General features: G+C 42.1%; 9 protein-coding genes across 28 annotated transcripts in view; 5 read left to right on the forward strand and 4 right to left on the reverse strand.

The window, feature by feature from the left end:
- arhgef28a (Rho guanine nucleotide exchange factor (GEF) 28a) overlaps nucleotides 1-13,826 on the forward strand; it is a 26,497-nt gene extending 12,671 nt beyond the window's left edge. For 8 of the 12 annotated variants that reach the window (XM_061699015.1, XM_061699012.1, XM_061699010.1 and 5 more), the window contains 21 exons: nucleotides 391-480; nucleotides 1,111-1,237; nucleotides 1,541-1,676; nucleotides 1,749-1,804; nucleotides 1,879-1,939; nucleotides 2,127-2,220; nucleotides 2,305-2,408; nucleotides 2,642-2,764; nucleotides 2,863-3,113; nucleotides 3,638-3,763; nucleotides 4,012-4,129; nucleotides 4,209-4,457; nucleotides 4,554-4,630; nucleotides 4,710-4,888; nucleotides 5,644-5,735; nucleotides 5,861-6,031; nucleotides 6,519-6,706; nucleotides 7,163-7,210; nucleotides 8,453-8,911; nucleotides 11,367-11,634; nucleotides 13,407-13,826. In XM_061699015.1, coding sequence (XP_061554999.1) covers nucleotides 391-480; nucleotides 1,111-1,237; nucleotides 1,541-1,676; nucleotides 1,749-1,804; nucleotides 1,879-1,939; nucleotides 2,127-2,220; nucleotides 2,305-2,408; nucleotides 2,642-2,764; nucleotides 2,863-3,113; nucleotides 3,638-3,763; nucleotides 4,012-4,129; nucleotides 4,209-4,457; nucleotides 4,554-4,630; nucleotides 4,710-4,888; nucleotides 5,644-5,735; nucleotides 5,861-6,031; nucleotides 6,519-6,706; nucleotides 7,163-7,210; nucleotides 8,453-8,911; nucleotides 11,367-11,634; nucleotides 13,407-13,561 — 3,172 coding nt within the window. In that variant the 3' untranslated portion in view covers nucleotides 13,562-13,826. The remainder of the gene's footprint in view (nucleotides 1-390; nucleotides 481-1,110; nucleotides 1,238-1,540; nucleotides 1,677-1,748; nucleotides 1,805-1,878; nucleotides 1,940-2,126; nucleotides 2,221-2,304; nucleotides 2,409-2,641; nucleotides 2,765-2,862; nucleotides 3,114-3,637; nucleotides 3,764-4,011; nucleotides 4,130-4,208; nucleotides 4,458-4,553; nucleotides 4,631-4,709; nucleotides 4,889-5,643; nucleotides 5,736-5,860; nucleotides 6,032-6,518; nucleotides 6,707-7,162; nucleotides 7,211-8,452; nucleotides 8,912-11,366; nucleotides 11,635-13,406) is intronic. The other 4 variants (XM_061699017.1, XM_061699018.1, XM_061699009.1 and 1 more) reach the window with 3 other exon arrangements.
- Nucleotides 13,827-51,948: 38,122 nt separating this feature from the next.
- Nucleotides 51,949-58,641, reverse strand: enc1 (ectodermal-neural cortex 1). Its single transcript, XM_061699211.1, has 2 exons — nucleotides 58,411-58,641; nucleotides 51,949-54,884 (listed from the first exon to the last, which is right to left on the reverse strand). Exon 2 carries the CDS (start codon nucleotides 54,876-54,878, stop codon nucleotides 53,103-53,105), a length of 1,776 nt encoding a protein of 591 aa, XP_061555195.1. The 5' UTR covers nucleotides 54,879-54,884; nucleotides 58,411-58,641; the 3' UTR covers nucleotides 51,949-53,102.
- Nucleotides 58,642-59,492: 851 nt separating this feature from the next.
- hexb (hexosaminidase B (beta polypeptide)) lies at nucleotides 59,493-67,714 on the forward strand. 3 transcript variants are annotated; one of them, XM_061698735.1, is made up of 14 exons: nucleotides 59,493-59,812; nucleotides 60,813-60,952; nucleotides 61,214-61,279; nucleotides 61,550-61,596; nucleotides 61,732-61,842; nucleotides 61,923-62,024; nucleotides 62,225-62,357; nucleotides 63,108-63,288; nucleotides 63,379-63,465; nucleotides 63,536-63,608; nucleotides 64,892-65,069; nucleotides 66,499-66,589; nucleotides 67,221-67,325; nucleotides 67,413-67,714. In XM_061698735.1, the coding sequence occupies exons 1-14, from the start codon at nucleotides 59,553-59,555 to the stop codon at nucleotides 67,474-67,476; spliced, it is 1,638 nt and encodes a 545-aa protein (XP_061554719.1). In that variant the 5' UTR covers nucleotides 59,493-59,552; the 3' UTR covers nucleotides 67,477-67,714. The 3 variants fall into 3 exon arrangements, with proteins under 3 accessions (XP_061554719.1, XP_061554718.1, XP_061554720.1); XM_061698734.1 differs by lacking the exon at nucleotides 64,892-65,069 and adding an exon at nucleotides 65,819-65,999 and having other exon boundaries at nucleotides 67,413-67,713; XM_061698736.1 differs by lacking the exons at nucleotides 66,499-66,589; nucleotides 67,221-67,325; nucleotides 67,413-67,714 and adding an exon at nucleotides 65,819-65,960.
- On the reverse strand, nucleotides 67,526-74,911 carry gfm2 (GTP dependent ribosome recycling factor mitochondrial 2). Of its 4 annotated transcripts, none has more exons than XM_061698732.1 (20): nucleotides 74,729-74,911; nucleotides 74,574-74,655; nucleotides 74,387-74,432; nucleotides 74,014-74,111; nucleotides 73,800-73,925; nucleotides 73,183-73,271; nucleotides 73,014-73,102; nucleotides 72,824-72,884; nucleotides 72,135-72,317; nucleotides 71,667-71,747; nucleotides 70,950-71,098; nucleotides 70,367-70,507; nucleotides 70,124-70,223; nucleotides 69,897-70,059; nucleotides 69,748-69,824; nucleotides 69,188-69,326; nucleotides 68,928-69,110; nucleotides 68,471-68,560; nucleotides 68,209-68,391; nucleotides 67,526-67,987 (listed from the first exon to the last, which is right to left on the reverse strand). In XM_061698732.1, exons 1-20 carry the CDS (start codon nucleotides 74,735-74,737, stop codon nucleotides 67,872-67,874), a joined length of 2,205 nt encoding a protein of 734 aa, XP_061554716.1. In that variant the 5' UTR covers nucleotides 74,738-74,911; the 3' UTR covers nucleotides 67,526-67,871. The 4 variants fall into 4 exon arrangements, with proteins under 4 accessions (XP_061554716.1, XP_061554715.1, XP_061554714.1 ...); XM_061698731.1 differs by having other exon boundaries at nucleotides 67,526-68,000; XM_061698730.1 differs by having other exon boundaries at nucleotides 67,526-68,000; nucleotides 68,471-68,586.
- A 243-nt stretch (nucleotides 74,912-75,154) lies between these two features.
- nsa2 (NSA2 ribosome biogenesis homolog (S. cerevisiae)) lies at nucleotides 75,155-79,869 on the forward strand. 2 transcript variants are annotated; one of them, XM_061698961.1, is made up of 6 exons: nucleotides 75,155-75,313; nucleotides 76,788-76,975; nucleotides 77,990-78,140; nucleotides 78,213-78,392; nucleotides 79,144-79,336; nucleotides 79,680-79,869. In XM_061698961.1, exons 1-6 carry the CDS (start codon nucleotides 75,311-75,313, stop codon nucleotides 79,745-79,747), a joined length of 783 nt encoding a protein of 260 aa, XP_061554945.1. In that variant the 5' UTR covers nucleotides 75,155-75,310; the 3' UTR covers nucleotides 79,748-79,869. The 2 variants fall into 2 exon arrangements, with proteins under 2 accessions (XP_061554945.1, XP_061554946.1); XM_061698962.1 differs by lacking the exons at nucleotides 79,144-79,336; nucleotides 79,680-79,869 and adding an exon at nucleotides 78,733-78,976.
- Nucleotides 79,870-79,877: 8 nt separating this feature from the next.
- Nucleotides 79,878-84,826, reverse strand: tor1 (torsin family 1). Of its 2 annotated transcripts, none has more exons than XM_061698959.1 (5): nucleotides 84,537-84,826; nucleotides 82,913-83,178; nucleotides 81,782-81,957; nucleotides 81,053-81,180; nucleotides 79,878-80,638 (listed from the first exon to the last, which is right to left on the reverse strand). In XM_061698959.1, exons 1-5 carry the CDS (start codon nucleotides 84,733-84,735, stop codon nucleotides 80,394-80,396), a joined length of 1,014 nt encoding a protein of 337 aa, XP_061554943.1. In that variant the 5' UTR covers nucleotides 84,736-84,826; the 3' UTR covers nucleotides 79,878-80,393. The 2 variants fall into 2 exon arrangements, with proteins under 2 accessions (XP_061554943.1, XP_061554942.1); XM_061698958.1 differs by lacking the exon at nucleotides 84,537-84,826 and adding an exon at nucleotides 84,099-84,529.
- An 859-nt stretch (nucleotides 84,827-85,685) lies between these two features.
- On the forward strand, nucleotides 85,686-91,204 carry ankra2 (ankyrin repeat, family A (RFXANK-like), 2). Of its 2 annotated transcripts, XM_061698816.1 has the most exons (8): nucleotides 85,686-86,234; nucleotides 87,550-87,708; nucleotides 87,801-87,866; nucleotides 87,967-88,064; nucleotides 88,149-88,274; nucleotides 89,203-89,269; nucleotides 89,648-89,728; nucleotides 90,002-91,204. In XM_061698816.1, exons 1-8 carry the CDS (start codon nucleotides 85,922-85,924, stop codon nucleotides 90,055-90,057), a joined length of 966 nt encoding a protein of 321 aa, XP_061554800.1. In that variant the 5' UTR covers nucleotides 85,686-85,921; the 3' UTR covers nucleotides 90,058-91,204. The 2 variants fall into 2 exon arrangements, with proteins under 2 accessions (XP_061554800.1, XP_061554801.1); XM_061698817.1 differs by lacking the exon at nucleotides 90,002-91,204 and having other exon boundaries at nucleotides 88,149-88,264.
- Nucleotides 91,205-91,248: 44 nt separating this feature from the next.
- On the reverse strand, nucleotides 91,249-95,428 carry btf3 (basic transcription factor 3). The gene is made up of 6 exons (XM_061698818.1): nucleotides 95,334-95,428; nucleotides 94,126-94,194; nucleotides 93,596-93,709; nucleotides 93,323-93,524; nucleotides 92,123-92,179; nucleotides 91,249-91,577 (listed from the first exon to the last, which is right to left on the reverse strand). The coding sequence occupies exons 2-6, from the start codon at nucleotides 94,192-94,194 to the stop codon at nucleotides 91,531-91,533; spliced, it is 489 nt and encodes a 162-aa protein (XP_061554802.1). The 5' UTR covers nucleotides 95,334-95,428; the 3' UTR covers nucleotides 91,249-91,530.
- Nucleotides 95,429-100,295: 4,867 nt separating this feature from the next.
- On the forward strand, nucleotides 100,296-102,271 carry foxd1 (forkhead box D1). The gene has a single exon (XM_061698587.1). The coding sequence runs from the start codon at nucleotides 100,560-100,562 to the stop codon at nucleotides 101,499-101,501; it is 942 nt and encodes a 313-aa protein (XP_061554571.1). The 5' UTR covers nucleotides 100,296-100,559; the 3' UTR covers nucleotides 101,502-102,271.
- Nucleotides 102,272-120,000: the final 17,729 nt, after the last annotated feature.

Below are 120,000 nucleotides of genomic sequence, written 5' to 3' on the forward strand. Positions count from 1 at the left end.
GTAAAACTTCTCACCATCTAAAGCTGCCAGACATGATTTGTTCTTCTCTAGGAAAACTGTAATTGTTGGTTTTTTGGAAGGGGAAGGCTATTTTTAGAGTAAAAAAACCACTGCATAATAAAACTAAAGTCAAACTACTCATCTGCATGTCTTGTTCTTCTTATTTCAGCTGGAAAGCTCCCTTTTCTACAAATGCCTCTCTTCTGGCTTCTTCTTGGTTAACATGGTTAAACTGCAGAGGGGGGATGCGGTTTTTGGAGCCAATTTTCTTTGCTCCTTCCTCCTTTTGTCTCTCACATTGCACGTCAGCAGATCTCGATTCCCCCCCAACGGACGGTTTTGGCGCTGAGGAATCATATGTGAAGTGTGTACGTGTGGTGTTGTTCGCAGGGAGTTTCGCTCCCCTCGCGACGACAACGAGGGCGGTGCGGCGCCGTTGGAATCCCTGCGACATCTCACCCTATCCGAGTTCCTCAAAGAGTACGTCCGAGCCTGAAACGCAGCACAAAAAGAAGAAACTAACTTTTTCTTTGTGTGCGTGTGTCTGTGTTCCAAACACTAATCTCCATTCACTTTCAAAGTATAAAGCTTTATTAAAGTGTCGTTCATTTATTTAGCCCAGTGATGCCCCCCGACCACTGTGCCACGGCACATAAGAGATCACCAGGTGTGCTGTGGGAAATTATCTATTTTCACGTAATTGAGCTCCAAAAATGACTATTAATTTACTTCAAACAATACATCTCTGTTCGTCTATCTCTGTCAGTGACACATAGTGCCAAGCAGAACAATGAAATGCTCTTGCAACGAATAACAGAGGACAAGTTCCCCCCCCGAAATCATCAAAATAAGTGAATTTGGAGTTAGTGAACCGCAAACGTGTGGGGGTACGACTATGCTTTTTGTGGCATTTTTTTTCTTTTGGGATATTTTTCTAAATATGTGCCTTGGCTCAGTAAAGGTAGGGAAACACTGGACTAGCGCTTTGGTTTGAAGACTAACCTTCATTTCAGGAAGACCATCACAACTAACACGAGCGTAGGGTTTTGTCTGTGGATTTGTTTGTTCGTGCTAAAATGAAGCTAAGCTCCGACGTTTGTCGGTGGACAGGATTGACGAGGAACAGGACAGGAACGTGTCCGACATCCCGACCAAGGCCGATTCGGACAAGTACAAAGTCATTCGCACCTTCAGTTTCCTCAAGAGCAAGATGTCCAATACGCGCAACAAGACCAAGGTAGCCCCCATGCGCCTTTAGCATTAGCTTTGCCAGCTAGCACGATCACAGAGCTCCTCTATTTTACATTAAAAACCAGATTAGCCAGCAAACAAGACCACAGCGCATCGCTTTTACATTCGCAGTTAGCATTAACTTTAGCAATCTAAGACCACCACGCAGCACCTCTACTTTCCATTCTCAGTTGGTGTCGTTTTGTCCACAAATAAAGACAAGATAAGGAAAAGAGTCCTGCTGGTTACGAGAGTAAGAATTACATCCAGACTTCATCTTTTATCTTTCGCTATCTTGTGTTATTTTTAGACCAAAGGGAAGGACCAAGAGAGCAAGGATAGACGAACCACGGCGCAGCACTTTTTCGCCAACACCTGTGTATCTCCCACCACGTGCGTGGTGTGCGACAAGCCAGTGTTCGGAAAAGACCTTCTGCATTGCGCTGGTAGGCCTCACTCCCAGGACATTACTCTCATCGGTATCCCTACTTTATTTAACGATATCTTCTGCCTCTCAGCCTGCACTGCCACAGTCCATAAAGCCTGCAAGGAGTCGATCCCACCGTGTTTTAAGGTGAGCGCCGCGCTACTCCTCAGGTAGTGAGCGCCGCGGACTCTTAGGAGCGTCCTTGTTTTGTGTGGCTGCAGAAGCTCCAGGAGAAGAATGCGCTTATCACGGTGAAGAGCAGGACGGCATCTCTCCCGCAGAGTGAGTCAGAGACTTTGACGTACAATTAGCAGAGGTGGGGGGACTCGAGTCACATCGCTTGACTCAAGCCAGAGTTAAATGGCCAATTCCTGGACTTGGGACTGGCTTGCCTAAAATTTACAAAAGACTCGACTTTAACTTGTTTTTTGGGGGGTTGCTGGAACGGGTTAACGCTATTTCCATTCAGATTTCACCATAAGAGAGAGTCCTCCTCAATGCGCGATGCCACCGATGGACTCCAAAGATCCGGCGCCCTCCGGTTCTCTTGCTGGAAACGACGGGTAACGAGACCCCCACTCCGAGTCCCCGAAGTATGAATCCATACCGTGTCAAATTTGAGAGCGATGGTGTGACATTCGTTATAGTGGTCTCACCGAGAGCTCCGAGTCGGAGATGGACACCGGGAAGCCGAGCTGTCGATCTGAGGAGCTCCAGACCACGTCCTGCAATCATTGGAGCCCAGGGGAAGGTACGGCCCAGTCACCACTCATGTGGGAGTGATGGCAAATTAGCGACGAGCTTGTTAGCATCCAGCACAGGGGTGGGCAAAGCATGAGCGGTTCTTTAATCCGCCCGCCTACGTAGTAGTTACATTATTATCCTTCTGTATTTGTTGCATTAACTTAGCCGTTCTAAAGTGAACTATTTTACATAAATGGTTGAATTTGCGTTAAAATGGCATACTTTGAATCCTCTCGACAGACTACAGCGACCTCGCCGCCGACGCCGCCGATTACGAGGCCGAGTCGTGGAGTTTGACGGTGGAGCTCAACTTCTGCAAGAAGCAGGACAGGCGCGCTGTCAAGAGGCAGGACGTCATCTACGGTCAGCCCAGGGAGTTCCAAGTCCCGAACATAGCGACTCTAGTCTTACTCGAGTCAAGTCATGTGACTAATTCCCCCCCACCTCTGATTAAAACGCAGAGCTGATGCAGACGGAGCTTCACCACCTCCAGACGCTGCACATCATGGCGGCGGTGTTCCGCCGAGGCTTGCGGGAAGAAGTGCAGCTGGACAGCGAGGCGCTGGAGCGCCTCTTCCCCTGTCTGGACCAGCTGTTAACGCTCCACCGCGCTTTCTTCGCCGCCTTGAAGGATCGACGGCACAACTCGGCGCAGCCGCGTGAACACAAGAACTACCTCATGCAGCGCGTCGGAGATGTGCTGCTGCACCAGGCGAGCTGGAACTTTTGTAATTCAGCCTCCAGAGTCACTTTAAATGAATGATAAATGATATTTGCTAGGCTGGTTTATTATAAGTAGACCCATACAAATGTTCTTGCTGTCAAATTTGCGCCACATATACTACACAGATGAACGGTGCTAAGTGGTCAAATAACTGAATTTCGTCATTGCGCGTTTGATGGCTGACCATAAAAGGAAAGTTGCGGAATTAACAACTATTCCCGGATGACCGCCAGAGGCGCTGCTTCAAGCACTGGATCGTCACTCGTCGAGATTGGAATAACACCAAAGTCACATGTACGCAATCATCAACCCATTTTACATAAATGAGTGTTCATAACAGCCTGTAGTTAGATTACGCAACACAAACAGACCACCTTCACATTTGGCTTCTCAAAAGAAGTCGGTTATACATTTCGGTTGAATTGGGAATTGATGAAATGGTGACTGTAAACGATCGATTGCGTTGAAATGCACCGAAGAAACGTGACCCCCGGGTGTCCCTCCCGTGTCAGTTTTCAGACGAGAGCGGCGAGAAGATGCGGCGCGTCTACGGGGAATTCTGCAGCCGGCACAGCGAAGCGGTCGGCTTGTTCAAGGCGCTGCTGCAGAACAACAAGCGGTTTCACAACTTTGTCAAGGTACGTCCTCGTTCGCACTTTGTGAACTCTACACGCAATGATCAGCATCCAGTTGGCACTCTCCATCTTAGTTGTGCGGTTTTGGTAATTGATCACTATCTGCCGAGCGGGTGCTTGCGGTGAAGTTTGCTACTACCATCGAGCACTCGTGCTGTACTTCCTCAATACCATTGGTTGCTGAATTAGAGAAAAAGCACAAAAATCACCAATGAGTGTAATTAATTCGGTTGTGAAATTTTGCATGAAAGCAACAAGGAGGTAACTCTCTGGTGCGACGACGGGAGATCCCAGAATGCATCCTGCTGGTCACCCAAAGGATCACCAAGTATCCCGTCCTGTTGGAGCGGATCCTGCAGTACACGCAAGGTCCGTCCTCCGTCCGCCTCCGCCGGGTGTCACCGCTATAGCGCCAGCTGACGAACTAGGACTTTCTGTCGCGTCGCAGAGGGCACAGCGGAACACGGCGACCTGTCGGCGACGCTGGCGCGCATGCGCCAGCTGATCGCCGCCGTGGAGCTGCGGGTGAGCGAGTACGAGCGGCGGCGGCAGCTGCGCGACGTGTGGAGCCGCACGGAGAGCCGCAGCACGGCCAAGCTCAAGAACGGGCGCACCCTGCGCAAGCAGGACATGATGGGCCAGACGCTCAAGCACCAGGGCGCCCTCCTGTGGAAGACGGCCACCGGGAGACTCAAAGGTTTGGCCGGGTGGAAAAAAAAAAATCCCAACCCTTTTACTCTCACCTGGTTTGTTTTGGGAACTTCTGTTGATGACGTTATTGAACCCCGGACAGACGTCCTGGCTCTCCTGCTCACCGACTCCCTGGTCTTTCTGCAAGAGAAGGACCAGAAGTACACCTTCGCCGCTGTGGTACGTCCACGCCGTAGCTGCCCGAATGTTGTCAAGCGTCGGCTTCCTGCTGACGCTTGACCCGGGGATATGACCGCAGGACCACAAGCCTCCCGTCATCGCGCTGCAGAAGCTGATCGTACGCGAGGTGGCCAACGAGGAGCGAGGCATGTTCCTGATCAGCGCCTCGGCCAGCGGGCCCGAGATGTACGAGGTCCGCGCCGCGTCCAAAGAGGAACGCGACGCCTGGATGAGAATTGTTCACCAGGCCGTGGAGAGGTTTGCTCGAATTCGGACTGGGCGCCTTAAAATAAAATCTCTAATTTTCCTCCCCAAAATCTCGTTTCCTATTTTAATCCGTTATTTTCCCCCTTCACTGACAGATTTTTTTTTTCTCTCTTCTGGGATTTGCTATATTTTTCCTAATACCCAACAAGCTTTTACAAGTGGTTTTTTTTTTTTTTTTTTTTCCCCCAGAAACCTTTTTTTCCCCCAGCCTCGACTTCCACAGAAGTAATAGAAATAAATACTTGTTTTCTTTACAGCTACTGTGAAACGAAGTGCTCCCTCTTGGAAAAAGGGACTCTTTTGTTAATTCCTCTAATGAATTTTAAATGGTCAGCAATTTAACAACATAACTGACAATTTAATTTTCGCAAAAACACATGACTGTTCACTTAGAAATGTCCTTATTGTTTTTTTGTTTATGTTTTATCGCTAGATTGTATTTCAATTCATTTGAGGTATCTTCATTGAGGGGAAAAAAAAATAATTATTAAAAAAAAATGACATTTCATTTGAGTGACCCCAAATCTTTCAACGATAGTATCTGTGATAAACGAGTAACGGTGCACCCCCTCCACCTCCCTCACGCTCTTTTTCTCATGTAGTTGTTTGGACTATGGCGCTATTAAATATGATGGTACTATTGAACTATCGACCATCCCTCGTGCTTTTCTGGAGGGGGGGGGGGGGAAATGTGTACTCATTGTGTGTGTGTTTCCCCCCCCCCCCCCCCCCCCCCCCCCCCTCAGCTGTCCCAAAGAAGAGGAGGAATACTCGAGCGAGTCAGAAGAGGAGAAGCGTGTCGCCGAGGCTCGCTTTCAAAAGGTCCAGAAATTGCAAGGTATGACTTTGGGTGCTGAAAGTTTGAATATGATGTTCCCCGGACAACAAAATGACATGAACAATCAACAGTCAAGTCTAACCCCTAGTCGATGAATGAATCGATGCATTTCTGTATTCCGCCAGAGAGTCTGACAAGCCGGGACCAGCAGATCTGCTCCAGCCTGGAGGACAAGCTGCGGACGTACGCGGCGCTCTCGGCGGGCGCGGCGCCCGTCGAGCCGCGGCTGCTCGTGCGGCCGCGCGCGGACGAGCTGCCACGGGCCAGCGTGCTGCTGGGCGCCGCGCTGCGAGAAGGTTCGCTGTTGTGCAAAATTTTTGGTCTAATATTTGTATTTTGTTTCCCGGTATTTTTCTGTATTTACGTTTTCATTTTTAATATATAAATGGTTTTTCTTTTTTTTCCTGTGGCTACCAACATAAACTGAGGAAGGAACCGCATCTGAAAAAATGTCCTAATATTTTTGTCTTATTTTTAAAAAATTCGCTCACAAAATGGATGGATGGATATACATTTTTTTTTTGTGGACCCAATGTTGTTTTTTCTCCATCTTATTTTTTTCATTATATTACCTACAACATAATACGGTACGTAAATGTGTAACAATACAATGGAAGTGCAGCGGTAACTTGAGTGTACCACGTATTCTGATGCCGCTTCACAAACTAGTTTGTCGCGTGCCATTCGTAACCACAAAACATTACGTAAGTACTTGTGTAAGCCCCCTTTTTTGTTTGTTTTTTTGATTTTTTCTTGCTCCCTGTTTTATTGTGCCACCGCCAGCCGAGAACCTGAAGCACACGCTGGAGTCCAGATCCGGACGCAGCCCGGACTCTGGCGGAGACTCTGCGCTCGCCGGAAGTCCCGTCACCCCTCCGGAACAGCTGCCCGACAGAGAGGCGGCTTCACCCGCGGACCGCGAGATTGTTCAGTTTCCATCACCGACTCACCTGCAAAGTGATGACTTCAACGTACGCAGCAAAGCACTCACACAGATACTAATACAGAGGAGAAGATGGGTTTGTTTCTTGCGCAACATACTGTACGTAACAATACTGTATTAGTCTTAGCGGCGCTCTGATTGACGTTTTCTCACAAGCGACAAGAAAGTGAGTCACAGCAGCCGCACAGATGACTTTTTACTTTTTTTTTAATTTTTTTTTTTATTAAGTCCGTGAACCCCTTGGACATTTATATTCATCTGTTCATGACGTGTTCTAAGGCAGCTTGGAAAAACGTTCAAGAAATTTGTATTGTTTAAATTGCTGTAAAAATGTAGTTGGGGCAGATTCAGAAAGTGGAATTGGAGCGTGGGAGACAACATGGCAGTAGAACACTATGGAGCCTCCAGGGGGCGCACATGTCTCACGGATGGAACTTCACTTCTTGGTTCAACCTAAAGTTGTGTTGTTTTTATCTTTTGGCAGATTGCTCGCAGTGTGCAGAGCCTCACGCAGCTGCTCTACAGTCTGCAGGTGAGTTTTGTCAGTTCTCGTCATTTCATTAACCTCAAAAGCTACACACACAAAAATACATATTGTCAAAAAAATGGTCCCTTTTGAAAACAACTGAAAATGACATTTTCATCCCGTATAAATCAATGCAATCCTTTTATGTATGATGGCGTAATCCAAATTTGTACGTTGGCCAGAATGTGCCGTAGTCTATCTATCTTATGTATGCTAACCCCGTTTTAAAGCCATAATGACCATTTGTAGCTTGAAAATGTCAGAAGCCGGTAGTGTTACAAACTGAGGACGCCTGATCAATCAATTAATCAGTCAAATTTCATTTCTGTAGCACTTTTCATGCATTAAAGTGTAGCAAAAAGGGCTGTACGCAATAAAAATAAGCAAAACAAACCCAATGCCCCCCCACACACACAACAGATTCACCTTTAATAGAAAGCTGTAATCCATCAGATTTTCAAATTAACTACAGTATACAATTTATGAGTGATCTGACTTACACATTTTTGTGAGATACCAAGTATTGCTCGAATAATTATTATTATTTTTTTTGTCTTTGTCTTGATTTGCGAGCAAAAAGGTAAAAGGTAAAACAAAGATAATTACACAGTTGTTGAATTAACCAAACCACATAACTTTGCCTTATGGAAGTCCACGAGCTTGAAAAAGCTAAGAAGCTACGCAAAACGCCAAGGATCATGAAAACCAGCATTGATGTTGGAGTAGTTATAACCCTTAAAGCAGCAACTATTTAAACAAAAACAACGCAGAAACACATGTAAAGAGACAATATAACAATACTCATATGCATATATTCTTTATTGTTTGCAAATAATTGGCTAATATTACGGCAGTTTAGTGAGTCACTTAGTTGTGACTTCGTGTGTTTGTCTGTATTATACTGCCCCCTGGTGGCCAACGCGTGCTCACACGGAGGAGCCACAAAATCCATTGAATTAAAGCATGAAATCATGATGTGCAAACGGTTTTATTTTGAACATTCAACAACATTACACTGGAGGTTTTCTTTACTACTAGTAGAATTTCAAAGTGGCCCTATTATCCTTCCATTTTACTATAATCTGTCGTCGGAGGAAAAGGTTTGGACACCCCCGGTTTGAGCACACCTGCGCACAGGCCCTCTTTGAGCTCATTTGCATATTCAAAGCATCCGCATCCTGCCCGCGTTCACCCCGCGCACTTTGGTGAGCCGTCACATTCCAAATGCGATCGTCTGTCCGCGTTCAGGCCGCGGTGACCATCCAGGACAGCTGCTACGAGCTGCAGAGGTTCCTCCTCCGCGAAGCCGGGCTCCCGCCCCAGCGCCCGCCGAGCGCCCGCGGCGCCGGCGACCGACGAGTCGCGCGGCACCACCTGGAGAAGTGCAAGGACGACCCGGCGAGGAACCGGGAGTGCTGGGAGAGGGAGCGCCAGGCTCGGGAGATCCGGCTGGGCGAGAAGGAGAGCGGCGTGGACGAGCGGGAGCGCCGGTGCCTCCTGCTGGCCGAGGAGCTGCGGCGCGAGCGCGAGGAGCTGGAGCGGCAGCAGGAGGAGTACCGGACCAATCTGGAGAGGCTCCGGCAGGGCCAGAGGAGCATGGAGAGGAAGCGAGAGCATCTGGAGAAGCACCGGAAGGTTCTCCACACATGGAGGCACGGCCGGCAGAGGAGCCTGCCCGACGCCATCATCCCGCTGGACGGGCAGCAGGTGGGCGCGGCTAACGTCAATCACGTGCGGTTTTCGCTAGTTGCGTTAGGGCGTGGTTGGTTGCGTTACTTGATTTGTTCCACGAAATTGTCATCGTTTGCTCCCAAAGGTCTATTCTCTTCATTTCGTAGCGTTTCTCTTGGATGCACTGCTTCCTTTATATGAATGCGAGATTTATTTTTTATTTTTTGTCCAATCAGATTTCAGCCACCCTGTGTTGCTCTGTCAATCTACTCTGCCCAACAGCCTTCAGAATCAAGAATGTTGGCCAATGCAACTTCAACTACATTTATTACTAGCAATGGGACTGTTTAACCAATCTGATTTCAAACTCACGGCAAGCTGGCCGACGACGTCCTCCGATTGGTTCGTCACAGCAAGCCAAGTTCGACGCGCAAAACACGCCTTTAGCCATCTGCACGCTTTAAAATACATTTCATAATCAAGCATATTTTGCCTTGAGTTGAGGTATTTCCTCTTAGATTTTAGTTTTGTGTTGTGTTGTCAACATAACGACTAATCGCTCTTTTTATTTATTTATTTATTACGCGACTAGCAACTTTAATACCTACTAAGGAACAGACACCATGAGAGGAATAATTTTCACATTGTACGGGAAGAACGAACCCCGACGAAAGGCAACCACTTAGCCCAGTTTGAGAAGCACTGAGGTTTAATGGAGCAGCTCCGGAACGGTCCGGCACACACACACACACACACACACACACACACACGGCGGCGGCGCCTTCCGCACGCCGCTCGTGATGTACGAGCTGCGATAATGAGCGCCATTTCAGCGCCATTTGTCCCCAGCGCCGCGCGCCAATAAACATCTCTGTGATGGATGGTAATTAAAGTGCAGCAAATAAAAAGCCCCGCTGCAATAATTAAAATGGCCGGTTCCTCGATGATTGCCTCTGGAAAAAAAAAAGTGGGATAAAAGGGTGCACTGTTTCCCTGTGGGGCTTTAAGCTAGGCTGGCAGTGGGCAAAGGTTTGTGGTCAAGGGCCACGTTAGATTTTTAACACGGGCACATGGGCAATAGGTAAAAAAAAAGAGGTAAAAAAAATATATATTTTTTTAAAACGTGTCGAATAGTTTATAACATTTTCATTCATTTTAAATTATAGTATACACAACCATTAACATTGAGGTCACTTCGAAATTGTTTTTTGAAAATCTATAAAGCTATAAAAAGTCTTCACACCCCTGTTCAAATGCTTGTTTTTTTGTAATCTAAAAAAATGAGACCAGGATAAATAATTTCAAAACTTTTTCCATCATTAAAGTAATCTATGTCCTGTCTAACTGAATTCATTTGTTTTTAGATATTTTCAAGAGGGGAAGTAAAACTCAACAACTGAGATAATGTGGTTGCATAAATGTGCACACCCGCTTATAACTGGGCTGTGGCTATGTTCGGAATGAACCAATCACATTCAACTTCAGCTGTTCTAGTAGGCTTTCTTTCTAACTTTTTATTTTTATTTTTAAGCTTTCTAGCAGAAGCCGAAAGGTTTTGTGCTCACACTGAATGTTACTTGGAACTGTTCATAATTCTTTTAACCTTGAAGTGGTATATAGACTTCTTCTATATATTTACTGCATATATACTACCATTCAAAAGTTTGGGGGTCACTTAGAAATGTCTTTATTTTTTAAAGAAAAGCACTTTAATCAGAAATGCAGTCGAGACATTAATTGCTTCTCTTAAAAAAATTATAATACAATGATGTGTTTTTATGGAAAACGTGGAATTGTCTGAGGGACTCCAAACTTTCTAACGGTTAGTCTAATTATAGGTAGCCTACAATTACTAATAATGTAAATATAATTTTTTTTTCTAATGTATGTGTACGATTTTCACTTTCATTCGTATGTTCATGTTATGTATAATTGATTAACCAATGATTTAATTAGACGAACTAATTAAAACATTATTAAAAGCATTTTAATCAACCAATTGTAGGGGGAAAAAAACTGTTAAAATAAAGCAACGAACATTAGAGGACCCATACTTTGCGCACCCGTGAGCTAAGCTACTAGCGCCAGCTGGATTTTTAACGTGTCAAAACAATTGAACTAATTTCGTCGCCACCTCGGGCCCACACAGACTGGACGAAGGCTCACCTGCTTTGTTTCTGTTTTTCCCATTTACTTATTGAGGTCTTTTGAGTGACGAGGCAACACTGGAGTTGACAAGCAGCTTGCGGAGCCTGAGGCCACAGGTCACGGGGTGAACTCTCAGGCCTGCTCTAATTGGCTGCGAGTCATGTCAGTGTGACAAGTTGTACGGGCGCAGGGAGCCAAAACACCGGCTGCCGCCTTTCTGTAGGAATTGCAGCCGCAATGTCCTTTTCTTAGCCAGTCAGAAGACAAAAGCACGTTAACAAAAACTTAGTGTAATTAGCATTTGGTGTTATGCGAATTTTAGCTGTGATTTTCTTCCCTCTAGCTTTTGTCCTTTGACCTTTCCTCGATCCCGTCCCAGAACTCAAGTGTGGGAAACGGCGACGTGTTTGCGACCGGGTCGTCGTCGCCCGGCGGAGGCCTCGTCACAATCGGCAACAACAACAAGCGCAAAGGAAGCGACGGCAGCGCGCACAGTTGCCTCGACACGCTGCTGGCCATGTCCAACAGCAGAACATCAGTCGCCCCCGACACCTCCACCATCAGTCCCGAAGCGTACGGACGGCGCTGGACGACGGCGGGCGCTTTGTTTGGTAAGTGCGCGTGTTTTCGTGTTCGAGTCAAGCTGACCACGGCTGCGTGGGGAATCATCAGAAGTGTTCTCTCGTCTTTGCCATCGGGCACACATGAAAAACTGTGAGAAGGTCAACAAAGCGGTATACACACGTAATGTTCTCAAGGCTGACGTCTGATCTGTCCTTCCAGTTAATCAGTGTCGCCTGACAAAGACAAACGCCCCCGCGGCAGCCCAGCCCCCTCCACAAATAGGACGTGACAATCAATGGCTTCTCTATGGACCGGTGAGGGTCGGAGCAGCTTGGATTGATTGCGCGACATTGATCTATGCACAAGTCGTTACATCGTGCCTTCGAATGCATTTTTTCCCGAATGTTATTAAACAATGTTTGGCATCTATCAAAATGCATGTCAAGTGAAAGCGGAGTTTAAAACAGTGATAAGGAAAATTATGAAGAGATTGACATGATAAGAAACATGGATGCACACGACAACAACAACATTGTCGATGTATTGTATGATGTAGTTTGATGCAACAGGAAGTAACGGAATGTGACCTATCGCGATTCGGCGTGCCGTAATTTGATGCGACATGAGGCTCAGCGGTTAAGAGAATGGATGAAGTCATGAACAGAATGTGACCGAGCATGAGTCGGCGTATAATGACGTTTTGTGATTTCATGTGATGTGACGTGTAACACGATGTAGCGTGATGCGATGTCACGTAATTTGCCGTGACATAATGCAATTCGCTGCGATGGTCATTTGAGCTAAGATCCTGTGTTGTGACGCAGCGTAGCGTAATTTGACGTGACGTAGTGTAATATGACGTTATTTGATGTGACATGATGTAATTTGTCGTAACGTGACTTAATGTGATGTGTGACAGTGTAAAGTTGCGCAGCGTGACGCAATGGCGAACGACACTACTAAGTCATGTGGTGTGGCGTAACGTAATTTGATGTGAGATGATGTAATGTGATACAATAACAATTGTGACATAATGTTAACAATGTAGCGTGGCGCGACGTAGCATGACCTAATGTAACATGACTCTGTGTAATTTGCCACGATATAATTTGATGTGACGCGATGTAATACGACGCAACATGACGTTACGTGATGTGGCGTGACGACATGTGGTATGACACGGCAACCGTCCCGTTTGACAAGGGTCGCCGTGGCTTTCGGAGTTGCGCTGATGCTAGTGCTAAAATGACATTGGTCCTGGCTGGTCTGCCAGTTTTGTAAACGGTTCAATTTGGGAGGGAGGGGTCGCCATAGCAACAACGTAGGAAGTTGCTCCAGACGAGCGCGTCTTAAAGGCACGGTGGCTCGACGCCGACGTCTCATCTTTCACTCTCACGCCACTTCTCTAATGTACACTTAATGTCATTCGGCAAACGCGCGCGCGCACACACACACTCTCGCTCCCCTTCAGGGACACAATCAGGCAATTTATAGTTCACGCCATCTGTTACAATGACAGCGCACCTGGCCCTATACACACACACACACACTCAACGTACATGCACAGCCACCTCCAAAAGTCCTTAAAAGAGTGTTATTGATCCCCAGGAGGAATTTGGAGGGCTGCTGGAAATCAACCAAAGCACGTTTGCACACTCTGGGACCGAAATTACCTTGATTGTGCTGCATCCTGGTTGTTGTTATTATTTAGTTGTATTATCATAATGCATCCCTGTTGTTATTATTGTGCGGCATCCTGGTTATTCTTATGATTATACTGTACAGTTATTCAGAATGCCTTTTGTCGTTTGCACCTCAGATCAGCGCCACACGGGCGAGGCCTGGCCCTCATCGGCGAGTGATGGCGGCAAGTCGTACCCGCCGCCATTGGTAACCCCTGACCTTGGGTGGCCGGTTTCCATGGAGACTGGCGACAACGAGGAGGTCCGAGAGGAAACGGTCGTGTACCTCTGAACAGAGATCGTGTTTAAATGTTCTTGCTTATGTGTGGCATCATTTATATTATCATGAGTCCTGTAAAATTTGTTACATTATTTTCATCATCCCCCCCCAAAAAAAATGTTTAATTTCAGTGTATTTATTCATTTTAAAATAGCTCATGAAATAATTGGTTCATTTATTGTAAATAAAATACAAAAAAAATAAAATAATAATAAATAATAAAAATAGTAAATTATTTTTAGTTGTTATCGCAATCAATAAAATAAAACAAAGACATTTAAATAAACACATTCACATTTGCAAATAGTTTCAAATAATTGCTTAATTGACTTAATTGACTCAACAAAACTCAAATGTGGCCGTTGTCCACGCTGCTGCTAAAATAGCCTCCCAACAACAGCGCATGACTCCTGTTGGACGACAGAGACATTTTCAGTCCGGTGGCGTGCACGCCGGACGTGCCGTTGCCAACGGTGACAGGTAGAGGAGCAGCAGGTGCGTGCATACCAATGACTTCCTGTCCGACAACTAAGCGCATCCGTGGCAGAACAATCAACGCCTCCCAACTCGACGTGACAATTACAAGTGTCAAATGAATGCGAAAAAGGTTCATCGGTTTTTTTTTTATTATTGTGAAGCAACAAAAAAAGGTTATAAATATATATATATTATAGTTGCCTACATGATACAATATGGTGGAAAAACACACCATGAAGCTCTTCAACTCACTTTAACATAGTTCCTTGGCAACAATATGCCACAAGGCACCAAAGCACTACATGGAGCTCCTCAACTGTCTTCAGCATAGTTCCTTATCACCAAGACGGTGCAAAACCACTACACGAAGCTCCTCAATTCCCTTCAACAAAGTTCCCTGGCATCAAGATACCACAATCTTTGGCCAAAGCACAACATGGAGCTCCTCATCTCACTTCACCATAGTTCCTCGGAACCAAGATGCCACCAGATGGTGGCAAAGCACCACATGGAACTCCTCAACACACTTCAACATTGTTACTCGGCACCAGGACTCATTTTCAACGAATAGCTGGGGAACCTTTGACTCTTCGGGGATTACTGTAATCAAACTAAAATAGTCCCGCCCTCACCGCGCTCTCCATCCATCACATTTATCGCCTCTGCCGCCGTTAAAAATCCGATTAACCGAACCGCTTCTTCTTCTTACGAAGGCCCACACGGAATCTCATTTCATCACCTCATCAATTTTGAAGACTCCGGCGAGCGGCCGTTTTACAGCGAGTTTCAGTCGCCAATGTCCCCACTCTGGCCCACTTTTACCAGCTTTGACCTCTGATTTGTTTCCGACTATGCTTGGATTTACTCACATATTAAATACAGTAGACCAGTGGTTCTATTGTTGTGGTTCGCCGTCCGCTAGCCGTACCTTGGGGGTTCACAAAATAAGTTGACATAGGACATATCATTTTAAAAAAGGTCAATACAGTGGATGTAAAAAGTCCACACACCGCTGTCCAAATTCAAATGAGAGAGAGAATTTCAAAGCTTTTTCGACCATTAATGTAAATCATAACCCGTTCAACTCAATTACCCGCAATAAATGTAAAAATCCTAGAATATCAGAACTTTTGTTGGTTCGTTCCAAGGGCAGCCACACACCCCTGTTCAAATGTAGGGAAAAGCCTACTAGAACAGCAGAAGATCATTTGGGGTAAATTAGAGCCGCTCTGAATGACGGCAAGAGTCTGCAGATTCCCATTTAACATAAAATGGAATGTGATTGGTTCATTCTGAACACAGGCACATCCCCAGTTATAAGAGGGTGTGCACACTTGTGCAACCACATGACCTCCCTTGCTTATTTGACTACCCCTCATGATTTTTTATTTTATTTTTTTTCAATTGACTTGTGGAATTTATAGGTCACATTAATAGTGTAAAAAGTTTAGAAAGGAATTATTTTTGTCTCTTTTTTTATATCAAAACTGGCATTTGAACAGGGGTGTGTAGACTTTTAATACACACTGTTAATCTACCGTCCCTGCATGAATAGTCATGTTTTATAGAACGCAAAGCCTTTTTTAAGCATATGTATTAATGTAATAATATATATATATTTGAATAAACAGCGTAATACTCCGAGAATAAAGCTAGTTACACATCGGCCGATAAAAAGTTGATAATTTTGCGTCTTGTGTGTTTCTGTCCAAGTTGCCCGACAGCTTGTAAGTGTGAAACCGTGGAGAGGAAAGCGTGTTGTTTTGCTGAGTGTGTGACTTCTGTGGCCAAATAAATGTGAATAACGGCCGTAATAAGGCTTTTATGGCGAGCCACGACAATATACGGCGCATACTGTCTGCTGTATATTTCTCCGGGGTGGAATTCCGAAGACTCGCGGTATACTCTGTGGTGACGCTTACAACCGCAGGGCGACAACTTCGATGATGTTTTTATATTTTGGAGGATTTTCGATGACGTTGCGGCTTTGTGAGACTTTCTTCTACTAGTTACAGAAAGTTACTGAAGTTGCGCAACATCAACAGCGTCAAGCCTTGCTCTGTCTATTATGTTTTTGGGGTGACTTTTTTTTTTAATTGGATTTTTATTTTATTTTTTATTAAATACATTTTTAACAGTTTCATTGTTTTGGGAGAATTGTTTTTTGATCATTTGTGTTTTGGTTATATTTTATTTAACGATTTTTAAAAATATTTTTTCATTTTGTGTTGGTGATGGTTTTTTTGGATATGTTTTTTTAAAATAAGATTTTGATCAATCTTAATAGTTTTTCATGATTTGAAAACTGAAAACTTAATAGTTTTTCATGATTTTCATGATTTTCTTTTCATGATTTTTAAATGTGCGTGTGTGATGTTTTCTTTGATTTTTGTATTATTATCTTTAATGAAATTAGTTTTGTATTTCATATTTCAACATTTTTTAAATAGATTTTGATATTTTTGGATACGTTATTTTTATTTATTTTGCTTTTGTGATTATTTTCTTGTTTTTGACTTTTTGTAATTTTTGGATGCTTTGTTTTCAGATGTTTATTTTTTTTTTTTATGATGATGATCGTGGTTGGGTACGCAAATATCATTTAAGAATAGCATTTGTGTGGTTCTGACTTGACAGTTGAATCTTGTTGTTCACTCATCTTCCCACTGTAAAATCCAAAATGCTAATATTGCGCGACTAACGTGAAGCCTAGTGACTATGCGTTGACGAGGCTAACTATTATCTCGTTAAACTCTCCATCAGCACGACTCTAATGAGGATGTGTCTCGGTGTCAAGTTTTCACGTGCCGCATTTAGAATTTTGCAGGCGTGACTCGAACGCTCCTCGCCAAACGCGGACGCGATTCGGCCTTCCCTCGGGAGGTCGCGGAAAAGGTCACACGAACACGTGACTGCTCCCCCTCCTCGTCCTCATTTTGTATTACAGCAGGGAAGACGGGCGACCTTTGGACTGCGGCGACCGCTCATTGGCAGCTTTGACGGCCAATTTAGTTGTGAACTCGCAACCGCAGCAACACTATTCGCAAATGCTATTTTCAAATCCTACGCTTTTGGATTGGTAGCTTATGTAATCATCCAAAAAGTAAACAATATTCAGTATGCAGTATTCACTATACAGTAATTTAAAACAATATCTTAAAAAAATAAAAGATATTTCAGAAATCAACAAAAATATAATTCAGGAAGCATAAAAAAATACATAAACACTTGTAATACCTAACAAATCATTTTTTAAAAAATCATCAGGACATAATGGAAAAAAAAATAATTCTAAAACATAATTCAAATATAAAGTCAAATCATCCAAATTTTAAAAAATCTGAAAAATAATTTTCAAAATAGCAAATTTGTCCAAAATACAAACTTTTTTTAATAAAACAAGTAATCCATAAATCCTAGTTTTTTTTTAAATCGTCAAAGAACATGATATAAAAATCATCAAATAAGTAATACAGAAAAAATATAAATGCATATCCCCAAAATTGTCAAAAAACGTGATAAACATTAATCCACAGAATCATCAAAAATGTCATGCAAAAATATGAATCAAAAAACATAATTAAAAACATGAACAATCCTCAAAAAGTATACAAAAATATATGTAAAAACACAGAAAATATATGAGACTCAACAGAAGACATAAAACCTAAACCCCCAAAATTATTTTTAAAAAAGCAATAACCATATGAACAATTCAAAAATCACAAAAAAAAACTTACAATGGAAAAAAAACATTTTAAAAACATAAAACATATTTTTTTTAAAGTTTTAAAAAACAAAACCATAACGATTATTCCCTTCAAAAATATTTAAAAAGCAACAAAAAACTTGACTACATCCTATGTCAAAAACATTTTAATTTCAAACAATCTTTAAAAAAATATAATGAAAAACAACATTTTTTAAAGATGATCAAATGTATTATTAAAATATCAAAAAACAATGTAAGACAAAATGCATTATCTCCCAAAATTATTTTTAAAGAAGATTTAAAAAAAAAAAAAAAAAAAAATCATATACCATATAGATGAATCCCTCCCTTTATTCCTTACCTCACGCGGGATGACGAGCCAGTCGTTTCCCGGATGAGACGCTGCAGCGCGCATTCATGGTCACGGCCGCCTGCACGCCTGACGTGAAACGGGTGGCAAAGGTCAGCGCTTTTGATAGCCTAACTTCAGCCCTACTGCACAATCTGTGACGTAGTCGCTGAGGACTAAAATGGGCCGACTCCATTTTTGTTGGTAGTCGCTGAGAGCTAGAGTGGGCTAACTCCGTTGTTGTTGTTGTTGTTATTAAGTGAGAGGAAACCCACGCAGGCACGGAGAGAACATGCAGACGAGGCCGGATTTGAACCCGAGTCCTCAGAGAACTGTGAGGCAGATGTGCTACCCAGTTGCCCTCAGTCCCGCGCATGTTAGTGTATGTGAATGTTAACTATCTTTCATGAACTTTTGATAAGATTTTCCGGATGTTTGTACTTTTAGACCACTATTGCACTAAACTTGACAGCCCGCTGTAGTTGTGAGTGTCTCATTTTATCCCCACGGCACAATTTTTTGCGTGATCTGCACACACACAAAAAATGCCCTGCACTGAGGTGAAACTTTTTTGTTGGATTTCCTACAAAATGTTTTTGCAAGATGTTGACCCTTTCCAAGTCTTTGAAATACATTTTTTTTGTTGGATTTCCTGCAAAATTTTGGTCGTGTGGGATGTTGACCTTTTTTGTCTTTGAAGTGAATTTATGTCGGATTTTGTACAAGAAGTCATTCCAATAGTCCGTTTTCAGTGCATGTCATTTTCTTTTTCTTTTTTTTTACGATTGAATCACTGCATGACGCTGCGTCAACATTGATTGCCATGTATTTCACGTCACTTTTTGTAGGACTTCCTACTAAATTGTATGAAGTTTTCCCACGCCAAATGCGAAATATGTTAGGATTTCATGCAAAAAGTCATGCTGGAGACCTATTACAACCACAATTTCTTCTTACATGTTCAGAATTTTACTTTATATCTTTGGAACGATGGTAACTTTTTGTGGGTATTGTTTGTTTGTTCTGAAATGTAATTCTCTAGCGCCTGACTTATTTTGTAGGATTTCCTACTGTTTGTGTGTGTGCGTGTGTGTGTTTTGTTAACCACTACTGTGGTTGCTCTTGCAGCTTATCGTGTGACCTTGTAGTCTGCTTCACTAAGTACTTCATTATACACACACACAGTAGGTGAAACCACCTTGGCGTGCGAAGGAGGGGGGGCGGGGGGTGTCACCAATAATGATAAATTCCCCCACCAAGGCGACATAAAAGGGGCCTGCGAACAATATCATCCATCACGAATACAAACGCCTCTCGCCAATAAATGACTTCCATTAGAGAATAAACACAACCAGTCATGGTTATTCTCTAATCAATCAATCAGTCAATCAAGTGATTGGGAAAGAAAAAAATTGAAAACTGAAAATTAAAACAAGCAATCTGAAACAAATCACCAAAGCACTACTTTTATATAAATTGACCCAACTCCCAAAAGGTTCATCATTGCTTATAGATGGAACAAGATGACACCAAAGCACAACTTTTATCATCATCGGGGCTTAGCTCTTATATTAAATGAACCCCCAACCATCCCGGAAAGGTTTATAATTGTCTATTGATGCCACAAGATGATGCCAAGGCACTACTTTTATCTTTGCCAGGGCTTTGAAAATGTTTCTTAAAACTTGAAAAACATTTTAATAAGTGTTTTTAAAAAACTGTTATAACGCTGTTCATCAAGACCATTGCTGAAAATATGTATAATAATATGAGATAAATATGTATCATTTTTAGAAAAGAAATACATTTATATATTTTTAATATATATATTTTTTTAAAAGTCACAAATATCTACAAATATTTGTTCCAATGTTTATAACCGAAGAAGAACACACGAAGGACATGGCGAGCGTGACCCGGCAGTGAAATATGGTTGTTGTGTGCCGGTGCGAACCAAGGTCAGCTTGGACGCGGGGAGGGGGCAAGTGTCAACTCTTGTTTACGGGAAATTGCTTCTTCCCTCACCGCCTTCACAAATATCACACCGGGGTTTGGAATTCCCGGAGCTCGGGAGCTGGCGCTTACCGTCCCCGCCGACGCTGCGTAAACATCACGCCAATCTGTTAATTTATCGTTTGTTTATTTATTTTTTTTACCAAAACACAACAAGGGTCAGGAACATGACCTTGGGAATTTCTTTGGGTTCTTCGCACCTTCGCTGTCGACTCGTCACACAAGAAGAACATGGAACACATCACACAGCAACACAAGAAGAACATGGAACACACACACACACACACACACACCCTGCAGGAATGTTCCAGACGTTGACGGCCTTGACACCTCATCCCGACTTTTTCCACCCAAACGCGTTTTGCATCAACAAAACGAGAACGCACTGGCACAGCTCCTAATGCAACACCTCTTGTTAAACTGTTTTAAAAGTCTTTTTAAAATTGTTTTTCAAAAATTTTTTCAATAGCTTTTTGTTGTTGTTGTTGTTGTAATTGTTCATGTTTGCTGTTGCTGTTTTGAAAGTGTTCATAAAATGTTTTTTAATAGATAGAAATATTGATAAAATATCCTTTAAAATCCACCATTTAATGTTTTTTTTATTATTATTTTATTGTTGAAAAACATTTATAAAAATCATCATATTCAAATGTTAAAAAAGAAGTTAATACAAATATAATTGTTTTATTCTTTCACAAATGTTCATAAAAAACATTTTCAATTGCAAAAAGAAAAGGTTTATAAACTAAATAGGGGTGTACCGATTTATTAATTATATCAATGTATCGTTTATATTCCGACGATCCAATTGGATCAATCTGTCCGCGGGTAGTTAAATCGTTTTAAAAAATAAACTATTGTATCGCTACTAAGAAATAACGCACTGGATTTAAGCACGGCAGACTTGACATGTTTTGGCACTTTTAATGACCAAGACGATAAACTCAATATATTAAGTTTTCCTTCCTTTGACGTCGCAGGGGATCATGGGAGTATCAACTGTAGTTTTCTTCTGGCACTACTGAGTGGGCCGCTCGGAGAAGTAAACCGCATCTCCCATGGTCCCCTGCAAACTGCGCAGGGGCTCATGGGGGTTGCGCATGCGCAGTACTATAAATAATCAGCATGGAGCAGAGCGCCAAAGTCAACTCGTGGAACATTCCTGCGACGTTTAAAATGAGAAATACGGACGTGTTTTGGTTTTTCAGTAATCCAAAAGCGATCGAGGAGGAAACGTGACGAACCCGCGAAAAAATGTATTTGCTAACCGCGGCCGGCTACAAGTCATATGAGAAGCCGCTAAATTGTTGAGGTACAATTCCAAGAAGTAAGCGAGGCCGAACATGAATTGCTGAGACATTTCATTTCAAGCATTTATTATTATTATTATTTTTTTTTGTACCTCATGACAGCACGACAGCTAAAAGGTTGGTGAACACAAGCTACGAAATTCCATCACGAACATTTTGCAGCATAACACAACTGAGAGTTGGACGTCACAAGCAACGTTACCGCCACTGGGTAGTAAGAAATATGTTTAAAACTCGTATTTTGTGTTCAATCACAGTCAGTCATTTGTGTTCTTTCTATTTTGAAAAAACAACAACAGAGGTAGCAGGTAAGGCGACTGTTAATCCAACCCGAAAAAAAATGTTACTTGCACTGTATTCAAAGTGTTAATGGTTGTTTATTGTATTGTATCCGTCATTAATTTGACAAGAAACAAAAGGGATGTAGGACATTTCACCTGCGCTGTCCAGTGTGCTGGGTATTTATTTCACTGTCACACCGGTTGGATTTTTGGCTTAAAAGTTACCGAATCGATTGCAAGCCACTGAATCGTTTCGGATCGTATCGTTCTCGATTCAACCAATATTGCCCTTGAATCGAATCAGAAAAACACGCGAATCGCGATACCAATCGAATCGTTGTTATGACGACTCATGAAACTCCTCATCATCAGAAGTTAAATTTGGAGTTGGGGAAATTATTTTAGTTTTTTTGGTACTCGTGTGTAAAAAGTTTCGAAACCGCTGGCACAGTGCAGGTGTTAGGCACCCTCACCTTTCTACAGCTCAATCCAATTTGGCTAAAACAACAAAACTGTAAGTAAGAAGAAGACTGGAGCGTCTCGATGCGAAGAGACTTGCCTCTCAGGCACGCGCAATTGGCGGACATCAAAGCGGAGGGCGTGTGACGAGACGTTTGATTGTATTGACATTTTGCTCGGAAAGGTGTTTGGCGCACGCGGCGTGCTCCCGTTCCTTGGCGGAGGCTCCCTCCTCGCCGCCTCGCTCGTAATTTGACACCTCCGGGAGATGTTTGACACGCTCGACATCGACTTGTTGGAATTAAAGCAGGGACGCAGGCAGTGAGAGGAGGAGGAGGAGAAGAAAGAGGGAGGGAGGGAGGGAGGGAGGCAAAGAAGCACCGCGGGAGGCAAGAAAGAAAAAAGGCCCGCAAGCGACTTGACACCAACCAAGAGGAAGAAGACTTATGAAATATTTGCTTTGGATTGCAACGCAGCAACTGCAAGTACATTATTAGTTCCCCCAGGACAGAGCTTGTACCGACACCAGTTACTGGGTTGATTAGTGGTGGTTTGGCGGCTCGTTTGTCAAATGGTTATGTTGGCATTTAGTTAATTGCTTTGGTTAGTTACATCATTGTTGGTTGTCTGGTCATTCAGTTAGTTGGTTTGTCAGCCATTTGGTTATTAAATTGGTTGGTCCGTTGGTTGGTTTGTCAGCTGGTTAGTTAGTCAATTGGTTGGTTGATTTTGGCTGATCGGTTGGTTGGTTGTTTTTTGTTGGTTTTTTTTTTTGGGGGGGGGGCGGTTGGTTGGTTGGTGGATGTTTGGGTAGTCATTTGGTTATTCAACTAGTTGGTTAATGACTTGGGTAGATCTATGTTAGTCATTTGGTTGGTTGGTTGTTTTGTTGACTATTGGTTGGGAAAATGGTTGGTTAGTTTACAATTTAAATGGACAGTCAGTTGGTTTGGTTAATTAACTAAATTGTTTGCCTTGTGGGTTGGCTAGTTGTTTGACTAGTGTTCAGTTTTTCAGTTTGTTAGTAAATTGGTCTGTCGGTTGATTTGTGTAGCTGGTTGACGTGATTGGTTTTGTTGGTTGGTTAGTTGGTCTGTTAGTGATTGGGTTGCAAATAGCGGGTGCGTCATTTAGTTACCTAGTGACTCGATTGGTTGTTTGATAAGTTGATTGGTCAGTCAGTTGGTTTGGTTTGTTAGTTTACTTTATTGTTTGGTTAACTAGTTTTTGAGTTAAATGGCCCATCAGTTGGTTAGTCTTCTTATTTGATTACTTATTTGACTGGTTTGCCTTGTAGTCTTGATGGTTAGTTAGGTGGTTGATTATTTGATTTGTACGTTAGGGATAGTGAATTGGGTGGTTAGTTTGTGGCTTAGTCTGTTGATTTAGTTAGTTAGTTGACATGGTTGATTTTGTTGGTTGGTTGAATGGCCTTTCAGTTGACTGCCATTCAGTTTGGTTCGCTAGTGACTTGATGAGTCGTTTGGTTAATCTGTCTGTCAGTCTGTTGATTTGATTAGTTAGTTAGGTATTTAGTTGGTTTGATTAACTAATTACTTATTGATATTGATTGATTATTGAAGTCTCGCCGGAGCTTGAAATGAGCTGTTCACACATGAACACAAGGAGTTTGTGTGTGATGGTTTAGACGTCACCGTATTTGTTAGCATATATTGAAAGTGCAACGCATCCTCATCTTTGCCGGGCTCCTCGCCTCAACGTCAAAACGACGACTCGTTTGTCGGCCAGTCCGGCGGAACGGCTGCGCGCTCGTCGTCTTCGTCATCTTCATCCAGCCGCGCCGGTGACTCACCGTGACTCACCGGAAGAACTGCGGTCAGGGGCAGCGCGTGTGGGAGCTCTGCAGCACCCAAACATTTCTCCGGCGCTATCACAGGCACCGAAGGCACCGTCAACACCTAACGGAGAAGCGAATAGTTCCAAACAATCGAATCAAAAAGTCTGTACGACGTCGAAGAGCGTGGCGCACGCGGGGGAGTGGGGGGGGGGACCTGTGTTGCCGTGGCAACAGTGGGCTAACATGATCGGGGTCCAAACGGGAAATGAACCACAAGATCCCCCGGGCGTTTATACCCACCCCGACCCTCTGATTTGTTTACTCTTCAACACCTTGTGACTCCTTCCTCCTTTGTTACCGTGGCAACCAGTGAGTCAGTCTCCCGGACGCTTTTAATCTGCCATCGATTGGACATGTCTGCTGGCCTTTCTGAACGTACCGACTTGCGGCAGTGATGCAGCCGTTCGTCCTGCCTGCTTGCTTGTTACATGAGAAACGGTTGGCGAAACGGCCTCCACTCGCGCTTTGCAAGGGATCAACAAGGAATTGTAATCACATGTTTACACGCTATACTCTTTGGTGTCAATAAAAACGTGTACGTTGGGTTCACTAAAGCCCCAAAATCGACTGATGTCTACGAAAACGTTTTTGTCGAAGACTCAAACTTGCCTTCAGTGTTCGTGAAAAAATTGGCAACTTTGAAGGCTCGAAACTGTCTTTGCTATTTATAAAAACGTACATTAGATTCACAAAAGGCTCAAGGTCGATTCTTGTCTTCAATTGTGTGTGTGTGTGTGTGTGTATATATATATATATGTGTATATATATATATATATATATATTACAAATTATATCTAGGAAAAATGCAATTTCATTTAATAGAAGAAAATACAAATGCTTACAAAAAATACATGTCAAAAACGAAATTAATACATAAAACTAGAAAATGTATAATATAAATGAATAAATGTCTACCAAAAACACAAATTAATTTACAATACAAAAATACAAATACACGTAATAAAAATGCATATTAAGTTCAAATAAAAAAAAAAAATAGCAATATCTACTAGAAATACAAAGTAATTTAGAATACAAAATTCTGATATCTACAGAAAAATTCATTCTGAATAAAAATACAAATAATATCAACAGTCTCACCCGTGGAGAGATGATTTCCCGTTTGGATTGGAACATGTTCAACCCAAATAATTGTTGCTATGTTTGTTTGTGGGTTTTTTTTCCCGCTCTGCTGTCACAAATAAGAAGTCCGCTCGGAAGAAGCGGCACATGAAACGACCCACCCGTGGACCCCCAAGCCCCCCCCAAACACACACTCAAACCCCTCCCCCTTTCCTCACATGACTAAATAACGACAGTGGCTGCTTTAATTGCACGTGTGGACATTTATGGGATACGCTGATGTGGGCACGTCGCTATTAAACAAATGCATTTTATTGCTGCCCGCTTTCGGCCCCCCGTTGCTGAGTTACGTCCCACTGACAGCATCACCACATACACGTCACACACACACACACACACACACACATTGATTTACGTGTGGGTCAAGGCCCGCTGTGTAATCTATTGATTTTTTTATTTTTTATTTTTTTCCTTTCCCCCAGCGTTCCATGTCACCTCTGACCTCGCCCGTGTTTCAGGTGCTAACCTGCCAAGGGCAGCCATCCCGCCGTGCACAATGGCGGCGTTATTCGGCCGAGGTGTCGCGCAATTAAAGTTGATGAATGGCTGGCCCAGCGCAGCGACCCGGGGAGTCTTCATTAACCCGCGAAGCGCTCGTCTCAAAGCGGCTTTCTGGAGCCCCTTACAATACAACGTGATACAGATTTGTTATTATTAGTTATGTTTACAGTTGTACAATTTGCTTAAAGCCACAAGGATTTTATGTTTTTTTTTTTTTGGTCATCAATAATACAATGGCTCCAAAATGAAACAATTTGTGTTAACGAAAACTCGTACGTTACGTTCAACAAAGGACCAAAATCGGCTGCGATGTGTACAAAAATGCATTTGGCCTTTAATCGTCTTCAGTGTTTACCAAGTCATGCATTCAATTTTGAAGGCTCAAAATCTTTACCAAAAACTCGTTACAAAATTGTCTCTGAAACGTACGTTGCGGTACCGTGGAAGGCTCGACATTCCGACTAATCTTAATTTTGAAGGTTCTTAAGGGGCTTCATTATGAATAAAAACGTTGGTTGAGTTAACAGAAGGCTCAACATCGGCTCAGAATTTTACAAAAACTGAAAAGCTTGAAGGCTCTAAAATCGTCTTCACTATTTGAAAAAACTCGCCCCGTTAGGTTCACCAGAGGCTCAAAATCATCTCCGAGTTTTCTAAACACTAAATTGTCTCCGATGCACTGAGGTGTTTGGAGTTAGTTGCTAGGTTTAGGTTTGGGTATAGGGTTAGAGTTAGGGGTTTAGCGGTTAAGGGTGGTCGTTAGGTTTGAGGGTTAGGGTTTCGGGGTTTAGCCGTTTGGGTTCAGCAGTTCGCCCGCCCTCGCGTTCCACGAGAACATTGCGTAATTGTAGTGTAAGTAGTAGGTTTTTATTTTGATTTGACATTTTCCTCTTCGGCGGCACGGTGGCCGACTGGTTAGAGCGTCAGCCTCACAGTTCTGAGGACCCGGGTTCAATCCCCGACCCCGCCTGTGTGGAGTTTGCATGTTCTCCCCGTGCCTGCGTGGGTTTTCTCCGGGCACTCCGGTTTCCTCCCACATGCCAAAAACACGCATGAATTGGAGACTCTAAATTGCCCGTAGGTGTGAATGTGAGTGAAAATGGTTGTTTGTTTCTGTGTGCCCTGCGATTGGCTGGCAACCGGTTCAGGGTGTACCCCGCCTCCTGCCCGATGACAGCTGGGATTGGCTCCAGCACGCCCGCGACCCTCGTGAGGAGAAGCGGCTCAGAAAATGGATGGATGGATGGATTTTCCTCTTCTTTGTGTTTTGAGAATGATTGGTTTTTTTGTCTTGTCTTGTTTTGTTTTTTTCTGCCGGCAACTCGTCCCGTGGGACTCAAAAGTCAAGCTTCTTTTTGGCAACGGAATGCTAATAACGGCGGTCACGCATCGGTGCGAGAGATTATTTTTGGCAGACGTGCTGGGAAAATAGCTGCCGCGCTTCTTCTTCCTCGTCTTTGTCACTCAATCAATGAATGTTGGCTGAGAGGTGTGAAAGACAAGTGAAAGCAGAATTCCCAGCACAGCAGTCACCGCTGCGCCTGTGCCGCCTTTAAAGTTTGGAAGGCGGAAATTCCTGCGCGGTGAAGGCACCGTGGGGAGCATGATCAAGTGCAAGAATGGGGGCGGGAGGAAGAGAAAAAAAAAGAGAGAGCAAGAACTGCGCATAAGAATTACACACACAATGGATGTTAAAGTATATGAGCGTTCAGGTGACTTCTAACATCGTTGAATTCAACAGAATTTGCTGCTAATTCGTACAAACAACATTTCCCTGTTAAATCAAAGACGCCAAAAAAATGAAGAATTTAATAGACAAGTTCATTTCAAGATATAAAAATAAAATGTGGGGAAAAAAATACAAACTAATTAAAAATAAAACATTGGAATAAATACCGACTAAATTACAATTACATGACAAAATAAAATATGAATACAATCTAAAAATACAAAAACATTTAGAATAAAAAATACAAATATATATTTAAAAACTAAAATACAAAGTCATTTAAAATAAAACCGAAAATGATTTAAAACGTTTCCCCAAAAATACAATACAATAAAAATACAAAAATACTAAATTAAATTATAAAATAATTAAAATAAATTCAGTAAATGTCTTTTGTAAAGACGTTTTATTATTCAGTTAGCGGACTCTGTGCACATGAATATAAATGTTAAATAAATCAATATTTAATTTATTTTAAAATATTGCTAAATATATATAGAAATTAAAATAAATATACAACTAAGAAATGAACATGAAAAACTAAATGTTCAGAAACTTAGTCATGATTTAATTTTGTTTTTTTGATAGAATACAGCATAAAACAATTTCAAAGTACAGTGAAATGGAACCGAAATGTTAACATATTCACTGCCATTGACGGCTTTAGAAGTCAAATATCAATGTTAACTGGGAAGGCTAGCAGTGAATGAGTTTTTAATCTGTAATTCCTCCGTTGTCCATGGGCCAAAAATAATAAATACGTGGACGTTAAGAAGGGATCAGTTGAAGATGTGATGAACAGATCTCGGCCATTATTAATAATCTGTAGGGATCTTCTGACGTGACATGTCGGCTTCTTTTCGCTCCATTGAGAAGTGTGTCAAATGTTCTTCTTCATCTCCTTGTTCATCTTCTCACACGCTGCTCACATTCCGCGCTGCTATCACACCTGTAATTAGCGCTGCTTGGAATCCTCCCATCTGTGCCCTCGGGAAACTCCAAGCGCGTATACTTTTGAAGTCCACGCAGCTGACGTGCGCAGCGTGCCGAGAGCGCTTCCTAATGCGTAGTGCGCTCAGGTACACCGGTGCAAAAAAAAATAATAATAATAATTTGCAGGAATAATGTACTTTGTTTTTAATAGCCTGTACTGTGCATTCAAGACTTCTGAAAAGTATTCACAGCGTTTCTGTTTTTCCCCCATTTTCTTGTGGTATACAGTGGTGCATTCAAAACATCTTAACGTACATCGCGTCGGAAGGAATTTGACCTCGTTCCTTAGCTGATTAGCACCTGACGTTATTCTTAAATGCTCTTTCGTGTACGTGCAGGCTCAAAGTAGGACATTCAATAAAAATGACGCCAACTTGTGCTCACACGTGCCCCTTGAGGATAATGCGGTCAATTATAATAAATGTTGGAATGGAGGGAAGGGCCTGTTCAAAGATGTTTGAACATTATTTTATCCAGCGAGGTAGCAGCTTTATGAAAAGGGACGTTTGTTGACAATTCCTCCCGCTCGTGGAGAATGTAAGCGCGCTAAGCGGCGGCGGGTCACATGGAGCGCACACGCCAGGGTGAAACGGGAGCGGCGCGTCACCTGATACTCCACGGGCCGTGTTTACTTTGTATTATTAATATTTTGTCTTTGCTCTTCGCCGTCCAAACACAGATGCACCCACAACGCCGCAAATTATTTAGCATCCTGTAGCTTTGTTTACATAGAAAAAGTAGCCACGCTGATGCTAAAGTGCATTTCTCTGTCACCCTGTCACCCATTCGCCCATGGATGGGCAAAGGTGGGCGCAAATATTTGCAATTTCAAGAGTTACAGGACACTGATATTTGTGTCTTAAAATTGATTAGTTCAAATATATCATTTTAAATTATTTTACATTTATTTAATGTAAAAAAAAGTTAATTGATTTATTGCAAATAATAAAATGTAAATAAAAATTGTTGCTTATACTCATATTTCAATTTATATACATTACTATTATTTTATAGTTTCATTTAATTTGATAATAAATTATATTTAAATTCAATAAATTAGAATGTCTTTATTTTCTATTTTTTAAATCATTCTTCCAATTAAAAACAGACTGATTTACTGTAAATAATCAAACTGAGCGTGTTAAATGTAAAAGTACAATTTATTTAACTAATATTTGAATGTATTTGTTAAATGTTTTGTGAATTCTAATTAAATTACTTGTAAATAATAGACTTAAAACTGAGAAGGATTATTATTTTAATATTAAAATTACATGTTTATTACATATTTTACACAGACAGTTTAGCATTTTTTTTTTTTTTTTTTTTTTTTTTTATATATTTTTTATTTTTTTCTTCAAATCTCATCTCCGAATGACCTGGCCCAGCCGTCCATTTAAAAAAAAAAAAAAATCAAATGTGGCACAAAAGTTTGTCCTCTCCTGCATTAGACCACTTAATTGGTCGAAAAATTGGTCGAAAAATGATGACCTATTGACTACCAATGTTGTATCTTTGTTCATCTATCTAAGCCAGCGACGTATAGTGACTGACAGAAGAATTAAATGCTCTGCCACTAGATGGCAGAAGGTACAACTATGTATACTTTTTGTGGCATTTATGTTACGCGCCGTTAGATTTTTATGACGTGAAATATTTTAAATATGTGCCTCGGCTCAATAAGGTCGGCATTAGACGGACGAGCGACCACGGACAAACGTCAGATGTCAACCGATGAAATATTAACGTCGGGACTCCTCCGGTAACGGTGAATAATTCAAATTTTCCGGCGAGCGCCAGAAACACTTTTAGCCCGCGTGGTGGATGGGCGAGAGAAAGGGGCGAACGTAACCTAATGACGGAACAAAAGGCCGGTGCGTGCGTGCGACCCTCGCCGCATTCCATCCCTTTGTTGGCGCGGACAAAAAAAGCAAAAAGCAAGGAAATGCGGGATGGCGACGCCGCCATTGGTTCTCGTTCAGGGCCTGGTCCGCACTGCAATTCAGTTTTGTTGCTCAAAGAAAATAAAGTGTGATATTGGGTGCCAGAAAAGCATACGCCGTGTGAGAAGCGTAAACATTGTGCTTTGGAATGCAACGAGAGGATACAGAAAGGTTAAAAAAAAAAAAAAGGAAAAAAAATACATACATAAAATGAGAAGAGTAAACATTGTTATGGAGTGTAAGAAGAGTATGAATTTAGTTATGGGTTTAGAAACGTATACATCGTTAGGGCGTATGGTAACTGTATACGTTGTGTTATGGAGTTTAAGAGAAGTACACTGCACTATGAATTGTGAGAGGAGTATACTGGACCTTCAGTTAGGGGTTTAAGTATTCATTGTTACTGCACGCTGACTGCAGCGTTACTGCATGAATAACCAGTTTTGAAATCAGAAGCCTATAAAAACATGTTTTTCAACTATTACATTTCTTTTCGAAGGGGGATTGGTCACAAAAAAAAAAATTGCTTGCAAATATCTCAATAGTAGTACATCAGAAAGCAATTAGCGATTTTGATTTGCTTTCACGGGCCACGTAAAATGATGTGGAGGGCCGGATCTAGCCCCCCTCGCCACCAGTTTGACACCTGTGGTATACATTATGTGAAAAGAGTATATCTTGTGTTATGGCTTGTGAAATTGAGTTTGTAAATCTGCATCATTGTTTTCTCATTTATAGATATATTCTTTTCCAGTGCAAATTTCAAACTAGGACGAGGCGGCCGTGAGAAGTGAAAGCCAAGTTATCTTGATTTAGGATGAATCATATCCCCATTCATCTCTTCGTAAATATCCGATCCCATTTTGTGGCATTATTGATTTCTTTTATTTATTTATTAAATTATGTATTTCTTGCCTGTCGTCGTCTTTGTGACGGACGAGCCTTTCACGCACGAACGCGTCTCGGGATTCGGCGTTCCTGCCGATAATTTGTCTCTCCGAGGCTGCGCTCAACTGATGAGCTCAACTTTTTTTGTTGTTTTTTTGGGGGGGGTTTGTTTTAAATCTGCACTTATTTATTCAACCCGTCGCGAATGACAATGACGCTGCCCACGGAGCCCGCGTGAGTCACGCCGTCCCATAATGCACTTCTCCGCAACAGACGGCCCGGGATGACTCATCCCGAAGGCCTTGGAGAGAGAAAGAAGAAGAAAGTTCTCGGAAAAATCAACTTCTTCTTCTGATTATTGATGCTCAGAGGTTGCAAAAGTATTCACACTCTGGACTTACTGTAGAGGAAAAAAATTCCGGTATTTGTGCCGATGCGGTACCTCTGTATTCGTAGAAATGCTCCGATAGGACTACACCGATACCACTTCACCAGCCTTACATTTAACTTCCATGTAGATTATTTTGTTTGATTTTTTTTAGACTTTTGTTACTCTCAAGAAGTAATATTTGGTTTCTTTGGCTTTATTTTGTAGTTGAGGTAACATGACATCTGCACTGCTACTTGTTTGTATATCCACCAGACTCTGTTCTTCTTTATCTCTTATCTAAGACTGTGCGGCGTAAATGCAGTTGGATGTAAAAATGTCAGTAATGACAAGTTGTTAGACTAAAAAAGTGTTACATTCGAGTGAAACCTGTACCATGTTCATGAAACTTTTGTTATTGTAGAACTTTTTATTTAAAAAAAAAAAAAAAACACATTTTCATCACAGTTGCAAGACATAATGGCATTATCAATAATCGGTTCACGGTGTGGGCCAGTACTCAAATAGAAGTACCGGTACTTGTTGTCATACTCTGTCCGAAAAAAAAAAATCAGTGTATCCCTAGAAAAATAAGTACTAATTTGACTCTTTAAGTACGAGTTAAAAAGTACAAAATTCTTTTATTTTTACTTATTTTTTTTTACTCTCAATTGTATACAATAACCATTTTGGTAACTTAGCATAATTGATCGATTTTCTTTTTTTTTTTTTCCAGCTTTGCTGACATTGTGATATGATAAAACACTAAATTGGCCTTTTATTGTAGGCAGCCAAAGGGACGCTTGTGCAGTACTCACGCTGTGTAATCTTGCGCGTTGCTATGGCACACCCATGAGGTGGAGGGATTATCTCGGCAAAGGAGAGGTGCTCACCAACACAGATTTGGGAACAATATTTGAGAGGTATGAAAAAAAGCCCTGAAAAAAATGTTGGTCTGAGTTTAGCTCAAGACAAATGGGAGAAAAAAAAAACAACTCTTGCATTTATAGTTTAAAAGTATGGCGTCAATATTACTCCCGGGGTATGCGAGGTTGAAAAAAGTAACGAGCCTATTTTGACAACGTAAAAAAGCACAGATATCTACTCTTAAATGTAGGGAGTAGAAGTAAAAAAAAAAAAAAAGACAAAAAATTGTCGTCAAAATAAATATGTTGGAAAAAGTCCGCTCAAGTGCAGTAACAAAGGATTTGTTCTTCCTTCCTCATCACCTCTGAGAGAGTTCTTCAGAAAGCAAACTACTTCATCTTCTTACTAAAAGTTTGTCTTCTTTCCAATTGTGAGCATGCGAACGCGTGCAGCTCGGGGGAACGCGGCGGAAATCTCATTACTGGCAAAATGTTGGCTCGGGGGCACACGAGGCGCCCCCCTGCATGGCAAGCGGGCTCGTTTCCAGCGCGGGAATGTGGCGCTGCCGGTTTTGAGCGCGGGGTCAGGCCGTCACGACGCCGCTGATTTAACGAGCCAAGAGGTTAAACCTTAACCTGTGCACTTCCGTTCGCATCTGCTGCACTTGCAGGCGGCCTGAAGCGCATTAAAAGCTGTGCGTTGAACGTGCGCGCGCGCGCGTTTGCGCCCAAACGGTCGAGCCGCTTCAACGCTTGCGGCAACGTTAAGCTCGGTCTTTATCTCGGAGCGTGAGAAGAATATACGTTGGCGTCGTGGCGATTAAGAAGCGTTTGTGTCGTTTTGGTGTACTTTGATCAATCATAGATGGTGTCATTTGTATGAATGTGTGACCGTGTCAGAACAATTGCGCATCTTTTACATAAATTGAAGAAATGCTGTTGTTCAGATTACATTTGCTCTGGACTGACATGAAATGAGTGGAATTATCTCTGGATTGTCTTTGATGGCCTTTTTGAAAATAGAGTAGGACTTCAAGCATGATTATTTCAGCATGGGAGGCATTTACACATCTAGAACTAAGGCGGCATTCAAAAAATGTCAATTAGTGTCTTCAGCGTTATTCATGGAATTATATGAAAATGATCCGTATTCACTAGTAATGCGTGTGCATACTACATAACTTCCTGTTTTTCCTTCCTGGCAGGACCTGGCATCCAGCAGCTTGATGTCAACACGGGACTTGAATTTACTTTTATTTTTTTGAGCGATGACGTAGACTGGCGACGTTAGCTTCTCGCTAAGCTCATTAGCTTGTCAGCTTCCTTGGCCTCTGCCGGGTCCTTAGATCAATTTCCATGTTCTCGGGTCATTAGATGAGTCACTTCCAAAGGCGGGGAACGGACCCGAGATGATGATCACTCACGAGGGAGGAAGAAGAGGGGAGTGCTGGGCGGCGGGGGGGGGGGGGTCTTAGTTGTCCTCCCTGCATGTGATCTGATAGATGGAAGCAAGAGTCACGCAGAGTTGAAAGTTGAAAATTGGGTCGAAGCGGGTGGTCCGCCCGTTCCCGTCGTTCCGTTTCAGCGATTAGCGTGTTGTCCAGGCCGAGTACGAGCTGGACTGCTCGCCGTGGAAAGGCGTTGACAAGCGAACGAGCGCTCTTGTAATGTCATGGAGTACAAATACTTTGTTGCTGATACAATGTGTACCTTTATTCTGATACATTTCCCCTAACCATCTTACAAAATAAAATATGAGGAAACTAGAAAAAGTGCCAAATAGCAGTCAGTGTTGGCACAAAACCTGCGGGCTTTTGATAGAAAGCCTACTAGAACAGCAGAATTTAATTTGGGGTTAATCAGAAGGATTTTCAAGGTGGTCGGTGTGTGCTGATTCCCATTTAAAAGAGGTTTCAATGTGATTAGTTCATTCTGAACACAGCCCCATCCCCATTTATAAGAGGGTGTGCGCACTTGTGCAACCACATTATCTCAGTTATTATTAATTCCACTCATGAATTATTTATTTCAATTTCAATTTTGATTGCGTTTGTACAGGTTGTAGGTCACGTTAATGGTGGAAAATGTTTTGAAATGCTTTATCATGGCTTCATTTTTTGAACAAGGGGTGTGTAGACTTTCTCTAGCCACTCTTGGTGCAGAAAATGACTTTTTTTCCCCTCATGTTTTTCCCGTTAAACTTTGTTGACACATACTGTATGTAATACAACGTTTTTCCTGTAGCATGTACTTTTTCCCCCTCGTAATTTTGACTGAAATTTAAAAAAAATGCATACACAGTATGTAATATTACATACTTTTTTAAACATGTTGATTTTTTCTCATTGTATATTTGTTATATTTAGTCCATAGATTAAAAAAAAAACCAGATGAATCGCATCATTTTCTGTAAATCGCAATTAATTGAGATTAATTTAGTTCCAAATCAATCACGATTAACTGCATTTTTTTCTACTTAAGACCGAAGCTTGTAACAGATGTTCCATGTTTTTTTTCTTGCAGCGTTGACTATTCTCTTAATTTTCCTTCCCCCCCTGTGTGAACTCGAATAAATATCACTACTCAGGACTTGAAAAGTGCACTCAAATCCTCATTTAAAACTCTCCCTGGCTGATTCCGTTCTTTGTTCTTTTTTTTTTTTTGAACCCTTCGGGAATAAACAGACACTAAATGCAAATAAGCTCTCCTCAGCCTTCTCTCAAATTGATCTTTTTTTTTTTTCTTCCCCAAAGTGTAAACAGATTTCTGGGTGTATTTTAGGATCTTAGATCACCTCCCAGCAGACGCACGTTAATCTGCCCGCTAATCTCCAATTAAAGTCCCCATGAAGTGTTTGTCCAATACAGCCGCCACCTCTGCTCCATCCTCCTCCGACGCTTTTAACTCGCTATTCCGATGTCACACACGCGCACACACACACACGTCGGTGTGTGTGCGTGTGTGTGCGTGCTGCATGGATTGACCTAGATTGAGCCAGCGAGTCATTTCTGCAGACACAAAGAAGGATTAGCAGAGATTAAAAAATGACATCGATTGAAGAGTAGGCCAATAAGGCCGATTATAATTACTGCCCAAACATTTAGCAAAGATATATAAATGTAGAATAATTGTAATAATAACAGTGGGTTGTGGCTAATCCGGTACAGTAGAAGTTTGGTGTTGAGATTTCCCTGCTGCTGGGTTGTCTTTGTTTTTGTGTTTTTCGTCCGTCTTTGGAGACCTTACACGACTCACTTACACAAGGGGAGACCTGCTAACCATCAAGGAGGCTACTCCGGACTTTCTGTCACCAACTTTCGAAAATCCGCTCAGTTTTTTCCCCGAGTTACTCACCGGAGCGGCGTCCGCGGTTTTCGGCGCATGGATGCGGAAGCGGCGCCACAGAGGAAAACGAGCCGGCATTCAGGTGAAACTCCGCAAGAGAGGACACAGATTGGCGTTCCCATCGATCCACCTCGCGAATGTACGCTCCCTACCCAACAAAATGGACGAGCTTCATCTTCTGTTAAAGACCAGTAAAGACTTCGGACGTTCCGCGGCCATGTGCTTCACGGAGACCTGGCTTTGCGACGCCGTACCCGATGGCGCCGTCGCGCTTCCCGGCTTCAACATTCATCGAGCGGACCGCGACATGGAATCATCGGGAAAAACGAAGGGCGGCGGGATATGCCTCCATATAAACGAAAAATGGTGTACGGACGTCACGGTGCTCAGCACACACTGCAGCCCGCATTTGGAGTCGCTGTTTCTGAACTGTAAACCATTTTACTCGCCACGTGAGTTTGCATCGTTTATACTGGCTGGAGTCTATATCACACCGCAAGCTAACACGAGCGCCGCATTGCTAACGCTCGCCGAACAAGTCAACGAAATTGAAAAAAACACCCTGACTCACCCCTCATTATTCTCGGGGACTTTAACAAAGCTAAACTCAACCACGAACTCCCTAAATACAAGCAGCACATCGACTGTCCTACCAGGGAAAATAATACTTTAGACCACTGCTACACTACGGTAAAAAACGCATACCGTGCTATACCTCGTGCAGCCCTGGGCTCGTCTGATCACTGCTTAATTCACTTAATACCGACGTACAAGCGAGAACTTAAATGTGCGAAGCCTACAGTGAAAACAGTCAAAAAGAGGACCAATGAAGCCAAGATGGAACTTCAAAGCTGTTTAGACTGCACAGACTGGAGTGTCTTTGAAAATTCAGCCGGCAGCCTGGATGAATATACGGACACTGTCACATCCTATATCAGTTTCTGTGAAGAGGTTTGTGTACCAACAAAATCATTTCGGACATTCAACAACAACAAGCCGTGGTTCACTGCTAAACCTAAGCAGCTTCGCCAAGCTAAGGAAGATGCATATCAGAGCGGGGACAGGGCCCTGTATAATCGAGCTAGAAACCAGCTTACTAAAGAAATTAACATTGCAAAGAGGATCTATGCAGCAAAGTTGGAAAAACAGTTTAGCGCGAACGACTCGAAATCAGTCTGGCCTGCATTCCAATCGCTGACTAATTACAAGCGACCATCCCCCCGAGCTGAGAACAATAGCACACTAGCCGACGACTTGAATACCTTCTATTGCAGATTTGAAAAGGACAGTTTCACTCCACCCACCCACCTGGCCGCACCCGCGACCACAACCGCACCTCTGACTTCTGCGTTAACCATCCATGAACGGGATGTGAGACGCATCTTCAAACAACAGAAGATTAACAAAGCAACAGGACCGGACCATGTGTCCCCATCCTGCCTCAAAGTCTGCGCGGACCAGCTCGCTCCAGTCTTCACTCAGATCTTTAACAGATCTTTGGAAATGTGCGAAGTTCCATCCTGCTTCAAACGCTCCACCATCATTCCAGTCCCCAAGAAACCTGCAATCTCTAGTCTGAATGACTACAGGCCTGTCGCTTTGACATCTGTGGTCATGAAGTCCTTTGAACGTCTCATGCTGGACCACCTCAAGAGTGTCACAGGTCCCCTGCTGGACCCCCTGCAGTTTGCCTACCAAGCGAACAGGTCTGCGGATGATGCAGTCAACATGGGACTGCACTTCATCCTAGAACACCTCGACACTGCAGGGACCTACGCGAGGATCCTGTTCGTGGACTTCAGCTCAGCGTTCAACACCATCATCCCTGAACTCCTTTCAACCAAGCTTCTCCAGCTCAGCGTCTCACCTGCCATCTCCCAGTGGATTTACAGCTTTCTGACGGGCAGGACACAGCAGGTCAGGCTGGGGGAGGCCACCTCATCCACACGCAGCATCAGCACTGGGGCGCCCCAAGGTTGTGTCCTCTCTCCGCTGCTCTTCTCTCTCTACACGAACGACCGCACCTCAGCGAACCCCACTGTCAAGCTCCTGAAGTTTGCAGATGACACCGCTGTCATCGGCCTCATCAAGGACGGCGACGAGTCTGCATATCGACAGGAAGCGGAGCGGCCGGAGCTGCGGTGCGGCCGACGCGACCTGGAGCTGAACACGCTCGAGACTGTAGAGATGATCGTGGACTTCAGGAGGCATCCTTCGCCGCGGCTGCCCCTCACGTTGTCCGGCTGCCTTGTGTCAACCGTCGAGACCTTCAAGTTCCTGGGAATTACAATCTCTCAGGACCTGAAGTGGGCGAACAACATCAACTCCGTCCTCAAAAAGGCCCGGCAGAGGATGTACTTCCTGCGGCTTCTGAGAAAGCACGGCCTGCCACCGGAGCTGCTGAGACAGTTCTACACAGCGGTCATCGAATCGGTCCTGTGTTCTTCCATCACAGTCTGGTTTGGCGCTGCTACAAAAAAGGACAAACTCCGACCGCAACGGACAATCAAAACTGCTGAAAGGATTGTCGGTACCCCCCTACCCACCATTGAGGACTTGCACGCTGCCAGAACTAAGACAAGGGCGTGCAAAATCCTCTCGGACCGTCTGCACCCCGGTCACCGGCTCTTCCGGCTCCTTCCCTCAGGTAGGCGCTACCGATCAACGCAAACTAGAACTAGTAGACATTCCGACAGCTTCTTCCCTCTTGCGATCAACTTCTTAAACACCTAACCTATAATTCCATTACAACAAGCTGGCAATTTTTTGACTTGAGTTCGTTGTCACATTTCTGTGGGGCCAATTATGTATTACTCGTGCACTCACTGTAGTTGTCTCGCCATGCTGCACTATTTGCATATACTGGCCACTCATGCCAGAGTAGCATCTGCTCCATTTGCACACTGATTGAGGAGTATCTGTAACATTTGCACAACCGACATTGTCCCAGATGATCGCACTACTCGTCACTTTAAACCGCATACACTCCTTGAAGTCTCAGCGCCCTTTGCACAATGGTCATTGCACCGGACTATTGCAATATTAGTCGTTCGAACTGCTCTAAGTGCTAGAGGACTCTGCATCTTTTTGCACAATTGTTTTTTGTCAATGTCTTTATGTCCCCAAAGTGTTCTGTAAATTGACTGTTTGTTGTACTAGAGCGGCTCCAACTACAGGAGACAAATTCCTTGTGTGTTTTGGACATACTTGGCAAATAAAGATGATTCTGATTCTGATCTGATTCTGATTGAGCGTATAAAGTAGGATAGTAGCACAATAATTTGCAACCAGAGAAAAGGGAACAATGGAACAAGCGAAGAAAAGGGAAATAAGTCTTATGGCAGATTATTTGCAAAACCAATTTCAGGAAAAGCATACTAGAACATCTGAACTTCATTTGGGGTCAATCAGAGGCCCTTTAAAAGGTGTGTTTTGAAATGTGGTTAATTCTGAACACAAGACACGTCCCCAGTTACAAGAGGGTGTGCACACTTGTGCAACCACATTATCTCACTTATTTTGACTGAAATGCTTTTTTACAATTGAGTTTTATAGGTTAGACATCACGTTAACAGTGGAAAAAGTTATGAAATAAATTATCTTGGTCTTTTTTTTTTTTTATGCACAAAAACCTGACATTTGAATCGGGGTGTGTAGGCTTTAGATCCACTGGACAGCATATTTTGTCTTATGATTTAATTGAAAAAGAAAAAAACATTTTCGGTAATATTTTTGTCTAATATATTTGGACTTAAAACATTTTTGTTTTTTTTTCCCCACAGTATTTGTCTATTTTTCCATCTCTCGTCGTATTTTCTCCTTGCAATTTGCCATCGCTGATCCGGTTGTCGACGGCACAACTCCCGACGCGGCCTCAGCCCCATTTTGGGAGCGCTCCAGCATTTTTATGTGGATGTTCGGGGGCCATTAGCGCTCACTTATGCAGCGCTCGGGGGGACTTTTAAGGCCAGCGCGCGACGGCGTGCTTATCCCCCAGGCGGCGGGATGAAACGCAGCTCGGCGAGGTGCGTGTAATAAACGTTTACAGGGTTTGGCTGCCTCGTAACTTTGTTTATGTTCCCTTTGAAACGGCCTAGCGAGGCTCTTTTAATCAGCGCCGCGTGAATGTACTCGCCCCGCAATTTCTGCCCTTTTAATGGATTTTCAGCGGGGTGCGTCGTTTAAAGATGGCTCAGGTGTGTCAGGTCTTGAAACACACAATCCTCTTTTCATGTGACGACCAAAGACAAAACAAGCCATTAAATTGCGCCTTGTAATTATTGGAAGGAAAGTAGCGAATGTGTATGTAATTTAGTCACACCGATTTATGAGTAAGGATGGGAACTGAGAAGAATTTAACAATTCCGATTCCGTCATTGGGTGAGGGAATGAAATAATACAATAATACCTGATATCATTGAGGAAATAATGAGCATTATATATATATATATATATATATCATTATATGATATGATAATAGAGAAGATGTACTTTGCACTATTAACAAAAGTTTATATCCTAGTATAGGTAATAATAATATATCCCAATAGTAGTGTTTCCCCCATAAAATATTAATGCCAATTTTCGCAGATTATTATTATTTTTTTGCTATTTATAAAAAATGTTATATAGAACAAAAAATACCAATTGAATAAAAGATACAAATACAATAAAAGACAAATATCCAGTGGAACAATAGCGTCATCACTCTTTTGCGATGTAAGAGGATCGCAAAGCGGAATCGTCAGGTGAGCAACCAAACGATTCCTAGCTATCGAATTAACAGGGAACAGTTTGTCAGAGAACCGTTTCCCAATTCCTAGTTACGGATTCCAAATTCCCATGACAAATTGGGTATTTCTAAAAGGTTCAGTGGTATAATTTAGTTCAAATAAATTTGTATTTTTGAGAGGAAATGTATAATTTAGGTTAAAAAAAAAAAAGTAATACATTTGTAAGTGTTTTTGAGAAAAAAGGCTTATCATTTTGATGAAAAACTATTTTGCTAAACCAATTCGAGAAGGTTTTTGTATAATTTAGAAAACGATTTTCAGCAACTTTTCCCAAAAAATAAAAACATTTGAATTTGGGTATTTTCATGTTATTTTTGCATACTTTTGGGAATATTCTGTGTATAATAAGACTTTTTAAAATATTTTTTTCTGAAAAAAGCAGTATATTTCTGTTTTTAACCAGTTGTATATTTACAAGACAAATGTAAAATTACAAATGTTAGTTATACATTTTATTAGCAGTCATTCTTGAAGGCTTAATCCACCCTGAAAAGCTGTATGGTTGCCATTTCAACTCCGAACTGCCTTGACAGGTTTCCTTTTCCATCGCTAGAATGTATTTATTTATTTTTTCAAAGTATTTTTAATAATCCTCCTTTCATGGAACAACCAAAGCCCAAACCATCAAATTCTGCCTTGTGACGAACAGAAGCAGCATGAATGCTCGCTTTGTCTTCTTTCATTCTTGAGTTGAACTTTTCAGAGATGAGATGACGACCATCGCGCGTCAGCCGTGACCTTTACCGTCCAAACATCATTTTATGAGCTTCAGTCATCCTCCTCTTCAAATTGCTTCCTTTGTTTCCTACTTGTTATTCTAAGGCCAAATGAATCGCCATTTTTGAGTCGTTTGATGAGTCGCCTTACGATACGAAATTCTTATAGTCTTTAAAAACCCAACCCCCAAAGCCAGTTTCAATGAGCAACACGATATTTGGCATGAAATTTGAACCACATATACGCGACGGATGGACCACACCAATTTGGGAACGATTTGAGTTTTCTTCGTGTGTGGGCAGAGCGTGGCGGTAACGTTTGATACGTCGCCATTCCAGTCAGTCGACTTTGAAAAATCAGCCCCCAAAGCCAGTTTCATTTCGAGACATAATATTTGGTAGACGCGTCTCTCATGAGTAGACCCACCAAAAAGTCTCAAGAAGCCTGATGCGAAAAGAAACAGGAAGTCGGCCATTTGAGTTTGTCGTGACCATTTTAGGAGCATTTCGGCCATTTGCTGTACGTTCAAAACTTGTCCCCAGAATTAAAGGGGGAAAAAAATAATTCAACCCCAGAGCCAGTTTCACTTAGCAACCAAAAATGTGAAATTTGGTCGACGCGTGTAGCATGAGTAGACCCACCAAAAAGTCTCAAGAAGCCATGCCTGGAAACACGCAGGAAGTCGGCCATTTTGGTTTGAGGCGGTCATTTCAGGATGATTTTGGCCTTCCACTGGATACACTAAAAGTCTGGCTGATAAGGTTGCAGTTGAACTCGAGACTGCCTGGACCAGATGCCTTTTTCATCGATTGAACCTTTTAGTGGTCACGTCACTTTCAGGGAAAAAAAAATCGACATTTTTAAAGAAAAAAAGTCGTCCATTTTAACTTAAAAAAACCCAGTATATTTATTTCATAGTATCTTTGCAGTAATTCCTGACTATTTGCAGGTCTAGCCCACCTCGAAAGGTACTAAGGTTGCCATTACAACCCCTGACTCCCAAGACAGATTTGTCTTGTCCATAGCTAGCCTCTTCTCCTCCTCCAGAAGTGATTTTTTGTTTGTTTTTTTTTTACCCCCCTGGACGGATGTTCTTGTGACTCAGCTGCAGACCGACCTCAGCTGTCAGATAAAAGGTCGCGTGTGTAAACAAGTCGGGGCGACGGCGCGTCCAAACAGAAATGCTGAAATGGAAACACATCTGTAACGGATGCTTCTGGGCTGACGTAAGGCGTGAGCCGCGACCGCTTCAAGCCCGACCGCCGACTTCAGAAAAAAAGTTGGACAGTTTCGAAAAAAGTTGCATATTTTCATGAATGTTGTATAGTTCAAGAATTCTGAGAATAAAGGTATTGAGTTTTATAGTGGGGGAAAAAACATTTATATTTTAATTAATTAAAAAAAATATATTTTTGAGAAGTGTTTTTAAAAACAGAATCATGAAAAAGTTGTAATTGTTTGGAGGAAAAAAAGTTATTTTTCATTCATCTATTTTGAATTGGAAAAAATAGAAATTTTGTAAATGTCATATTTTAGAGGAAATGAAAATACTTTGAAGAAGTGGTACAATTCCAAGGTAGAAAATTGCGTATTTTTTAGGAAAAGAAATAAAAATAAAAAATTCCAAATGTCTGAATTTCGGCCAAATAAAATAGTTTATTTTCATGAAATTTTCAACAAAAGTCATAGATTTTAGAGGAATTTTTTTTATTTCATGGGGACGAAAATTAACAATTGTATATTTTGAGGGTAACTAACTTTTTTTTTAGAATTAGCTTGGGAAATTTTGAAGGAAAAATTCAATTTTATTGTATATGTATTTGTGTTGTATGGAGGAAAGAGAGTCATATTTTTTAGAAAACAAAAATTGCATATTTTCCCCCAAAAAGTCATATTTTTTTGCTGAATAAAAGTTGTGTTTTCAACAAATAAGTTGCACATTTCAAGAAAGAAGAAGTTGGATTGCACAACAAGTTGCACCTTGAGGAAGCTTTTTTTTTAAAGGAAAGGTTGTAAATTTTTACAGAAAATAAATGTTCATATTTTTACCCCCAAAAAAGTATATTTCAGGGGGAATAAGGTGGATATTTTTTAGGGAAGATGTATTTTCGGGGCGAATGGAGATAGTAAATTTTCAAGCATTTTTTAAATGATTATTTTAGAACAAAAAATATATATATTTTGAGATTTAAACATTTTTTTATTTATTTAATTTTTTAAAAAGTGTTTTCAAAGAAAAAAAGTCACGCAATTCCAAAGAAAAGTTATATCGAGAGGGGAAAAAAGCAAGTGATGGATACTTGCGCGCTGACGTCAGGCAGCTGACTCCATGAAGGAGCGCGACCGCCGCCTGCGGTGGCGGGTGGCGGGCAAGTGGAGGTGGGGCGATGGAATCGGGGGGTCTCGCGGACAACCGGGAAGCCTTTGAGTTTGTAATTAGCAGAGAAACGCAGGATGTCTAACAGCTGGATGGGATTTCAGCGCACCCCCTCAGTAGCCCCCCGATGCCAGGTTGTTATCTGCGCCCCTCATTGGCTCCCCCCCCCCCCAGACCACCTGATGGGAGCTTGAATTACATCAACACCCCCCGGACAGGGAGGGAGCGGGGGTCCCCCTAAACCTCTTTTGTATTCATCAGACACACACAAAAAGGGTTTGTCAGCAATAAAGGTCTTACATTTTTGACCCCAAAAAATTTTGCTTTTCCCGAAAAAAGTTGTACATTTTTGAGAAAGGGTCATATTTAAAACAAACAAAAAAAAATATTTCGTTTTCGAAAAGTAGTTTCATGTCTGGGGGGGGGGGGTGCAATTTTCAATGAAAAAGCTGAAGTTATAGCTTGGGATCCCTGACAGCTGGGCCACACCCTTAAACTGTTTATTTATTTTGTTTTGTTTAATTTCATGAAAAGTGCAATTATATTTTTGAGGGAAAAAATCGTGCATTTTCCTAAAATTTTTTGTATTTTGGAGAGTCACTTTACAAAAAATATTATATTTAAAAAGAAAAAAATATATTTTTGGATTTAAAGCAAAAGAGTACAATATTTTTGTAAAACAATACCATAGTTCTACAAAAATATTTTACATTTTGAAAAAAGTTATATAATTTCCAGGGAGAAAGTTGTGTAATCTCAAGGGGAAAAAAGAAGAAAAATATTATTTTTTTTAGAATAAATAAAGTAGATTTTCAAGGAAATAAACTGCATATTTTCATGAAAGAAAAGGTTGTATATTGAGGAGAAATGGAGAAAAAATATAGTACAGTTATGAGAAGAAACAAAAATCGGGGGGAAAAAAGGATGCATGTTTAGAAAAAAAAAAATTCTCTTTTGGGCCAAAATAAATTGCATATTGATGAAAAAAATGCCACATTACCGTTTATAAAAGGTTGTCTATTTTTAAAGTTATATATTTTTCAGAGAAATTTTGAAGAGTAAATGTTGCATTTTTTAAGAAATACGTGACATTTTTTAGAATGAAGATATAAAGGTTTTGGAGTGGGGGGGGGAAATAAAAATTTTAGAGGAAAAAAAATCTTATACATTTATGAGAACAAGTCATGTAACAAGCTTACATTTTTCAGAAAATAAGTACTATAGTTTTCGGAAAAAAATCATATTTCACAGAAGAAATTTGTAAGGTTTAAAAAAATATATATATATATTTTTTTTTCAGAAAAAAAAGTTTTGTTTCAAAGAAAAAGTTGTATATTTTCATGAATTTTTTGGGGCGTTACACCTCGCGGGGGTGGGAGGGGGGGCTCCTCTTAAACGTTCTCCTATTAATCAAACAAAAGGAAGTGTGGACTGGCACATGTGCTCCACATCGGCGTGTCGGCGAGCGTGAAACCAGATGAAACGTTGTGATGAGTGTCCGCGTTCGCGTGGACCACACACACACACACACACACGCACACACACACGCACACATTTATATAAACACACATGCGAACGGCCACAGTTGCACTCTCAGTTCGCCGCAAGCACTTAAACGCTGGCTCGCCGACGCCCTGCGCAAACGTTTGAAACCACCCAGAGTGCGATGAGAAGCCAGTGGGACTTCATCACACGCTAGCTTCGTTAGCAACCCACCCACACCAACATGTCAAATTTTGCGTCGACTCTGCTGTCGTTCCCGCAGATGTTTTCCACTTTCATAGCGCAAAGTATGCTTCGAAGATAAGCGATGAAATTGCATGCAGCGTCTCCAAAAAGTTTGTACATTTTCACTGGTTGCCCAATATTTTATATCTTTTCATGGGACGATGAGCGAGTACCGATAGCAGGTATCGGATACCAGCCTCATTTCAAGAAAGTCGCACGTGTTCAAAAGTCTTTGGGGGATTTTTGTAAAGATTTGTGTGTGTGTGTGTGTGTGTGTGTGTGGGGTGGGGGGGAGTTGTATATCTTTCGAGAACAAAAAACGTTGGCATTTTTATGGGGAAAAGCGAATGCGACCCGCGTTCACGTTTTTCCCAGTTGTTTGCGGTCACGAGGAGCACGTGTTCATTAGCTGACAGAAAATGGATGCCAGCTCATTGAGGAGGCCGTTGAGTACAATAGCTTGAATTTCTTCTTCTTGGCTGTGGCCCGTGTCATGAGCTTAACCTCCCTCCTCCCCTCCTCCTCTGTAATCTTTTTGACCTCGGGAAAGCAACCCCGCTAATATTCTTACTGTGGGGCTTATTATGCGGCGCTCCCGCGTCACCTGAAGGCATTTTCAAAAACGGGAACACATTTCTTCTCCCGCTGCGCTCACAAGCGTAAGAATACAAAGCTGTGGTCGGGCCACAATGAAACAAAGTCATATATTTTCAGAATGTTTTGAAAACTTTTTTTCTGAAAAAGCATCTATTTTCAAGGCAATGCATACATTGAGGAGAAAAAAAACTTTTTTGCGTGTGTTTTTTTTAAAGTTGCATGTTTTAGAAAAAGAAAATGTTGTATTTTTGAGAAAATAATTTTATATACATATTCAGACCAAAGTATTTAAAAAAAATAATAAAAGTACACATTTTTTATTGTAATATTTTTGCGAAAGTTACATACGTCAGAAAAAAAAGTTCCATATTTCTGTTTCATATTTTATTTATATATATATATATAAAGCATAGAACATGCAAACCCCACACAGGCGGGGCCGGGATTTGAACCCAAGTCCTCAGAACTGCGAGGCGGATGTGCTAACATATTTATTTAGTTTTTTTTAAGAAGGAAAGCCAGATGTTTTCTTAGGATAAGATTGGCTATTTTCACGAAAGAAATTCCTGTTGTAGAGGGGAAAAGCCTATATTTTTTAGAAGAAAAAAAATATATATATTTTTTCAAAAAAAAGTTGTATGGTATATTTTAAAAGTCTATATTCTACTGAAAAATATATATTTATATATATTATGTATATTGTTTATTTTATACAAAAATGTCATCCAAAAAAAATTTTTTCCAGAGGAAAAAAGTTTAAGAATTTTATTTTACATTATCGGGAGAGAAAACATTGGATATTTTCAAGATGTTTTTAATTTTCAAAAGGAAAAAATACATTGTCGTGAAAAACCTTCCGTGGAATTTATTTTTATGTTTTCAAGAAAAATACTTACTATGTTTTTTAGAAAAAAGTATGTTATCAAAACATTACAGGGAAAATTTGCAACATTATGACAATTTTCATGTTTTTCAGAAAAATCGTGTGACAAGAAAGTCATAATGTTAGAAGAATAGGGAGATAATTCCATGTCATTGTCATCTTTGCTTGACAAATATTTGAGGCAAATGTGTGTATTGTTTGGTTTTTTTCAGTTGAGCAGCTCGTTTGTTTTAGAGATAACATCTGCGTATCGTTCGGCGGGCGCCGCGACGATGAAAAAAAAAGTCTGCCTTCACAACGCTCGGACGGCACACGTGATCATCGATAGAAAATCGTACTTTGAAAAGGACATTTTAGGCTCGTTTTGACCATTTCCGAAGACATTTTCTTTTCCTATTTTTCATTTGATTTTCTGATTTGAACTGGCTATACAAGGCCGATGAACGATGCTAGGAAAAGGCCAGTTGACCTTCGGCCCACAAAATTTGGTAGACATCTCTAACACGAGTAGACCGCCGAAATCGTTTCTAGAAGCTATGCCCGGAAAACACTAGAACGCAGCCATTTTGGTTTGAAGTAGCCATTTGACCGTTTCCCCTGAAAAGCCAACTTGTCCCCAGAATAATTTTTCTAAAGTCAGTTTCATTAAGAATTGGTGTTTCATATGTAGGCCAAGAAGGCATGTCTGAAAATGTCTGCCATTTTGGTTTCAAGCGGCCATTTTCGGGTCAATTTTGACCATTTCCTTCAAAAAAAAAGAAAAAAAAAAGCCAAGTTGTCCCCGTAGATTTTACACAATGTAGCCCCCAGACCCAGTTTCACTGAGCAACGTGTGAACAAACCTCCCAAAAAGTTTCAAGATGCCATTCCTCAAAAGGCGCAGGAAGTCTTCCATCGCGGTTTCAAGCGGCCGTTTGAAAGATTCCTGCAAGTGTGCAGCTAACAGCACCCAAAGGACCCGCGTACGTGTTGGAGGGCAGCGGTCCAGCTTCCTGCCGGACAGGAAATTCAACTTCCTGCTGTGATTAATGTGACGGCTCTCGGGGAGGGGGGAGAGGGGCTGAAGGTGGGGGGGCCTCCCACACACAGCGCCCCCACATTTCACTCTCAAAGTCAGCCTTTGTTTGCAGGCCGGCCACACACACACACACACACACACACACACACACACACACCGGAGAAAAGATCATTTCAGTGGCTCGTTGCAACATCTCGGCACTGAGATTGTTTATTTCTTTAGCCCCCTCCCTGACCCTCAACGGACCTCCGCCCACCTTTTATGGGTTCACGGGGGGTCGGGATCCAGTCACACTGGTGTTTCTCAAACCGGTGTCACGACGAGGATTGTAAACACACACGGGCAAATGGACAATTTTTTGCATGTGCGCGTGATAGTGACTTAGATACATATATTTTCCCCCCAAAAAAGTGCGAGAAAGGAGGGAAGTGAGAGGAGGAGGAAGGGAGGGTGCTTTTTAACATTTCGTGTTCTCCTCCAGCCCCCACACTTTGCAGATAATGGTTGCCAAGGTGACTCGGGAGAGAAAGGGAAAGTATGCGGCGCTTCTCTCGCGAGAAGCAAAACCGGAGGCACATTTCGCAGTGATATAGCACCTTGAAAAAAAAAACACACACACACGTTCTTTACAGCCAAGAAGGAAAAAAAAGTGTTTATTCAGCCATGGATTTCACATTGTGGAAAAAAAAAAAATAATAATGTACAAAATAATGCCATAGAAATTGAATGAGTCATGACATAAATGGCAACAAACCAAAGCTCAATTAGCAACACGTGGACTCAGTTCTTGCATTTTTCGTTTTTTGTTTTGGTCTTTAGGAACTTGCGCGGATAAATATTTATCAGGATAAAAGCAGTGTTGTTGGAGCTCAAAATGTTCATCATAGCAACCAACACCGTGATGGTGTTTGAATCCCAAGAAGAAGAGAAAAAAAGCCCTTTCTTAGATGCCAAACTTCTTAATCTGACTAAAACAGTGAAACTACTCGAGATGAAATGCAGAGGAAAAAGGAAGGTGTTGCTGCCATCAAATTTTTATATTTTTCGAAATGAATAAATGCTGGCGAGGGCAGCGCGGGGGTCACCGCCCACTGCCCCCAACTGTGCGTTGAAAGCGGCACACGACGGGCGCGACAATGTCCGGCTGCCATCCGGTGCGACGTCCGAAACTCTTTCGCCGCAGCGTCGGAAGGGGGCTCATGCAACACAGATGTGAAGCCGTTACTGTTTTTCACTTTAAATGGCAAATATTCGAATGATCGTTTTGATTTTTTTTTTTTTTAATGTTTTTTTACTTAACAGGGCGGGAAAAGTGAGCCTGGAGTGTTAATGCAACACAGCTGCGGAGCGGTTCTTCAACTTCTTCAGTTTAAGCAGTACATGACTTAGACGCTGCTATATATTTTTTGTGTGCCTTTCGCACACGGAACCTAGCAAGGTGGAATAATACTGCAACATAATGGCCGCCGACGTCCGCAAATTAGACGCGTGACGTATAAAACAGATGTCCGACAGTCTGCTGTAAGGTTGAAAGTCCGGTCCGAGTCGATGAATCGATGATGTCATTGAAATTCTTTCAGCGGTCCCCAACTTTTGTTTGCGCCACGGAGCGGTTTCACGTAAAGACATATTTCCACGGGTTGGAATATTAAAAAAAAACAAATGTTAGGATTTGAAGCTCTCTGAACACAACTGTATCGCGTTTGTTTTGAAACGTGAGCAGGGGCACGACCGCACAGTTAACCAGGAAACCCCCGCCCATTCGTCCCGCAGACAGCTGCGAGGACCGTAGCGTTCTTGGCGTCGCTCGCCGTTAGTCACCGCGGGTCATCACGTGACGCGCTCGCCTCATCTGCGGCTAATTGTTGCACTTTTCCGGGGGCCTTGAGGAGGAGCTGCGGGGGCGTTAGCGGAGGCGTGCGCGGCGGATGATTTAAAGCAGGTTTCGCGGCGCTGCGTCGGAATTCTTTTGGCTCGACATCACAAACCCAGCCCGCCCCCCCCGCGGCCTTCGCGGCCTCACGCTGTGGGAAATCTGAGCTTCCTCCTCGTTAAGACTGCACAACCCACGGCGTGACCAGGTGCCCACCCTCCCGCACGCAGAGGAGAAATAAATTGCATGAAAGATATCTAGTCGCTCGGTGTGCGGGCCGCTCTCATTGCTGAGCACAGCCCTTATGATTATGTTCAATTAGTGGACTGTCCTCTCATTTGCAATCAAATGTTTTGCAGCGCTTTTGGCACTGCGATGCCACAACGGTTAGCGCTGCCTGGCTGACGACCCCGTCCTGTCCGATTACGTTATTACCGTCGTATTCTGTTGGTTGTTTTTACTGCGTCCTTTGTCAAACCTCCAATAAATATCCATTACAATACAAATAACCACAGAAGGAGTCTATTAAACTCTTCAGGTGCACAGCAACAACAGGTTAACAAAAAAAAAAACAAGTAGAAATTAACTTCAACGAAAGGACGAACTGAGCAGATATGAGGAACTCACGCCAGTCGCGTCCAGTCAGCACCCGCAGGGTTAAAAAGCAGCATCAGCGACAGAAAGCGGCGTTCCCAAAACAAGGCAGCTGCCCCCCCCCCCCCCCCCCCCCCGCCCCCCAACAAAAAAAGTTCCACCCTCAGCTCTCCACACGTCATCATAAGTGGGGTTAGGGGTCAAAGGAAGGAGCTTATTAGCGGATGAAAAGCTTTGTGCGCATTCAGTCCAAACGCATGCTAGCCTCCGCTGTCGTCCAGGGGGGAAAAAAACAAAACAAAAAAAACATCAAAATGCAGTCGAAAGCGCCACTCTGGCCCATTTGCTTCTTTTTGGTTTTTTTTGATTGTTGGTTTTTAGTGGAGCATCCGTCTCGGATGTCTTCTCTTGGAGCGCCTCGTCACAGTCGGGAGTCCAATGGATGAAAAAAGAAAAGAAAAAAAAAAACAGATCTGGAAGAGAAAAGAAATACGTTTTTTCAGTATGTTATGTTGAAATCTGAAATCAACCTGTTTTGGAGGGGTGGTCCTGCCCCCCCCCCCCCCGTTTTGATGTAGCAAGCCGCTAATACTAGCCCAGAATGTGCCCAGCGCCACACATCATCATCATTTGAGTATTAGATACATTTCGTGACAGTGTTTTGAAACAGCGGTCAAGAAAGTAACTCAGTCGAGACTGCAGTCAAATGTTTCGATTTTAGCATCCCGTCATGCCAGCCGGGAGAACTTTTAACGAGCTTCATCTCGCTTGGTCAGGCCGGCGAGATGAAGCTCCATAAAGTCTAAACGGGATCGTTGGCGGATGTTCGGACGTTTACGCTTCCCTCGGGGGTGAAAGACTTTTATTACAATCTTTCCTCCGTCAGCCTTTTCCTTCCTTCTCCAGCGCTTCGCAACTCGCCTTCACCCGGCGAGCTGTCAGCCTGAACCGTCGGGCACATAAAAGGCCAGCTGAGGTTTAAATAAGTGGCAGGATTAAAGGCCTCGGAGAGCGTTTCGAGCCGGAGAGTAATCCCGCGCTATTAGCCGCTTCCCAGGCTCGACGGATGCTCGCCCGCGCCTTCTCGTCAAGAGCCGGCGGCCGCGTGTGAGCGACGGGCCCGGGGCGGCCGTCGGCCACCGGAGCGCCTCCCGCGTCGAGCCCGCTCATCATCATCATCATCATCATCATCGTCATCGTCGCGGTTGAGAAGGGGGGTCAGCGAGGAAACGCAGGCTAAAGCGACGCGTTCGCAGGGCGGTGCGGTTCAGTTTCTATCTGCTTGAGTATTTATTTTTCTGATGACTTTTTACTTCTACTCCTGACAATTCACGCACCCCCCCATTACGGCTATTCCCACACACTTTTGCACCGCACCCGTAGGCGTAGCGTGCGGCCCCCGAAGCCCCCCGTCTAATTGGCCGACCGGCTAGCGCTAACCTCCCCCACAGGAGCAATAAAAGTATCCTATTCTACGTCGATTACTCTCGCTGTCCTCTGGCACGTCCCCGCAGTCACTTAACCAACGCTTGCAAAAGCCTCGGTCAACCCCCTCCCCCCCAGGACCTCCCGCCACTCGCCTGCCTTGAGAGCCACTCCGACATTCCTTTATGCGTCCAAAGAACCTGGAAAAAGAGTCCCAAGAATTAAATAAAAGAGCCGGCCCGAATTCAAAGGTCTTGAGGATCGACATGCTCAATATTCCCACAATACTCCGCTCTAATTCCCACGCAAAGAATTCCAGTAATGCGTGGCGGTACCACATGGTATCCCACCGCACATCTTTTGGGTTTTCTCACCGCATTCCCGTACACAAGGGGGCAGAAGCACAATTAGAGGGGAAGAAGCCAGCGTTCAAGAGTTCTTAAGTGCCTGCGTTCCGCACACGATCGACTTCAAATCCAAAGCACTGCAAGAATAAAATGTATGAGTCCCGGAATTCACACGAAATAGCTGCTTCAAACCAAAATGGCTAATTTCTTGGTCAATTTCAGGCATGGGTCCTTGAGGCGTTTTGGCGCGTCCTGTTATAATAGACGTCGACACAGTTTTCTGCCCATCGGTGGAACTGCTGTCGAGGGCTCACGTTTTCAAACTTCCCACTGGACACCACTGTGTGGCTTTTGGTCATGTAGGTGAAATTCATCTGAATAATCAGTAAAGCCGCGCGTCAGAAAGCTTCATTAGCAAACCTTTTAAGGCTACGTCACATAAAATTGGGCTCGAGGGCTCAGAAGGAGAATCTAGTTCTAGACTTTGGAAAGAGGAGCTTCCGGACACAAAGCAGGGAAACTAAAAGACCTGAATGTCAAGACGGGTCGTGTCCAAGACAGACCTGAAGCTCAAGACCAAGATTATGATGGTCCAAAGCTACAGAAAGAAGAAACGGATCTGATGTCTTCCATCTTAGATTAGCTCCCTTGACAAGCACAAGAAAGAAGTTTTCTTTGTGCGTAGAAAAAGATGCTGCATGCTTTAGTGTAGTTCCTAATCCTGCAACTGATATTGTGTTCATTGGTACTTAGTTTTCACTGATTTTATTGAAGAGAATTCATTGATTGACGTTGATAGCTACATTTTAAGACTGATTCATGGCAAGCCCCCCCTCCCCCTCCCCCTCCTCCCTTTTTTGGTAAAAGCACACTGCAAAGTTAATTAAAGAGGTTTTCTAGTATTCTTAAGTGTGAGAACCTTTGCCAGCTCCGGACGTACCTGACAGAATGAGGCCAGTGGAGGTCTTCAGGCGGGCAGATGCTTCCAGGTGCTGACGAAGGCGGTGGGGATGAGGGAATACGGCACTGTGGTGATGCTGTTCCACGCATCCAGCGTGGGGTCGTAGCAGTCTAAGGTTTTGCAGCGCTGCGTGCCAAAGTAGCCGCCCACCACGTACAGTTTGTTCCCCGAGGCCACCGCCTGGCAGCTCATGCGCTTGGCCGTCACGTCGCCCACTTTAGTCCACTGGTAGCTCTCGCTGCTGAACTTGTACGCCGAGCACGCCGAGAACTCGGTGTCGCCGCCCATGACGAAGATCTGGTTGCCCAGGACGGCGGCAGCTGTGTAGCGCCACGGCTGCGGGCACGACGCCGGCACGGTCCAGCGGTTCTCCTGGGGGTCGTAGCACTGCACCTTGGGCAGCTTGTCGTGGGTGACGCCGGTCCCCCCGAAGGCGAAGAGCTTGAGCTTGACGCTGACCACCGCCGCGTTGCTCACTCCCTCCCTCAGGGGCGCCACCATGGTCCACTTGTTGGCCGCCGGGTCGAACTGCTCCACTTGTTTCAGCGACACCGAAGGCGAGGCGGGGAGGCAGCCGGTCGCCGCCGTGTGACCGCCGACCACGTACAGGCAGTGCTTGAGTTCGGCCGAGCCGTGGCCGAACCTGGCGATGAGCATGGGCGCCGCTTTGGACCATTCCTCGTGGACCGTGTCGTAGACCCACACGTCTTTGGAAACGCCGTTCTCCGATCCCCGTCCCCCCGTTATGTACACCTTGCAGCCGATGGCGCAGGCGCTGAATTCCTTCCTCGGGCTGGGAATGTCCGTTTTGGGAATGATCTCCTTGGCCTTCTGGTCCACCAGGTACAACTTGTCACACATGAAGGTCTGGCCCCCGAGTAGGAAGAGGGCGTGGCTGGTCTTCCGGGGCCTGGCGCACCGGCTGTTGACCACCCCGTCGTTCTGCAGGATCCTCAGCTTACACCGGATGGCCTCGTCTACCAGCTCCTTGCTCCCGGCCTGGGTGTTGATCAGCTCCTCGGTGGAGACGTTCTCCATCAGAAAGATGGCAGGCAGTAGGGCCAGGCGGACCGTCCCGAGGAGCTGGGGGAGGTCGCGGTGGCGCCTCTCCAGGTCATAGTTGATCCAGTTCAGGGCGGCCTCGTACACCAGCCGCTCATCCTCGGTCTCCAGCTCCTCGTGGGACAAAAGCTGCACCACCATGTCTTTGGGCAGCTGGAGGAAGTCTTCAGTCTTGCAAATGGCAGGGAAGTTGCTGAGGCACATGCTCCAGGAGAGCTCTGACAGCTTGGTGCAATGGTGGGCGTCGGAGAGCAGCAGCATGCCCAGGCAGTTGGACGGGTGAAGGTTCCTCTCCAGGAATTCTGCGCAGGCATCACGGATGTCCTGGAACTCCAGCATGTCGCCGGCCTCCAGCAGCGACTCTGCGTTCTCCTCGTTGATAACCACCCGTGATGTGTACGCGTAGTCCAGCAGCAGCTCCAGCACCTCCGGGTGGACCGAGTCGCGGAAGTCCACCTCGCTGGCCTGGCTCTCGCGCAGCCCGCCGCTGAACATGGCCTCGAAGTAGCGGCTGCAGGCGGCCAGCACGGCGCGGTGGCACGGGAAGGAGCGGCTGCCGGCGTGGAGGAGCACGTCGGTGAAGAGACGCTGCTGCCGCAAGGAGTTGAGGTGCATGAGGACGCTGTCGGCATACGATGACTTGTGGAAGAGGTAGATGTTCATGGAGCCGGTGCTGGCCCGGGACTTCCGGTTCTCGTGGACGCACACAGACATTTTCATTGAATCCTGTAAATAAAAACAATGGGGGGGGGAAATCTGATGATAGTCTACTTAAAAATGATGATTATTATCCAAAACCCTGAAGGCCACAGTCACGCGTGAACGTTTCTCAGAAAATGGCAAGGACGGCGTCGTCTCCCGAGAATTCGAAGCATCGAAACAATTCGAGGTGACGACGAGGTAGACAGACGCGCATGAAGGAGACGCCCGGGATTCCAGATGGCACTCAACTATTAGGCTCGACCCCTGAGTGGTGTTCTCACTCGCTGGCATTCCAGGTATGCGTGTAGTAAAAGTTCACACAGCAGCTGGTTAGTGTTTAGCTTTGCCGGGTGCTAACAAGCGCTTTGATGGCAACAAGCATGCGGAGACAGGATGCAAAGAATTGCCCACCACTATTTGCGGAGGATAGAGACCGAGCCTTGCTGCAAATAGTGTAAAAACGAGGAAATGACACCCCCGAAATGTTTTTTATAACCACCTCTAACAATAACTTAAACTGTGAATAGACCACCAACTGTGGTCCTAAAACACTACATCCTCGTCACTGATATAACATGGTTATTTTTCCTCGATCGTTGAAATGTACTCCAATGTTGGTTGTCACGTTTAACAGTAACAATTTCTATGAATGAACAACAAGTCAAGTCGCGAATAATAATTTGGACGGAACAAATGTTGTAGTTCTGCACGCATGACACTCTACGACGTTTATGTTCCAGATGAAGTTGTCACCGCACGCATCCACGCTCAAGAGGAACTCTCTCACAAAGTGCAAAAACCTCAGCCTGACAGGACCGGTCGCATTCCAGCGACGACAAAGGTGGTGACGCGTCACCTCGTGGCCTCTGGCTCTGCTAAGACGAAAACCACACACACACACACACACACTGCACCAATTCCTCACCTAACTCATTCGATGAGAAAAACCCTTGCTGGTAAATACACACTTCATCATCGTGTTACAGCCTCGCAGAGCGCAGACCTCCACCAAGGCTTGCTCAACATCCATTCATGCATTTTCTATCGCGCTCGTCCTCGTGTTATTGGACTGCTTGCGGGGCACGTCGAGACATTCACACCCGTGGACAATTTAGAATCAATGAAGCTAACAAGCTTTGGCCGGAGTTGGGAGTCCACCCCCCGAAACCCGCGGAACCGTTAAGGTCGACGTGCTAACTACTCATCCACTGTGCCGTCTTGTCTTGATAAACATCTTAAGAGCTGAAAGGATGCCGGAACAGAGCACACGAAAAGCGGGTTTATATGTTGCATTTACACTGTTGCTCAATCGGGATCAAATCTGAATTCAGTGCTTTTGATTAATATAGGCGGCGTTCTTAAGGATGAATGAATACGTTCAAACAGCTGTAATTGCTCTTCGGTGATTGAAATCATTTCCTGCTTTTTTTTTTTTTTAATGAAAAAAAAAAACAATCTGCGGCTTATAGTCATTCCCACGCTCTCAGCTGGCAGATCTTTCTTTTTTTTTTGGAGTGAAAATAATGTTCCAAGTCATAGGCAGGGCGGTTTTTCTGTCAATTATCAGTTCAATCGTGGTTTGTTCTGTCATCGCCAAACATGACTAATGGACCCATGAGCTCATCCTAACAATCCACAAGCATTCGGTCCACCAAAGTATTTTTTTTTTTTATTATTATTTTTTTTTAAATGCACAGCCGGTGACTTTTTGAAGTATACGGCCGAATACATGCGAGCAGATGAGCATTTTGTGTTAGGAATGATTATCGAACGCTAATAATATTCCGCAAATGCCAACAAACAACATCGGGGGAGCCCCAGTGAGGAAGCCTCTGGTCGCCGTCTGAATGCAAACTTGAAATCATTGCCAGGTGTCCACAATCGCGGACTCAGGAAGAGGGACGGGAATGTAAAGGGGGGCGGGGGGGAGGGGGGCGTTTTATTCACAAGTAAACATGGGGATCAGATGGGTTCACTTGGAAGAGACAAAAAGGAAAAAGAGCGGACACGGCGGCGTCCATTGATCAGCATCGAACCTCCTCTGGATCTAATTTAGCTTCTCCCGCCAGCTGTCCTCGCACACGCGCCCGCCGAAAACTTCATTTACTCACCGGCGACACCTGATGGCGCCATTTTATTTTCTTGGGGGGAAAAAACATGGACGACACCTCACGTTCTCTCACAGGACGTACCGATACCGGCACACCACCAAACAAAAATGTCACAAATAGTATATACGGAATCTCTTGCTAATAGCAACAACAAAAAAAGGGAGTAATTGAAACCCCCCAAAAAATGTTTGAACTGTAGATATACCGCAAACTATGATCCCAAAACACTTTATCATTTCAAACTCATCATACAACATGTCGCTTCAAATTAAATGGCTTCTAGATAATTTGATAGATTAAAAAATGCCAGGGAAGATGCCAGTGAAGACTCTTCGGAACTTACCACTTACAACCCAGGCTAAACCCCGACAAACAGAGCTTGTCCCTCATTCAAGATGTATCACGTCAACATACTTCTTTATAGCCAATTACTGTGCCATTTTCCTATTTAGACAGGGCTTTTGTTCCAGAAAGAATACAAAAACGAGGTTGAGGTTTTTTGTTTTTTTTTGGGGGGGGTGGGGGGGCAGACAATTGGAGATATGTTCCACAGAATAAAACACACAAATAGGTCAATTTTTGGGGCTAAAAAATAACGAGCGATAACATTTTCGCTCAATTCCATAATATATATATATATATATATATTTTTAAATTTAGATCATGGTCACACGACGCACTAGTGGTTAGCACGCTTGCCTCTCAGTTCTGAGGTTCAGTTCTTTTCCAATCTCAAGTTTAAGGATAAGCGCCATCGGAAAGGGATCGATGGAATTTGGATCATTTTTGAATAACCAAATGGGAACAGCCGTGGAATCATGTACTGTAACCGCCTGTATGTAAAGTCAACGTATTGACACGATGGCCAGATTTGAAGTGACTTGTTATGAATTGAATGGCTTTTATTTAGCCATTAAAGACAGCAAATCTATTAGATATTAAACTTTGAACACTATTGCTATTTAGTCGCCGATATGATTCGATATTTTGGAGGAATGCAACCTTTTGCACCATTTTAAAGGCTCCTGTCGGCTATAAGGTTATGAATTTAGCACATATACACGCAGATAAAGAATAAATAAAATATTATCACGATCATGATACATTCCTAATAGCGCCTTGCGTCTGAATATCTCTCCTCAGTTGCATGTATAGTTTTAGTAATATCCGTCTTTCCAACTTTGTAACAATGTAAACAAATGCCCATATTAATCATTTCTGCGTCTTATTACGTGACTAAATATTTGATGAATTCCTACTCGCGGTTGCTCTTTTGTTCCTGTTGCTTTGCATACTGTATAATAATGATGCAGAGTGTAAATATCGCTGCTCGCTATCTGTCAGGTGATGCTAATAATACTATATGGAGAGTAGTAGAAATGTAATCATTCAAAAAAATAATAATAATAACGAATCAAAAAAATGATAGTCTCGTTTACCTCTTCGGGGCAAAGCAGGAGTTCAACCTCGCCCGTGGAATCCCTCGGACATTCCCGCGGTGAGAGAGCCACGATGCGGCCGCCGTGCTCGCCTCCCCTCGGTTCCCAACCCGGTCCCACCGATCCCGATCTGGGTCCAGACCTCCGCGACGTGACTCGGGCGTCCGGGATGTCGGCGATGTTGAGGAGGACGCCGGTGTGCTCGCGTGGTTTCGTCTCTTGTTCTCCGGCGGAGACTTGACTGACTGAGCTGGCTCTTGCTTCGCCTGGATGCTTTGGGCTGATTGGGCGTGGTTGCGGCGGGGGGCTGGGTTTGGATAGCCCGTGGTGGCCAATCAGGTGGGAGTGGGCGGGAGGAGGGGGGAGGGGTGTTGGCATGCAAAAAACAAAACGTGCGGTCGTTTTACTACACGCGCGCACACACACACTGTTTACATCTGAAAGAAAATAATGTCGTTCCACTTGCCATGGGAGCAAATCCAACATTCAAAACTTCAGCGCTTCTATTGGTCTGTCATGGACTTCTTATTTTTTTAAAAATATATATTCAGGCCAGAACATTGAGTTTTGGTCTGGCATAGATATTGTCTGAGCTGGGACGGATTAATGCCATTTCAATTATTTTCAATGGGCAAAATTGAATTGATATACGTGTGAATTGAGTTACAAGGTTGGTCACGGAATGAATTAATGAAACTCGTAAATCAAGATGCCACTGCATATACTTTTTGTTTGGTAGTGTGTCATGTGGTTTTTGTCATGTAAAATTTGCATTTGGATGGGAAGACGTTGCTTTTGTCACTTGCATTTCTTGGAAGAAGGAAGAAAAATACATGTGGCAACAGTGACACCCAGTGGCCAATGTGATTGATTTCAGAGCGTGAAACACATAACAACGTCACTGAAATGAAGCGACACACTCCAAAATACGTTTATTTGTTTCTTCGCGAGCACTAAACAAGAGAAGCAACGACAAGTTGTCATTCTTGACGAGCCGTAAGAGAAACTGCGATCCCTTTAAAATATGACTTCCGCCTCGGCAAATTTACTTCCGCTGTGTCATCTTGGCTCCGCCCATTAGACGTTGCCGGGCCTCCGCTCGCCGTCGGGGTCTCGTGACTCTTTTTCGGTCCTTTCGGCGGATGATGTTTTCTCCCGTCAACGTTTTCGTCCTACTGGTGGTCTCGTCCTCCTGCGGGGGGCTCCGGCACGACGCCTCGCTCGACGAGGAGCTCGCCCGGAGCCGACAGCCCTCCAAATGGGGCTCTTTGTGGCCGCTTCCCCAGCGAGTGGACGCTTCGGACCTGACGTTCACGTTAGCCGCCGCCAGCTTTCAAATCTTCGACGGCAAAACGTCGTCGTCGGAGCCGAGCTGCAGCCTGTTACAGAACGCCTACAGGAGGTGACATTGGTAGAATTATTTTACATTTTTTTAAATTGTATTGTATTTTTTATTTTCATTTAAAAAAAATTAATTACATTTTAATTCGATTTTTTTAAATTAAAATACTTTATTTTGGTTATTTTATTTTTATTGTATTTTTATTTTTTTTATTTTATTTTATTTTTGTATTTATTGTTGTTATTATTTTTTAGTGTTGCCGGTCGTGGCAAGTAACGAAGTACAAATACTTTGTTTTAAATGGAGACGATACCAGGGAAAAAAATCTATTAAAGTACATTATCGAACTATGAATAATCTACCTGTACTTCAAAGTACAATTTGGAGAAGATACCTTGAAAAAAAATCCAATAACGAAATACAAACATTTAAAAAGTTGGTTTTTTTTTTTCAGGTATTTACTCAATTTACAACAGAATATTTTTGCTTTGTTACTTCCCAACACTGGCAAACATAACGATTTAAGCATTTTTAATGTCAACCAGCGCCACACATTTACACAACCTGGCACAAAACTCGGTACCCCAAAATATACACAAAGATAACAAAGACACAAAACAACCTAAGAAAAATAAAAATCAATCAAAACCTTCAGTTAACCAGAAAATACTCGCTGGCCAGAAGGCGGAGCACAATTTACTTCATAACATTCCAATGGCTACAAAAAGCAACGAAGTACGCAGGAAAGGACACAGTACAATTACAAACTTAACAACAACTGTCGATAGACTCCCTTAATGGAGAGCAAGAAATAGATACTGAACAAATGCACAAAATACAAGCACAGCAAAAAACTTGGCAGTCGCATCACAATACAATAAGGAGGATTCAAGTCAATGATAAGTAAGGACAAAGTCCAAACTTACAAGTACAGACCACTAATGCGTCTGCTAAGTACGCGTACCAAGTGTCCTGGTTATCGACGTAACGTGTTACAAACTATCCGGCATCGCTGTGGGTGACGCGATAATCATTTTTTTCGGGGTGTCTTCCTTTACAGGTACTACAAGTACATTTTTGGCGAGGTCAAAACAAAATGGCCACGCAAAGACTCACCGGAACTGTTGGGGCTGGCGGTGTTGATCACAGACCCGGACTCGGAATGTGACCGATATCCCAGCGTGACGTCCGACGAGTCGTGTAAGTTCGCCGGTCGCTAAGCTGCGCTCGCTTTATTTCGCTGGTGTGCAGCTGCCATATGAAGCTGTATTGTACCGAGCAGCCAGGACAGGACAGTCGTTTTTGCCGCGTGTCTACGTCGGACTAGGATCCATTTCCTGTTCTATGATCTGCCACTGTGGTCGCCTTTTCTTCTTCTAATACCATAAACGTATTCAAAGTGCTTGCTTACACATCATATCACGAGATGACGCCACTCATAAATCATGTTTGTGTCTTCAGATGAACTGTTGGTGGTTCAGCCCTACGCAATCCTGAAGGCGCCTAAAGTCTGGGGCGCCTTGCATGGTGCGCTGCTATTTCCTTTATTTTATTATTATATTTTCTCTCTAGCAATCTCTGCAACGTGTGTGTGCCTCGTGAGTCAGTCAAAGTTGCTGAAGCTCTATTTCATAATTCAAAAAGAGGAATGAGGAGGCTAAGATTTCATAACAAAAAAAAAAGATTTGCGTTAAAACGGTTGAAATAAAAAAAATAAAAAAAATAAAAAGAAAATGAAAAATCTTATGCAAATTTGTCATTTTTGTTTCAGTCAAGATGGCTTTTGTCTGTTTTAAGGTCTGGAAACATTTAGTCAGTTGGTGTACGAAGATCAATTCGGAGCAGTAAGTGGACTTTGTTAGGCTGAAAATTAATTATTGAATGAATGTTCACAATGTGTGTGTGTGTCGTTCATTCTTTCATTTGTCAATTCCTCCCAATTAATTTTGTGTGTTTCACCTTCGCGTTCATCTTCCCAGAAAAGTGTCAACTTGACCGAAATCAGCGACTTCCCCCGGTTCGCACACCGAGGCGTCTTGCTGGACACCTCGCGACACTTTCTACCCGTCAAAGTCATTCTGGACAATCTGGTATGCAAAAAGAGAAAAGCAAAAAAAAAAAGTATCAATCTAATCTGTTAACTTTTTCCAAAATATTTCGTTGACTCCAGGAAACAATGGCAATGAACAAGTTCAACGTCTTCCACTGGCACATCGTTGACGATCCGTCCTTCCCGTACCTGAGCCGAACGTTCCCGGACCTCAGCCAGAAGGTCGGCGGTTTTATTAGGCTTACCGTAGCTAGCCTCGTTAGCTCAGCGCCACGGACAGTAACAGTAACGAGGCCTCACATTCGCAGTAGACCTTTTTAATTGTCATTTCGTTGAACAAGCTGTGATCGGCAAGTCTGCATTTAGAGGGTGTGTGGCTTTGCGACACGCGAATGATGTCTTTTCGCGACTTTCCCCTGCAGGGGGCGTACCACCCGTACACGCATGTGTACACGCCGTCCGACGTGAAGATGATTATCGAGTTTGCTCGACTGCGGGGCATCCGCGTCGTCCCCGAGTTTGACACGCCGGGCCACACGCAGTCCTGGGGCAAAGGTTTGTGTCCCTCGCCAGCCACCGTCCTCATCGTCAAGTGGTCGTTAGAAACGTCTCCGGTCCACAAATATAGTGAACCCCAGCTATTTGTGGGCATGGGGACCAGGATGACTAGACTGAATAGAAATTTGAATCAGAGTTTTACTCAGATGGTTCTTGTCTTATCCGTTTCACTTTTTTATTGTCTAAAAAGCATCCGGACTTTCAATCCCCTCTGCGCAGAGTGAGGCAAGAGGCTTGAGTTTTACAACACAAGAGCGTTAATACATTTGGCCTCTCGAGTTATTTGCAACACTTTAAATTGGTTAATAATGGGTGAAAATAAGAGATGACAGGGACAGGCCAGTAGTATGAATTTGTGAAAAAATATAAATTGACCAAATTTGGACATACAAGGTTTCTGCCCAACAGTGATGATGATATATCATGTATGAGGAGTTTGGTTCTTGACCTGGATTTGAATTTTGAATCAGTACTTTTACCAGTCGTCTTTTACGCAAGTGTCAACTGTTGTTCTGCCCATTGTTCTCTCATGGCTTAAGATAGCGTCTTTTGTAAATTGACACTATATAAGTACATTTGACTTCATAAAATTGGTTAATTGAAATGCATTTGTTAACTGTATCTCATTAAATAGTTGCTCAATTGATTTATTGTAGCTGTTCTGCGATGCTTTAGTGTAATAAAGGTTATGAAACGCGCGTCTATAGACTCAAGTACGGCAGCGTTAACAATGGCACCTCTCCCTAGGACAGGCAGATCTTCTAACGCCGTGCTTCGCCGGCTCCGAACCGTCGGGCAGCTTCGGCCCGGTCAACCCAATTATCAACACCACCTACGACTTCATGAGGCGCCTCTTCCAGGAGGTCGCCGCCGTCTTCCCCGACGACTACGTTCACCTGGGGGGCGACGAGGTGGACTTCACCTGCTGGTGCGAGCAGCCCGTCACCCCCCCCCCCCTGCACATACACGAACGACTCCTCTGCGACACACTTGACTCGCCGTCTTCTCGGCTTTTCAGGAAGTCCAACCCTGACATCCAGAAGTTCATGGAGCAGCAAGGCTTCGGGAAAAACTACAGCAAGCTGGAGTCCTTATATATCCAAAGGTGGGGATGGAAAATGTGACACCAGGCTGAATCGCTGACAATAAGTATCAATGCCTCTTATTTGATGTAGACTTTTGGATATCGTGGCCTCCACCAAGAAGGGTTGCGTCATCTGGCAGGAGGTCTTCGACAATGGTGTGAAGGTAAATGAAGGATTGAGACTCAAACGAGGCATATTTTGCGTTGTTTTTCGCAATTTAAAAGGGTTCCCACGGGTCTAAATAACATGTCCGCGACTTACGTTTGTCAAACTAGCCCAAGAATTAAGAATTACAGCACAAACTCGAAACTCTGCGTTTTGAGAGCTCCGGTCTCATGAAAGTAAGCAACCCTGTCTTATATGCTTCGTAAGCAATGTCTACCGTGGCTAACACTACTGCTACTATGTCAGGGTGAAGTAGTCTTTTCTTTGCGCGCACACACACACACTTGGTTTTCTGCACGCACCCATAACCAACATCAATAGCGTCACTCGCTTAGCGTTTCGGTGGAGAGGCACCCTCGCAGGCAACGGAGAGAGGCTTACTTGGCACCATCTGGTGGACTGTTATACAAAATCAATCAAGCCTTCAAAAGAAACCTTTTTTTATTTCCTATCGCACCTTTATTTCAATCTCAAAGGATCATTGAGGGCAACCCTTAATTGTGAATTAATTCTCGAAGACGTAATACAGAAATGGAAACAACTACAGAACAAACATGATTAAAAACAGATACATTTTAAAGCAAACTAGTTTTGGAGCATATCATTGAAATGTTACCTGGTAACAATTGTGTTGAGTTTGAGTTGTAGTGATGTGATTCTCAAAATGGTACAAGGGCTCCCTCCAGTGGTAAGCAAGGAATCACTGCATTAAATGTTCAAACTTTCTTTTTTTTTTTTTTTTTTTTTTTTTTTTTTTAAGTACAGTTCAGTTATATTTCACTTTTAAGTTCTATACACTTGCATTTCATCTGTTACAACTGTTTATGTTCAAACATTTATTGAGGTACTATTTTTATTTGACTCGCATGCATTTTAATTGAATCATTATTTAAGTACAGTCTAAGTACGCCTATATTTAAGCGCAGTGGTAATGGTCATACTGTGTAATGTTAAAGTGTTTTACAATAATAATATAAATATGCTTTTTAGAAATCAAACGACTGCCATGTTTATAATGAAGTTAGGCTACGCCACTGTTTTTTAATGTTGGTCATGATGGTACAATGTACTTTTTTGAGGTGGTACTTGGTAAAATGTTTGAGAACCACTACTGTAAAGCATTCCAGGAGTATGAGCACTAAACAGTTATTATTCCAGCAGTTTATGAGTAATTGGTATCGTATTCTATTTCACGCGATACAGTCGAGCTGTACCTAATAATAAAGCTTCCTGTTAGTGTAGCGAGGTACAAGTGGCGCCACTAAGCTTGACACGTTGCAGCTCAAGCCGGAGACGGTGGTGCACGTGTGGATGGGCGGCGCCGACTCCGGCGAAGAATTGCACAACGTGACGGCGGCCGGATTCACCGCCATCCTTTCGGCGCCCTGGTACCTCGATTACATTAGCTACGCCCAAGACTGGCTGAAGTACTACAAGGTGGAACCGCTCAAATTCAACGGTCAGTCCGAGCTGTGGCGGCGTCAGGCTTCTTCAACAGGCTTCATCTTAAAAGTGCACAGGCGTGACGGGGACGTTAAGGAAGACGAGGCCGTTTAAGCTTTGTCGCAGGGGTGACCAAACCTTTGCCGGAAATTGGAATGCTACATAAGAAGCAGTCAAAAAGTTTTAAAAATGGAAATGAGATTGGAATTAGCCTCCTGAAAAGTATTTTCTTGTGTTGAATGAATCTGTATGATTTATGAGTTTCACTTTGAGAATTGCAGTGCTGGAATGCAATGAACTCGCTTACAGTGTTCGAATTGATGGAAATGCCTTAGGGAAGTCCACTTAGCTTGATGCTAACAAACAATGCAAAACGCCATAGACAGGCTAAAGAATAGCATCTGTGCCGCGGTGGTATAACCCTTTAAGCTATGGCTATTTGAACACAAGCGATGGAGCAGCACATGTAGACAGACAATGTAACTTCTCACAAGCATATATTCTTTCCCTTCTCCAAGAAACGACAAATATTATGGCATCTTACTGAAAAGTTGTGCCCGTCTCCATGTATACCCGAATGTCTGTATTATACTGCCCACAGGTAGCTAAGGTGGCGACACCCACATTTAAGCACTTCAAAATGTTCTTTTTCGTATGAGCCGAGGGCCGTAAAACAATTTTGTGGCTGGCTGCAAATAGCCCACCGGCCAGACTTTGGACACCCTGCTCGATGACATGGCCGCTTGTCTTGTGTGTGTTGTGTAGCTGAAGGCAGACACACTCATCCACGTGTGGAAAGGCACCCGGCAGCAATACCAGAATGAGATGGCCAACGTCACGGCGGCGGGTTACCGGGCCCTGCTGTCCACCGCCTGGTACCTGAACCGTATCGCCTACGGCCAGGACTGGCGGGACCATTACGCCGCAGACCCGCAGGACTTCCAGGGTGTGTGTCCCAAAATACAGCCAAACCTCTAAAAAGGCGCAAACGCAATCCGTCCCTCCTCAAGCTGCTTTAACATTTCGTTAGCCTAATAGCATATTTGCCAAAGTCATATTTGAATGTTATTTTGGAAAACAAGAAAAAACAACTCATTCAACAAACGAGTCAAGTGAAGTCAAATTTATATGCAGTCATGGAAAACATCAAAAGGTCGGCCTTGTTTCTTGCTCATTTTAGCGCCTGCTACAACCGAAGGTATATTATGACAAAAATGCAGCTGATTTCATATATTTTGTCTACGTAAGTCGTCTTTTGGAACGATTGTCACATATTGAAGCAAAAGCAGATTTATTAGGAGCTATCCAAAACCTTGACTCGCATACGAAACGTTACGACTGCTCCTGTGCAAAGTGTAAGCCTGTTGAAAGAAACCGGGGGGGGGGGGGGGGGGGGTTATAATAAACGTCAGCGTAGTTAAATCCTCTCGGTTTTTCCTAAATAGGAACCGAGGAGCAGAAGAAGCTGGTGATCGGCGGAGAAGCCTGCCTGTGGGGGGAGTACGTGGACGCCACCAACCTCACGCCGCGACTCTGGTACGAAGTTCCCATTTGGAAAAAGTCTCTTTGTCTGTATCGAAATGAACCATTCCAACTTCAAACTCTCATCACTTCTTCCGCTAACAACCCAGGCTAAAGTCAGTGCCTACAAACAAATCCATACAAAGCTTGTCTTTCAGTAAGATGTATCCCTTCATCAGAGTTCTTGACATCAATGTACTACTTTCCTATTAGACAGGGCTATGACACCATCTTGGGGCATTTGTGAAAGAGCAAAAACAAACAAAACGCAAATCGGTGAGTTTTTCAACGAGTAGCTGGGGATCGGTTCCACGGGGAAAAAAATGAGAATAGGTGAAGTCATGAATCGTGACTTTCAAATATGCGGGGGATATGGACCCTGCCAAAAATAGTGAACATTTGCCAAGAATCGAACCCTCCAAAAAAGCTTCAGAATTGCCTATGGATGCCACAAGAGCGCAGAAAAGCACGTTTTGTCTATATGAAGCTCCTCAACTAACTTCAGCGTAGTTCCCAAATAGGTAAATATATGAATGTGACCACTGTACCACCAATGTACCACTGCTGTGATATAATTACTCATCTGTCGGGTTTTGCTTGAACAGCAGCATTGTCGCCAATGGAATTATCGTATGATTATGACCAGGCCTCGCGCCAGCGCCGTGGCCGAGCGGCTGTGGAGCGCCAAGAACGTGACGGACGTCGACGACGCGTACGACAGGCTGTCCTCGCACCGCTGTCGCATGGTCGAGTGAGTGCCCACGCTTCCGTTTTTCCGCTTGGAGAAAACTGAAAAGTGCATTAAGGATTATTATTTCCCCCCCGGCGTCGGCGGCAGGCGCGGGATCCCCGCCGAGCCGTTGTTCTCCAGCTACTGTCCCCACGAGTACAAGGGAATCTGAGGAGGAAGAGGAAGACGCGGAGGGAGAAACTGAGGCATCATGTGTGGCGTCGCATAATGAAGGCACCTTTTTATTTTTGAATACACACACGCGCTCTCTGATCAATGCACTCTTTTGTCATTTTTGTAAGACTGAATATAAATGCTGACAAATTGACTCTGTATACCGTTCTTTTTTTTTTTATTACGATCATTAAAAGCACTTCAAGTGAGCGGTTAGCACGTCTGCCTCACAGTTTGGAGGTAGTGGGTTCAAATCCGGCCTCCTGTGTGCAGTTGATGCTCGAGCGGGTGTTCTGCGGGTGCTTCGGCTTCCTCTCGCATGGAAACCCTGACTCAAGTCCAGAGTCATAGAAGGTTCTTGTAGCCACGCCTTCGGTCCAAATCAGCAGCCAATCACAGCAAGCCGGCCATTCGCTTCAGCAGCGTGTTCTGCTCGTGCTCGCTCATGGCCTCGTACGTGTCGAGCTCCAAGGAGAAGGTGGCCTTCCCCGAGGTCAATGTTCGCAGGACTGTGGAATAGTCCTTGCGTGGTTTAGAAAGAGCACAAAACCAAAAATCTGTGAGTAATTCAACGAATAGCTGAGGATAGGGAGAAAAAAAAACCAAAACATCAACGGTTGAATTTGTGAATAGTGAACCGCAAAAACGAAGAGAATTACTCTCCTACGACATTTGGCCCCTGGCCGTAAGCTACCAGTTGACGGAGCGACACGCAGATCTTGGAACTCACCCTGGTCTCCGCCAAGGGCACGCCGGCCAGCAGCACCTTGTCGTCCTGCCGACTGCGGATGTCCCGGACCGTGCCTCGCCTCTGCGCCAGGTCGCCCAGCACGGCGCCCAGGTGTTGCTCCTCCACCGTCACCTCCATGGACATGACGGGCTCCAGAACCTGCCCTCCGGCCAGCCTCAGAGCCTTCACAGGATGGGCACACAGCTGTAGATTTGCGTCGGGAAAAGACGCCCTTTAAAAAGCGCCGCGGCAAGACCCGAACCTTCAGCACGCAACGAGACGCGCAGGCGGAAACCATGGCCGGAGAAGTTCCCGCTTCCATGTGGACGCGTTGGATCAGAGTGGACACGCCCTGTAGAGGGGAGCCCAGCAATGGACCTGGAGAAGCCAAGACAAGAATGCCGAACACTAATACTGTTCCACGCTGGCAGTCAATGCACGTAAGGTACGGAATGAAACCTCCCAACATCGGCGGGAGTATCTGAGGCAAGATGGCATCTGTACAGGTACAAGAAACACTTTCACACTGTCTCTCAATGTGTCAACTGTGTGTAAGTAGTAGTACCAATAGTTGGTAGTATTACCGAGGTAATACCCCCCCGTACCAGCTTTCTCACTAACACAATATTTGCAAGTCAACTTTGGTCTCAATTGTCCTGACAAACTCAAATTAATAAAATAATAAAATCTCCTCGCCCGACTTCAAAGACTGTGCTCACCTTGGAGGTAGGAGCTGTGCACTCCGTTCTCCACCGCCTCCCTCATACCTTCCGACAAGGTCCCGGCGGCTTCCTCCGCGAACGTCACTCGACGGGACCCGTCGGCGCGGTCGCGGTCGGGTCGGACGGCCAGCTCCACCGTCACCACGTGTCGCCTCTCGCCCACCGCGCGGTCCAGCGTGTCTGCGTCACAAGCGACACAGAGGCCGTGGCAGCAAAGCGACCGGGCCCGAATTTCAGGGGCGGTCAAATCGACGTACCGACGGCGGCGGCCCGGTGGAGGACGGTCTCCCGGTACGCCACCCGCAGCGGGCCCAGGTGGGTCTCGATGCCGTACTCCCTCCGGATTCGATCGTGGATGATCTCGATGTGCAGCTCTCCCATGCCGCACAAAATAGTCTGAGGATGGCACAGCGGAAGGTTCAGTTGGCAGCGCCTTTCACACAGGGTTAGGTTTAGTCTTGAGTCTCTGGAAAAGCGGTGCTTCGGAGGTGCGTATGTGACAGATGGCAACAGTTGCTTTCGACAAAACGGGACCTGAGAAGTGAGTTTCCACCATAAACGTTCACACAGCCTACTTCCCACCTCTGATACTTTGTCGGAAGACAGAACATTAGTGGATCAACTTCTAGATATTAAGGTATTAAGGTAAGGTATTAAATCTTAGACCCATGTCCTGGCTTTCCTTATTCACATACCCGCCTTCCTGCCTCAGATAGTACCGGAGAAGTCGGAAAATTTGTGGCGTGTTTCATGCGAGTAAAGGTTAGGTTTGACTGGCAGTGCGAAAGCGATGGAATCGTGGCTGATGCGGTCATACCTGTCCGGAATCCGGGTCAATCCGGACTTTCAGACTGGGGTCTTCTCTCTGGAGATTGTTCAGCGCATTCTCAAGATCTAGGTGGGAAACAAAAACAGATTGCGGCGAATAGCGAGTCACGGCGGGAGAAGCCTCACTGGCAAACTCACCGGCCTGTTTGGCCACGGTGGGGGGCTCGATGGTGCAGAAGAAGACGGGGTCGGGGACCTCCACCCCGGAGAGGACCGCGCCGGTCCGGCCGTCGGTCTGCGCTCGGCGGGCGGCGGCGGCGGCCGACGCTTTGGAGGAGACGACGGTGTCGCCAGTTACCGTCTTAGAGAGAGGAGAGAATGCGTTCGTGTGCGCCACATTGAAGGAAGGACGAGGCGAAGTTCACCTGCTTGAGTCCGACAGCGAGGGCGATGTTTCCCGCCGTCATCGAGGGGATTTGCACGTGTTGGTCGGCAAAAGGCACCAGCAGTCTGCTCAACCTTTCGCTGAAGAGGAATGTAACAAAGTACAAATACTTTGTGACTGTACTCACATTGATTTTTCAGGTATCTGTACTTGAGTGTGTGTGTTTTTTTTTAATAAAAGTCTGCGTGCAATTATTTTTACAGCAGCGCTAATCGGGACGTACGTGCTGTTCCTGTTGATGTTGTGCATCGCCGTCTGCGCTCTCAGCGTTCCCGAGTAGATCCGAAGGAAAACAAGCGGGCCGCGCTGCTTGTCGTGGAGAACCTTGAAGGCCAGAGCGCACAAGTCGTCCTTGTACCAGCGCCTGTACGGAGCCCAGAAGTGGGAGTAACTCTCATATCTCCAAATTTGGTCCATTTCATATTTTTTTCACAAAGTGGTACTATTGGTCAGTCCCCTGTTAATTTTTACAAATTATTGATCAATCTAAAGTATTGAAAATGGCTTGAAAACGATGCAATGTTAATCACTGCCAGCCTTCCCAGTTCACATGGATATTTGACTTCTAAAGCCGTCAATGGCGGTGAATGTGTTAATGGATCGACAAACATGCCAGTTTTTTTGTTTTTTTTTCCTGAGATGTGATCTTTTTGGATATGCGAGGATTCTGCCTGACACCAGCGATATGAGCAAGTCATAAGGAAGTCCAGTTGTAATCTTTAAGTTTCAAGCAAGTCCCAAGTTATTGTGGCAAAAGTATTGCAGTTAGTCCAAGTCAAGTCGAGGGGGGAGCATATTTCACTCACACCAGGTCGTGGGGCCTTTCGTCGGGGGCCGGCAGGAAGGCGGTGATGGCGTCCAGGAGCGGTTGAACGCCTTTGTTGCGTAAAGAGCTTCCGCAGAGCACCGGGACGCCTTTACGGGCCAGAGTGAGCCGCCGCACCGCCTCTCGGAGCTGAGGACAAAACCTTGTTTAGTAGGCCTGCGACGATAGCGCTCTCTGGGACATTTGGGAAATGGAGTCCCTGAAGCACATTTGACTTTGCGTCGAGCATGGCAAAAGTTTGACAACTTGCCATAAAAGTCGAAACCCTAATGTTAACAGTTTGAAATTTCAGCCCGCAAAAGTGATTTCCACATCGCGGCGTGAAATTTGGTAGACACGTCTATCATCTCCAGACAAAACAAGTCTCAAAGAGACCTTACTGGAAAGACACAGGAAGTCTGCCATTTTAGTTTGAAGCGGCAATTTAAGGGTCATGCTGGCCATTTTGACACTAATTAGTCAGAAGCCCGTTAAACCAGTTTCATTTAACAACATGACATTCGAGCGACATCTCTACGAGTAGACCTACAAAAATGTCTCAATAAGCAATGCCCGAAAACACAGAAAGTCTGCCGTTTTGCTTCAATGCGACCATTTTAGGGTCATTGGATGGTTTTGTCCAATCGTTATAAGATTTAAACCAATATATACTACACTGATGGACAAGGCTAAATCACATGATGGCCGCACAACTCACTTTAATGTAAGGGACAGCGTCAAAATTGTCACTGAAGTCGCTCAGCAGCAGTTCGGCAAACTCATCATCCAGATCTGCAACCTGAAAGTGGGAATAGAACATTTACTTTCAAGTAAGGATGGATACAGTACTTGACTGTAATCCACTCAGTCGAAATGTTTATAATTGGCTGTATTCATAGTTTAAAGTAAATATATCAAAAACTATGAACCCAATACCTTTGAATAGAATTTGTAACTCAATTTACATTAGCCTTCAAAATAAATGACTGACGGGTTATTCGATTGAACAAAAATGCACCAGCAAAAACACAGGTGGCGAAGACTCTCTGTAACGTTTGCTACCAACCCAGGCTAAACTCCGAAATACAAACATCTTCATCCAGTCTAGATGTATCACTCAACATACTTCCTTGACACCAATGACTACTTTCCCATTAGCCTGGCCTTTGCCGCTATCTGGCATCACCTGCTCAATTAAAGCCATTCGGGCCTGCCGGACTTCCCGCAGGAGTGCCGCTTCCTCCTGCTGGGACTCGCTAAGGCGTCTGGTTTCAAAAGCGCGCCCGTCGTCCGTCGGCTCCCACGTCAGCCTCTGATTGGTCAACAGGTCGATCACACCGGAGAAGTTCCTGCCTCTGCCGACAGGAATCTACAAAGCAGGAGAGCTGAATCAGCTGTACAATACTGCATTTCCCCAAATTGTGACCTCCACACTTCAATTAAATATTAGCTGCTTCATCCACACCTCAAGTAGAGACCTTGTTTTTTTCTAAAAAAAAAAAAAAAAAAAAGAGTGGTGATTCCATTTGGTGAGTGTAATTAAGATTAGATTGTTTTTTTTTTTACTTTGTGTTGCTAGCCAAAATTTAGGGTATGAGCGTGCTTCACATTAATCTGCTGCTCGAGTGAAGTGGGGTGGGGGGGGGAAACGAGAGCCGCATTCACTGATGCGCTTTCGGTCGTTTATTGAACGGAACATGCAGCCAAACACGCAAATGAAAATGAAAACACTTGCAAGGAGCATGGCGCAGATGTAGCCATATGGAAAATATTCAGATTTTACGGGGGGGTTATCCTTTTTATAAAAATGTTGGTAACTTTTGAAAAAAAAAAAAAAAAATGTAATTTAAGTATTTTTGCATAAATGTTACCTACCTGAAGGAGGACCGGATTGGCTTTCAGCTTCTGCCTGATGCTCTCCAAGGAGAAATTGAGGCTGAAAGAAAAACACTTTTTTTTTCTTTCTACAAATCCATCCATATATATATATATATATATATATATATATATATATATATATTTCAATCCGTTTTAAAAAGAATGTTTCAGTGGATTGTTCCGTTACTCGGCTGCGGGCTTGTCCATCTTGTTCAGGAAGCAAACGCACGGGACGTGATGCTTCGCCGCCTGCCTCCACACGGTCACAGTCTGAGCCTAATGGAGCCACATTGAGCAGATTAAAACAGTTCTTCTTTTTTAAAAAAAATATGTTTCTTAGCGGAAAGAATGAAAACCTCGACGCCGGCAGACGCATCAAACACGGCGACGGCCCCGTCCAGAACCCGAAGAGCCCGTTCCACCTCCAGAGTAAAGTCCACGTGACCTGGTTTATTTGTGGATGCATATTGTGAAACAAAATACACAAATACTGTGGAAAGAATATCTTAATATTAGGGGGAAAAGTACACAATATTAGATGAAAATTACAAAATATGTCAATCACTTAACACGAGATTAAATGTGACTGGTTTATTCTGAACACAGCCACATCCCAGTAATAAGAGGGTGTGCACACTTGTCCAACTTCATTATCTACTGTAAGCTTTTTCTTTTTATTTACCCTTTTTTTCAATGGAGTTGAAAGTTGTACTGCACAATAGTGGTGGAAAAAGTTTTGGAATTATTTATCATATCATCATTTATCTTCATCTCATTTTTTTTTTTTTAACATCACAAAAAACCTGCATTTGAACAGGGGTGTGTAGACTTTTTATAACCACTATGTTTTCAAAGCTATTATTTACAACAGATTTTCTTTATTGTTCTTGATGCCCTAAAAAAGCGAGTCAAGACTTTTTTACGACAATTGGAAAATGTGGGCCCCATTTGAAAAGCGATATTTTTTGCGTACCCGGCGTGTCTATCAGGTTGATCCTGTGACCCTTCCAGTCAAAGGTCACCGCCGCCGACTGGATGGTGATCCCGCGCTCCCGCTCTTGAGCCATGAAGTCCGTCACCGTGTCGCCGTCGTCCACGTCTGGGAGGACATTGCCAAAAACAACAACAACCACAACAAAAAATTGCGACTTGACGTCATGTTTATTTCCTCCCATCTGCGCACTCACCTCCCAGCGCTCTGATGTAGCCGGCGTAGTAAAGCATCCTCTCCGTGGTCGTCGTCTTTCCCGCGTCGATGTGGGCCATGATGCCGATGTTGCGGATCCTATGACACATTTCGGAAGTCATACAAATGGAAAAAAAAAAAAAAGAGTTATGCAACTAACTAACTAACAACTAAACTAAAATACAACAACTCAGCCTATGAAAGGGGGCTGGGGGGAACAAATTTATTTTGGTCGTATATAAGCCAACCACTGTGTGAGACCACTAAAATAAAATAAAACTACTTTGCCTGCGTTTCCAGTGGTCATGCAAGTGTAAAAATAAGTTAACCACAGGGAGACAACAACGGTAGAGTACAATTACTCAGCCACTTACTTGGACACATCCGGGCTGATCACAGACCGCAGAGATTTCACGTCATCTATAAAAGTGTGGTCATTATATGGGGTCATCCATTCATACATATCAACAGCCAGGTTATTTTTATTTTTTTTACTTGTTTAAGTGTATTCTTAATATTAATGAATACATGAAAATGGCTAGACTCTATAAAATAATTTACCACCAGGAAGAAAGCTGTAATTCCTCTTGAGAAACCTACTCGCGCTCCATCTGCAGCACCGCAGTACCAAGAAATACTTTTCCTGCAAAGGACAGTGAACATCTCACGACAATAAAACACGTATTTAGAATTGAGAGCACGGTTCATAAATTTACCCAAATCATCCTTTAAATAGCCAATGACGCCCGCGTAATATTATCCGTTTGACCGCCTTGTCATTCTTCAAAAGAAGGATTATTTAAACCTGGACTGATATTTTAATGACGTATTCTGGTCGAAAATTAAAAACATTTACACTGAACGCACCATTCCAGTTTATCAAAAGTCAAATTTCTATTGGGTACTGCTCCAAAATACCCCCTCGAAACGGAGACGTTGTATTTGGATCCTTAATAAATATTCACTCCGTAGAAAGTCTTCATTTGTATTTGTTAAATCATACAAACATATTTTACATTTATTATGTCACAAACAGTAATGTATTTTGTTAATAACAATGTTATCCGTGTATTTGAATGTATACATTACACGGAACTATAACGACGCTCACGTTGAACAGCCGGATAATACCGGAAGCTACTGTGACGTACTTCCTCTACAACTCGGCTCGAGCTAATCGACATCTAAACAAGCCGAGCCTCGAGAAAACAAACATCAAATTGTCGACGTCTGAGCAATTTTTTTTTTATTACATCAGCAACAACTTCATCTGAACATCGTAACACTCGCAAAGCAACATGGTGAGTAGATAAATATGTTGGGCCCCATATTGCGACGTTTAATATTGTAGGTGGCACCCGATGCTAAAGCTAGCTAGCCTCCATGTGGCTGCCTCAAGCTGAAGTTGTGTACACATCGTGGAAAATGACGTTTTCTGCTCATATGAGCGTCTAACTAGAACTGTTGTTTATTCGAATAAGTGCTGTTAATGCAAACTGACTGCGTTGACTGTGCTAAATTTGCATACTAGCAACATTCAATTGACCGCCTGTCAATTTTTAAGCAATAATGGTCATTAATTAATGTCAGCTGATGATTTACAGAAAGGAATTTGTTTTTTTTTGTGTTGTTACATTTTCCAGTCTGTAAAGATTCAATGTTTTGTCTTGGAAATTATTGGATTGTGGTGTCGAATACGCTCAATTAATTGTAACATTTCATCTTAAAAACTAATTGTACGATTTTACTAAATTTAGATTTCTAGAAAACTAGTTTTTTTTTTTTTTTTTTCAAAATAGTCGACTTTTCCAAAGTTAGTTTTTTAACAGATCATACTTTTTGAAAAACACTTTTCGTTAACAGTAAACATCTTTTTTTCTGAATGTAATAGAACTTTCTCAAAAATAAAATTTTTGCTAAAACATCAAATTTTCTCTAAATATCAAATATTTCCCCCTCAAAAATATGCAAAATATTTTCCCTGAAAATGAACAACTTGATCTAAAGAAATTAATATAATGTCTCCAAATGTTATAACACACCATATAATGCACAACACATTTTTCTTAAATGTACAAAAATAGTTAACTTTATTTCTGTAAGATTAGCACTTTCCCTGCAGTTATACAACTTTTGATCTCCAAAAACATAAATCTGTTCTCAAAAATAAAAATCTTTTTTCTTCATCATGCTATTTCCCCCCTCAAAATGTACAACTTGAAATATATGAAATACTTATTTTATTATATATCTTTTTTTCTTCATATACCTGACTTTATTCTCCTAAAATTGTTTTTATCCTCGCTTTTTTTATGTAAACCAAAATATGCAACTTTACTTGTGGATGTTATACAATGTTCTCAATAATCTTTTCTCACAATACAAAACATCCAAAATATTCAAATCATTTTTTTTCCTTAAAAATATCACTTTAAAAAATGTCACACATAGAACTTTTGTCTTAAATGGGTAATTCCCCCTTCTAAAATATACGTGAAAATGTACAACTCCATTTCTTTAAATATAATTTCAATTCTCTCAACTAATCAATTTTATTCTCATCTTTTTTTCTCTTATGATTAGCGGTAGTGGCAAAAATATTTTTCGGGGGGAATCTTCAAACTCCACTTTATCCTCATCAGCTTGTGACTTTTTATTTCTCTTAACACAAAACCGATTCCCTCCAATGTATGATGCTATATAAGTGTCCAATTTCTGCTGCCGTCCGGTCACGTCGTTGACTTTTTGTGTTTGTTTGTCGCCGATGCGGCGCAGCCTCAGAACGAGCACATCGAGCTGCACCGCAAGCGGCACGGCTACCGCCTGGACTACCACGAGAGGAAGCGCAAGCGGGAGAGCCGCGAGGCCCACAGCCGCTCGCGCAAGGCCCGCAAGACGATCGGCCTCAAGGCCAAACTCTACCACAAGCAACGGCACGCCGAGAAGATCCAGATGAAGAAGACGTGAGTGGCGCGCCGGCGGCGATTCTGACGTCGGCCTCTTCGCGGTCGGCACGTATTACTCCTGATGAGGGGTTCTGTTTAAGACCGCGCGCCGCTACGCTCTGCTGTCATTGGGCGGCTTTTCAGCTGTTGTTGATGAGTCACTGGGGGAAAAAGGCCCCCAGTGTTATCTTTATCACTTCCGTACATGACCATCAGTTAAATGTAATTATTAGAGGTTTTTTTGTTTTGGTCACGGTCAAATTTTGACTAAAAATTACCAAGCATAAATAGGCATTTTAAAGTATAGCATATGTACCTTTTTTTTTTTAGTCAAAAATAAAACTATTATCAAACATATATATATATAAACATTTTTAGTCAAAAGTACAGCATATAGATTTTTAATTGAAAATATACTGTGTTAGGTTTTTATTCAAAACTAAATTTTTGGTCAAATACACGTTTTGGTTGAAAATATTCTACTTTCTTTTAGTCCAAAATGCTTTATAATTGCCTATAGATAAGACAAACAATACTTTTGTATTAGACATGGCTTTGGCCTGAGGACAAAAACAGCAAAAATGTGAGTTGTTTTTTTTTTCGGTTCCGAAAAAAATTGCGGACGTGAATTTGTGAGTAGCAGTAGTACTTATTTTCTCATAAGATTGCAACTTTATTTTTTTTCCACGAAAATATAGTAATTTATCGCCCCCCCAAAAAAAAAAAAAATACCAATGTATTTTTTATAAATACTCTTGAAAGATTACTTTTTTAAAATATTCTTTTAAAAAAATTATTTTATGATAATATTCCAATTAAATGACAGCTTTTTTCCCCTCCAAAATATACAAAAACATACAAAACCTTTTTACACAAATGTTTTTCCCAAGATACCAGAGAAGTATAGCTATTATTAATTTGTAATGTATGTATAATGTTGTTAGGTAATTGTCTTGTGTATTCAGTTCAAATGTCATACGTTGAGTAATAAATACATCCAGTAGAAGTAATGTACGTAAAATGTGTACGCAGCATCAAAATGCACGAGCAGAGGAAGACCAGGCAGAAGGACGACGAGAAGACCCCCAAGGGCGCCGTGCCCGCCTACCTGCTGGACCGCGAGGGTCAGACCCGGGCCAAAGTTCTCTCCAACATGATCAAGCAGAAGCGCAAAGAGAAGGCGGTGAGTCCCGCTCCCGTTGCCCCCCGCCCCCGCCTGGTTTTCTACACTTTTGACCTTGATCTCGTCCTTCAGGGCAAATGGGAGGTGCCGCTGCCCAAGGTGCGAGCCCAGGGCGAGACGGAGGTTCTGAAAGTCATCCGGACCGGCAAGCGGCAGAAGAAGGCCTGGAAGAGGCTGGTGACCAAAGTTTGCTTCGTGGGCGACGGCTTCACGCGGAAACCCCCCAAATACGAGCGCTTCATCAGACCCATGGTGAGCCCGCGCTCGCGGCACAAAACTCGACTCGGGCCGCCAACAATTGGATTCGACTAAGCGTACTGTTACTTTCGAATAATATGACTCAAGTGAGCGCTATAGAAGTGCAGTCCGTTTACCCAAAAAGTAGTCGTCCAAATCGTTACTTTCAGTGTAAAAACGACTCAAGTGCTGAGTAACTTACGATTTGTTTTGTCGCGTGAGAGCACAGATGTTGCCCAACAATAATCAATCTAATCTTTATAAAATAAGAAATGAGTGCAAATTCAGCCCCGAGAAATGATCTTCAATTCACTTTTTATTTTATTTTTTTTGTCTTCACTGCATTGTGAAACAGCAAATCGGCTCAGCGGGCGGAGATTGCACGGAAAACTGCGAGCTGTTTCCTCGGTTTGGAAGCGGAGTTCTTGTAGGCTGAAATCAGGACATTTTTTGGGCAGACGCACGACGGCGTGTGACCGCTCGAGGTTACGTTGGATTGGTGAAGCCGAGTCATGTGACTGTGCCCAAGCCAGAAGTCTCTCTCTGATGAATAATCCCCCCCAAAATAATCATTAAAAAGGGATTGCGCAATCAGTAACCGATTAAACGAAACGTACCGGTAGGTCAATGAAACATGTCTTCTTACTATGAGTGCTAAGTGGCTAACATAGACATACAGTGCTGCAAATTTGACCCCCGACCTTTGCATATTATGCGCCTTCGTCCCCCCACCCTGGCTGCGACCTTTAACAATTTGTTCGTCCAGGGCCTGCGCTTCAAGAAGGCGCACGTGACGCACCCCGAGCTGAAGGCCACCTTCTGCCTTCCCATCCTGGGCGTGAAGAAGAACCCGTCGTCGCCGCTCTACACCTCGCTGGGCGTCATCACCAAGGGCACCGTGCTGGAGGTCAACGTCAGCGAGCTGGGCCTGGTCACGCAGGGAGGCAAAGTCGTGTGGGGTAAGGCCCGACGGCAATTGACGCACTTCTTGCGACTTCAATAGTCCGGGTCTGACGTTTTGGGCTCATTTCCATTTCCAGTGGTCCTTCGAAGACTGCTTTCGTCCGTTTTTTTAAACTCCCCTTCTAGATCAGGCCTTTTCCACTTACCAGCATGAAATGTGGTAAAAACATCTATCAGAGTATTCCCAGATCAAAAGATGTGGGTCATTTCAGCCATTTCCACATTTCCTGCAAGGACAAACTTGTCCGATTGCTACCGTATTTGAACCACAAACGTTAATAACTGCTCCAAAAGGTCAAGTCAAATCATTATCTAATTGAAATTTTTTCTCCCCCTCAGGTAAATACGCACAGGTGACGAACAACCCCGAGAACGACGGCTGCATTAACGCGGTCCTGCTGGTTTAAGACACTTTATTCCTAAAAAACTAAAGACTGCCTGGTCAGGACGTGCTGCTCGTGAGGACTTGGGGAATGTTTGTCTAAACTGTCAAACATTTTGATACCAATAAAGTTGATGTTGAAACACACACGCGAATACAATTTAGGAGGTTTATATTGTATGATGGTCACAATGTCATTTGCACTTCGTAGCTAACCAAAACAGCAGCACATCGAGCAACAATTAGTGTTCCAACAAGTGATGACATGGGCGGTACAGTGTACTAGTGGTTAGGATGACTGTCCTGAGGGTTCCAGGTTCAAATCCTGTGCCAGCGATGTACAGTAGTGACAGCCAGAACAATTAAGTGCTCTTCCACTAGATGGCAGTAGGTACATAATTAACTTGTGTCCATTTGTTTGGTGTGTCATTACCTTTTTTTTGTGATTGAAACATTTAATTGGAAATATGCTAATAATGACAAATTAAGGCATGTGTTGCTAAAAGAAAACATAAGTTTTAAAAAAATCACATAAGGGAAAACAAGATTCCCTTTCAAATGAAAGGAAATCACTTTTTTTAAAGTTCAGTGTGGACGACAGCGCTTCAGTTTTTCCGGGTGGTCGGAAAGTGTTCGCAGTTATGTTAAAAAACACGGCGTCCGTCCCGCCGCTATGCGTAGTACTCCCACTTGCTGTCGATGGTCTTGCAGCCCTTGACGGAGAAGACTCGTTCGGGTTTGGGGAAGTAAAGCAGGTCTCGCGCCACCTTGTTGGCCACGACGGCGTCGGGCTCCAGGCCTTGAGCGCTCATGGCGGCCATGGCGCACTGAACCACGTGCTTGTACTCCAGAGGCAGGAAGGGAACGAAGAAGTCCACCAGGTTCTTGTCGATCAGGCTCGTGTGCCACAGGCCGCCTGCGACACGGGAACATGGTCAAGAGGCGTTTTTTGTTTTTTTTGGGCGCAGTAAATATTCACTAACCTTGCAAATAGCAAAAACTCTGTGACTGAATCACCAATTTCTAAAAATAACAACACTGTGATGAAAAACAAATCTAAATACAAAAAATAAGCAGGTTAAGGGGGCATTATTATTATTTAAGTTGGAATTGAAGCAATATGAAAAAAGTTACAATATGAGGGGGTTAAAAAAAATTTTTTGAAACACTACAAGGAACATTTTTTGGGGGGGGGGGGGGTCACGTAAGTGAAAAAAAGACTGCAGGTTCCGTTTGGCTTCCACGTTTGTCAAACAAATATGCAGAAACTTCAAGAGCTCAACCATAGCGCTGTAGAAAATCGTCCAAAAATATTTTTTTGTCAACTCACTTCTCTTGTTGTTGAAGACGGACAGAGCGAGCGACGTCTCCATGTCCTTGAGCTCGATCTCCTCTCGACTTCTGCCCGCGTTCCAGAACTTTAAGGCCGTCTCCACGATGCTCTCGCCGCCGGCGTTGCTGTGGCAACAAACGGACACGTTACGACAATGGTCAAGCAGTTGAGGCTTTAAAATATCGCTAAATAATGTTACCAATACAATAATTTTCAGTCGAAAATGTACATTTACGAAATGTTACACATAGTTCTCATGATATTCTTTCAAGGAACATTTTCCCAATGCTCAATTTTTAGTAACCTTATTTGTTTAACTACAATATATTGAAATGTTCCAATCTTTACTTTCAACCACAACTACTCAATTTAAGTTTTGATTTCTTTATAATTTTCACTCGTTAAATGTTTTCCTTGTAAAATTAGGACTTTTTTTTTTTTTATTTACCCAATAGAATTTTTTTTAATTTTATTTCTCACAATACTTTCATTTTTTTCCTCTCTCTACGGTTTACATTTCATTTGTAAAATTACCCCTATTTTTACCTCTTTTTCCACCCAGTAAAATGTCTTCTTTTATACTACCAAAATGCTTGAAAAAAAATGTCTTTATTTCTTCAGTGGTACAAAATTCCTACAATATTGCATGATTTTTCTTAAAGAATCAGATTTACTCCCCCCTTTCTTTTGAGGCTAAGACAGCTTTTGTGGTAGCAATTTTCTGACCTGAGAAAGATAAAGATGGCTTTTCGGTAGGAGACGCCGTCCACCCTGTCGTAGTAGTCCAGGTAGGGCTTGATGCTGTCAATCAGGCCCGGGTGCATCTTGTCCATTTCGTCAAAGATGAACATGGAGTGAGCGCAGCTGCTCACGTTGCCTTTGATCCACTGCTGCAGTTGAGTCTGCGACGACAACAACGACCTCAGAACCAGGGGTGGAAGATTCCAGGTGAATATCGAGAAAGTTTCCGATACGTTTCGATGGAAATTGAGAAAAAAAAAAAAAAAAAAAAACTAGGTTGAAGTGAGTTGAGGAGCTTAATTAGTGCTTTGCTGCCATCTAATGGCGATTACACGCCTTTTTACTGGTTACGATTTTTACTGGGGCGTTAATTACTAGCGGATTTTTTTTATTCTCAGCAGGACTCTCTCCTTGAACGCTGTATTCCAACTTGGACATTTTTCATGGGAATTAACAGGGTATTGAGTGTAATTTAACACAAAGGACTAAATATAAACATCCATCCAAGTCCATGCAACGAGAGCGCTCCTTGCCCACACGTGAGCGAGCATTACAATAACTAAATTGCTCTTTATTTCCCCCCACTTCACTCACTCGGCGGCGTTTCCGCAAGTTACAAAAAAAATAGGAAAAGTCAATTTCAAAAATTAAGTCATAATTGCACAATGCTAAATCGTAATTATGCAATGCTGCATTATGTCATGCTAAATTGTAATTGTTATGCTAACCCATAATTATGCAATTCTACAATTGCACAATGCTAAATTGTAATAATGCAATGCTACAATTGTGTAATGCTAAATCATAATTATGCTGTGCTAAATCGTAATTATGCAATGCTACAATAGCACAATGCTAAATCGTAATAATGCAATGCTACAATTATGTAATGCTAAATCGTAATGATGCAATGCTACAATTATGTAATGCTAAATCGTAATGATGCAATGCTACAATTGCACAATGCTAAATCATAATAATGCAATGCTACAGTGATGTAATGCTAAATCGTAATGATGCTACGCTATATCGTAATTATGCTACGGTTTCCAAGTTCCGAAAATCCCCACATTTTGCAAGCCAACTCAGAATGTCGGCCACATTGTCGCTTCGTACCTTGTAGGTGTCCATCTGTCCGGCGTGCGGAAAGTGGAGCTCGGCGGTGAAGACGTGCACAAAATTGCTGCCCATGCCCTCCTTGTAGATGTTCTCCGCGATGAGCACGCTGGCAAAGTTCTTGCCCGTGCCGGTCCAGCCGTGCAGGGAGAGCACCAGCGGCTTCTTGGGGTTGGCGTTGTTCATGAAGCCGCTCACCGCCTTGGCGATGATGTGCGACGCCAAGTGCTGCCCGAACAGCTTGTTGCCGAGGTCCTCCTTCAGACCTGCCCGCACCACGCTGATTAGTCCACGCCAATATGCACGAGAATTAACAACCCCACCGCCAAGAATGTTACGCCCGACTCGCACAGAGATGACGTCAAAGCATTTCGAACACATCAGGGGGCGCTTGCGAAAAATTGGAATCGTTCACTGCGGCTCCAAATTCTAAGTGGGCGCCACGTTTAAATAACATTTGAATACTTGGTAAATATCAACGGGGCAGGAGGGGCGTGTTTGGCATGCCACTTCCCCAGTGTGCCACCCTGTGTGGTCGCACATGCCAATTTTCGCCACTTGTCTGTACGTTTATGTTCTCGCTTTATGTTTCTGTGTTAGTGTTTTATTTTTAGTACAGTATTGTATGTGTCAGTAATTTAAGTTTAGATTTGGTCCACCTTTTATATTGTGTTTGTAAGTATTGTTTTTGAGTCAGTGATTTGTTTTGTTGTAGTGTTAGTGATTTTGTTTTGTGTTTGGGATTTGTGTCTGTGTGTTATGTGTTTGTTTGTTTGTGTGGATATTGCGTTATTTGTGCCAGTTTGGTTATGGGACTTTTAACGCAGTTTTTGTTGCTTTTTTTTTGTGCGTGTTAGTGTTTTATGTGTGTTGTCTTTTTTTTATAATTTTACCAGCGTAGTATTTGTGTGCTAATTTTTTTCCTGTATTAGTGTTGTATATGCTTCTGTAGTTTTTTTTTTTTTTTTTTTTTTAATGAGTTGCATGTTTTTGTGTTCATTTTGCGTTTTTCTTTTGTGTTTTTCGTGTTACTGTTTTTTTTTTTTGTCTGTGTTGTATATCATGTGTGCCCTTTGTGTATCATATTTTTGCCTTATCTCGCCCGGACGACACTTACTGTGTTTGTGTATCCTGATGTTGATTGCAAAAAGGTAATCATGATAATAATAGCAAAAGTGCGTCTCACCTGTGGAGTTGAAGGCGACCCATTTGCGGTCGCAGCTTTCCTGTAAATAGTTATAAATGGATCGACTCAAGGCGACGCCGATGCCGATCACCACTGAAGTCGTAATGGGGTCAAAAGCGCCGACCAGCGCAGCGACGGTGGAGAAAGCGTGCAGCCACAGACATACGCGGGTGGCTTTCATCGTCGAACGCCGAATTTCAACACTTTGTGTGCTCCAAAAACGAACATAACGTAAAACGAAACGGGAAGGCAGGGAAAGTAGCTTTTCTCGTTCCAGCGAGACACTTCCGTGTACGTCATCAATTCGCGACAAAACAACAATCCAAGGCTCATCCGCGTTAAACAAAAATGTTTGCAAAGTTAACTCGTTGGTCAAGTGTAAGGACATTATACACACTTTATACATTAAAACGATATACATATATGTGTTGGTGTCACCTGTTCTGTTGAAGGCGATCCACTCGGGCCGGCAGCACTCGTGGAAGTAGTAAAAAATATTCTGGTAGCTGGCTAAGAATCCCGTCAAAGCGGCCGCCATGCCCACCGCGATGCTGGTGCTGATGGGCTCGATGGCCGTCGAGCTGGCCGAGCACAGCAGCAGCAGCGGCGGCACCGACAGCACGACGCGGCCCCTCATCACGCTGGAATCCGCTGACTTCTTCTGCTGCTTCTTCTTCTTCGTCCAAAATCCTGCCGCGGTTTAGAATAGTTACGCACAATCGACGACATTCGCCCGCACCGGAAGTCTGGCCTTTTTCCCCTCACACAAACCTTTATTGAACATATTCAATTTACAAAAAAACAAACACAAAACAGACACCAAAATAGTACACAAGAGGAGCCGAAACATTAAATGAACATAAATAAACTGCTTTTTTTGTTTTGAGAGTTTAACATGTTACTGATGAATTGTCTGGCTTCAGTCTCATAGTTTTAAAAATGTTTTGAATTATGTGTGTAATGTGTATAATTTTGAATGCAATATTAAATTCGAATGTATTGTACTTAAAAGTTCAATACAATTGAACTACAGTTCAATATATACTGCAATATTCACTAAATGAAGTCTCCCTCTAGTGGTACGTGACAGTGTCACTGAAATAAATATCAAACTGTAAAGCGACTTTAAAACATTTATTCATTGCAGTGGCTTACAGTAGTATTAGAAATACCTTTCTACTGTATTTTATTGTTGTCCATGATGGTGGTACTTAGAGCTAAGTATATATATATATATATATATATATATATATATATATATATATATATATATATATTTTAGGTGATACATCGTGTAAAAGGTTTAAACCCCCTGGTACAGACTATATGTAAGTAATTAATAGTTTAATTAAGTATTAAAATGTAATATATTATATATTAAATGTAATATGTACATTGAGAAGTTATCAGTGCATTTTATATTAAATCAATAAGATGTATATTTTCTAATATTTTCAAACATGTTTAAACAGTAATGAATCTGATTTTTTGTTTAAAGTTTCCTTGAAAAGAGCATTTGTCCTGTAGTTCATCCTCTCGGTCGGTGGAGGGCGCTCTTGCACGCGTGAACGTTGTTGGCAAACGAAGAAGTCCAATAAACAAAATGGGGTCGTCAATAATATAGCGGAATTTCGTCTTGAAAGTCGTTTTTTAAAGTGCTTTTTAACATCACTTTTATATGTTTCCTATTTTTCTGGCATTATTTTACAGCTCAGTCACCAACCGGACCGTCGAGTTGTTGATTTAGAGACGATATGACATAGCTTTTGTTGTGTTTATCGTCTGTGTTGACAACGGCGCTATCTGGAGTCGGTGACCGAGAAATGGACATCGTGTCCGGCTCGGCGTCCGCGGAGACCCCCGGTTGCATGTCCGACGACATGGAGGGCCTGGGCGTCGGCTGCGGCGGCGTCTTGCCCCACCTGGGCGCCATCAAAACAGAGCAGGGGATGCCGGCGAGCGGCGCCGACGAGGCGGCCAACCCCAACGTGGCCATGGGCATCAAGTTCATCCTGCCCAACCGCTTCGACATGAACGTTTGCTCCCGGTTCGTCAAGTCGCTCAACGAGGAGGACAGCAAGAACATCCAAGACCAGGTCAACTCCGACCTGGAGGTCGCCTCCGTGCTTTTCAAAGGTTAACACTTAACATACATGCGTAGACATTACAACATTAAGTACACTGTACACAAAATGTAAAAAAAACCAAAAACAACAACAATATATTCGTGTATATCGTATACACAACGTGAAAAATAATTGGAAAATGTTCAACCAATTTTCGTTATTGTATTTTGTTGACATTTTGTGTAAATGATTTAGAATTGCAAATAAGAAAATACAATAACAAATGTAAAATAAAATAATTTTTTTACGTCATGTAATTTTACATTCTCATTGTCATTTGTCTTCACTGCATAATTATATTAATATTTATTATATAAATTCTATAATTATATTTCCTTGATTTTAACAGTTCATCAATAAACCTTGAGTTTGAGATAAACAATGGTTGATGTAAATAAATGTACACACAAATTAAACATTGAAAAAGTAACAGTAATGTATGTAATCATTTTTTTTGTCAACTTTTTGTGTATGTAACATACATTTTTATAAACAGAATGTAAAAAAATATTGAACAAATTATTATAATCCATAAGTCTTTTGAAAATCTATTTGTAATAATTGTCTTACATTCTGTGTATTATATAAAATAATTGACAGATATGTATTTACAGTATATATATGCAATTATACATAGACAATATTAAAATTTATTTCTCCATCAATCATAGCTGTATGAAATAAGAGATTTAAAAAAAAAAAATGAATTATTGCTGCTAGAAATGTGATTGAAGAAAAACTATTATTTAAGTCAAGAAATAGATTGAGTTATAGGTGCAATTAATGATTCATTGACAACTATTTTGAGAATCGGCGACTTGTTTCGAGACGTCTAATGTGAAATTGTCAAGCCTCAGAATTTCAGCCTCTCATCAGGAAACATTCCCCGATTTCTGTAGTCCTCCATTAAAGCAAGCTGATTATCGTTTGTGTTGAATCAAAATAAGACCTTAGGCAAAAATCCACTTTGGAAAAGAACGATGAACATTTTTGCCGATTTTCTGACAGATGCTACGGACCACGGACAGTTCGTCCATTTTCTGCACTGTCAACATGAAATAATGTCCTATTTTTAAATAAAGTGATGGACCTTGAAATATTTTTTATTATTTTTTTAATCCAATTAATCGATGAATCATGGGGGGGAAAAAAGAGAGCTGAATCAATTATTAAAATAATCGTAACTTGGAGTCCTAGATAAAATTAATTTTAAAGAAATATTTACCGTGCATAGTTTTTAATCATTTTTTAATTTTACACACTGAGCTGCTATCATCATCAATTGTTGTGTTACTGTGTGCATTGCATGCCTGTTGCGTTTTCAGCGGAGTGCAACATCCAGACGTCTCCGTCGGCGGGCATCCAGGTGCGTCACGTGTACACGCCGTCCACCACCAAGCACTTCTCGCCCATCAAGCAGTCCACCACCCTCACCAACAAGCACCGCGGCAACGAGGTCTCCTCCACGCCGCTCCTCGTGCACTGTACGAGCGCTCAAAAACGCAAAGCCGCCGCACGACGTAACCTCCGCTTTGCAATAGTAACGAGCACTGCTTCTTTGGATTTGTCTTGACAGCTTTATCCATCCATCAGCTGGCAGCTCAAGGGGAAATGGTCTTCCTGGCCAGCAGAATAGAACAAGGTGCGCACGCACTCCGTGCGGTCTGGAAAAGTCGTCCGTCTGTTCCAAAAATATCCGATAACGTCTTTTTGTCACGTGTGTCGCGTTTGTTTTCTTAAAGAGACGGTAATCAACGTGCAGGACGAGGAAGGCTTCACTCCCCTCATGTGGGCGGCGGCACACGGACAGATTGCCGTGGTGGAGTTTCTGCTCCAGAATGTAAGAAAATCTCATACCAATGATCAGATAGGGACGCAATCATAATAATGATGATGATGACGATGCGCGTTTGTGTGTGCGCAGGGCGCCGATCCCAACCTGCTGGCCAAAGGACGAGAGAGCGCCTTGTCGCTGGCGTGCAGCAAAGGCTACACGGACATCGTCAAGATGCTCATCGACTGCGGCGTCGACGTCAACGAGTACGACTGGGTCGGTCGCGCACAATGAACACAACGCTAACACAGAGACACACAAACACAGCAACAGAAAAACATTCACACAAGAGAAAAGACGACAAATAGTTTTCACTTCAGTGCATTTTTTCAAAAGGGAAAACATATTTGTTGTTTGTTTTTTTTTGTACTTAATTTATAATTTTCTTACATTTTAATGTTAATTAAATTTTTATTGTTATTGTAATTACATTTGTAATCAATTATTGTAATTTAACACATTTTTTTATTTATGAATAATAGGTTAATTTAATCCTTAATTGTTGTATATTCATTGTAATTCTTTTTTACTTCAATTAATTAAAGTATTACTTTAATTTACACTATTTACACTTGCATTAAATTTTAAACTACAGTTGTTTACAATAGATTTTACAGTACGAATAAAAAAAGTAGTTTAATTTATTCAATATTTTATTAAGACAAAATATAAAATTTCATTACAATTTTAATTTCAAATGCTAATCATTGAATAGAACTTCAAATGACATTTGTATTTAAAATTAAAATGTACTTAAAACAAAAATGTACATTCATTTCATTTGACCAAAAAAAGGTTGTTTTTAAGTTCATGTTTTCTCTGTTAATGTTTTTTGTTGTTGTTGTATTGCGGTAGTGTTGAGTTTTATTTGTGTTAAATTCAAATTTTAATCACACGTAATTAAAATAAAATTTACTTTTTCTGATGAAATTAACAAAACAAATAAAAAATTGAAATAGATTAAAATTTAGGTTAAAAAAATTAATTAACAACAAAATTGAGAGACAAAACAAAACACTAACACAAAAACCGCAAACAAAATGTAAAAAAATAAAATAAAATAATGATAAAATAAACACACAAAGACAAAGAACTCAAAGGTGCTATTTGAGGAAGTTCCTGAGGCTCATGTTGCTGCTTTCAGAACGGAGGAGCCCCACTGCTTTACGCCGTCCACGGCAATCACATTCGCTGCGTGGAGCTCCTGCTAGGTGAGCGCACACGCGCACGCGCACACACACACACACACACACACACAGGCTGGCTGAATCTCATTTCTTTATGTGCAACCTCCTCGAGCGACAAATGTTTGCAGAAATGAGCCCCTCGATGTCGTCATTTCACGGAGACGTCAATTAAAGATTGGGGGCCCCTCTAGGGGGCGGTGGCATAGTGGAATGAAAGTGTAGTTTTTTCATAACCTCTTGATGGTGGCATACATTTATAAAATGTGAAAGACTTTTTCACTTTCTCCTATACCTATGTATATTGACTATTGACTATTAACTTTTGACCATTTTTGAGGGTAAAAAATGCGCATTATACACGAGAAATTACAGTAATTATGGTTTTGAATTGTGAATTTGCAGAAAGCGGCGCCGATCCCACCGTGGAGTCCGACTCTGGTTTCAACGCCATGGACATGGCCGTGGCCATGGGACATCGCAACGGTACGTACGCCGTTTGGCCATCGTCGGCAAAAAGACAAAGAAAAAGTCAAAACTCGGGTTTGACCCAACAAATTATTTTATTTTTTTTGTACTTCCTCCTCCTATTGAACACGTACATTGGTATCGAAGGGCAAAATTTACTGCTGCCTTCTATTTGTTTTGTGGGTTGTTTCGTTATAACCACCGGTGTTGTTGAATTTTTTTTATCTGTTCAAAAAAAAAATAATAGAATATTTCAGGGCAGCTATATTCTGTGTGTGTGTGTACGCGCAGTTCAACAGGTGATGGAAGCGCACCTGCTGAGGTTGCTGATGGGCATCCGAGAGTGATGTCATCATGGATGTCCACCAACATGCTGCATTTGGTTCGCTTGTGCTGCTTGCATGTCATTTTAGCACATTTGTATTTTTTGCTGTTAAAGAAAAAGGAAGGGAAAAAAAAGTGTCCTGTGAGTGCAGGTAAACCCCTCACCGGCAATCGTCACCGTGTTATTTATTTGTCTTTTGATGTATTACTCATTTTAAATGTTTTATTTAATTCTAATTTAAGTTATTGTATTTCTTGTACATTCAGTTGTAATTTTTATTTAATTGAAAAATAAACTTACATTGTAATTTATGATTGTCACAATTAGTTTTTTTAAATTATACTCATTTAAATGTGAATTTAAATTGGAACAAAATGTTACATTTTGATTTATAAAAAAATACAAATCAAGTAAATTTGTAGTTAAAAATAAAATTACAATGATCTTTTTAGTAGGCATGAAGTCCCTCCTTTTCTACTTATTTGACTCGTCTTTATTTGTCAAAAATATCCACCGTTTTGCCTTGAAATTTTCACATTTTTATTCTGCCAATAATGTAACTTTTTGCTCAAAAAGATTACTTTTCTTAGAAAAGATGTTTTTCCCCCAGGAAATACTTTTTTCTTCTGAAAATAGTGTCAGAAAGTCGCGAAGGCTGCCGATACTTTGGGCACCAAAACGAATCTGACATGAACTCCTCCTCAACAGTAGTTGGCGCTACACTGGCAGTTTCACACATCAGTGAATCATGCATCAGAAAGAAAGAAAACGATCTGTCATTGTGTTAATGGCAATGTAAGTAATGTAGTAGTGGCATCCGTACTCAGTATCAATGAGTACTCAAGAGTGAATACTTGTAGTGATATCGAACATGCCTAAAATATAAAACTTTAGTTTTCCTCAAAACGATTGAGAATTTAAAAATATATATACTTTCAATTCCAGGTAATTACAAAATATAATTGTTTTATAAAATTGTTTACAAATATGTAAATGTGATAAAATAAAATTTCATTTTTTTTATTTCGTTACCTGGCATGTGCACATTTGAGGGATGACGTCCCTCCCCTTGTATTTATTGTGCTCATCTTATTTAATATTTGTGTTGATTTGAATGTGCTGTGGTTTCCAAGCCAACATATATTTTGTTCATAAATGTGTGCAAGTCCACAAGGTGGCTTTTGTGATGTTTTCATTCAAATGCAAACAAGCATTTCCACTCCATCTTTCTTTTATTCTTCCACTCTAAACAACAGTACTGCACATCATTCCAAGAACAGACAAATGTAAAAAAGCTCTTTTACTGTAAGTCTGCATGGTTGTTAAAAGAAAAGTTGAACATGATTGACACCAGCTATACTTTTTTTTTTTTTTTTAATTATTGCAGACACTGTTTTTTTTTTTTTAAGGAGGCCACGTATGAACAATAACGCGGAGGAAAAATATCTTACACACAATCACTGTGACTCGGACGTATCGGTCCCCACTTGGTCCTCTAGTTTGCTTCATCCTTGGAAGCCTCGTCAAAGTTCTCCACCAGATCTGAAAGCGCACCAAGAAAAATAAAAAGCGGTGAAGTCAGGAAAAACACCTCGGACTAAAATAAAATATTTTTTAAAAGACTAAGCTTTTATTTTATTTTATTTCCCTCAAAAATGTACATTTCTCTCAAATATATACAAATCTTTTTTGTATATATTTGAAAAAAATATATATTTTTGCCTCCAAAATGACTAATCAAATATGCATCTTTTCCCCCCCAAAAACAACTAAAGAAATCTAATATTACCTTTGTAACTGAAAAATATTTTTCCTCGAGAAACTGGGCTGTTTTTAAACAAACTTTCTAATGTGAAGAAGCGAGGCAATTTGTCAAACGCACAACAATATTTTGCCCCACACACATTAGTGGAGTGGAACTGCTGGTGAGAAGCTCTGAACAAGTGGCGGACATGTTTTGGGCAGAGGTTTCTTGAAGTCATTCAACAAAAAAGACAATGCTCGTTTTAAAAAGTACAGGGAATATTTTGTATTTATATATATATATATATATATAAAAAACGCCATTACTCATCACTGGAACTGACCTGGTACTTCGTCGTCGTCTTCTTCTACGGTGGCGATGGGCGCTTTGCCGTCTGTGGCTGCAGAAAAAGAGAACAAGTTTCCATTTAGTATTTATTCAAAATATTAGTGTTTCTGTTTCCTCTTTCAATCAGTTAGTCTTTCAAACCATTGAACTTAAAAACACACAGAGCAAATAATATTTTACGGATTTTTAGTGTATTGATAAATATGTTATCATCGCAGAAAACAGTTTGCAGCTTAGGAACGTTGCTGCATGCTGTCAATGGAATATATCCCTTTTTTGTTGAAAATCTGATTTTTTTTCTCGGAAATGTACTTTAGCCTCTAAATACCTCACAGCTTGGGGGGGGGGGGACGACGACACAAAATGCCTCACTGGTTGAAACCACCTCCCTTAAAAATGTTTAACTGTTTCCCACAAAAATTACTTCTCGATGTGCGTTTTTAATTGGAATTTTTTTCTCTTGATAATATACTTCTTTTTTTCTCAAAAATACAATTCTCAAAAATGAACTTTTGCCTCTCAAAACATCTAAAAAATGTCTGACTTATAAATACACGCTTAGACATCTTCCTCGAAAATGACAAAAAACACCACCTTTTTCAGTTTTTTCCATCCATCCATTGTCTTTACCGGTTGGCACGCGGTTCGCGGGTTGCTGGAGCCTATCCCAGCTATCTTCGGGCGAGAGGCAGGGTACACTCTAAACCGGTCGCCAGCCAATCGCAGGGCACATAGAAACAAACAACCATCCGCACTCACAGTCATACCTACGGGCAATTTAGACTCTTCAATCAACCTAGCATGCATGTTTATGGGATGTGGGAGGAAACCGGAGTGCCCGGAGAAACCCACGCAGGCACGGGGAGAACATGCAACCTCCACACAGGCGGGGCCGGGATTTGAAGCCAGTTCCCCAGAACTGTGAGGCAGATGGGGTAACCAGTCATCCATCGTGCCGGCCCAGTGTTTTTTCATCCTAAAATATGTTTCTCTTTTGGGGAAAAAAAAAGAAAAAAAAAAGACACCTTTACCTAAATAAAATATATGTTTGAAAATGTGACCTTTTCCTCCAAAGTCTCCCAATATTTCCTCAACTTATCCGAAAACAGCGCAGAATGTGTCACGGGATCAAAAGGCTCCCGCTTGACCCGGTGCACCAAAAGTGTAGAAGACTACGGCGGGAAGGTGGGCGCACCTTGTCTGGGCAAGGCCTCGGCGAGCCTCCTGAGGCTGGTGAGGCTGTCGGCGCCGAGCTGGTTGAGGATGCCGGGCAGCATCTCTGTGAGCTGCTTGGTCTCGGCGTGGCCCGTCACCGTGAATGTGTTGGCGGCCAGCGACGCCTGCACTTTGGGGTTGTTGAAGTGGATCACCGTGCCCTGGTTGGTGAACATGTTCACCTGCCCGAGCCAAAACACCATAAGTTAGTCGGTCGCTCGCTCTGGGGTCAAGGGTCAGGCAGGGCTCGTACCTCCTCGATGCCGGAGATGTTGTTGACCCCGAGTTTCTTCAAGGAGAACTGCAGCTTCTTGTCGTCCGCCGTGGCCGTCCGGTGCACCACCTTCTTCTTTCGCCGAGCGCTGCCCTAAAACAACGCAGACATTGCACACGTACAGCGGATAGGAAAAGTCTGCACACCCCTGTTCAAATGCCAGCTTTTTGTCAACATTTTAAAAAAGTTTCCACCATTTATGTGACCTGTAACCTGTACAGCTCAAGTGGAAAAAAACAATTGTGCACACCCTCTTAACTAGGGCGTGGCCGTGTTGACGATTCACCAACCACATTGAAACTGGTAAAATGGGAGTCGGTGGTAGGTGTGTGCCGACTCACCCCAAAAAATTCGAACTCACCCCAAAACAAATTCGAACTCACCCCACAAAAGCTTAAGATGTTCCAGTAGGCTTTGCCTGGCATTTTATCATATCACATAAACCTGGCATTTAAACAACTGGGTATATTTTTTTTCTATATTTACTTGTGTTTCTTTGTGTTAATTACCTTTCCTCCGATGCGGACCTGCGCCTGCAGTTTAGCTAATTTCTCTTGATTCATTATTGTTTCTTTCATCTGCAGGGGGAACACAACAAATTAGTTAACACAGCAGTTGGCAGCGGGAGAGTTTAATAACCCAACCACACATTTGTCTTTAGGTCATATTAACAGACAATACCAACACGTGCTACACTGTCAAAATGGTGATGAATAATGCTCAGTTGTTTTTTTAAATACTTTTTTCCTATAAAAGATACAGCTTCTTCTAGAAAATACACCCTTTTTTAGAAAAAAAAATGGTATCAAACAACCTTCTTTAAAACAACTTTTTAGCACTGAAAACATTTGAAAATCAAACACTGAAAACATACACATTTAAATTAGAAAATGTTTTTCTCAAAAACACTTGTTTTTACCTCAATATACCACTTTTTTTTAAACCGGTTTTCATAAAAAAAAAAAACATTTCTTGAAAATAGACAACTTTATTCTCATGAATGAAATTACAAATTTTCTGTTTTTGTAGAATACCTTTTTGCTAGAAAAAATTCTCAAACTTTTATATCAACTATTTTCTAGAAAACATACCTTGTACAAAACAATATACACTTTAAAAAAAGTACCGATTCAAATTTTCTCTCAAAACTATTTTTCATGACTTCAAAACAAGACTGCCGAGCTGATTGAGAGTGCAAGTCCGTGTTTCATTCATATCAACCGAGACATAAAGGAAACAAACGAGTTATTTTAAGACGAGCCAAACCAGTCGAACATTTACAACTTTATCAACAACAACTTTCGTGCCAAATTCAAAAGACAACTTTATTGATACGAGAATGTTAGCTTTAAGAACAGCAACTTTCAGCTTAGCTTGGAAGCTAACGAGGCACCACTAGAAGCAACAAAAAAAGACTAATTCACAACAGTTTGTGTAAATTGATAAATTACTAAAGTCGGGAGGTAAACTTCAGGGTCCGACATGCTAAGGTTGATAATTTAAAATAAAAGGTGTGGCTGAGTTTTGGAGGCCAAAACTCGCCGGCTAACGTTAGTTAGCTTATTAGCTCACAGCCGCCCCGCCGAGCGACGCGAAACAGGCGGCTACAAACTCTCCGTCCGCTCTCGAGCCGCATTCCACACACCCGGACAGAGGGGGAGACGTTGTGTTAACACTCGGCGCGGCGAAAGAAGTCGTGAAAAAGCCCTGCACTCACCTGTAAACTAACAGCAAACACATGCGGGAAGCAAGATGGACGCCAGAAAGAAAGGCGGAAGTGACGTACGTAAAAAGGGGACGTTTAGTGTATGAGCGCGTTGATTACATTTCTATATTTTCCACTGAATTTAATTTCACAGGTACATATGGAGCCACAGACATCACATCAAGGGAAATATCTACAAAATCTGGTCACAATACAGTTATAAGAAGCGCACAAAATTCGAATTTGTGGCCACCTAATGCTAAATTTGCGCGAAAGGGAGCATCACATGACCAACCCCGGAAAAAAGGTTAGCGGACTTCCTGTGTATGCCTACGCGAACGAGCATGACATTATTGTTTGAATCTGAACGTTCTTAAATGTTGTTTTCATTACGGCTTGTGTCTTCGGACAAAAGTTAAACCCATATAATTTATTTATACAAATGTGGTAAACACGAACGAAACCTAAACATGGAATATTGTCTTCTTTGGTGGCTCTGTGGCGACATCTTGTGTTGAAAAAAAGAAGACATTGTAGACATTTAAAGTTCCTACAGGTGCTTTCACGGTCCCTCACCATTCAGCCAAGCAGGGAGGAGTTTTTTTTTTTTTTTTTCCTTCCTGAGTCACTTTGGGTAAATATACTTTTATCAAAACTCAGAGTGCAGCAGGCAATCTAAGCTTTTGATAGCATTTCCCACATCATCCTCCTGAACACACTGCACCACATTGGCATTAGACACACACAGCTCTCCAGTGGTTCAGTTTGTACCTGAGGGGAAGTCATTCAAATCCCATCCGTCCCCCATTTCTTCTGGTGTCCCCCAGGGTTCTATTCTGGGCCCCTCTTCATTGTCACAGAAATGTCAAGTCATAAGAAAACTACAGCTGCTTCAAAAACTACAGCTTTTCCAGCACTCTTCCGCCTGTATTATTTGACTGACACGCCTCTCCACTAGCTCCCTGGGCAATATCGCATCCAATATAAAATACTGATCTGCCATCAATAACCTCACCCCGCCATATCTTGCTGACCTCCTTCACCTTGCCATATCCCTCCCGCTCTCTCAGATCTTCATCCTCCATCCACTCCACTGTCCCTTCTGCCCAACTGTCCACCATCAGGGACACAGCCTTCAGCCTTGCTTGGAACTCACTACCACCGGACCTTGTGAGCATAAGTGGCTCGGAAAATGGTTGGATGGAAGTCGGGTATCGTGGGCATAACAGTTAAAGATAATGTCATATTCTCGTATAAGTGGCAGCATACCTACTATTCAATAGAGGGCCAAGTACATATCCCTGTGGGACTCCGCAAGTGACATTACAATACTCTGAGGTCATATCCCCATGGATTACACTGTACGTCCACTCTGAAGACAGTGCTAAACCTGTATTTCCAATGGTGGAAACTAACGTGCTACATTTATTCTGTTACATTTACCAAAGTAACTTTTGGGATAAATTGTACTTGCCAGAGTAGTTTTAATGCAACATACTTTTTACTTTCACTTGAGGTTTATTGTTTTAATTTATTAATATTTTTTTTAAGAAACGCTACCTTTACTTTGTTACATTAGTATATATTTTCATTTGTTAGAGACTTGTGCCACATGACTCTGTTCGACCAACCCAACGTAAGCACTGACGACTTTGGACTCTATTTGACCAATCCAACGGAGCCGGGCAGTCACATGACCTCCAAACCAAGCTTCAGCAGCCCCTGCCCACACACGTTTTTAAAGTGACTCAGTGATTTGAGACCATTTCTCAACATCTGAATTTGCACATTTATATTTCGTATTTTTTTGTCTCTCTGACATTCATGCTGCGATTAAAAAAAGTAATGAATGTTAAGTTATAGTCACCAGTTACTACTACCAACTGCAGGCACTTAAAACAGCGTTTTTCATAAACAGTTAAAAACTGTAATCTGTCGTAATATATATATTTACAAATACTTCGCTGCAGTGACATACTGTATTGCCGTATTTGTCTGAAAAACAGGGGCGGGCCATAAACATAAAACAATCCCAATGAAGAACTGTAAGTACGGCGTTAACTGAGCGTGTCTTCTCGTGACCTCCTGACACAACAAAACACATTTTTTAAAGTGTCTATACAATCACTATAAGGTATGACATACGTGCATGTGTTGTTCTGTGTATTGTTTTTTTCAGTATTCCCCCCCCCCCCTTTTTTAACTGCTTTAAACGCTAAAAATTTTTTTTTACTATGCAACAACTGGAGAAAAAACAACAACAATCTACAGCTTGTGTTTCTTGTCTGTAACGGTGGCGGAATTATTTGTGTTAAAGCTCAGGGTTCATTTCATTTAGACATGATTGTGCTGTATTAAAACGTACAAAAGTGCGCAAAAATATGAAAAACGAGAAAAGCAACATGAACACTGAGAGTACTCGGTGTATTTGCATTGTTACGCTCGTTGTGGTAATTGTATAAGAAATGTAAATTATTTTTCAGATATTTTTGTTTCCATGAAAACACACACTTAAATCTATGACTTTCCCCCTATAATGAGATACAACTTTTTTTTCCCCCATCAGAAAACATTTTTTTCCCTCGAAAGTGTAAAATGTTTTTTAAACAAAATATATACTCCCCTACCCAAAAAACCCTAAAAAACATATACCCCCCCCCCCAAAAAAACTATTCTCAACTTTAAAAAAAAAACGTTTTATAGAGATAAAGAGATTATAGAGATTTTTATAGAGAGAATAGAGATAAAACCTTTATTGTATCCATTATTGTTGTTATTCATTGGCATTTGAATAGTTTGTAAGAACGCTCAATGTCAATAAATGACATCATTTAGTGGTAAACCCAAATGCAAATATTTACTCCTCTCTGCTTAAAATATATTGCATCTATTTAACTCTCTCTATTTAGAGTTGGATGTAGTGTGCTTTGCTTAAGGAAAACGACTTTCGAGTGCAATTTGGTGACTTTTCGTCAAGAGTTTCAAAAGTGTAAATGTGCTCTACAAGCACCTGTAGATGGCGCTGGACTAAAGAAAACATCTGCACGAGTCACCCAAAATAACTTTCAAGTTAACTTTTACACATTTTTTTTGTCCTGGCCAAAAATCAGCGAATAAACATTGAAAATATTGATATGAAATAATGAAAACAATCATAAAGGGAAGTTGTTGTTGTTGTTTTTTTTTTTTTAAATGTAAGTTTTGTTTGTAAAAACAAATTCCCTAAAGCTAAATGTGTTGATGTCTTAACCAAACGAATTATATGTATTGTTGTATTATTTTTTAACAGGCCACTTTGCTCTTTCGATCCTCATGACAATCTCCGGGGCTGCAATAAATACATAAATAAATAAATACAATTTTTAAAAAGCTGACTGTAATGTTTTTTTTTTTTTTTTTTTTTTTTGCTGCTGACATTTAAAAGTTATTCATAGAAATGTTGCTGCTGCTGCTGCTGTTGTTGTTGTTGTTGTTGTTTCACGCGCTTCGCTGCCGTTGTGTGGCGCGGTGGTGGGAGTTGGGGGGGGGGGGGGGCTTGCATGCTCTGCGTGACCCGTGACTGATGCGAGTTAACAGCTGACTCTTTCCCATTACAAACGGCTGGCGGATAATGGAGATAACTAGCGGATCACGCAACGGCCGGCGAGCGCACATTTGCACATTTGCATTGAATTTGTTGCAGGCATTGATTTCAATTGAGGGAATAATTTCAATGTTTGGAGGATTCACTTGACTTTTTGTGTATTTCTTTTATCAACATATATATAATATATATATATATATATATATATATATATATATATTACATGTATTTTTTGGTGGAGGTTATTTTTGTGTTGTTAAGACACAGCGGCGGCGCTGCAGTAGTGTTTATATGTTGTTTTATGATTTTAAAGAAGTACTTTTTTTATTTAAAAAATATTTTTGTATTATTTTTTATTCTTTTGTTATCATTGTTTTACGTTTGACCTTCATGCACAGTGTTTTATTTTTGAAAGTGCACTATAAATAAAGTTGAGTTGAGCGTATTTTTAAATGTATTTTTCGTGTAATTTTTCACTTTTTTAAAAATGTTCTTTTTAAAAAAGTGAAGACTTTTTTTGTTCTTTTTATGTATGAATTAATGTAATGTTATTTCTTGCTACTTGTATGTTTTGTGTTGTTTATTTTTCATTGAATTAGCTTTTATTTTTTTTAGGTTTTGTAGTTGTTTGTAATTATATTTTTAAAGTCTTAAAGTTTTTTTGTGATGGACACGACACACACACACACACACACACACGCACACACACGCCAAATAAAAAAAAATTATTTTGTTTTTATATCTTTTTTACCAACCTTTTTAAATGTTTCTATTGTTGAGGTTTCAGGTGATTAACTTTTTTTTTTTGCCAGAGGTACGGTAACGTTTAAATTTACATGCCTTTCGGTATAAAAAAGATTTTCTAGTTTAAAAAAAAAAGATTTGATCATTGTAACCATTGAATTGACGACTTCGTTGTTGCTTTTGTTTTCATGTATATTTATTCTTATTAATGAATTTTTGTTGTTGTTGATGTTTTTTTTTTTTTTTTTTACCAGGAATACACGACCTTAATCACTTTTACATGAGTGTTTTTTTTAATCTTGAATTGTTTTCGATGACATGTTAAAGTCAGTGGAATATTGGAAAAATAATAATCTAATTAAAAAGAGGCTTTTGTATTTTGAACTGAGTCAAACTGATTTGACATTTGTTTTATGAAGTCACGATAACTTTTTTTGTGATGAGTTTGCCTCTTTTTTTCATTTTTGAAAAATAAACACTTTTGCTAAACCACTAAATGGACTATTTTCTCGTGAATTTCTCAAAAGTGAATGAAGAAAAAGTGTCGACTTTCTTTTGATGGGCCCGTGTGACGTGTGCAGGTCACGTGACCGGCGCGCCCGTATAACTAGCGCCGGTCGGTGCCCCCCCTCGCTGATTCACTTCGGGCCCTCGCGTGGCATTTTAGCGGCTTCGCTGAACGGCCCGGCCCGGCACGGACCTGGACGCCGACCCGCCACGAAGCATATGGACATAGCGGGAGAAAAGAGTGGCCCTGGTCTCGCACTTGCGACCTCCTTCTCCTCCTCCGCCTCTTGCTCCCCCCTTCCTCCTCCTCCTCCTCCTCCTCCTAGTCGTCGTCGAGGGAGGGGGGCGCGGCGGCGCGTCCTCATCTGGCCTCGGTGGACGCGGCCGGGCGTGAGAGGAGAGCCATGACTCTGAGCTCCGAGATGTCGGATGCCTCCGTCCTCTCGGAAGAGACCGACATCGACGTGGTGGGCGAGGGGGAGGAGGGGGAACACGGCCGCGGCTCTCCTCCGACGCCGCAGCCTCAGCCCCTGCATCCGTCGGACGCCGCCTCCGCCGCCGTCGCCGGCTCGGCGGCTGGCAAAAACCCGCTGGTGAAGCCGCCTTACTCGTACATCGCCTTAATCACCATGGCCATCCTGCAGAGCCCCAAGAAGCGGCTCACCCTCAGCGAGATCTGCGACTTCATCAGCAACCGCTTCCCGTACTACCGCGAGAAGTTCCCGGCCTGGCAGAACTCCATCCGCCACAACTTATCGCTCAACGACTGCTTCGTCAAGATCCCGCGGGAGCCCGGCAACCCGGGCAAGGGCAACTACTGGACGCTGGACCCGGAGTCGGCGGACATGTTCGACAACGGCAGCTTCCTGCGGCGGAGGAAGCGCTTCAAGCGGCAGCAGACGCAGGACTTGCTGCGGGAGCACGGCGGCTTCCTGCCGGCCGCCGCCTACGGCTACGGGGGCTACGGCTGCGGGGGGTACGGCCTCCAGCTGCAGTCTTACCACACGCACTCGGCCCTGTTGGCCTTCCAGCAGCAACAGCAGCAGCAGCAGCAGCAGCAGCAGTCCGCCCGGCACGGAGGCACCGTCCTTCCCGCCGCCTCCCTTCTGCCCTCCGCGGAGCGCCCCCGGGGCCGCTTCTACCCGCAGCTCGGCGCCGCTGCGCAGGGCTCGCCGGCCGGCGAGCACAAGCCCGGCTCGCCCGCCCACCGCTCGCCCTTCTCCATCGAGAGCATCATCGGCGGAGGCTCGCCGAGCCCGTCCAGGACTTCCCCGGCGGTGGTGCCGGTGATGGCCGCCTCGCTGGCGCTGCACCCGCTGGAGAACTTCACCTCCGGCGGCTGTTAAAGCACACTCAAACAAACAAACAAACAAACAAACACAAAACTCGCGAACAAATAAACGGCCCCTCTGTCAAAGGTAGGAGTATATTATTTTTTTAATGTTTGTTGCAGCGCGCGCGTGGACCGTTTGGAGTGCGCCTTCACGCGGGTTGAGACGATATTTAATGTTCATATTTCTTTCTTTTTTTTCCTCTCTCTATTTTTTTTGAGAGTTTGAAAATCAGGATGTTTGGACCTTGTCTCCTCCAGCCACAATCTCAGGACGAATTGCTATAAATGATCACGTTGTTTTCTTAAATAATAATAATAATAATAATAATAATGTATTAATGTGTCAAACGCATTTGTTTTTATTATTAATAGTTTGGCCAATTTGAACAGATTTTTGATTTTAAACTTTGTAATAAAAACACAAAGCGTTTTAAAAAAAAGTCATACGTTTATAACATGCAGTGTGTTTATTTCAGTAAAAATAATAAATGTACATTTTTGGCTACGACGAAATGTAAATGAAGTGTGATATTTTTACACAGCTTGTTTTTACAAGGAGAATAAATTCTTTTTTGGGAAAAAAAAGAAAATACATGAGGAGATATCCATTTTTTTCCATTTAATAATCAATAGACACTCATGTGCAAAATAAAAAATAAAAAATTGAGGCACCAGGTGCTTTGTTGTTTTAATGACTTCAAAAGAATACAAACAAAAATATGTGTATGTCACATTTAATATATTTCAAATGTCACACATGTCCCTAAAAAAGCGGAAGTTGTACTGGGTCTTTGAAAAATAATAAATTATAAAAATATACATCACTTGCGTGGCGGTCAAAGAAACAAACGCGATGGCGGCCAAACCCTTCTGCACAATGTTTACAGCCTTAATAACCTTAAAAGCATTATCAGCCATTTACTGTGACGGATGTTTTTTTTTTTTTTTTAAATAGATTTCTATTTTGTGCATGAATGTCATACTTTGCAGGGCTTGCGCACAAGTGTGTGGGTGTGCGCGCGTGTGTGGGGGGGGGGGGGGGGGGGCGCGTGAGCCCTTGTCACGCTCACGACAACAAGGTGCACCCACACTCACGCGATACTTGCCGGCGTGCCCTCATTTTAGAAACATCTGCACGATTAAACACACACACACACACACACATTTAAAATAAATATTCTTTACACTTATATGCACTGTAAAAATAATACACCCCCCCCCCCCACTCCCACACGCATTTGAATATAATTAGTTTGTTGTCTGCTGCTTCCGTGACTGCCGTCCACTGCGCGCGCGCGTGCAGCAGTTGTGTATAGCAGCTAAATCGGTGCATCGCTCGCAGCTAGTTCACTGGGCCACGAGAGGACAGCCATTGCGTGATGATGTAACACGCAACGTGGGGGTGGGGAGAGAAGGAGGTCACAGTGTGTTGACAAACAAAACAGGAAGCCCCCGCGCCTCCAAACAACAGCAGCAGCAAAACAAAGCACTTTATTTGACTTTACGGGCACAAAATAGGTGGAACGTGCACACAACGTGCTCCTTTGCAGCCACAAGTCAGTATTTTGTGGCCATGAAATAGTTGCGACACATTATGAAATTTGTATTTTGCGGCCCCAAAATTCAAATTTTCTGCTAATTTGTGGTCACAAAATCAGTGGAACACGAATTAGCATTTTGTGCTAATTCTTGTGCACGTGATACTGATTTCATGCCCACAAACGAGTATTTAATATTATTCCCATGAACAATTTGCACTTTGGCTAGAATCTGCAATATGGGAACGCGCCAAGGCACATGTTTTACATTAAAAAAATAAATAAAATGAATGGCACACCACCAAACAAAAATTACACAAAATGTGGGTTACACATTTCATCTCATTTCATTGCTCTGCCGGTCGCTGGCATGGAGAGACACATTTTTTAAAAACATTTTGTTCGGCTAATGGCATATTTGGCTACATTTATATTTGACCATTTACAGGAAACAAGGCAAAACCCAAATTCTATATAAAAAGTATATTGGTATTCTTTATTGATTGGGTAATATTACGTTTAAAATGACTGAGGTAATCATGCTATGAGGCTAACTAACTCAATAATAATTTTCTGACCAATGAAATGAAATTGGATAATTGTCCCAGCACATAATGATTTCTGGTGGCACATTCCTGTTTTGGGGAATTTCTAGAGAATTTGCTTACCCAACTGTGCAGGAATGATTTTCGTATGATTAGTTTGCATTTCATGTGCACATTTTACCAAATTCATGGCCACAAATTAGTTTTTCGTGGCCAAAAATATGCATTTCGTACACACTTTGAGGCACTGTATATTGTGGCCATTGTTGATTTTTGAAAAATTTCCCCACGTAATGTCCGACTCTTCATATCGTTTTACATCTATGAGAGTGAAGAACGCGATAAAGAACGAAACGCTTCAGATGCAAATCACCTTTGCATGAGGCCTTCAGTCAGCATTTTGTTTTGAAGTCGCGGCGAACTTCTTTTTAATGGAGCCCTAAGACATGACATGGAAAAGAAAAAGAAAAAAGAAAAGAAAAATCAATACAACTTGCACACGAAATTTGCATTTGTGGCCACAATGTGTGTACAAATGACTAATTTGTGGGTTTAATATTGTTCCCATGAACATCTTGGACGTCGGGGACGCAGACGAAGGGCACATGGGCTCCCTCTAGTTGTACGTCAAAGAATCACTGAATTAAATGTTCAAACTGCACACCATGTTGCAGTGGCTTCAATGTTTGAAGCCACTGTTTGTTTGTTTGTATGTTTGTTTGAAGCAACTACAGTGCATTTGTCAGGTACAGTTGAGTTGTATTTAACTATAAGTACAATATAGTTGCATTTAATCATTTAGAACAGTTTCTTTTTTTAAAATATCAAAATATGCGCAAGGTCTAAATCAAGAGTAATAAAGCTGCGAGCAGTAAAGAATGGAGCCTCATCCTCCAAATGATGAAAAAGGATGAAACACTTTAACGCCGTAGGCCAAAAAAAAAAGCAATTTAGCGTCGCCCGGCTGTTGTGTGTTCCTGCTTCTGATTGGGCAAATGAACTCGTCGGAATTCGTCCACAGCTCTGGAATTTGGCCAGTCACAAACCTTCGCAGAAATTAGCCCCCGAGACAAGTTTCACTGATCGACACAAAATTGGGCGCACACATCTATCGTGACGTGACGCATGGAAAAGGTCTCAAGGACCCGTGCCCGGAATTGAACAGGAAGTCAACCAGGCCAGAAATTTTAGGGCCAATTTGGCCATTCACACGAATTCAAAGGTTTAGCCCCCCGACACAAGTTTCACCGATCCACATGGAATTGGGTGGGCGTGTCCATCGTGAAAAAGTCTCAAGGACCCACGTCTGAAATCAAACAGGAAGTCAGCCGTTTTGCTTTGGAGAAGCCATTTTAGGGTCACTTTGGCCATTCACGCAAATTGGTAATCACCTACACCATCAATAATTGATAGATTTATTTTAAAATCCTCCTGTTGTGTTGTCGGTATTTAAAAAAATCGGATTACATTTATTTTGGGGCCTTATTACTTCCTTTTCGGTGTCCATTTGTGTCACAGTCATTATTTGAGGAAATACGGTATTATGAAGGCTTTAAATCGTGTGAACAAACTCATTCATAATCAAACAACCTCCGCCTCCACCCCACCCCCCCCCAAACACACACACACGCAAATCACAAGTGCTCGATAGTGCATGAAAGTGTAATGACCCACATTATGGATGCTCATAAACGCACCACAGGTGGGCCACAAGATTAGGTACACCTGCACCTGTCTCATGCAGGCTTTCCCATTCCTTTTCAGACTCGTACATTTTTTTGGGGGGGAAATATTAATAATAATAATTCCTTTTTTAAATATAAAATAATATGTAATGCATATAAATCAAATAATAGCCATGGACATGTAATCAAAAGAAAGTAAATAAAGTTAGGCATTTGTATATATTAAATCATAATGCATATATTAATTTAAAAATGTACATTTAACAGTATAGCATTATAACTATTAGTATTATTCCGTCATATTAAGTGTGATGTATGGCTTGAAATATATGTAAAAAAAGAGTCTAAAACAACGAAATATTCTTATTGAATCAGTGTACTTAATGAAGTGGTCAGGGAATTTAGCACTAATAATTAATTAATTAGAATTCACCACATAACTCCTAATAATTTATTTTAGGTTTTACATCCAAAAAGAGCGCCTTTGAGCCTTTAAAAAAAATGTCCTTAAAAATTGTCGGGGTTGCTTTTTTTGTTGATGGCTCACGTGGCCGTGAGCACAACTGACGCTCGGTGAGGATTTGAAACCGCCGGGTTCAAAGGTCACGAGGTGAGGGGAGAACGCGCGACACTTGAAGAGCTGAAGACAAGCCAAGGCCTGCTCGTTCATCTTTTGTAAAGCTTGCCTTATTTGCTTTTTACTTTCATCCTAACAATCGTAAACATATTAGCAATATAAAACCGTATTACTGCTAAAAATTACATTTTGTATATGTTGTATATTGGAGTAATTGTTTTTAATCCGAATGATTCAATTGTATTTCTTTTACAACATCGAAACTTTACACTGTGAAACAGTCAGTTAAAATTCAGATTCATAATAAGCCACTTTCTCCATGTAACACATTAATTAAAAGGTAAACAAAAACATTACTTTGAAAATTCATACATGTCAAATGTAATCGTAATAACAAAACATACATAAGAAAAAGCATTTAAGACAAGAGGAAGTAGAAAAGAGCACAAAAGTAGAAAAGAAGAGGCGAAAAGTCAGAAGTACAAAGAAAAAAGGAAAAATTGCTAAATGTAGAAAAAAGAAGAAAAAGTACAAAACGATAGATAGAAAAAGAAAAAAGACAGAGAAGAGCAGATTCTTGAAAGAAAAATAAATATTGTCAACAGATGTTTTTCACACTCAAGTTTGAATGTAACGTGATTATCATTAAAGGATCCCGCAAGTATTTTCATACATTTCTTCCCATTTCCTCCCTTCTTTCTTCACTCCTTTTTTCACTTTCTGTCCTTTGTTTTCTTCTCTTTTTCTACCTTTCTTCTTTTTCATTCCACCCTTCCTTCTGTGAGTCCTTTTTTCCCCGACACGCTTGTATTTCCATGGTCAACTTGATTTGCAGCAAAGTGATTGTCTTTTTCAATATCAGCTAGATTTTAGTTAGCTAGCTAGCTAGAATGTTAGCTCAATAGGGAAATGGGAGACATTGTTTTGATACCCGTGTTAGCTAGTTAACTCACTCGTTAGCTCACTGACATAATTCGAAAAGTTATTTTTGGATCGTTGTTAGCTAGCTATTTAGCTAGTTAGTTGGTTAGTTAGTTAGTGGAGAAGGTGTATTTTGTTTGCTCTTATAGTCAGTCAGTCATCAAGCTAGTTAGGAAATTTTAAGTTAGCTTGCTAGGCAGTTAGCTCAAAAATGCTATGGGAGCTAGTCAGTTTATTAGCTCATTTGTTACCACAATACGGCAAGTGGTGAACTTCTATTCTGTTCACAGTTAATTTGTTTGTTAGGGAGCCGTCAGGCCAGTTAATTAGTGCGTTAGATAGCTTGCTAGTTAGCTCAGTAGTGCAATGTGAGATGTTATACTTTGATAACAGTTAGTTAGCTCAATAGAACAAGTGAGAAGTTGTTTTGTTCACTGATATTGCAATGGAAGTTGTTGGTTTGTACACTGTTAGTAAGTTAGTTAGTCAATCAGTCAGCAACATAGGTTAGGCAGTTCCTTAGCTAGCTTGCTAGCCAGTTAGGTCAAGAATACGAGGGGACACGTTACATTCTGATCCCTGTTAGCTAGTTACAGTAGCTAGTCAGTTCAATATTGGAATTGGAGAGTTTTTTTGTTTTGTTCACTGTTAGTTAATTAATTGGTTAGTTAGTTTACCAAAGAAGAAGACGAGGGTCACCAGCGCCACTTCTCGGCAACACGTTGCGGGTGGTTACTTTCGCACCTTTCAGATGTGTTGTTATTTGTCCTCCATCTTGGCCGTCTCACCCCAGCATGAACTCGCAGATCCTTCTGGCCGGATCGGCCGCAGAATTATGTTGCTGCATTTCCCCCCCCTTTTTTTTCTTCTCTTTTTTTTCCTAGTCACCACCACGCAGCACGTGTTTTGTTTGGCACGCTCCTCATGTAAAAACACGCCTGCACTGTAGCTTATCCATCAGGCTGGTGCACAAACGCCATGATAAAATAACAGGCATTTGTTAGCGCCACCTTCATTACAAACTCCCACTTGGCTTAAAACAATAAACGCAAAATGGATGCCGGCCACTGGGAAAGTCTCCGCTGACTAGCGCACCACAGCTTCGCCTGCATTTACGCTTGACAACTTACATTTAGCGATACTAACCAATTTAATGACTGTACAAGTTACTTGAAGTATTATCATATCCCATGTCACTGTGTTTGCTTTTGACTGAACACGTCACACGGCGCGTACACACACAGACACACCTAGCTAGCGTAATATGAGAGGTTAGGTTTTAATTGCAGCAGCTAGTTGGTTAGCTAGTACGTTAGCTAGGTAGTTAGGCCAATAGCACTAGGTGAGAGGTGTTGATCAAATTCAGCTAGGTAGCTAGTTAGTTAACTTGATCATTAGTTAACTCAACAACAGTTAGCTAGCGAGTTAACTTGATAGTTTGTGAGCTCACCCATACAAGGTGAGTGGTTTTAGTTTGTTGGCTAGATAGCTCAATACACAAGGTGGTTTTGATTGCAGTTTGTCAGTGAGCTAACGAGATAGTGAGTTAGGTAGAAAATTAGCCCGCGAGTTAGTTAGTTAGCTCACTGGTACAAGGTGTGATGTTATTTAGTTTGCTCAATAGCATCAGGGATGGGTTTGGATCGGTGAGTTTATTAGCAGCTAGCTAGCTAGACATCTAGTCAGTTAGTCAACTAGTTAGTGCAATCGCACTGGGTGAGGGGTTTCTATGCTAGCTGGCTAGCGAGTTAGTCAGCTCAATAGCCCAACAGAAAATTCTATGTTTGACTCATAGTTAGCTATCTAGATTTTTTTTTCGGGTCGTTATCATTACTTGATTACTACTAATTACGTTGTCATTACTAACTGCATGCTGTGGTGGTACAAATGGGCCAAGTTATTATAACTAAGTTACTTGCAATTGCTGGTGGAGCTACTGGTGGAATGAAAGCGCTCAGTACTTAGTGGGGGAGGGCCGACTCGTGCCAGAAAGCCCAACTAATTGGGCTCGGTTTTAGCAACGTCCCAAAATGTCTGGCAACTGAAATAGTGAAAAAGAGTTTAACGCAATAGCTCAACAATTCAGTACTAGATCGTTCCTGCGTTTTCAGCACTTATCTTCAAACATCCATCCATCCATTTTCTGTACCGCTTATCCTCACTATATTTATTGCATTTAGAAACAGAGCAATTAGATGAAAAAAAACCCCAGTGTGCAAGCTGGCAGCATGTGGCGTCAAAGTCAGCGTGTTTAGGCATTTAGCATTGTGAGCTGCAGGCCTGCCTGCGCACTTACACGCAACAACGCCTCCAACTCATAAACACATCAACGGGTCCTCGGTCACACCGCCGCCCGCCGGGTAACACGCACCAGGAAGGATGACGCAAGGCAGAGAGACCGCCAGAGAGACCCCTGACTTCCACACACAAGACCACCGGAGTTTCTTGTCATCGTCCTTTGCATCCGTTTTCTGGAGTGTTTGTCCTCGTTGGGGTCACGGGTCAGCGTGAGTCCATCCCAGCTAAATTTGGGGCGAGGGAAGTGGGGTACAACTTCTCTCGCCAAAAGTCAGTCAACTGGATGAAAACCTTTATATATATATATATATATATATATATAAAAAGCATTCACAGTCACACCTATGGACAATTTACAATGATGCTTATGTTGGGAAGTCCTTTCAAATTGGAAACTTTTGTTTGTGGAGCAATTTTTTTTTAATTTTAATTTTAATTTTTAAAAATTAACTACTCATACAACTTACTTTGACACGTGTACGGCAGTTAATAATGTTTGAATTGTTACCGAAACCGCGTAGGGTTAACTGGACTCTCGCTGGAGTTTTATTTGATACTTCCTCCCCAGGCAGGGGCACTTCCTGTTCCCCGTCACAACATGTGCACGAGCCCCCTATCAAAGTAGGACGTCCCCGTAGGGGCCGCGCGTCGGGGTGGCCGCCGAGCCCACCCGCCGCCGACCGCGCTGCCCGAGTAATCGGATACAAATTCTCCAGTTAGCGGCGGAATGTCATTCTTTTGGACTAAAAATGAAAGGCTGCGTTCAGATCAGCTGTACACCGATGCCAAGTAAATACAAGACCAGTATCACAAACATGATACCAGTGCTTCCACTTTTTAAGAATTCAGGTTTACGCATCATCAAATTGATTGAAATCTGAAGTGATTTTCATGACTTTTACAGTTTTTTTTAACCGATTGGTTTATTGATTAGTGTAAACTTAGAACAGAATTTGAGCAGATTTTTAGGTAAATACTTTTTACTCTCAAAAAAGTAAAGTTATTGTATACTATCATCATGAGAAATGTTTTATTATATAGAATTTCATTTCTTAAAATATTACATTTTTTAGATTTTATTAGATTTTCTATGTTTTTGTACTTGATTTCATTACAAATAATTCGTTATATATATATATATATATATTATATATACATATTGTATTACATTTAAAGTTGTATTTTTTGTATTCTGTTTTGCATTTTACTTTTGTTGCCATTTTTAACGATAAATAATTCATTTTCTTTTTTTCTATTTTAATTGTATTTTTTGTTAATTCTATTAAGTGTCATTTTATTGTAAATATAATTAGAATATTTTTGCTTTTTTTTCAAGTAATACAATTAAATTCTGTACTTTATCTTTTTTTCTACATTCAATTTTAATTTTAGTTTAGATTTTCTTTTATTTTCCTTTTATTCTTGTCTTTTAGAATTTGTTAAAGTTTAATTGTTTACTTTTTTTGCATTCAATTTTAATCCAATTTTTATTCTCATATTTAATTTCATCAGATGTTATTTCCGTATTTTGGTCTGATTTTAATTTTGTATTTTTTTTTAATAAATAAAGAAAAACAATGTTCAGAAACAACAGAGCAAAACAGCAATTATTCTCCCCATAAAATGTATTGAATTTTTTAAAATGAAAGTGTTCGAAATGATCACCGGAGAACAAATTAAAACCAATTCTTAATTTGCCAGTGGAATCTTCAAAAACTACAACGGCAAAATAATAAGTGAAAACAATGGATGGATGAAATATAATAAGTGTACCACTAAACAACCCTCGAAACCTTGATTCCAGAGAAATATTGACCTTTTATACTTGATGAAGGAAAAACTACAACCAAGGTGTACATGTCATGGAGATCAATATCTATCAATATCACTTCCAGCATTGGTGTCAATTTGACTTCCACGGATGTATTTAAATGAGAGGGCCACCGATGGCGACGTGTTTCACCGGCAGCGCTTAGCGAGACGCACCGAGGCCTCCATTTGCCCTCTCGTACGACGGCGAGCTGCAAAAGTGGCTTTTATACACGCGCGCGCGTGCGCACGCTCTTGAAAATTGCCAATTCACCGCAGCAACTTCCATCTGCTTTCATGCCAAAACATTGATGCGATACTGTTGAAGTGTTCTCTGATGAGTGATCCAACTTAGTCACCACGCTCGTCCAAGATGCAGTGACAAAAGTGCAAATCTTTTACAGCTCAGCATCAAACACCCGTCTAGTAGAGGTGGTCGAAATTTGGTAGCAATCGGACAAAATGTTTTAGGAGGAGTTTGGCTTTTGAAGGAGCCCTGCAAAATGGCCAAAAAAAGGACCATAGAGAGGCCAATTCAACCCATAATGGCTGACCTCCTGTGTCGTTTTTTGTGGGTTTACTTGTGATAAACCTGTCGACCAATTGTCTTGTCATTAAGTCGAACTGGCTTTGGGGGCTGAATTTTCAAAGACCTTTGTGAGTTCAGCCACTCTCGCCGCTTAGCTTTTCCCATATTTCGTGATGTTACAGTCATATTCCAAAATGGATTTAATTAAAGTTTTCCAATTGAAGTTGTCAGCATGACAAAGTCAAGACATTCATTTTGTAATTTGGCTATATTTAAAAAAAAAAAAAAAAAAAAAAATGCTAATCACATACACAAGCGTTCAGCCGACCGCCTTGTTCACATTTTGATGTGATAACAGTATTTCAAAATTGATTAAATTCAGTTTCCCTTACAATTCTACACATAATGCCACGTGATAAGTGAAAACATATTTTAGAAATTTCTGCCAATGTATTAAAAATAAAACAACTAGTACCAAATACCCACACCCTGCTGTGAAAAAAAACCAAGCAAAAAAAAAACACCCAGTGTTTCAAAATACCTTCAATACTAATCGAGTTCCTGCTGGAGCTACAAAAACAATTGCCCAAAGTCTGAGGAGCTTTGACGGAAAATGTTTAAATGGAAGAAAACTGATCAAATCAACACAATCAATAAAAATATAATTAGAAAAAGTAAGTACAAATCTATAAAATACTTTCTTGGGCACAAAACTCAATTTCATGGAATTATGGAAGAAATATTAGTTGCAAAAGTGTGTCATAGAAAGTAAATATCATTGTAACTTGTTGAGAGCTAAAAACAAAAATGAAAAACAGTAAAAATCTGTGGGATTGTTTCGTGGGGATAAAACAACGTTTGACGTTACGTTGGATGCAAGATTAGCTGGCAAACTGTATCTTAGAAAATAATTCAATTGTCAGTTGCTACAACAATAATAAAAACAATTGAAAAAAAGCTTTGCTTCTTGGGCGCACAACAACAGTCTTTGAAGGTCGCAAAGTGAGATGCGCTGAAAATTAGGATGGGAAAAACACGGCCGGAGACGACGGCGGGCCGACTGTGCGTTTTGGCCGTCGTGTGCGGGTTCTCCATTTCAATCCGCCAGGGAAGTTTGAAGACTTCCGAAATGTTCCCCTGTGGTCCGCCTGTTCATCGGAAAAACTCATTTCCTGCCCTTTTTTCTTCTTCGGCTGCTACTTCATCCCGACTTCGTCATCCCGCCATTACGGTGAAGATGCCACAATATGTAGACGTAAAAAATAATAGCAATACGATTTTCATCAGTTTTGAATTCCCGGGCGAACGTTCCGGCTTCTCCCCGGACTCTGCCGTTCCGTCTCACTTAAGTCGATATATTATGCCGACGCCGAGCCTCCGGCTTCAAAGGTTTGTTGACTTCATTGCCAGAGAGCCATGACCTCATGCTGTAATTTTGCTCGAATTCCATTGCAGACGGAAGGGAAGGCAGAAGTCGGGAGAGTGCGGGAGAGAGTGCCTGCCAAGGTTAAGAAAGGCGCGCTGGCTAATAACAGAGGTGAGGATGCTTGACCCCCTCCTCCTGAAATTATTTCCCCCCCCCCACCCCCCCTCCAAAAAAAAGCCTTCACAATTGCTCGTTTTACACCCAGAGTCAGCTCTCCGCACTGCAAAAACTCAAATCTTACTTCCCCAATTAATCGTATTTCTAGTCAAAACATCTTACTGTACTTATATGAAGACGGTTTTGACTTTTTTTCCCAAAATGTTCAGCAAGTCAAGCAGGTACAAGGTCGTATTTGCATATGTGTATATGTTTTTGAGTGAAAAAAACAATCTGCCAATGGAACTAATATGAATTGACTCAATAACATTCTTTCAATCAGATCTTATATCTTAAAACAAGTGTCTTTGTCTTACTGAAAATTTCCCAAAAAAATACAGACAACACTTTCTAAACATAAGATATTTCATTTGATCTGTTCATGGGGCATGTTATTGCTACTCGTGTGTTCAAAAAAAGTTAAAAAAAAACCAACAACTTCAAAGTAACTAAATACTGTAAGCACTTGCGAAAGATCTTTTTAGGTTCTACAAAAGGGTTCTGAGGGTTTTTACAGACCAAAACGAAACATTCTCTGTGGTTGACTTCAAACCATGAGTGAATAAAAACACTTAACTTTTACTTAACTTTTATTGAGTGGTTGATAAGCTGTTGCACTGAAGAAATGACACTTTTGCAAAGTCGTTATTACACAGCGAGTATAAGTTACTTGTCCACTCAAAATAGCTCAGCACACTGAAATTGATGTCTAAAACCACTGGCAACAAAGGTGAGTACACCCCTGAGTTAAAATGTCCAATATATAACATTACAATGTTAATGTGGGAAAACAAAATAGCAACAAAAGTGAGTACACCCATGAGTGAAAATGTCCAATATATAACAGAAAATGTCCAATATGTAAAATTACATTGTTAATGTGGGGAAAAACTAAGTGTTTAAAAAAAAATAATAATAATGTTTTTTTTTTAATAAGGACATTTCTAACGCCCTAAACATTTGAACAGGAATATACTGTATATACGACTGTGTTTTTACGGACATTTTTAAGGTGGCTCCAAACTTTTGATTAGTATTGCAATTTTCATTTTAAAATTACTTTTGGGTTGAATTTGAAACTTTTAAGCATGGTCAGTTAGGAACATTAAGACCCGTGAATCCAAAGTGCTCCCCGGAGGTGCGAGGGGACAACAAGAGGAGGCCTCTCCTCTCTCGCCATGTTGGCACGGCGGCGGGGGTGGAGGGGGGCGAGGGGGGCGAGGGGGGGGTGGGCTCTGTGAGGTGTGTGGGTTGAAGTCTGGGTGTCAGTCTGCTGTAAGCGATCCGCTTGCAACGGACCGCCGCTTCTGGCAAGGCGCCCCGCAGCACAGAATCATCTGCGCCGGAATTTCCTCGACTGGCCGCAACAGACACGTCCACGCGCACGCGCACGCGCGGATTGTGTTCACCAGATGTACCCCAAAAGGATTAGTTTTTATTTTATTTTTTCCCATTTTCTTTCCCATTTCCTGCCGACACGCCGCTTACACAGAGGAAAAGCGGACGTGGCCGAGGACAGGGGAAGGGTGCGTGAAGTAGGACGCTAAAGCCACGCCCCCAGTAGGTATATAGCATCGGGGTGTTTTTTAAAAATGTTTACATTTTTTTTATTTTATTTTACCGCTTGACTGACTGGGAGCATTTCCGGGGTGTGCATTGTGCAAAACAACATCGGTTTGGCTAAGGACCCCCGAAAACGGCACCTACGAAGAGACACGCTTACGAAGCACAGTTTAAACTGCAAGCAATCAGTTACGCGGAGGAAGACGGGAATCGAGCAGCCGCCAGAGAATTCACGGTTCGCAAGTGGAGGAAGCAGGAAAACGAGCTGCGCTGAGTTTGCGCGGAAACAAGGCGAGGTGGGCCCGAGTTGGAAGACCAACTGGAGCAATGGATTAATGAGCAAAGAACAGCCGGGAGAAGCGTCACTACAGTCACCATTCGACGGAGGGCAATAACTCGGGGCTGGCCATCGTTCCGGAAGGCTTGACGAACCGCTGGATATCCGTGTAAACAGGACGTTCAAAGTGAAGTCGCGAGCGGCGCGGGAGCGATGGATGACAGATGGCGAACGCAGCTTTACTAAGACGAGGAGGCAGCGCCCGGCGAGTTACGCCACAATTTGTGAATGGATTGTGGCTGCTGGGCTAACGTGTCTGCTTGCACTGTTGTTCGAGCTTTCGCACGGCAACGAGATTGACTCGAACCCGGCGTGTGTGATGGAGAACTTGCCCAGCTGTTCATTTGGGATACGGAACATGACGACTTTGATGGCTTTGTGGATGAGGATTGATCAAAAAATGATGTGAGTACATTGTTAAATACTTCAATAAAGTACAACCAAACTCACTTTTGCTCCCGCTGCCTTTTTAATAACGTTGTTCTAGCGTGCATGCATGCTACCGTATGTTTTAAGCTAGCGTATGTTTTACCATGCCTGCGCCCAATAATACGTTGCGCCTTATGTGTGCGTTAAATACAGAAATAGACCCCGTAACTGAGACTGCGCCTTTTAATACGGTGCGACCTATGGTCGTGAAAATACGGTACGTATAAAATGTTTGGTTGACTTGTCTTTGTGTAACTTAGCTAAACATAATGTTTAGCCTGCTAGCTAACGTCAGCTCGACAGCGTGCTATCCATTTCGCCATCCGTGTCATTAATCCGAGCAACAGAACGGTCAATTAATTAGCTCGTCCCTCAACGACTGGAAACACACATCGTGTCTTAAACCATCTTTCCCCATTGAAATGAATGGAAATGCCAGTAATCCGTTCCAGCGCCCTAAAAACATCAACTCAAATTTTTGTAAGGCGCATTTTAATTAGAAAAATAGCATTCTACAGTATTGCACTTTATAAAAACCATAAAGTAATAACACAATGAAATAAAATGTGAAGAATGAAACGGTTAGTGCAACATGATAATTCAATGGGCATTGTTCTGTTCATTCTAGCGTGTGTGCCTTGGCCACCAGGAGGCAGTATAATACATACAGTCATACTGTGCTACACGTGGATTTGATGATGAAACAGACGAAGACCGTCGCAAATGAGCTGCAATAACATGAGTCGGTTTTTGCGGAGGATAAAGATACAGAACAACAACAACAGACACGCTTGAATATTTGCCTTTTCAGGCAACAAAACTGCCGTGATCACGAAAACAAACAATCAAAACGATACCTTGAAATTGTGATGTTTTCATGTACGGTTTTGTGTTTGTGCGAACACTCCGAGCAGCTTTCACGATTGCATTTTCAGGCTCCAAAAACTGCTCCATTGTCTGGTGAAAAAAATGAAAACAGCAAAGTTCATGCCCACATTATCGTCATATAAACAACTGTAAAAATTTTTTAAAAAAAATGGGTGTTTCCATGTAACGGTTTCAGTTTGTGGAAATGTACCGAAAAATGTCCACTATGAGACCCACCTTAGAATACATTTTTTTTTTTTTTTTAACGCAAACAAACATCCAAGGAGACACTATTTTTTTTAAAAATATGGATGTCGGTCGATGCTCACGGGCGGTATCGAACGCCGTCAGATCCACTTGCGCCACCGTGTCGTGCGTGCGTAAGGCGCCCTGGGACGCTCCGGCCACATGCAGCAGCAATATTTGTGCTAGATTATTGGAGCGAAAGCGATGGAGTCTGTCGCTCAGGGAGGAGGTTCCTCGAAAGAGCCAGCCAATGGATGGAGAGCGCGCATGTGTGTGCGCGCGTGCGTGTTATCATAATATTGCTGGAACGAAGATAAATAAAAGCAAGTGCACACGTTTCCATTGTGACAGCGGCGATGGAGTCAGAAACGTTACTACCGCTAATAAATCACCAAACGCCGTCGACATGGAAACGCTCACGTCGTCGCTACAGCAATGATTAATGACGTGCAAATGCGACTGATTTATTATTATTATTACGATTTGTAATTTTAGGTTCTTGTTCGAACACACTTTGGGTTTTTGAGAGGGAAATCTCCGCACGTAAGACGGATTTATTAGCGCTGACAGTGAGGTTAGCACTTGTCACTGCATTGAATTTTGGTGCAGGCTTTTTTTTATTTTTATTTTTTATTTTTACATGACAGATAACATTTTTATACCGGATTACACCCCTTAATTTCTAAAGAAGGATATATTAAATATATTTTTATATGGTATATTGCAATATTACACCCCTTGAACTTAATGAAAAAAAAAGGACATATATATATATATATATATATATATATATATATATATATATAATATACATAATTTAAAAATATCCATAGCCTTTATATAGACATTTGCAAATTTCCCCATTGTGGCACTAATATAAAGGTTATGTCTTCTTGAAGGTTGTATTTGATCATATTTTGGCATGTTTACCATTTGCGGTCTTTCTGCATGTGCCACTCGAGTTGAGTTATGTGAACACTTGCAGTATTAGTGCGTATAGACGGAACATTATTCAATGCATTCAAGAAGCGCGTTCATTTCTCAACTTTCATTTTATAATAATCATAATAATTACCAAGGGCATTTGGGGGCAAAAGTACGTCTCACTATTGACTAAGCCATCCTATTAATAGTCATCATGATGTAATGCTGCATTTGTGCGGCCTCTTTAAAATGTGATTTACAGTAAGTATTTTTTCATGTTGTAGCTGAAAAAAGAGAGAAAAAGTTACACATTAGGGGAAAACAAAGCAAAATTTGTGCAGATGGATGTGCTTGTTTTGTAAACAGAAATACATTTTTAAAACGATCACATACTATTAAATTAGGATTGGATGGTATTCAAAGTAGATTAAAATCATTTACAGTAACATAAACTTTTATGCCGTGTACAGTGTCAGTGGATACTTGTTTGTATTCATATATTGTAGATTCTTTCGAACAATTATCATCATAATTGTTTATTTTAAGGATGACCAGGAAACAAAGAAGTAGTTAAATATGTGAAAATAGACAATATTATTTAAAAACAAATAATCTTACAATATACAATAAATAGTTTAAATGTTTGTAAAAGTGTAACATTGTTTTAAAACAGCAGTAGTGGCATTACAGTCAGTCATTTGCAATACACTGATATGTAGAACAAAACATTAGCAAAACAAATTAGCAAAAACATTTTTTTTACTACTTTAGAAGTCAAATATCCATAATAACTGGGACCCTAAACACTGAATGAGTTAAATATCATAATAAACAGCAATTTAACATGACTCTGCACAATATTATCTTTATAAATATTAAAAATATGAACACGACAGATATAAAACATTTTTTTTAAATTAATTTATTACGGTGCGCTGTTTACAAGTATGAAAAGTTTTCAAAAAGCTGCAGTAGTGGAGTGAAGCTCCATTCATTTGCCTCACACTGCAAGCTGCACACAGTATGGAATACATTTTTTAAATAATATTTCTACATTTTTAAAGTAAAAAAAAAATACAAGCCCAAAAGAGACTATCAAGGAGTTCTTAATTTCCCACAATATTTTTGATAATCACTCATTTTATTTCAAGAATGAAAAGGTAACATGAAACTACCTGTATAAAAAAAAAAAAAAAAAAAAAAAAAAAGGGCATATTTTATTTTCAGAACTATTAAAAATAAATGTAATCAAGCAGCACGGGAGTTTGTCAATTATTTCCCTCACATGGCTCACAAAGTACGCAATAAAATATTTGTAAAAGGCTTTCATGAAAACAAAAGTGCATTTTATAAAAAATGCACATTCCTTTTTGATAATTACTGCTTTTATATAAGAATAGACATTTTCAAAAATGTGTAAAAGCATAATTGTGCCAAATAAATCCATTAAAAATTACTTATATATATTTTAAACACTTTCACAAAATGTGATCTGTTATATTTTTAAAAACCAGTAGTGGGGAAATTAATGATTTGCTCACAGTGACATAAACACCGAATATCTAATAGAATATTTCTCATAGATTTCCAATTTCTTAATTTAAAATAATTAAAAAATACGAATGAATTCTGAATGTATTTTACGACTAACCAAAAATGTTGAACTATTTTAAAGTGTGAAAATGGGCAATTATATAAAAAGAATCAGTTAAAATGACCATCATTTCATCATTTTCCTGTGATAAAAGTAGTTTCAAAATGGTTTTAAAAAAGCAGCAGTGGTGGAGTGGAAGTGCATTATTTGCCTCACGCTGACATCCTGTATGTGCGTGTGTAATAAAGATGAGCACGGATGAAAAAAATATAGCATCATAAAATGAAAGTAAGAAAAAGAAAACCACTCGCCTCTGCAGTTGTTGTTTTTTTTTTTTTTTTTTTTTTTTTTTCTTTTGTTACTCCAGCTGAGCGCCCGAAAAAGCGACGACGGCGAGGGGAAAGTACATGAAACACACAAAAGCTGCCTTTGTCTCACACACACACACACGCGCACACGTGGACGGAGGTAAACCTGAAAAATGTTTGTTTTGCCTGTGACGCACAACCACAAAGAAGCAGAAATGCGAATACAAGTGCAACACCGTTTTGGGTGTAAAGGGGCGATTAAAGGGGGGCGTTGGAGTTAAACGACACGGGGTTGTGGGGGGTGGACGGCCGATTCCAAAGTGTCCCGGGCGGCTTTGAAAGTTTGCGTGAGGCGGCTTAACGGAACGTCGGATTGTTTTTCCGCTCGGCTGCCCTCTGGACTCGACTCCAAACTCAAGACGACATCCTCTCATTAGTCGGCCCTCCGCTGCTAAGCCGGCCCATTTAGTGTACCCCAAATCCCATTGTCGGACCGGCCGGGTCGAGTCAAAGGCCAACCAAAATATTGATGAACCGCTTCAAGGGAGCGCAGAGGTGCTGGATGCAGGCCCGGACGGAGGGGGGGACGGACGGACGTGGGGGGGGGGTGTTGAGTGCTCCCAAAACACACACCTGCATTCCCCGCATGGCTACAAATGGGCCTGCTAGCGCTTCGTCATCATTTGGGGCAAAATATATGCCTATGCGGAGCGTCACGTGACCAAACCCGGAAAACAGGTTATCGGACTTCCTGTGCACG

This window comes from Phycodurus eques, chromosome 15 (assembly GCF_024500275.1).
Source record: "Phycodurus eques isolate BA_2022a chromosome 15, UOR_Pequ_1.1, whole genome shotgun sequence".
Classification (NCBI taxonomy): domain Eukaryota; kingdom Metazoa; phylum Chordata; class Actinopteri; order Syngnathiformes; family Syngnathidae; genus Phycodurus; species Phycodurus eques.

Bases quoted from the DNA above. Each gene is read 5' to 3' on its own strand.
- btf3 (XM_061698818.1), bottom strand. From the start codon at position 94,194: ATGAAAGAAACAATAATGAATCAAGAGAAATTAGCTAAACTGCAGGCG. The intron at 93,710-94,125 runs GTAATTAACACA...GCGTTGTTTTAG, and splicing joins AGGTCCGCATCGGAGGAAAG to GGCAGCGCTCGGCGAAAGAA. The intron at 92,180-93,322 runs GTGCGCCCACCT...CTTTTTCTGCAG, and splicing joins CGAGGCCTTGCCCAGACAAG to CCACAGACGGCAAAGCGCCC.
- gfm2 (XM_061698730.1), bottom strand. The intron at 72,885-73,013 runs GTAACGGAACAA...TTTTTCTTTCAG, and splicing joins ATGGACAAGCCCGCAGCCGA to CCTCAATTTCTCCTTGGAGA. The intron at 68,392-68,470 runs GTTCGGGTCTTG...CATCCTGTGAAG, and splicing joins CGTCTCGTTGCGTGCTGAAG to GCTCTGAGGCTGGCCGGAGG.
- foxd1 (XM_061698587.1), top strand. From the start codon at position 100,560: ATGACTCTGAGCTCCGAGATGTCGGATGCCTCCGTCCTCTCGGAAGAG.
- enc1 (XM_061699211.1), bottom strand. From the start codon at position 54,878: ATGAAAATGTCTGTGTGCGTCCACGAGAACCGGAAGTCCCGGGCCAGC.
- nsa2 (XM_061698961.1), top strand. The intron at 78,141-78,212 runs GTGAGTCCCGCT...CTCGTCCTTCAG, and splicing joins AGAAGCGCAAAGAGAAGGCG to GGCAAATGGGAGGTGCCGCT. The intron at 78,393-79,143 runs GTGAGCCCGCGC...TTGTTCGTCCAG, and splicing joins AGCGCTTCATCAGACCCATG to GGCCTGCGCTTCAAGAAGGC.
- ankra2 (XM_061698816.1), top strand. From the start codon at position 85,922: ATGGACATCGTGTCCGGCTCGGCGTCCGCGGAGACCCCCGGTTGCATG. The intron at 88,275-89,202 runs GTCGGTCGCGCA...TGCTGCTTTCAG, and splicing joins ACGTCAACGAGTACGACTGG to AACGGAGGAGCCCCACTGCT. The intron at 89,270-89,647 runs GTGAGCGCACAC...GTGAATTTGCAG, and splicing joins CTGCGTGGAGCTCCTGCTAG to AAAGCGGCGCCGATCCCACC.
- tor1 (XM_061698958.1), bottom strand. From the start codon at position 84,519: ATGTATATCGTTTTAATGTATAAAGTGTGTATAATGTCCTTACACTTG. The intron at 83,179-84,098 runs GTGAGACGCACT...TGGTGCGGGCAG, and splicing joins GGTCGCCTTCAACTCCACAG to GTCTGAAGGAGGACCTCGGC. The intron at 81,958-82,912 runs GTACGAAGCGAC...TTGTCGTCGCAG, and splicing joins GACAGATGGACACCTACAAG to ACTCAACTGCAGCAGTGGAT.
- hexb (XM_061698734.1), top strand. From the start codon at position 59,553: ATGATGTTTTCTCCCGTCAACGTTTTCGTCCTACTGGTGGTCTCGTCC. The intron at 59,813-60,812 runs GTGACATTGGTA...CTTCCTTTACAG, and splicing joins TTACAGAACGCCTACAGGAG to GTACTACAAGTACATTTTTG. The intron at 67,326-67,412 runs GTGAGTGCCCAC...CGTCGGCGGCAG, and splicing joins CACCGCTGTCGCATGGTCGA to GCGCGGGATCCCCGCCGAGC.